The sequence below is a fragment of the Uranotaenia lowii genome, chromosome 1, assembly GCF_029784155.1.
Source record: "Uranotaenia lowii strain MFRU-FL chromosome 1, ASM2978415v1, whole genome shotgun sequence".
NCBI lineage: Eukaryota > Metazoa > Arthropoda > Insecta > Diptera > Culicidae > Uranotaenia > Uranotaenia lowii.
In genome coordinates, this window is record NC_073691.1 from 48,886,264 (window position 1) to 49,022,922 (window position 136,659).

A 136,659-nucleotide genomic window follows, 5' to 3' on the forward strand; every position below is an offset into this window, starting at 1 on the left:
ATTGCATGCTGTTACTTCAGTCAGCGAGCAGTGGAAAGTTCCATTGCGCACACAGATGTTTGTGTGCGTGTGAATGAAGCAATCATTCAAGCAACTGACGTGTTCGCCAATCCATCCAGATCCATTCAAGTTTCCGGCCAGTTAAGACGTGGCTCTTTAAGAAGAAGTTCCAACGAGTTGAAATTAGTTCCTGCTGAGTTAAGTTCCTCCTTTAATTCCTTCCAAGTTAAGTTTTCCTTCCTCCGTTAAGTTATGTTTCCTTCAATTAATTATAAGTGTAAATAGTGTAAATAAAACTGTAAATAGAGAACATTTAAGTGCCAAGTTATTCAAGTCAAATCCCTCCAATTAGCATCCGGAAAATTGTGTCTTCGGACTTTCGAACGGTCCCCAAATTCGAGCAAAATACAGTCCACGGCAGTTTCATTGGTCCGATTCGAACCGGATAAGAACTTTGACTGTTTCGAAAGTCTGCTGCGCTCCGGATGCAAGTGTTAAGTGAGAAAAGGCACGCAAAAAACTTAAGTGAAAAATTTAAAAGCTTTACCGTAAACAAGTGACTTGACAAAATTTTCCTGCCAGTGAATCGGATTCAGCGTTAATTGGTGCTGCTCCAATTTTTAAGTGGTGTTGCTGATTTTCCCAAATTTTTATAACCGAACACAATATGAATTCCCCGACCCAGAAAATGAAGAAAATAGATGCTCTGATTTTCCGCAGGGAACATGAGTTCCAAAAAGTGAAGAAGATTTTCCATGTGCTCCATCCGAGTGATGATTTGAGTATCCAGATGACTGTAGGAAGAATCAGAGCCTACTTTATGTTTATCGGCCAAGCACAAGAAGAATTTTATGCCGCTCATAAACAAATCCTTGATCTAGCTCCCTTCAAGGATCTTGAAGCCCACTTCCAGTATCTTAGTGTCTTTGAGTTGCTCTGTTCTGAAGTTTTGATCGCTCTTCAAAAATTCTCTTCTAACATTTCAACAAGTTGCATTAGCACAACATCCGCCTTAAGTTATGCACCATCTTTAAGAAATGAAATTCCAAGCATAAAATTAAGAGAAAGTTTCTCGATCCAAGAAGAGAACATCTGCCCTAAGTTTGAACAATCTTCCGTTCAGCACCTTAAATCCGAAGAAGAATCAAATGAAGATTTTAAGACCAATTCTGTAGACATTAAGAAAAATCCTGAAGAAGATAAGTCTTACCCTGATGAGGATAATATTCCTCAAAAAAGTGGAGTGAAATTTCCCCCAAAAGAAGACGCGAGTAAGAAGCAACTTTCGGTTCCGCCCCAGAATGAGTTCCATGTCCAATCCGCCAGCCAACTTTCCAATGATTTGTGTTGCAAAAATCTTATCTTCCCTACCGATGATCCCTTCCAGTGTAAGATACCATTTCCACCTGTTGAGAAAAATCCTGAACTTAAGTCAGTGAAATGTAAAATTCTTCGAGAAAGAAACATTCAGCTACAATCTAAGATGCCAAATTTTCCTACCGTTGCTGAAAAACGTCCGGATGAAAATCCAAATTTTAAGTGTAAAAAACTGCCTGAGAAAAATAAGAAGTTATGCCGTTTCCTTCAAAACCGTGAGTGCCTCAAGAAAATCCAGTTTAAAAAGAGTAGCAGATTTCCTTACTCCAAAAAGCACCAACTTTTCCAACTGAACGACTGTCGTTTGGTGCATTTTCCTGAAAGAATTTTGCTTCGTCGCCATTCCCAAGCAGATCCCTCGACACTCAGGGAAAATTGTGTGTTCCAGTCCTGGCTCGTGAGTGCGGGGTCGACAGTGCGCAAAAAACAAGACATTGCGCGCGCTACTTCAAGGTCCCCAACGTTCCTAACAGCCCGACGACGAGGAAGATTGAAATTCCGAAGATTCCCCGGGGGAGTATGTTCGAGCCAAACTCGAAGAATTGGCAACGTCGCAATTGCGCCACCAACGAAAAAAGTCATCACCGATCACCGCCTGCTACTTTTGTGTGTTGTTTGTCCATTCAAGGACATGCATTCATATGTGTACATAGGAAACGCCGGTAAACGCCGGCCGGCGTACAACAACAATTGCATGCTGTTACTTCAGTCAGCGAGCAGTGGAAAGTTCCATTGCGCACACAGATGTTTGTGTGCGTGTGAATGAAGCAATCATTCAAGCAACTGACGTGTTCGCCAATCCATCCAGATCCATTCAAGTTTCCGGCCAGTTAAGACGTGGCTCTTTAAGAAGAAGTTCCAACGAGTTGAAATTAGTTCCTGCTGAGTTAAGTTCCTCCTTTAATTCCTTCCAAGTTAAGTTTTCCTTCCTCCGTTAAGTTATGTTTCCTTCAATTAATTATAAGTGTAAATAGTGTAAATAAAACTGTAAATAGAGAACATTTAAGTGCCAAGTTATTCAAGTCAAATCCCTCCAATTAGCATCCGGAAAATTGTGTCTTCGGACTTTCGAACGGTCCCCAAATTCGAGCAAAATACAGTCCACGGCTCTTTCAGTCATCTTGAAACTAAAACGTTCAAAAACGAAGAAAAAAACTTCTTTAAAAAGGTCTAGCTGGTAGTTATTGAGTGTTCAACAGATTGTCATGATTTTTATCCAATCGGTTTACCATATTCAATTCTTATGTAGAACTTTTAATATCAATTGATGATTGTTAACTCGATTTACTAAAATGCCAATAAATAATTGTGGTTTTGTATTAAAGTTTGTTTTTTGATAATTTTTTTGTAATAAGGACCTTAAACTGCACTGACTTGATCATTTTCATGGAAGACTTTGAACTAATTTTAAAGTTTTGCAAATTTGAGTAAGGAAAATCCACCATTTTTTCGAAATTCGATGGTCTATTTCATACTAAAATTACTCGAAAATCCAACTTTTTTCGTACCGATCTTGAAGAGCAAGAATCCTTCTAAAATAACAGGTATTAAAAGTGGAACATTTCCATCACATTCTTCAAATTATCTACGAAAAAGGCAAATTTCCTAGTAAATTAACAGATTTTTCGTGATTGTGACGTCGCAGTATGTACTAATACTAAAGCAGGGCCGCCTCGAGACTACCTTCTTTAAATATTCCTTGAGTTCTTTTAGAAATGCGACACTTTCTTTTGCTTATAGTTCGTTTACTAGTAATCGAACACTAAAAAATTTGACAGCATTTTGCTGCCTACAAAAAATACTACCCGACCTATTCTTGTCAAAATTTAAAATTGACACAATTTTGAGATATTTACGATGCAAGAAAAAATTAAAAAAAATAACTTTGCCCAGTTTCCTTTAAAATCCAGCATTATCAAAATGATAGCTGACAAAACGGTTGATTATTCCAAGAATTAAGAATTTTCATGAATTTGTCCGCTGGTTGACCCCATCGCAAACAGGTTTTTTTTATTATTCATTTTTCCGTGATTTTGACCGCTGATTGACCATCCTCAAGGCAAACACAATTTTTTGTTTTATAAACAATAGATAATCCGATAATAATATTTGGTATACATGTTTGTTTGACAACTTTTTATTAAATCATCTTTCAATGTTTTCCGCTTGTTCATCCGATTTAATTTCTGTCGATAAATAATCCTTATGTAGAACAATGCTCATTTTTTTCTTGAATACTGTAATTTTTGTTTACAGTGGTACCCTACGGGAGCCCAAATCAGCTATCGCAGAAATAGAAAAAAAGAGTGGATCAGCAATACTGTATGTGAGTGATGGAAAAGTATGCAAACACTGTTAAAAATGTCCACAAAGTTCAAATCAAGCATTTTTAATTTTTAATGTGTGTTTTTGTGGAAAAAACAACAATTTTCAAAACGAAAACTTAAGATTTCACTGTTTTTCAATAGCCTTAAAAAAGAAATCTTGTATGAACTCTTCGTAACCTACGATCTTTACTATCCGATTATACTTTAAGTTCAAACTCATGATGGTTTTACTTCGATATTCTCACATTTTGCCGGCAGATATTCCATTAAAACGCTTCGAAGTGGCTCAAAAATAATCAAGTTTCGTTAATTACAAAACAGCTGTATCCACTAAATTGACCTCAGTTTGTTTTAAAAGATAATTATTAGACCGAAAAGTAACAGAAATTGAAGGAAGATGATATAGCCACCTAAAATACAGATTAGACGAAGTATTAATTTGAAAAACTGATCAATATCCTGACTGGAAAAAGTGTGCGCCTGCCGATGGGAGGTACCAAGACTAAAGTACAAATGTTTCTTACTAAAAACGATAAATATTTTTTTTTCAAATTTTTTCAAGAATAATCATAAAATTACCTCCATTTTCTTTAAAGAAAGTATTTAGATTAAACGAATGGTTTTTGAGGTACACACATTCGTAACTGTTCCATTTCTAAATGCACTAAGCTTTAAATCACTCTAGGCCTAAGATATTTCATTTTTCGACTCTATATGATGTTCACGAATTGAAACTAATTGTTAGTTATAGATTTCGATAAGCAACTCAGTTAACCTTTTGTATTGAAACTCAAATTATTTTGATTTTGAAAAATTGGTAGAAATTTTGACATTTTGAAAATTTTACCATGCAAAAATGTTTTCAAGATTTTTTTTTACAGCACTGTTTCTATTTCAGCCGTATGTGATAGAAATATTGCTATTTTTGCATCACAGCATGCGAAAATACAACACGTGTTGTAGAAAAGCTTGAAGGACACAGATCTTGAAAATGTTTTTGTATGGCAAAATTTTCAAAATGCGCAAAAAGTGAAAAAATTTCTACCACTTTTTCCCAACACCAGTGAACTTGCTCCAAAAAGTGTAACTAAACAAGTTCAAAATTTGAACGTTTTGAATTCGTTCATCGATTACTTATTTTACACATCACAAGTTGGTACTGATACTAGGTTTCACTTAACCACTTTGATTTTAAAAAAATGTAATTTAATTCCAAATTATAAGGTGATAAGAAACATTCCTCAAGAAAGCAATTTCAGACGCAATTGAATTTTGTGTTTCTCATTCTTTTGAATAATAAACTCCATACTCCAAAGGGTTTCGATAACGTCACAAAATTCACATTTTCCCGAGAAGCAAATAATGTAAAAGCTGGTTTTGATTATTTTGGGTGCGCTGAATTTAAATATGCAATTAGATTTTTGTATAACAGCTTTTGTTTTTGAAATAATTTTTAAAAATAGGTTAAAAATCATTTAAAAAAATTACAATTTTAACTTGTTCGACAAAACTTTAAAAAAATATAGTTTTCAAATGAATTAACAACTTTTCCAAAGATCACCCGTTATTTTGATTTCAGCGAAAAAAAGGTTTAGAAGTCATCTGCTTGTTCATTTTACTCTATTTAAACCATTTAAACCAAATTGAATTTTAGATATTAAAAGCAAAAATCAAATTCAGGCTTCAACAAATTTGCTAAATGAAATAAAACGTTTTTTTATAAAGTTCTGCAGTTGTGTTTAAAATGCTTGTAATGATATCTATCCAATTTTAAAAACTGTAGTAATTAACTTGTAGATTTGCTAGAGCATCAATGATTGATCACAGTAAAACTAGGAATGCATCTTATAATCTTCTTATTATGTTTTAATAGTCAAATAAATTTACCGAATTTAATCATTTTTTAAAAAATAAATTTACCGAATTTTTGGAAGCCTTTAAAGCTAAATTTTAAAATAAAAAAAACATAGTTTCTACCTTTTGTCCTCAGGACCTCAGGAATCGTTCATTTTGAATCTACGAAAAGTTCAGAAAATTATTCGAGGTAGCGAGTTTAAAGCTAAATATCAGTGCGCAACGTTAATTTAAATGAATATTTGCTTTGTGCTTATAATATTTACAACAATTGATCATTCTAGAAATCATCCATTTTCCAACCTGTACTTTGTCAGTATAAACTTTCAATGAAGAATTTAACATGTTGTTTTATAAATATTTGAAATTGTTATTGTGAAATGATTTTTTTTACCATTTGCTTTGATGACTTGAAGAATTAGAATAAAAATAATTATTGCATCTCTGATTTTTATCACTGGCACTTTTAAAATAATTGCTTAGTTGCTTTTTTTTCCTAATCAAGAATTCACAATTCAAATCGGGATTAATTTTTTTTTTTCGATCTAAAATATTAGACTGACATTCTTCAATCAAGCTTTCAATGGCAAATGATTAAAAAAAATGTAAATTAAGACGATTAATAAACAACAATTTTTGTCATTTTGCTGAATTTTTATCATGAATAGTTTTAAGAGATTTTTCGAGCAAATCTCAAGTTGAGATAGAAGAACATAATTTAAAATAATCTATTGATGACTTGCCGGAAATATCATTGATTCGAAACTTTGATACTGATTTATTTTGAATCGTATCTGTAGAATTTATTATTTTTCAAGTTTGTGTGATGGTCATCAGTCAGACAATGGTATTAGAAATCAATTTCCTTATTTTCAATGCATTTTTGAAATTGTCATTATTTCTAGCTAAGTTTGAATTTCAAAAAGTACCTAACATTTGCTTATAATTCAACATTGAATGTAACGGAAAATGCAGGAGATTCCCTATTTTCCTTTTCCACAAGATGGCACCCCTGTTTGCGGACGACGTCGACGTCGACAGACGCAGCCATGTCCGTGTCAAACGACACATCGACGGCGATGGCACACCACTACACGCACGTTCACGAGTTTTGTTATTGTAAAAATGGGTGAACACCACCCCCTTTTTCCACCACCGTCGTCGTCGTCGTCGTCGAGACGCTTTCCCTCCCCCTGCAAAAAACGGGTGAAGTTCATCCAAATGAAAACAAACCCCCATAATAAAAAAGAAGCGAAATAAAGCGACTGGCGGCGTCTAATTTGGCGTCCCGCAGGTTGTCGGGTGGTTTTCTTGTTTTGTGAGATACGTCCTATTTGACAGAACCGCATGCAAATGCATTTAATGCAGCGATGAATATCGTATTTGAGCTCTGTTTTTTTTCTATTAGGAAGGAGGTGTACATCAAAACAATACTAACTCGGTTTAGTTTTGTTTTTTTATAAGCTTAGAAGATGTTCGTACTCGTACATCACATTCCGAACGAAGTGTGTAACGCCTCGTTGACTTTTTCGGTCACAGATCAGTGCACTCGGACGTCGCGCCTCGTCAAGTGGTTGATTTCACTGCTGCACACATGTGTCCAATTCCAGCGAAAAACTTTTGACCAGCATAAAGTTAATCGTGGGACATCACATTCCAGACTGTTTTTATTGGGGTTTTAGCTGAGACAAGCATTTCTACTGCTCGCTTCTAGAACGCAGTTGCGTTTTTTATCAACGCAACTTTGTCGCTCGATTCGACGTCGTGGCCAGCGTCGTCATCATCCAGAGAGCGCAGGAACGCCACCAGGCAAGCCGCCATTCATGCTAGTGGCAGTCACTAAGTGTAGACGTGTTTCGTCTTGGCATTTTTTACTACTCTCTCACTCACTAGTTTTCTGCTGTGGAATGCCAGAAATCCGGTTTCGGAGCTAGTGCGATTAGCGAAAATACTTTTCCGACGATATCTGGACAGTTTTCGCGGGTGTCGTGATAGATTGAATTCCTTTTTGCCCACTGAAGAAGTGTCTTGTCTACTGTCGTTGAGGAATAAAACTCAAAAACTCCACTAGGTGCTTAATCGAGGTGTGCAGAAGTCACTCCATAGAATAACACCCTCTTCGTAGACATCCTCATAAAACTGCCATTCCACTCGGTCTGGCTCTAGCGATTGCTAAACAAAGAAGTGCCATTGATGTCGTAAAAGAATTGCGTGTTTGGTTGCAATCACCGAATGACAGGTCCTCTTCTGATATTTTCTTTCACAAGAAGGGCTCGGTTCCACCGAAATACAAAGTTGTAGGAATAGGATTAGACCTGCAGCAACAAGGGGAGGCTCGTTGTGAAACTTTAGCGCTGACACGCAAATCCCCTGAGAAGGAGGATGAGGAAGAAGTGAGTCACCCTGTGCTTTATATCGAAAATATTGTGTGTGCCCTTCTACTATATACCCTTAGGCTTCTATGCATGTCTAGCAAGCTCTTTTATAAATAAGCGGACACAATCGAATTCAGTGTTTTTCCTCTCGAAGCTTGACCCGACTCCAGCGTCCGAAAAAAAGGGGGGAAGTGTAAAGTGACGAACGAGGAAAGGGTGTGTGTGTGTCTCAAAATCAATAATTTTCTCGCGAAAGTTCCATTCCTGTTGGACGTAGCTTTCTAGTTGGGGGGACCATCACCAGAAGAAAGGTGTTTTGATTGACTCGAGATGAACCAGTACAACTCCAGGAAGCGGTTCGCCTTTGACATCGACATGGAGGTGGAATCGTCCGATGCAAGCCGGCTGAAAACAGGTAAGTGAGCGTTTGCTGAATTTATTTTTATACTGACGACGACGCCGCGTGTCATTGATCATTGCGTTAAGGATGCGACGCGGTAGAACTGTGCTGCTGACGTCCATTCAGCACCGCGGTCAAGGTGGGATCACTGTGTTCGTTGTCGTCTACCAGTGATTAATCCGAATGTTTAAAATCTGACAACAAAACCTAAACTCTGCTTTTTTGGCCTAATTCCTTGAAATTTTTTGTAAGTTATTCCATAAGTCTGGATTCAGGTTCGATTTTTTTAGATTCAGGCGAAGTTTTCAGATTGTGAATACAGATTCAGTATTCAGATTTAAATATCAGGTTATCTAAAGCAGCGAAAAACTCTCGTTTTCTTGTTTGGTTTGATTCACCTTATCTTGAACTGCTGTCACTGGTCTAGGAACCAAAACAGTTCATACTACATATAGAGTTGAGATGCGAAAATTTGTAAAATAAATCACAAAAAATTCACCTGACAGATGACCCTTTCTGGGAAAATTTGTTCTCATTATCCAACGACAGCTGTTCAAGATAAACTCTATCAAACGCAACAAGAAAACGACGTTTTATTACCCCTGAGGAAGATTTAATAAGAATCGAAACGTTGGAGTAACAAATTTTTTTTTCTTCAATTAACTCCCGGATTCAAAATTTTCATTTTTGATTTACACTTTCATAAAACTTTAATGTCATGTTGTTTGAATCATTATTTTCATGCGTTTTATTTATTTATTGTTTTAAGTCTTCATTTTTTCGAACTTTTTTATTTCAATAGATAGAGCTTTACTTTTTACTACAAAGTTGTAGAATAGTGAAAACATGAAACTTTTTTAATACATCACATCTCTATCTCTTTTTAGAGCAGAGTTATAAAGGTTTTATTTTAAAAGTTATTTCAAAGTTGGTTTTTTTTCACATAACTATAGTTAGATGAGAATTTACATTAATAAGCTACTCTGAACATTTGTTGGGGTATTCAAATCACACGTTTTGTCCAAGATTTCAACATTCTACAACGTTTTCTAGCCAACTTATTGCAACTTTAAGCTTTATTTTTACTCAACTTCGAGAGCGTTATTGCAAAAACGTGCAAGTGGATTTTTAAAACTAATAAACCACATTGAAGCTTGAATTAAGTGCAACAAATTGGTGTTGGCGTCATTTGTCTCCACGCGCTCATATTTGAACACAACAAGCATGTTTTATGTGTTTTGCGAGTTTCCATACAAAAAAATGGAAAAATTAACTAACTTTCAAAATAAAACCTTTATAACTCTGCTCTGAAAAGAGATAGAGAGTTAATGTATTGAACAAAGTTTCATATTTTCGCGTATTCTACAACTCTGCAGTAGAAAGTAAAGCTCTATCTATTGGAATAAAAAAGTTAGTATTTTCAACTTTTTTATAGTGGACTTTAACTAACTTTTAATACTTTCAAGTAATGAAACATGTTTGAAGAAGCAAATAATCTGGAGATTCATAAAAGATAGGGTGAAAGACAGAGGCGCTACGAAAAACATTCCACTTTTTACTCTTTCGGACCACTGTGTGATGATCTTTTAAAAAAATGTTTATGGAATAAAGACAGTTGACTCTTAAATAAGCATTTCGATGATTAATTGAGCAAATATTCAAGGTAGTAATATAAATGTTAGCCACTTCTCGAGGAATTCAACGGTTATTTCTAGTTGTAGACTTCTGTTTGTTTTCTTTATCGTGCTGAACCACTAAGGTTTTTAGCCTTTTGCTTCTAATTCGTGCGCCTGGCTCATTTTTAGATTCTTGAAATTTTCATAATCGGTCAATAAAACCAACTTTAAAATGATCCGATTTGATCTCATTGAACTGAATCAGAGGTATTTTGAAAAAAAAATCATCAATCAAAATTAGTGAAGAAATCAAATCTTTTTTAACCCATTTCTTTATGATCTTATTTCGATATCCTTTGATAAAACATAAATCTACGAATTCATCATCTGTGAGAAAATTTTGTATTCAAGTTGATTTTCTTATTTTGTATACCAAGGAGTCAAAAAATTATTGACTTATGAGCTCATTGAGGAATCTCTAATTATAAATGTATTGAATGAAATATCATAATACACTTGTTATTGAGAAGAAGAACACTTTGAGATATCTCAAAATCATCTATTTTTGCAACTTAAGTTCGAAAAAGCAAATATTTGAGATATTTTTCTTAATCATTGCGATGATTTTAAAATTAATCTGGAAATTTTGATATTTTAGAACCGGAAATTTCTGAAGTTCTTTTTTCATTTTGAATTATGGTTATAGATTTTTATTTCTTAATTTAAATTTAATTCCGAATTCAAATTTTGATTTGAGATTCTGATGTTTGATGTTTTAATTATATTTAATTTAAAATGAATTAAATCAAAGTTTAGCCCAGCGTTTCGAATAGCAAGAAATTTACAACAGAGACTGTATGAATATAGTGAAAAATTGCATTGCAATTCCAATTTTTTAAATTCCATCAAAAATATAATTTAAAAATCATGGAATGAAGGATCAACTTCTGATACCACAAGGTAACAAAATTCACATTTTTCGAGAAGCAAAAATAATTAAAAATTGACTTTGGCTGGATTGGCGTGCTAAATTCAAATATGCATTAAATTTCATTCTACCAGCTCTCATTTCTTAGACTCAAGCTAACATTTGAAAAAAGGTACAAAATTAACTAAATGAAGTTGAGCACTATTTTTGAAAAAAAAACTGTACAATTTTACACATTATTGAAAATAAAGGTTTAAAAGCGGTCTACTTTCCCGATGATTTCGTATAATTTTGACTTCTGAGAAAAAGTAACTGAAGTGTTCTTTTTACACTGATTCAAGTTCTACGAAAATTCAGTAATTTGACGAAATTTAAAAGAACTTTTAAACCAAAATATCTCTTAGATATTTTCATAGCAAAAGGTATTGCAGTCTTCAAAATAAAAATTTTACTATTCAAATCTTCAAAACTTTCTTTTGTTGTCAGAAATAATTGTAATTTTTTTCAATTATTTTTTCTAAAAATTGGTAGAGTTCATTACAATATTTCTTAAACTTGAAAACCTTGGCAAAATCTCTATCCTTTATTGAATAAAGTTTAGTAGAAAGGCTCAAATTCAGTTTCTAGTTTTATGCAGGTTTATTAGTTTATCAGCCCCAGCTTTTTATTTTTTTTTATACAATTTTTCGCATGTCGACGAATCAAATATTCAAAGTAGATAGGTTGATAGGTGGAAAAATCAAAGAAATTAAATAATTGGTTAAAAATCAAAGCTTTTGAACATCTTTAAGCGATGGTGAAATTTTGAAAATTAACTGCATCTTCTTAATTATTTGGTGCTCTAAGTGGTACCAAGGTTATTAGATCACAAGGTTCTCTGACTGTGTCAGTAAGTAGGCGTGGAGAGCGCGGTAAGGTTCAGTGAGTTTGTTTGTAAACATCGGAAAATTTGTTCGAGCTGAGGGCTTGTTAGTAAAAAAACTCCACGAACTCCATAGTAGCCAAATCAAAATGGCTGAATCGGGAGTTTCTCATATCGTTACACCTGCTATATAAACACACCTTGAGTGGTACCTAAATTTTTCCAGAACGCCGTTGACATCTTTCAAGAAGGCTGTGAGCCAAATTTTTGAATTTTGGGTGGCGTTGGAAAGGCTTAGGGGTGGTGTGGTGCAGTAAGTTAAAAATGATTAAAAATCACTGGTCTGGTTAGATTAATTGTCTTTTATTAAGAATAAAAAATGGTGTTTTGAGATGTTTTCTGCCAAAATCGGGACTTGTGATTAGAAGTGTATCAAGAAATTTAGAATTGAACTTTTTAAAGGTTATCACAAAAAAAAACACAAATTCAATCCCATCATTTTAATTTTTTTTTATTTTGCTAATAATTTTTTTTTTCAGACAATGATATACTTTTACAGAAAAGTAATTGGAAAAAAAATGTTTTTGCTTGTCTTTCTCCAACATAGATTGGATTTTTTTTGAAAAATAAAAAAATACTATTATCAACTCTTTTAAAAGCAACCTTTAGACGAGGTTTATTTAAATCAGCATAAAACCAAAGCGAACCATTATTTATTTATTTTTGCACAGAATATTTTAAAATATCATAATCAAACAATCTTTACTTATGGCAACTGTTTGCCAAGCAATTGTCAAAAATTACAGCTAAGAGAAGCTCTTTAACACGAAAAAACCGGTAATGGACTGATTTTTCGAAAAATATCCTTTTGTAAGCGCCTGAAACCTTTTGTCCATTTGTTCTCGATCTCAAAAATGTAAAATCTATAGGTCTAAAATTTACTACCATTCTGTATTAGAAAATAAAAGATCTTTCAGATTTATTCTCATTATTTGCAAAATATACCGTCTTTGGAAGCGTCGAACAAAATTTGATGTGCTTCGAAGAGCAACTCAAGTTTCGAGTTATTTTTCTTCTAATTTTGTTAAAACAATGGATAATTTTTTCCCTGATTTGTCCGTTTATTGCCGAGTTTTTGGATTGAAAAATTAGAAACCGAATGCCCGGTTTTTCCTAGGCCTTTCAAAAAAAAATTCCCGGCATTGTCCGGCCCAAACACGTGCTGGAACAGTTCTGGAATTCTTAGTCTAAAGGGTTGGGAAGAGCGACAACAACTCGACAAATATGTTCAATACTTGCAACCGAAAAAGTACTGAAATGAAGCTATTGAGCCCATGTAACTTTTGAAAAAATAAATATCATAATGTTTTTTAACAATAAAATATTTCATACAACTAAAGTTGTGTGTAATAATAAAACAAAACTTCTATGAATGTTTCAGCGAAATAAAGTTGTGGTTTAGTGGGTTAACATAAAATATTTGTTACTATGTCTAACGAATGATAGACGTGGTTAGACTTTTTCAGTGGTTAGACTTCCAGTAGAAAGCCTACACTTCTGGAGCGATTGTAAAATTAGTCACCCCAATGAAATATTTTACTGCGATTTAAATTTCTCATCAAAACGGCAATTTATTTGATGAACATTCCCACGGAGGGGAATATTTTTAAAATTAAAGGGTTTACCAACTAAAAAAAGATCAAAATTTTTACAGAAGCTCGAAAATTTTCGTTTATTTTTTAAAGATTTTTTTTCCCGCGGGTGATCACCCCGACCCCGATCGCGTACTTTATATGTGAAAAGTGAAAAAAAAAATCTTTCTATAATCTCTCAATGTATAGGAAAATTACCCACGAGTAGTTTTTCTCAAATAAAATACTTACTATAATTAAACACACAAATCACATTGTCTATTAGATAGGGCTCGTATTATAAGAGATCTCCCTCTCGATCTAGTCCGGAACGCCGCGCCCGAATCAACTTAGTCCACCACGTTAGATATTTGGAAGGCTGACGAAACGACAATCTCGGGAACCAATTTCAACTCATCAAATTTGTCAATTGAGATAAAAAACATACCTAGAAATATTACCCAATCTTCTGTCGGCATCTCCTTTGGCCGTGAGATTTCGCTACCGGACGGATGGGTGTCGTTCAAATTTGTCGGCACCCGGTTGACAAACGGGTAAATAAAAGTCTAGCTCCTTAATTTGACAAATGTGAACAGATTATTTATGGGGAAAGCAAATTGGATCCGGTCGAATAGTCCGTGGATGATTCTATTAGGAAGCTATGACTGTTTATAAAATAAATTTCATGTGTTTTTTTTTTTTTGGAGCAAAGAAATTCAAGCTTTAGATAAATAGAAACGTATTTTTTTTAATTAACACAACTGTATTTTGACGTATTTGAAATTGACAGAATCTATTAATACCTTAACGGCATTTCAGAGTTGTAGATTTATTTTTTCAAACAAAAGATAAGAATCCCATTCGACCTTATCTTATCACAAGCATTTGATTTCATTGGCACTTGGATACTTCTTACTAAATTATTGAAAAAAAAATAACACAAGCTTTCATAATCAACTTCTTGTTAGGAAGCGTGCTTAGCGTGTTGACACGTTTTTCAAGTGACATTTGCCATGTCAACATAGTTTGTACTAAAATTAAACCAGCTTAGTCAGCTCACATGTATTTGCTTGGTTAATTTTTTTCTATGTTTATTTATAAAGTCAGGAAGTATTATAATTGAGTACCTTTTTGGTTTTGTCTTTTTTTTTGCATACCTAACCATTTTATAACAAAGGTAACCACTACACCCCTTTGCCATTAATCACGCTTCATTAGTGTCACTTCACTCTCACCGGTAGTTGAGAGTCGGTACCGACAAAATTGAGCTATTTTGGTGGTCCCTCACCATGTTTTGGTAGCAATTTTGCTGAATATTCTAAAATAAAAACAGCCAATCCGGCAGAACCAAAATAACGAGGAAAAAAACAAAACAAAACTGCTACCGGATGGCTTCTTCAAATATCAACCGGCAAAACACGTAAACAGAAATTCCTACCACTCAGAAAGGTTGCATTTATCTTCATTCTGAGTCGAGTAGCTCGCATTGTTGGTTGAAAAATGATTGAGTTCTATCATATAAGGGTAGTTCAGCGATTATTGCTCTATTAATTTTGCTTTTTGTAACCAAAAACACTTTCGTTGAAGCTTAATTTTTTTTTATTTTAAATTGAGGATGGAGGATTTGAAAATCTTGAACTAAGGGTTGATGACAATAATATTCAGACAGACGAAAAAACCAGAAGTTAAAGTTTCTTGAGTCAGAAAAAAAATTTACCACCAGAGTTCAAACTAACTGCCTCTACTCTATTGTTAACCCTAATCCGCTCTTAAAGTTTAGCGGCTTATAACTTTATTCGGGTGCATCCAAATAAAAAAAAAAATGAGGAATTTTACTTAATTCTTGAAATCTTTAATTTTGCAACATCACTTTTTATGGACGCCTCTGAAAACCCAGGAAAAAAACTCTCTAATCAGACCATAAGTTTCAATCTCTTGTGTCTCAATCGATTTTTACAAAATTTATAGATTTTTTCCGAAAAAAACATGCTTCGGAAAAAGACTGTAGATCAGCTACGGAATGCTCAAAAAAAGTTTCACTTAGTGTCCAAGAAAGCTGAAAATGCTATACGTTGTTCATAAAGATATATTTTTTTGGCATTCTTTTAAGATCATGACTACAACAAATGTAAAAAAGTGATGTAAAATCCGTATTTTTCAATCAGTGAAACGTCAAAATTGTTTAAGTCACACCAGATAAATTTTGAACGGCAGATTGAAAAGATGACATGATTTGGCATATTTTTGCTTTTTGCATTTGTAAAAATTCAAAACACAGATTATTTGACAAATTTTCAAGGGTAAAGCTTAGTTCTTTTAGAAATGGGACACTTTCATTTGCTAATAGCTCGTTAACTAGTTATTGGATATTAAAAATTTTGACAGCATTTTGTTGCCTGTAAAAAGTAATATTCGACCTATTTTTTTCAAAATTTAAAATTTATGCGTCTTTGAGATATGTACGATGCAAGAGAAAAAGAAAAAAATAATTTTGCACAGTTTCCTTTAAAATACGTCATTATCAAATTGATAGCTGACAAAACCGTTGATTATTCAAAGAATTACTGAGTTTTTGTGGTGGATAAGTATGTAAACACTGTCAATAATGTCCACAAAGTTCTAATCAAGCATTGGAGTGAAGCACATGATCGGCAACAACGGTTAAGGATCATCAAGGAAGTCAAGTCTCATACCAGCATTTTTAATTTTCAATAAACGCAAAACTAAGGGTAGATCGCTGAAATGTCCAAAACAATTTTCTCCGATAAGCTGATAGTGTTGCCTAGTGATGACTTATTGAAATCCAACCTCAAACATCCATTTTTTGATAGTTCCAAAGCTCTTAAGCTGTAAAACCGGTACCAAAAAAAAAACGTTCAAAAATGTGGTCAAAAACGATCAAAATTGTTCATTTCGAAACAACTGTATCCACTAAAATGCTTCCAGTTTCCAGTTTCCAGGGAATTATTGGACCAAAAAGTATCAGAAATTGAAGAAGGAGGGTGAAGCCACCTAAAATATAGATTTTACGAAGTATAAGTTGGAGAAACTGATCAATACCATGACTGAAAAAAGTGTGCGCCGGCCAATGGGAGATACCACGAATAAAGTAGAAATTTCTTTAACAAAAAACGGTAAATATTTTTTTTTCAAATTTTTTCATAAAAGACCATAACATTACCTTCTTTTTCTTCATAGAAAGTATTTCGTTCAAACGAATGGTTTTTTAGATACAGGCATTCGTAACTGTCCCATTTCTAAAAGAACTAAGCTTTAGCTGTTTTTTTTTTTAATTTTTTGTCAAATTGCAATTTCTTAGATATTCTAAGACTTAAATTCAACTTTGCTGTGGACGCATTACATCGAGATTTCCGCAATAAATTCATAATCACCAGAAAGCCAATTTTACACCGATTCTAGTGGTGTAATTACATTAACGCTGCAATACTTTATAAAAATATGATGAATAAAAATGTGACATACTTTCTGAACATTCACAAGTCACTGTGAATGGTGAATAGCAATTATGTCTGAGTTGCATTATGAGGTTTCTAACACAATAAATTTCGAAATATTTTAGTTAACACCAACGACCTCAATCACTATTAAATTACCAATTATTTTGACTAAAATCTCGTTGAATCCCAAATCAATTTTTAACTGTTGGTATGAATAGTTGAACTATTTGAAAAATGTAGCAAAATATCAGCTTTTCCTAGCATCCTTACTTCCTAAAGCGTCAAAAATACGTCGCACTGCATATCGTGCATTGTACAAATGAACATTTTCGTACCGTACAAAGATTCTTCGCCGTGTCTAACTGATATTTCAGGATGATTCTGAACTACCCCAAGGTCTTTAATAATTTTTTTTACAACAATCTACAAATCTTGAAACTTTAATTATAGAGCCGTCCTCAAATCTTTCTTAGGACATGGACATTAGACTGCCCCAAATTTGTATGGGAAATTCAAAACCTGTAAAATGTTATGCGCTGCAAGCTAAAATTGATCCTAGGCCTAGTGCAAGATTTCATGCCAGATTTGGGCCAGATCGGATCACGAGAAGGCGTCGCTCAACGAGCCTGAAGTTTGTATGGTATTTTGAGACATTTTGTTCGGGATAAACATGAAAAACCAGTGTTTGATGAATAACTTTGGTTTCCCTCAGCCGATTTCTTTTGAGTTTTCTTAAAGCCTAAATTATGACAAATGTTTCATCCAAAGATTGCAATTTGATTCGAATTAAGATAAAAAAGTTATTAGGCGTCGAAAATGGGCTAACTTTTTTAAGGTTGGTATTCATCATTGATAATGAGTCGGGGCGTTCGAACATTTCGTCGTAACATAAACCGTGATTAATACCACCCTTAAAAAAGTTTGCTCAATTTCTCAACTTTTTACCTCAACTCTAACCGGAATGTGGTCTTCGAATGAATATGTGTCATAATTTAAGTTTTAAGAAAACCCGTTTTCAAAAGAATTCGGCCGTAGAGGACTAAAGTTTATTTGTTTATTTGTATAAAAAATCAACGGATCACATGTTGATCCAAATGATAACTTAATTCTAAATAACTTTCTAAAATTAAAATCCACTCGACACAGTTCTGGACACGTCTAATATTTTCCTTCGGAACACATTTCTCGAAACGTCAAAGTCAAAATGATCAGAAAAACGATTAAAAGTTTTTAAGATTCCGACAAAAGCGCTGTTGGCCCCATAGTTGTTCAGACGAATGGGAACTTAAAGCTGCAAATGCTGGTTTCTTAATCCTCGAGATCATACACTAAGAGGGACAGCCTCCAGCAGCGCGGGAGAGTCTATTCTCGATGTCAGTAGGTCAGCCACAACATCACTCGAGTAGCGTTTCTACGAACTTGAAGCGTATCCAAGTCTATGAGGCGGCAACGATTTTCGTAACTTGGCAGACGGAACGGATCGTACCAATTCAAGTGACGTAGGGCATACTGCAAGAAGCGCCACTGGAGAGCCTCGATTCGTTCAGCTCCGTTCTGATAGAAGGGGCACCAGACAGCTGATGCGTACTCGAGGATGGAACGAACTATGCAGCAATAAGAACTTTTAAGGCAGTACACGTCTTTGAAGTCTTTGGCTATGCGAAACAGGAATCCAAGCTTTGTCAACAAAATAGTTCGTGTGAGTCTTGTACTCCAGCCGTTGATCGAGGATAACTCCTAGATCGTTGATGTGTGCGACTCGGGCGATGGTGTCGCTTCCAAGGATGTACTCAGCATGAAGAGTGTGCCGCTTACGGGAAAATGATATAACCGAGCATTTGCTGCGGTTCAACGGCAGGCAGTTAATGTCGCACCAGTGAGCAAATGCGGAAAATTGCTGCTGTAAAAAGTCGATGTCGTCTTGGTTGTTTATGGCGTGAAAAAGTTTCTGGTCATCAGCATAAGCGAGTTTTGCGCCGTCAAGAAGCGAGAGTGCATCATTGAAGTAGATTACGAAAATTATCGGTCCTAAATGGCTTCCTTGGGTCACACCTGAGGGGGCAGGGAATTGCCTGGAAAAGGATTCACCAGTTCAAACGGATAATTTCCGTCCCGTTAAATAACTCCGAAACCAATCCAGTAGAGATCCACAGAATCCAAAGCGTCCGAGCTTTGCAATAGCAATATCATAGTTCACCTTGTCGAACGCTGCAGAGAGATCAGTGTAAATGGCGTCAGTTTGGGTCTTCCTGGCAAAGCAGTCTTAAACGAAAGATGTGAAGCTCAGTAAGTTGGTAGTTGTGGATCGTTTAGGCATGAATCCATGCTGGTCGTTGGAAATGTGAGGCTAGCAGAACGAGAAAACAGGATCCATGACAACCAGTTCAAAGAGTTTGGATATCGCGCATAGAGCTGATATCCCATGGTAGTTGCTAACATCTCGCTTGTCCTCTTTTTTGTGGACAGGAAACATATGAGCTTCCTTCCACAGTGAGGAAAAAATTGCGTTGTCCAGCGATGATTAAAAAATATATTTGATGGGAGTAAGCAAAAGTGGCATAAAACGCTTTAAAAAAGTTGCTGGTATACCGTCCGGGCCCGTAGAGGTTGAATTTTTTAACTTTGCTGTCGCTTTCAAGATGGCTGCATCTTCAATTAGGAATCCATTCAAAGATAAACCTAGAGGTAAAATATTCCGTTATTTATGAAAAAGTGGTTTTTCATGTTTCTCCCGAACAAAATGTCTCAAAATCCCATACAAACTTTAGGCTCGTTGAGCGACCCCTTCCCGTTATCCGATCTGGCCCAAATTTGGCATGAGATCTTGCACTAGGCCTAGGATCAATTTTAGCCTGCAGCAAAGTGCAGTGAAGCTACCTAGTAATGTAATGTTATCGCGTTCGAAATGGTTACAACCTGTCAAGTGGTTTTTGAGATAGCGCACAATACAGAAGCTCATTGACAAAGTTTTTTGTGCAAGATCGAGAAAAATCCAGGAAAGTCCCATTGGAAGACCCAAAAACAGCTGGAAATGAAATACTCGACCGATTTTCATATAATGAATCGTTAAGGGCGTCCTAGTGGAACTAACTGTGAGCTTATATTGTGACTGAAGTGAAGCTGATTGCTTTCATGAAGTTAAGGAATGTTAGAGATATTATCTTGAGCCATCCAAATATGTCAATAGAAGCAGTATTAATTGAAAAAAAATTATAACTGGTTTGTTTAGCTGACTAAAAAACAGGGCTGACTTCATTCCTACAAGGTAGAAATGGTGCCCACCGGTAAACTCAACAACATACGGTGGTCAAACCGTGCGCAAAATATTTGAACCGTTAATGGGGAGATATTTTGGAAAAAAAATCCTAATGGACAGCCAAATGAACTCTTTAGCAGGCACCTGGCAGGTTTCCAGCCAAAAAGATTTTTTCAAAAAGATAAAAAGATTTCATCAAAAAGTCTTGCCTGTATTTTCTGGAGAGAAAAAAAGTAGAAAAATTGAAAAATTTGATGTCTAGTACGCAGTGTTCGTCACAAAAGCGCTTATCCGCTATTCGCTAGTTAGTCCGCTAACTTTTCATTGGCGGTTCAATTTTGTTTTGATTGATCTAGCGAATTAAAAAGTTAAAACCAATTACAATACTGTTCGTACACTAATTACTATCCCCGTATCCATCCGCATGGTGGTACAGAAATAGATTGATCTGAAGATGATTGAAAAATAACAGTAAATCGAAACGTAAAAAAAACAAAGTACATAGTCATTTATTTCACCGAGCAATATCAACGAAATCCTAAAGTTTAATTAAACGGTGATCGAAACACGTCGAAAAAATGGAATAAATTGCTCAAAAGATTGTTTGAAACGGAATTGCATACTATCCACTTTGCACAAAACCGATAAATCGAGTAAATTTTTAACCAAAATTTAAATTTAAAAAAAAAAGATATAGCTCCCGTCTTCCACATTCTGTTCTATGCTTTTGTATGTGTTCGAAAATTCGGCTTTTTTTTAAATATGTAGAACACAAACTCTTGTTAAAATTCCCATCTTTGACAGTTTTTTTGCTCATACAATTATATCTTATTTTATCTTATCTTATTTTAAATTAATTACTTGAAATTTTATTTATTCCCCTTAGGGCAGTTGAAAAAATCGAGTGGCGGAAGGACGTGACAATAGAAGAATTTTATATTTGTTCCGGCCTTTATGTTGGTCAACAGTAAGCGATCAGCGCTTTAAGCTTAAAGCGTTAACTTAATCGGCACATTTAGCGTATTTAATTAGCGATCGCTAACTTTGAATCAGTTAGCGATCTAATTAGCGGCGCCGTTAACGATGCCGAACACTGCTAGTACGTAAGGAAGCTGGAGATCTGTGGAAGCTGCAAATCAATCAGTGTTTCATACCGATTGACACGATGAAGGGCTAAATATATAAAGAAGTCTGCCTCCAAATGTGACCTTTTTCCCTGCATAGATAGCACTTTAATAGGTTCCTCAAGTTATACATTTCTTTTTGGTCGGATCTGGAATCGGGTTATTACGCGAAAACGTCCCATGTAATTTTGTTTGGGATGATGTTTAGATGCTAAAATTTTCTATATAAGGCCGGAACAAATTTTAAATCCTTCTTTTGTCACTCGAAGTTGGAACATCGCAAGGGGGGGGACAATAAAAAATAATGCGAAAAATAAATAAATTGGAATAAATCACACGAAAGCTTATATGCAACAAAAGAGCATACTCCATCATTGCACAAAACCTATAAATCAAGTACTTTTTTATCGAATAATTCAATAAAATCAAGATTAGAAAAGGTGGAAAAACTCCCATCTTCCAAAATTTGTATTTTGGTCTTGTAATCTTGCGGATATTTGAATTTTTTGTCGAAATTAACATAAAATACTTCAAACTTTATTTTTTCCCCCCTTCGGGTTTTTGGAAATTTCGAAGGGGGGGGTGACAAAAGAAGAAATTGATATTTGTTCCAGCCTAATTTGAAGTTTTTTCAACTTTCATTTAGTGAGAAAGGAGGAAATAATAATTTGTTTCGAAAAATATAACGGACTTATTTTGGATCAGAGGACCTATATTGGACAACTTTTGTTAACAAATTTCATGATTAGTCGCTTTATAAGAGAGCGAATAAAGCGACTAATCATGAAACTTTTTAACAAATGAAGTAGAAGCCCGGGCACTTAATGTAATGCACTGATTTTTTCCATAATTAGTTCATAACAGAGCTAGACAAGGTGGCCAAAAATAGGTCCGCTGGTCCAAAATAAGTCCGTTACCCTAGATATCACAAGACCAGAGAGAATGATAAGAAGTGTATTTGCGCTCAATTCTGTGACGATTTGAGACCCCTTCCCATGGAGAAAGTAGAATTTCACATAAATAAAACATGAATTTTGGCATTACCGTAAAACGGAGTAACTTTGATCACCAGGTTAACTTTGACCAAAAAAAAATTTGTCCACATTATCATCAATAATTTAGTCTATAGTTTGAATATTTGAAAACTGTTTTCTACGCTTGAAAGCCTATTAATTGAGTATCAAATAGGCAAAATTAGGTTTGTATTCGAAATTATTTCCTGGTAGTAAAAATGTAATTTCAAAATCTTAAAATATCTATTTTTCCAAGGCTTGCAAACAAACTGCTCTTTTGATGATTCCAAAAAGCATTTAGAAGCGGACGGGTCGTTGAATGTGAAAGAACAACGTTTTTTTTCTATAGGTATAGTTATAGTGTTATTTGTATAGTCATTTAATGATAAATTTTTGATATTCAAAAAATAAGGACATTTTCTAAGAGTAAGCCCGTATTAGACAATTGGATAGGAACCCTATCGAATGGTTAATTTTGAAGAAAAAACTAAAATGGAAATAATGGGAGGACCTGGTCGAATGTGTGAAGGTAATATTGCATTTGTATTTTTAAGCTAAAACTATTTAGCAATTGTTATAATTTTTGCCCCTAAATGTATGGAGCAACCTTGTTCTTTTTTCGATTATAAATGTTTTTAAAAGAAAACGTTGAAAAGCAAAGTAAAGCTTAGCTTAGCTTAGCTTGATTGACTACTCACATCCACCTTTAAACATTGAGCCCGAAATGCTTTATTATAAATTTTTAGTTATAAGTTAATATTGAACAATTCCGTTGAATTTCCTTAGTATGCTTTTCAACTCTTTATTGGTACAACAATGATATTGAATCAAATGCATTTCGAATCCCATGGTCGCAGGCGTGGCTCAGTAGAACGAATTCTACATCGCCAATGGTTGCTACTCCGTGATTGACCGAGGCCACCAATTTTGTTCAAAGGTCAAATGAATGGTGTCTAGGACTGACAACACATTCACAATGCCCAAAACTGATGCTCTCTCTTTAATCATCAATAACGGCGCCGGCCACGTCCTAGTAGTCAATAGATAGTTTGAAAAGAGGAGAAAGGGATGAAAGAAATAATTCGTGCCTTAGGACCGAGGTCACCTCTGCATCCTAGCAAATAATTTTGTTCTGGGGAGTGGGTGAAAGGATGAAATCTGGAGACACTTTTGACTAGTGTGATCTGATTCTTAGCATTATATTCTGCTATTCTCCTATTTTCCTAAAGACAAAATAACTAACTGTTACAATTCAAGTAACTTAAAAGTGAATTTGAAAAAAAACCTAACTTAAATCCCTCAATAATAAGCTCGTATCCTATACTAGAATTTCTATCTTGTCAATGAGTGGGCTCTTCATTTTAAGTAACCTCTAACAACAGAAAACCAACCTGTTACTTTTCTTTCAAAATTTAAAACAGAGCGGTTGAAAATAAACATGCATCAACATGTCAAGCATGCATCTTTTTATTCAAATATGCCTATTCATACATCACGTTCGCATAACCATGTCGTATCAAAAACTGTCATGCTGATTTTCAAAGATTTATGAAGAAAAATGTTGAGCTTTGAAAGATAAATTACTAATGTTCTTTGGAACAGTAATACAAAATTTCTTCAATCCATATTACTGAGCTGAAAGCTAATCTATTTTCGATACCCTACCATAGTTTCGCTCATTTGTGTAGCATTCTAATATCTGCTCACTCTAAAAAACTTGACAATACATTTATTTTTGTGCTCTTTGATGATCTTTAACACGGGCTCCAAACATGGCTCCAAAACAAAGAAAAAAAATTGCTTGAGTCTTTTTAAAGAAAAAAAAGCAGTAATACCATTTTGAACGATTTGTTAATGATAAACACAATCAGGCGATATTTAGAAAATTAATTTGTTTGACTGTATAAATTATGAGAACTCTACGAAAGCAAAATTGAATTTATGCATGCTTCACTAGTTTTTCATTGTAAACAATTGCACCATTGAAAACCATTAATGATTCATTAAAACTTTAAGGTTGAACAAAGCAATTTAATCCAGATCAACCAAATAAAATCATATCAAAATCATAAGTATCTGTATATATCTGAAGCTTGGAAATTTCAATATCAATTAATTTTTTGAATTAGAAGGTTTTTTATACAAATACTTAGCTTAGATCGGTGTTGTTTTGATGTTCCCGTACTCCTTAAATGGCTAGAAGAGAATCTCTCTTCGGTCGCCGGTAGGTCATTTAAATTGCGCAGAAAAAAAAAACGGTCCAAACCACTTGCTGCTCTTACAATCAACCACCAAATTCGTTCAAAACACTTCCGGTGATAAGTCTTCCAGTAGACATCCCGTCTCTCAAACTAAGGAACGTGTTTTCGATTATTTAAACAATAAAAATTCTATCAAAAACGATGAAATCAGAAAACTTTTCGCGGACCCGAAAAAAAGACACTTGCGTTGCCATCAAGACAACGCCTCAAAACGTTGAAAAGTAAAGTAAAATTGATAAACTAGCATTTGAAAATGATGAAAGTGTTTTGTATCTTTTATGATCAAGAAAACTCGTTAAATCCGCCAAACCAGAGACTGATCAATGTCACCCCAAAGCATCAAATTCTGAACAAAGACAAACTCGATTTTTAAATCAAATTTAAAATAGTTTAATAAATTTCTGCAACCGTGTTTTACGTTCATAGGAGTCCAGTACTGGTTTTAAAAATATGAAACATGCCGCATTCCAGGAGAAATAATCGAAAAATATTGAAAAAAGTGATCAATCTTACTCCGGATTACGGTACAAAAAAGTTTATAAAAATTCGAAATTTCAGATTTAAAAAATTAAAATTTAGGTCGAGTATCGAAAAAAGAAAAAAAAAATCGTATCAAAAATTGAATTATACTTGGATATACATGGAGTGTATCGATAGAAGATGAAGCAGTCGACATATAAAGCTCAAAATGTACCATGCTGGAGCCTATTTGTCGCATTCACCGTGTTGTAATTGACTAATGCGTCGTTGCACTGAAGCGAAAATTGCGGGTTCAAGTCCTGTCGGTGAGCCGATATTCTTTTTCGAGAAATTCATGATATTTACTGGCTATGTTCTTTATTTCTCTGATAACTCATGTTTCTCTATAACTTTCCATCAATGTGTATAGTCATACATCTTTGAACTATAATCCGAAACTGGAGTTGCAGCTCTAAAGAGGTTGGTTCTGAATCATGTTAAAAATTAATATTAAACTTTGAAAAAATCGAACAAAATTTATATCATTTCAAATTTTTTTTTAATTTTTGGAAGGTCAGATAGTCAATAGCACACCGGGTCAGATAGTCAATAAATAAAATCAGTTTTTTCGTTACTTTTGTTAAGGGGGGGGGTAGGGTCTAACACTTTCAAAAAATCGATTTTTTTATTTTTTTATTTTCTTATTGTAAAACATTTCAAGAATGTTGTGTCAAATTTTCAAGTCAATTGAAGCAAAACTGTAGAAGTTATAGGCCTTTATCTCCTCCTATCTAATACTGCAAGAAAGCAAGAGCAGAAACTTCAAACGCGTTTTTCTCGAAAGCACATTTTTAAAGTCCGTGGACATCGTCATTTGAAAACTACTTATCCGATTCTTTTCAAATTTGGAACATAGTTTCTACATATAAAATACCAGACCCCAACGTTTTTCTTTTTTGATTTTTTTACTTTGGGGAGATTTTATAGGTGAAAAATGGCGGATTTTTAAGTGAAAAATCGTAGTTTTTACTTCAAACAGTCACAAAAATTTCATAAAAATATTTTTAAGTTAAATAAAAACGTTGGGGTCCAGAAAAACATCTATTAAAAATATTTTGCTCTGATTTTTTGAATTCAGATGATTCTGTGCTGAGATACAGTGTCCACCGCAAATCCTGTTTTCTAAAAGGCATCCTCGAAAATGCTCCGTCACCGGCTCATTTTTCAATATTTTTCTACGAAAAAATTACTAAATGTTCTTTTTGCAATGCTTTGTATAATGCAAAAAATTTGAATACATTTGTTTAAACGATAGCTCTAGAAAAAAATCGTGAAAATGGTGTTTTTTTATACCCGTTAGACCCTACCCCCCCCTTAATAAAGTATAAAAGAATTCATAGTCAGGAATTTTAATTTGAACAAACAAATCACAATGAACCACTCTATTGTCTCCTATATCGAGAGTCGTCATAAAACGTGCTGGCTAGACACCACATGAACAGAAAAAAAGTGCAGAAAATAGGTCATTAGCGCAAACAAGGAAGACTGGCAAACAAGCTGGTTCTGTTTTCCTCCTGCCTGGTCGATGATTTGCATCCGCGAAAACAAAGAATAGCGTCGAAATTCGCACAGGTACCGAACCAAAAATGAAATATTCAAACGGACAGATTGTTGTAAAGTTGTTGGGACTTTGGTGTTACATGTTTACTCAAAACAATCTATCTTGATATAATCCCATTTAATCTTATGAAGTCAAATAATGAAAGAACAATTTAAGAACCCTTTTTCATATCGTGCATGATTACTAATGTTGTAAAGTTTTGGTGCTGCTCAAGTAATTTTGTGGTTTTAACTTTCTTAAAACTTCCACTTTTTATGTTTTAGTTTTGTGATATCTCATATTTGCTGACATTCTTTCAAGATTTGTCGATTACAATTTTCTTGTAACTCATTTATTTCTTTACATTATTCTTATGTTTTCTTCACAATAATTTCTTCCAGTTTTTTTTTTAATTTTTTGACAACAATTGACTCATCCACCATATACACTCGAATCCTCCATTAAAAAAATCGAACCACAAGTTGACATAAAAAAAAAATCATTTGAAGATATGAAGCTTCCCTCAGAAGTATCAAGTCACGAAGCGATAATTTTGTGATGACAAACAATTTTGCCCTCCATGCAGTTTGTTGAAAACCAAAAGGGGTTCACGAATCTTCGAAAACTGGATCAACAAAATCAGTTGAGCCCGGTTGTTTGATAGTATCGGTCAAGTTTTTCATTGAGTAAAACCTTCGAGAAAAAAACATAGTGATAAAAGTTTAAGAGGGCTCCTAACACCGGAATATTTTCCGTCTGTATCAAGGTTAAGGTCGGATGGTTCATTCATAAAAATAATCCCCCTTGTCTGGCTATGATTTTCGCGCTCTTCTTCGTCTTTTTTCCGTAACAAAGAAAAACAGTGGGTGGCTGGCGAGACTTGGAATTAGTGCGATAGTAGTTAGTAGTAGAAAAATATAAACAAAACCCGGATTGTCGCGAAAACTAGGTCAGAATGCACAAAAGAGACGATTAGGGTAACGAAAAAAATTTGGTTCAAAGCAATCAAACGACTGTCATCTGGAGCTTAAAGTGCCTTACTTAGTAGGGAAATTCCCTTGCATCAGTGTCAGTGTCTGGGTCGAGCGAGAAAAGGGGAAAAGGGGACGAAGAAAGTTTTATCAATATTGTGTGATATTTTTTCTTCAGTTTCATTTTTTCACTATTTCCAATATCTACGATTGGGGTCACTAATACAACGAACTTTTTTTATGATGAATGATGATGGGTTATTTGGTTGACTTTGAAATAACATTCCGACACATACCTACATTTGCCACAGTGATATCACCTGGTTGATAATTGAAAAGTCCCAGTCATTGTGAAATCTTCAGCTTTGCCGAGCTAGGGATGGTCAGCTTTAAAAACTTTGAATACAGAACCGTCACTAAATAAAACGTACAAATGGTCTCATTTTTTCAATTTTATTTTATTGAAACTGATTGATTGATTGATTGATGAAAATCCCATCTCTCGATCAAACTCTTTTACTGTCGTTTAATCTCGTTAAAACTATAGTTCAACCAGTTTTTAACGATCGCCATTAAAAGGAAAGCCACCTTGCATTGCATTGAAGTAGTCTAATTACACTTGTTTACAGCATTTTTGAACTAAGTAAACTGAAGATCACTTTTAATGTCAAATCGGGTGCTGAATACGGAAATGAAGTTAAAAAAAAATCTCAGTAGAGCATTTTTTGAGATTTCTTTCAAATATTCAATTTGGAAAAAGTAATAAAAAAAGTTCTTGTTTATGTTCAAATAACTCGGACTGCATCTGCGGACAGCACTAATTTGATAACTCTTTATTATTGTTTTGAAGGTGAGTAAATTTGCTATCTATCATCTGTACTTCAATTTTGCGTAAGATCAGCAGTATTATTAATAAAAATAATTAAAAAAATGCATTTTCAAAGAAAATTTTGTTCTATCGACAATTTTAGTCTCAACGATAAATTTGAAAACCCTGATTTTCAATGTACCGTGGATGTCAATTTAAAACAAAGATTTCAAGTGGTTGTTTATCAAAACTGAAGAAGTAATGGTTATTTTACTAAAACAGTAATATTTGCATTTTTGAATAATTTAACGAACCCAGTGTATTAATCATAGTATAGGATGGCATTAAAAATGATAAATTTCACTCGCTCCAAGATTAAACTCATCATAAACTTACCAGAAGGTCACACGCCAAATTTAAGTAAGATCTGACTAAGGGGAGGGGTTGCTTTAGTCTCTTTAAACAAACAATTGAGTCTCCAACTTAAAAGGGGATTTAAGGTAGTTTGTTCAAGAGAAGCAAAAAAATACTGGTTTTCAATTTAAATAAGTAACTTTTTTCTTCGTCGATTGATTACTTTTTATGGATATTTTTTAAGCCCTAATTTAGATGAATATTTCACCCTGCAACGCGATTAAACTCAAAACAAAAATATTGTTGATCTTCAAAGATTGTATTTTGGCCGCAAAATGTCGTCTTAAACGCAAAGCGTAAAATATACTCAATACGTGTTAGACGACAATTTTTCCGCAAATTGTGTCATAAATAAAACTTAACAAAAAAAACAATACAGATTTAAAATAAATAATTTAAATAACGAATTAAGATTAAACCAGAACTACAGAATTTAAATTAAAGATGCATAAATGAGGGCTCTAAAACTTGGCTCATAAGATTCTGATCTGGAATAAAGAATTGGAAACCGTATTTATTTGTACATTTCAGAAATCGTATAGGAATTCGAAAACAGATTCAAAATTCAATATTTGAATTCAGGTTCAGAATTCAGACTCAAAATGCAGATTCAAAATACAGAAAAAGATTTAGCTTGTAAATGAGTTTTACAATCAACATAAAATTGTTGAAGAATTCAAGACATCATGAACTTAAAAATTGTCTCGTCAATTCAATTTCCAGATTTCAAATTTTTAATCGAAATTAGTTTGTTTACACAATCCAGCTCAATATCACAAGTATAAATAAGAATTTGAGTTAATTTTCTGAGATTTGTTTTATGCAAAAAACTCACCAACTTTAACGAAAAAAAAATCACCCACAGGATTATCATCATGGAATTTATTCTTTGTGAAAAATATTGGCTGTTAGAGAAACATGTACCAGATTTTCACCTATGAAATTTGCACAAAATTCTATATTTTCTCGGTGTATTGTTCAACATTAACAGTTCTTTGAAAGCCGAATTTAAAACTTAAATAAATAAATTGGATTCGAAAAATTTTCATCTCTTATTTTTTTTTTTGAAAATTTTATTTATTTTCATCGAAGGTTAAAATATTTGAATTTGCAAAAGATTTTGGAGATTGAGTTTGATTGATTTGAGCATAGAATAAGTTTTTTTTTTAGAAAATTGAAGGCTCTCTTTAAAAAAACTGATTTTTATCTCAAATCAAATAAGTTAGATCAAACTATAATTCAAAGATTTTAACCATGGATGAAAGCTAATTTCATATTTTGTTACTTAAGGTTTTATAAAAATTTAACTCACCTTTTAGGTTAAGGACCAATTTTTTAATGTTTCGATATTCAAAACGTAAACTGTTAACGTAAAAGTAGGTACATAAAAATGAATAATCATATTTTTTTTATTTTTTTATTCGTGTATAGTCGGGCAAAAAATCATAAGTAAAAATTAGTCACCAAACCCGTCTTCAACAAAATTTTACACTTTGTTCTACAATGTTGTAGAGAATAATATGTAATTCATGAAACCTTGGTCAAGACACCAAACGTTGTCTAAAACTAAAGGTTTTATAACAATTTGATTTGTGGAAATGATTCCTCTAAATATCAAAAATAAAATACGCATTGGCTGGTTTGGCGAAAATGTGCGCATTTTGATGAACATTTGTTTAGACATCGTCTCTTCAACACTTTAAAACATATCATAATGTACAACTTTATTGTCCACCCTGGCTTTTTCATCTTCGTAACGAACATCTCAAATTGTTTCGGGTTACCTACAATGTTCCAGATTGAATAAAAAGTTTTGTGAATGTTATTTTTTTTTAAGTTTTATCATAAGAAATAGTAGAACTTTGACTTCTTGAGCAAAGTTGTGCATTTCGTGAGATTAACAACTTTGTAGATAAAATCAAACCCCTCAAATGCTTAGCAAAAAAGTTAATATTTTTATCTCGCTATCAATGAACAATAAAAAGTAATTATTTATAAACCCAATAAATTGGAATAATTTGACCAACCCTTGTATGCAATAAAACTGCATACAATCTTGCTTGAAAAGAATCGAAAAAAACAAGTTATTTTATAATAAAAAAAACCACGAATAGTTGAAGTTAAGAAAAATTCACTTTTTCGCGATTTGTTTGCTTTCGGAATTGTTAAAATCTAAATCTATATAAAAATAATAATTTCTGTTTGTCTGTTCTCTTTAGACTCAGAAACAAATGAACCGATTTGCGCAATACTTGACATGTGAGAACTTTTTAGGCCGGGCAAGATTCCCATTATGGTTTGAGACCACTTCCGGCCCTTTGGATGGCGAGAGGGGGGCTTCAAATCAAAAGAAACATGTGCGCGTAACTCGATAACTGATCAAGCAAAGGGAACCAAATTTGCCATGAAAGTGTATTTGAGTACAAGGAATGTTTCTATGAAGGTTTGGTACTCCTCCCTCTTTTAAATGAGCTGATAGGCTGAGAGGGGGAGCACAATTTGCATGGGAGGGTATATGGATACGAAGGTTGTTTCTACTATAGTTTGAGACCTCTGAGATCTTTCCAGTACGGTAAAAAGTAGGTTAGAGAGATGGTTTTAATAGATGTTGTGCATAATAAGAGAACAAATCAAGCTAAGGGTACCTAATTTAACTTGGGAGGGTATTTGGATACGAGGATTGTTTTATAATGGTTTGGTATCCCCCCTCATTAAATGGGGATATAGAAAGGGAGCTATCATAATTTTTTGCATAACTTGAGAATTATTCGAGCAAATAGAACGAGGTTTGGCATGGAAAAGTATTTCGACACGAGAAATGATTCATGTTAGTTTGAGACCACTCTTTCTTTCCAGTGCGGGGATAGGAAAAAGCAAGGGGGATTTAAATACATTTTTTCGCATAACTACACAACTGAACATGCTAAGGGAACTTTGTTTGACTTGGTAGGGTATTTGGATACTAGAAATGTTTCCATGGAGGAGGGGGCTTTCATACAATTTTGCATATCTCGAGAAATAATTGGGCAAATGGCATCAAATTTGGCATTGAAGGCAGCATTATCACAAAGATTTTTCTATAAACATACATATTTTTTTCAAAGTTTTGGAACAAATGTTAGAAAACATCTTACTAAACAAACTCCCCACAGACATATCTAAGATGCAAAATTTTCAAGAATAATATCGTACTCTGGCTGTCCACAAGCTTCAAAGTGAGGCTCATTTGATGTAAATCGAGACTAACGATGCTTCAGAAGGAAAATCAAGAAAATGCATCTGGCCTATAAAAACCAAGCCAGCATAATTTTAATGAAAAGAGACAGCTTTTTGCTATAAAATTCTTTTAAAAAAATTTTTGTAGAGAAATGAATCCAACTTAGATGAAATTTCAGGCACTAGATAAGAGAAAATCTCTGGGTCGCAATTTAAAAATAGAAATAAGGTAGTGCCAAACACCGAAATTGGCTGGATATCCAAATACGGCAAACGCATCATTTCTCATCATAACTGACAACCCGTGCAGGATATGAGAAGGCAATGCAAATCTTGCCGTGCTTAAAAATGTCCAAACTTGATTCCAACTACCGTAAGATGAAATGATGGGAATAGAAATGGACCAAGAAAAATGATTAAGATCACATGGGAGAACTATTCCCTTCATTCCGATAGACATCGACACTCAACCAGTATAATATTCATACGCCAGGTTGGTCTCCTGTAGTAGAATGTTAATACAGGAGAGGCGCAAGATGTGGGTTCAAGTCCTACCGGGCGACAAGGCGAATTTTTTTCGCATGTTTTTCAACATCGATTTTCTCTTATCTAGTCCCTGAAATTTCATCTAAGTTGGATTCATTTCTCTACAAAAAAAAGTTTCGCTGACTGAATGTTTGAGTCAAGCAAGACCCATGTCTGGGTCGCCATTTTAAAATTCATTTAAAATTTAAGTACGAAAGTCAAACCCCATGAACTGTGGATGCAGATCTTGAATGTAAATCTTTGGTAAAATTCGGAGGAAAAGAAGTTTGTAAATCTCGAAAAATTACAAATGCCACAATAAAATGATAAATGTTTTTGGAAAAAGCTGCAAATACCAGATGAAAATTATTTTGATCAAAAATTCATGTTTCAATGAGTTTACAGGATATTTTTTATTATCTGACAATTTGCGCCGGGAGTCTTCGGATTTTCTCCAAAATTTAAAATTTTGTTCGTTTCAGCACCATAAAAACATGTGTTTTTGCAGATTTCTAAAACTTGTATTTTTTGAGTAAGATAACGTTCAAGTTTTTTAGAAAAAATTACCCTCTTTTCAAATGCCCATAACTTTGTCAATTTCTAACGTAGAATATAAAATAGCACATCAAAACGCATTAAAATTTTACCAGCTATTCAAATAAAATAACAAAAAAAAATATTGATTCTGGGTATAAAGTATAGTAAATTTGTTAAAAACAACGTCCAAAAGTACCTTCTGCACCACCAAAAAAATTTGAACATATTCCAATTCCAAAGGTATTTTTTTTTTTCAAAAAAAAAACTGAACATTATCTAACTCAAAAAATAAAAGTTTTAGAAATCTGCAAAAATGCATTTTGTTTAATAGTGCTGAAACGAACAAAATTTTCTATTTTGGAAAAAATCCGAAGACTCCCGGTGCAAACCCGTCAAATAATAAATAAAAATCCCCTTAATTATTATGTATTTCTACCTTTTGAATACGAGAAAAGTTTGATGTTCTACTCCATCCAATGCAAAAATTTGGTCATACGATTTTTGTTGAATGTCCCGAGAAATTATCAAGCAAATGGATTCACATTTAGTAGGGGAGGATGTTTTGGTACGAGAAATGTTTCCATGAATAATCCAGTGGAGAAATTAGACGGAAGACAGGAACTTCCTTACAATAATTTTTTTCATACCTCAAAAGCATACTCTTTGATTTTTTTATTTTTCAAAATGTCAAAAAAAATATTGCAGCAAATAAAATGTTTTTAAATTTTTTTCATAGAGCAAAATAGGTTATTTTAATGCGAAAAGAGTATTTTTAATCAATCAAAACTCTGCTAGCTCCGCCGATTTTCACGCTTATTTGAGATGGAAAAGGTTTAATTTATCACCGTCAATAATCTCACAAAGGGTGGTGTTGCGATAATGTGCGCTTTCCGATGCACGAGCCTTTGAAAACGACCTAATAAATACACTAAATGCTTCCTACAGAGCTTCAGAAACTTCTGAAATCATCATAATCTATGAAAAAATTGTAGGTCTTGGCCTTTTTCAACTTTGTTTCGAAGACAACGAACTATTTTATCCAATCTACAACGTTAAAGATTTAAAACTCTTTTCTATGGTATTTTTACGACTTTAACTTTAACTTCTGAAGGTGATGTAATAGAACTTTGACGAATTCTACAAATTTACGTATTTTGATTCGATAAATAACTTTTTTGAAGACATCAAAGCCCTAACTTCAATAATAAAAAAAATTGGCATTTTCATCTCGTTATCGGTGGACCTTTCGGCGATAAATTTCATACAAAAATTAACTCCTTGTAAAACTGAACAATGTTGCCGTAGTCTCCAAATGTCTATCTCTTCATCCCTGGACACTATTAATTTAGTACAGGTAGATTAGTGATTTGCACCAGTGTGAAATATTTCACATATGCAAAAGGAGAAGTGGGGAAGCTTCCATATAATATTTTTGGCTTAATTTGAAAGCTAAATACGCAAAGGAAATCAAATTTGGTGAGGGAGGTTATTTGGAGCCGAGATTTTTTTGAGGGAAAAAATCATCTAAAAATTCGAAAGTTTGAAAAATTTCAAAAATGTCATTAATTTTGGGTGTTCAGATGTAGCAAAATACACTGCACAAAGGGGAAAAAAGTGTACAAACCGCGAAGAAATTCAATATCTTTCGTGCTACATGACCCAAATCTATGAAAATATACTTTCCTTTTGTGAAATTTCCGGAGAATCGATTGGACGTAGTTTCAAACGCCGCACAAGCTTACAAACGGAGATATAGTGTCTTTTTAACCCCTAATTCCCCTATATTTTGTAAACATTCCATAAAAACACTGATTAGAACCAGAGAATTTTGAACGAAAACAGACCTATGGTGTGTAATTTTTTCTGAGAAATCGAATGAAGGCTGTTTTGGCCACCGCACGCTTCAGAAAATGGAGTTATGGCTATTTTTACCCTCCATTCCCCTATATTTTCAATGATTTCAGAAAAAAAGCTTAGTCTAACTTGAAAATGTTGAATCAAATGGGTTGTATGGAGTGTGATTTTTTCCGAGAAATCGAATGAATGCTGTTTGAGCCCCCGCTCGCTTTGGAAAATGGAGTTATGGCTGTTTTACCCTCAATTCTCCTACATTTTTCAAATTGTTAAGAAAATGCATGTTCGGCCTAGAAAATTTTCAATCTTTTGGGTCGTATCTTATGTAATTTTTTCCGAGGAATCCAATAAAGGCTGTTTGAGCCACCGCACGCTTCGGAAAATGGAGTCATGGCTGTTTTTACCCTCAATTCCCCTACATTTTTCAATGATTTAAGAAAAAAGCATGTTCGGACTTGAAAATTTTGAACCAAATGGAATGGATCCTATGTGATTTTTTCCGAGGAATCCAACGGAGCCTATTTGAGCCACCGCACGGATTAGGAACAGGAGTTATGGCTGTTTTACCCTCAATTGCCCAACATTTTTTCAATTAGCTCAGAAAAAAGCATGTTGGGACCAGATAATTTTGAACCAAAAGTAAAGTATTTTGTGGAGTTTTTTCCGAGGAAGCAAATGAAGGCTGTTTGAGCCGACGCACGCTTCGGAAAATGGAGTTATGGCTGTTTTACCTTCAATTCCCCTACATTTTTCAAATTGTTAAGAAAACGCATGTTCGGACTTGAAAATTTTGAATCTTTTGGGTCGTATCTTCAGTGATTTTTTCCGAGGAATCCAATGAAATATGTTTGAGCCACTGCAAGCTGTGAAAAATGGAGTTATGGCTGTTTTTACCCTAAATTCCCCTACAGTTTTCAGTAATTTAAGAAAAAAGCATGTTCGGACTTGAAAATTTTGAGCCAAACGGGTTGTATCTTATGTAATTTTTTCCAAGGAATCCAACGAAGCCTATTTGAGCCACCGCACGGATTGGAAACAGAAGTTATGGCTGTTTCACCCTCAATTTCCCTATATTTTTGAAATAGCTCAGAAAAAGCATGTTCGGACTTGAAAATTTTGAAACAAATGGAACTTATCATGTGTGATTTTTTTCGAGGAATGCAACGAAGCCTATTTGACACACCGCACACATCGGAAACAGGAGTTATGGCTGTTTTACCCTCAAATCTCTTTCATTTTTCAAAAAGTTCAGAAAAACCATGATCGGACTTGAAAATATTGAACCAAACGAGACTTATCTAATGCATTTTTTCCAAGGAATCAAATGGAGCCTATTTGTGCCACCGCACGCTTTGTAATAGTGAGTTATGGCTGTTTTTACCCTCAATTCCCCTACATTTTTCTGAAATCATTGAAAAATGTAGGAGCCTCAAACAGCCATTCGATTCCTCGGAAAAAACTCCACAAAATACTTTACTTTTGGTTCAAAATTATCTGGTCCCAACATGCTTTTTCTGAGCTATTTGAAAAATGTTGGGCAATTGAGGGTAAAACAGCCATTACTCCTGTTCCTAACCCGTGCGGTGGCTCAAATAGGCTTCGTTGAATTCCTCGGAAAAAATCACATAGGATCCATTCCATTTGGTTCAAAATTTTCAAGTCCGAACATGCTTTTTTCTTAAATCATTGAAAAATATAGGGGAATTGAGGGTAAAAACAGCCATAACTCCATTTTCCGAAGCGTGCGGTGGCTCAAACAGCCTTTATTGGATTCCTCGGAAAAATTACATAAGATACGACCCAAAAGATTGAAAATTTTCAAGGCCGAACATGCATTTTCTTAACAATTTGAAAAATGTAGGGGAATTGAGGGTAAAACAGCCATAACTCCATTTTCCAAAGCGTGCGGGGGCTCGAACAGCATTCATTCGATTTCTCGGAAAAAATCACACTCCATACAACCCATTTAGTTCAAATTTTTCAAGTTCGACTAAGCTTTTTTCTGGAATAATTGAAATATATTGGGGAATTGAGGGTAAATACAGCCATTACTCCATTTTCTGAAGCGTGCGGTAGCCAAAACAGCCTTCATTCGATTCCTCAGAAAAAATTACACACCATAGGTCTGTTTTCGTTCAAAATTCTCTGGTTCTAATCAGTGTTTTTATGCAATGTTTACAAAATATAGGGGAATTAGGGGTTAAAAAGGCACTATATCTCCGTTTGTAAGCTTGTGCGGCGTTTGAAACTATGTCTAATCGATTCTCCGAAAATTTTCACAAAAGGAAAGTATATTTTCATAGATTTGAGTCATATAGCATGAAAGATATTGAATTTCTTCGCGGTTTGTACACTTTTTTTCCCCATTTTGCACTGGGTATACACTTTTTAAACTTAATTTACTTCCCATTTGGGGTTTCTCGGGAATATCAAAGAAGGAGGGAGACAAAAGAAGAATTTGAAATGTGTTCCGGCCTAATTTAATTTATTCTAAATTCGAAATTATTTTTCCTTACTCAACGCATAGAAATGTTTTGTTGAAGTTCCGATTCCAAAATTATTAATAATTCAGTTAAATCTTTTCAAACTATTTCATCTTGAACACCCCCACGATTCTGTCATCCGATTGTTACCATTCATCGTTGAGCTGTGGTTAGGTTGGAGGTTTGCGTGATTTACAATCAAAAATAATCATACATCATACCCTCTGTTTATCTTCAGATAACAGGGTCTAACTGATAATTGTCATTTTACATGAGGGGGGAACTTTTCATCTATCCGTTTGGAAAGCTTTCTCCAATCAATTTCTCAATCCGATGAAATAGATTCGTTTGCTTTCGACCTTTTCGAAACTTTGGCTCAGTTTATCCGGCTGCATTCGGTCCCAAACAAAGAAATTATCCCCTTTCTCGTCTCCCCACCTTGAAGTAGGCACATTTACAACCGTTTGAATGCAGTTGTCAGTGCTCGGAAAAATTGATGGGGCCAGGGGAAGGAAAATTTGTTTCCTACACACTACCACCTACAATACCATTAGACGACAAAACAACAACAGCAGCAACCAGCTGCTAACGACAATAACAACAACGACGACGACAACGACGCGAAAGACTAGTGAAAATAAAGACAACAAACAAGCGAGCAGCCAAACCTCGAACAACCAAACGGAATCGCAGCAGTGCCTTTGCCATCTCTCGGCTGAGATAGCAGCGGAAAACGGAATCTTTCGAGTGCGCGCGGAATTTTCGGGATTTATTTTTGCGATCCTCCTCCTCGACAGAGCCGGCTCTCAATTTTTGATCACATATTTTATCATCGCCAGTTTTTCCGAAACCCAAACAGGGGTTCGAAGGTGCCTTATTAGTAAATATTTTCTATTAGTGTTTTTAAGAACAGTCGTTCTCCGGGGTGCTCGTTTTCGCTATCTGGAGCCGTGAAAATATGGAAAATTTCTGTTGACAGTGATTACGTAAAGCCGTGAAAAGCGAGAAGAAAAGTGTGAATGCATTTGCGTTCCGGTGGGAAAAAAGTGTGTGACCACATGCAGTGCCTTCTTCAGAGATTGGCAGTAGAAAAAAAAGTGTTAGCCAAAAAAAATTTTGGTTAGGAAAGCAGCGCGCAATTTATTTTATTTGGGAAAAAACGTTACACACCGGCCGGAATTTTCACTTCATACGTGCTCGTGGAAAATTGGCACCATAGATCATTCGCCACCAGTGAACGGTGTCGGGAAATTAGTCAAATCTTTCTCTTAGCAGTGACAAGAAACCCAAAATGAAAAACAACATCCCCTCAGGTGTTCCGAGAGTTAAACGTTGAAGGGCAATAGCCTTTGACCTAGAATTTTTCCGATCTCGAGGGGGCAACAATGTTAGTTTTCACATACCCTAGAGAGAGAGCGAAAAAAAAACACAGAAGAAGAAAATAACCCTCGAAGATCTAAAGTTAGTGTTCTAAATTTAGCCGCGTGATCTCTTTTTAGTGGGTAGGCTGTCTGATCATTTGGCCGCGGTGTTTCTGTGATGAACACAATTTATGAAGGTCTAATTGGATCCAGAATTGACCGACAGTAAAAGAGGAAGGTGGATGGATGGATTGGTGGCTTGGCTTGTGTTGACAAATTAGATACCAACAATCATTCAGTCATTCAGTTATCTCTGCTCGGAATTGCTCACGCAAAGCTTAATCGTCGGGCCTTGAGTAGTATTCTGGGTTGATATATTTTATGAGCAATGTCATGTGATGTGATATATTAGACGCTAATAGCTGATAACGAATGTGTTACAAGTTCACGTTAAATAGAGATGCTATTTGATTTGTAGTGTTTTATGACAGTTTGTGCTCCAAATTTGAGGATTTATTGCAGATATTTTACAATTATTATGAAATATCAACTTAAGCACAATTTTATCAGTTGTTTTGATTATTCCTGAGAGTGTTAAATAGAAAACGTTGACACCAAAACTTTATGGCCAAGTTATATTTGGTGTAACAAAATTTAAAACTCATAAGCATTATTATTGGAATTCAGCTCCTAAGCATAACACACAGAAGCTTCTTGAAACGTAGCTAAGCTTGAGAAAAATGCAATTTCGAAATGGTATTTAATCGATTCCCATTCCGGTCATGTGGTCAAGACAAAAATCAACCTCAAAACTACTCACAAAATCTATGAGGTCGGATTTTAGTAAAATTTAGCTTAAATTTGACCAGCAACCAATTTAGCAATTTTTTCTAAGGAGAATGAGCGACTGAAATATTTTACTGAAATTTTAGCAAAAACCGGTGAAAATTTCCGTGCGAATTTGAAGCTACAAAATATTCAACATTTTCTCTGGAAATACTATACTAAATAAACATGGAATTCTGTCTGTCTGTCTGTTCTCTATAATAGACTCGGAAGCTACTGAATCGATTTACGTGAAAATTGGGAAATGGTGGTATTGCCGAGATTGCAGACCGAGAAAGGTTTTTATTATGCTTTGAGACCCCTACCCCTCACAGGAGGCCTCCCAAAAATAAGACTCGAGTATGCAAAACTTGAGAGCCGATTGAGCAAATGGTACCAAACATGGCATGGTAAAGTCTGCTTCATTTAATATTGGAACAAATTCTTTTGCTCATTGTGGCGCTCCTAGTGGACGGATTGAAACTTTTTTCACCCACGTGTCGGGAAATTCATTACCTTTCACCATGTATTTATGTCATAACACCAAACGATAGCATTTTGTAAACAACCGCCATGGAAGCCGAACGGAGAGATCAAATTGTGCACAGTTTTCTTGAAAATCCATTGTTGTCGGCATCGAAGCTAGCTAAACAGCTTAAAATGCCCAGAAATACCGTATGGCGTGTTATCAAGCAGTACACCCATTCTAAGGACGAGGTAGTGTTTCTAATGTCAAGTTTAGAGTTTCAATAAGAAATGTTGATTGAATTGCAAATCGAAATCTATAATAAAAAAATATTTTAAATTCGTGAACGGCATATATATTTGTAATTTCGTAAAATGAAATATTTCAAGTCCAGGATGAGTTAAGACAAATTTCCGCCGGAGGCGAAAAAAATTTCTGACTATCTTGTTAACACTCATTTAACACCTTTTAAGACCAAGTAATTTTTTAATAATGGGGCTTGGATGCCATATTCACTCTGTTGTGGTATGAGCCTACTTGGTTGAATGATTCAACTGAATCAAAGCAGAAGTGGCAGATGTCTTGAGAAAGGGCATCAATGGGAAATCCAACGTCGAGGAAATCCAGATAGCGAAAGAACTTAGGAGAAAGGAGGTGTTCTACGTCAAGGCGGACAAGGGAAATTCGGTGGTCATCATGGACAAAACGGATTACAACGGATTGATGCAGGCCAAAATCGATGAAGGACCGTATCGAGTTCGAAGAGAGGACCCACTACCGGAGATGGTTAAGGAGGTGGAAAAAACGCTGAAGGACTGTGGACCGATCTTAGGGTTTGCGCCGGGCGCCCTGAAAGTGTCTGCCCCAATCGTCCCAAGAATCAAAGGTTTACCGAAGATTCACAAACCAGGGAATGAGATGAGGGAGATAATTTCAGGAGTGAACGCGCCCACTGAAAAAGTGGCGAAGTGGTTACTGAACGAGTTTAAAAGGATGCCAAAACCTTTTAAAACGAGGTCGGTGACCAACACCTTAGAGTTCGTGAACAGACTGCAGGCGTCGGGAGGCATAGAAGAGGACGAGGTCATGGTTTCTTTTGATATTTCAGCTTTGTTTCCAAGTGTTCCCGTTAAAGAAGCTTCTAATCTGTTAGAAGATTGGTTGCTTCAACAACACAATGGGAGCACTTGGAAACTCAAAGTTAGAAACTACAAGAAATTGGTGGATTTGTGTATGGGACAAACCTTCTTTAAATTTAGAGATTTGTTCTATAGACAAACAAAGGGGGCGCCAATGGGAAATCCTCTGTCTCCATTCTTGTGTGAACTGTTTATGACTCATTTGGAGGAGACTCTTGAAAATCAAGACTTATTACCCGAAAAATGGTGGAGATACGTCGATGACATTTTTTGTGTAGTAAACAAAGATTTTCTAGAAGAACTTCTAACATCCATAAACGGTTTGCATAAGAATATTAAATTCACTTGCGAGATAGAAGAAGACAGGAAATAACTTTTCCTAGATGTTCTGGTAAGGAGAGATGATGGCCTATTCCAATTCGAAGTCTACAGAAAGCCCACAAACACCATTAGGGTAATACCGAGCACCTCGAACCACTCGTTCCAGCATAAGATGGCGGCGTTCCACCACATGATCCATCGGATGAACTCCATCCCCCTATCAACTGAAGGAAGAGAAAAAGAACTTCAATATATTTTCCAAACGGCTAATAAAAATGGATACCAAAGTAGATCCATTCAAGCCATTATAAGGAAAAAAGATAGATTGCTTCAACGGAAATCTTTCACTACACAGCAAAAAAAGTGTTGCGATATTACATCAAAAACGTGCACACAACTTGAGTCGAAAATGGCACCTAAAATTACATTCTTTTGATGTATCAGCTACACCATAAATGTAACGTTGTAGACAAATCAGAGCATGAAATAATGTTCTAGACGCTATCATTTAAGATTTTCGTTAGACTTTGTGATACATTTATTGATTCAAAATTCAGATTAAGGGTTTTTATCGAGTCGGAAAGGGTTGTCGAAATTCAATCAAAAACAAACTGAGCCAAAAATTTTAAAGCAATTCAAAATTTAATACAAATTGATGTGTTAAGTTTATATTTATTTAAATTACTTATCCTATACAAAGCTTCATGCCTGACTGTATTCAACTTTCATCAACATTTTCTGTACAGTTTGAAGTGGGACTTCCGCTGGAGCTGCCCGAATATGGGGCAATTCGCTGAATCATCATGAATTTTCGGATTCAGACTTCATGTTGGAACGATCACTGTACACTTATCTTCCCGAATTTTCTTCCCAAATCGATTTGTTCAAGCCACTTCGTTTTTTGCAAGCCGGATCACATCATTATTCAAAGCTATAAATAAAAAAAATCACAGGAAAGATGAATAAAATAAATTACTCCCCTTATCATCCGGGTGTTTCAAATCATAAAATCTTCTACCGCTGATTCAAGTGGGCCAAATTCCCTTAAAATAAAAAAATATGGAATGAAACTTATAGCAATAGTTTTGCTTAGAAATTTAATTGATTTTGGTAGTACTTACAAGCCAAACAAATACTGCTGAGCTCCGTAATCCGTTTTAAACTTTTGGAAATGAATATAATTTTAGACGTCAATTGAGGAAAACATTGACTACTTGATGAGATATCACATGGAAAGTTGTGATTTTACACCACACGACGTGTTTGCATTGTGTACATCGTTATGATGTATTGTTGCAACAGAAATCCATAATACTACATCATCTCCAGAAATTACATCTTCCATCGTTACATTTTTTTTTGCTGTGTACTTTAACTCCTATTCAGAAGGAGTTCCAACGAAGGTCCATGGAGTTCAACAGTGTCAACGCAGTCGAATTGCGACACAAGTTGACAAAGTTTGATATTGAACTAGTGCTCACTAGCTCTAATAATCAACTGAAATCCATCTTAGGATCGACAAAAGATCCAGTGGAGCTCCTTCATAGATCTGGTGTGTACAAAATCAGTTGTTCCGACTGTGATAAGGTGTACATTGGACAAACCAAAAGGAAGTTGATTGATAGATTCGAAGAACACATTGCTATAGCTAGATCTGACTCAAAGAAGAAAATTCTTCCTTCACAGAATCCTAGATCTGCAGTAGCTTTACACATGTGTGAATCTGGTCACTCTATTGATCGAGGAAATGTCTCGCTGATCCGGTCTTTGAATAGTAATTCGCTTAAATTGGATGTTGCTGAAAGCATTGAAATCTTCAATGAAAAATCAGTTCATCTCTTAAACGGAGACACCGGGCCAGGGCACACTTGGTTGTTCAAATTCTTAGGTAAAATAAATACAATAATTTACCTGACAATGCCCAAAACCGGGTAGAAAATAATTTAGCACTACCAGAAAACACCCAGAATAGGGTAGGTAGACCCAAAAAACAGACAACGGCACAACTGCCGAGCATTCGGAGGTTTTTGCTACCTAGTAGTAGCTTACCTAACCCGGACAATATAAGGGAGGGAAACGAACCACATTCATCAATCGAAAACGTTCACTGAAGAAGGTAGTAAGTTGCTATCGAAATACTGGTATATGAACTTTTCATTTACCGTGGTTGAATTAAAAGGAATCTTTCGATTGCTTTGATTCAGTTGAATCATTCAACCAAGTAGGCTCATACCACAACAGAGTGAATATGGCATCCAAGCCGTTCGAGCCAAACGATATTTTTAATGCAAAAAACTAATCGTTTTGCAGGTTTGAACAAATTTAGTTAAATGAATTCATTTTTTTTCTAAACTTTATTTAGTAATGTCAAAAATGCTTGTAATGATATGTTTACAAATATTAAAACATTGGAGAGTTCAACTTTTTTGGATCATGCATCATCATCTTTAAAATATTATTCCTTAATTGAATTAAATAAATAACAAACCAAATCAGAATCAGGTTTTCCTTTAACGTTGATTTGTTATATCATCAGTTATCAATGATTGATTTCACATAAACTGATACATTTTTAAGTTTATAAACTCCATATTACCAAACGCAAAGTGATAGACAAAATTTTACAAATAGTGCACTTTAATCTACCAAATCAATCATTCAATCATAGGCACCTAAATGCTGTTTCTTTGAGTCAGTTTAATTCTATTAATAAGTTTTTAAAATGGTTAGACAAGTTAATTGAAAAAACATACTTCTAAAATGTTAAAAAAATTATCATTTTCTTTTCATAATCAATTTTCAAATATATTTACCGAATTTTATAGTAAAACTATTTATACTTAACAATATTTTTTATCAGTTTATTTTTTTTTTAATTCTTGATTTTTGTGTCCTGAAAACATTATTTTCTTGGAAGCCTTTGGAACTATATTTTAAATAAGAAACATATAGTTTCCATTCCATTTTCTGTCCTTTCCAGGACCCAATATTCCAATTGAAACCGACAAAATGTACAGAGCTTGAAATTTTAAACTTTTAAACCTTCGATTAAAAATTTATAAACTTATAAATTTATAAATTTTATTGCTTTCATTTTCATTATATTAATTTTTTTTGTAATCGATCATAACTTTTAATTTATTTTTAGAAAGTTAGAAAATTATTTGAAGTACCTAGCAACTAAAAAGTAAAATTTTAATGCCCAATGTTAACTAAATTGGTATAAACTCTTTCAATATCAACAAAAAACTTGGAATTCATCATTTTTATTATTTTATCAATTTTTTATCGATAATTTCCAATCTGGAAGAATTTTAATATACAAAAAAGTTTTATTTTTGACTTGAACACTGGCAGTCTTGAAATATTTTTTTTCCTTTTCCAAATAAAATTCAATTATCAACTATTGAATAAATTCTCCCAAGTTCAAAATTGTTTTGTATCCTAATCGAGAATCCACATTTCAAATCGTGATTTTTTTTTTAATTGAAGAAAGTACAGTGAAATTTTTTAATCAATCCTTTCACTGAAAATGAAGAAAAGAAATGTAAAATAAAATCAACAGTAAATAACAATCATTTTCATTTTTATAACAATTTTAAATCATGGCTGATTTTTAACATGACTTATCATTTATTTGAGAATTCAGATTTTCTTTTTAAATCTGGTGTTATATTTTATTTATTCTCTTTCTATGCATTAATTCTTGTGTCTGAAGCATCTGTCGAAATTTTGATTATCGAATTCATTTTCAAACAAATTTCTAGTTCCGAATAAGGAACATAATTTTGACTTACTGGAAATAGCATTGATTTGATTCATTCTGATTGTATTGAAAATTATGGTTTATTTTATCGGTAGAATTTATTATTTTTTAAGTTTGTGGGCAAATCGTAAGTGAGAAATTGTTTAAAAAACCAATTACCTTATTTTTGGTATATTTTGGTATTGTGTGATTTTTAGCTAAATTTTGAATTTTGAACCCCCCCCCCCCCCCCCCCATGGACGGGTCCTTCGCACGGGCCTGACTCACTGGAAGAAGGGTGGTGGTATTTTTTCCATGTGAAATTTTGTTCCCTTTCTTAGATAAGTTCTCGAGTTGTGCAAAAAATTGTATGGGAGCCTCCCTCCTCCCTTTCTATATCCCCAATGGAAGAATGGAAGGGTTTCAAATTATCAAATTATGGTGCATATTCAAATTGTGGTTCAATTTGTGTGATAAGTTCTCAAATTATGCAAAACACTATAAAGGAGCCCCTATGCCTTTCCTATCTGGAAGGAAGGGAGTGGTACCAAATATCAATAGGATCCTTTTTTGTTCTAGAGGTATGCATCCCAACATTCCAATGGAAGAAGATAAGAGGTCTAAAATGATCATAATTTGTAAAAGAATACCCCTCCCTCCTTTTATCACCCCACTGCAAGGAAGGAGGGTTATCAAATATTCAGGGGAACATTTATCGTACTCATATCCTCTCAGGCCAAATTTGGTTTCATTTCTTGATTTTTTCTTCAATTATACATAAAATTGTATGTAAACCCGCCCTCCTTTCAATTTTTCATTTTCTTAAGAACATTTCTCGTAGCCAAATACCCTCCCATGCCAAATTCAATTTGCTTAAATAATTTTTCAGTTATGTAAAAAAATTTTGGCTAGCCCCCCTCCGCCCTTTCTATTTCCCCGTTAGAAGAAAGGCGGGGTACCAAACTATTTTAGGAACATTTATCGTAACCAAATACACTCCCATACCAAATTTGGTTCCATTTGCTTGATCGGTTCTCGAGTTATTCAAACATGTTTCTTTTGTTTAAGAGGCCCCCTCCCACTCTCTGAAAGGGGGGTGAACCTTCTCAGGCCTCCAATACCTCCACTTGCCAAGTTTCACACAAATCGGTTTAATAGTTTCCGAGTCTTTAGGGAATAGGCAGACAGACAGACAGAAATTCGTTTTTATTTATTTAGATTCTCTAGTATGGCATATGAAAAAAAAATCATATTCATAAAGGCCTCCCAAAAAAATGAACCCGGTTCTCCGATGTTCGGCCCTAAAGATAACGAATGCGTTTTAAATCTTCTCAAATATAAATTAAACTTAATTGTAGTGTGTTATGGTAGTTTGGGATAATTTCATTGTTGATTGCAGAACTCATTCAATTCTTATAAATTCTTCAAACAAAATGCAGTGGTTTCGATTCTTAACAGTAATAATAATTCCGAGATATTCGAATCTAAGGATAAGTACTATTTTATATTCCAAAATTTCATATTTGGATCATAACTTAAAAACTGTTCAACTGAGATTATTTTGAATTTCATTTTCGGATTCAGCTTCTGATTTCACATTAAAAGTGGTATTTAGCTTACTTAGTTTCAAAATGTTGTACATTATTGTTATCATTCCTAAATGGAGAACCTTGGAGGAACAAAAATACATAAGTCAGGAAAGAATAACATTGTAGTGCTTTTCGTAAGCATGTTGGCTTGGCAGTGCTTAAATATTTAGACCTTATTATGAATTATCTTTTCTAGAAAGAGAAGTAATTTGTCTCAATCTAAATTTAACAAGTTTCTTAAAAAAAACCATAAAAATAACGGTTGAGGAAGTGAGCTCTCATTTCCACCCCGTTTGATCTCAAACGATCCGACGGTTATTAATTAATTTCACTATCCCTGTTTGAGACGTAAAAGAAATAAATTTCCACCAAGCAGATTCCTAATGAATTGCTATTTTAATTTGTCATAACGCTAATCCCTTTTAACTTTGCATTAAGTCACTCGCTGCTACCAATCCAAGCCAATTCCTCAGTGAATCAGAATCATTTAAACTTCAAATGTGATCGCGATTGGTCCTTCAGGGGAATGTTTCGAGTTCGGTTCGACGTTCGCCATCGATTTAAAGTTGTTGAAAATTTTCAGATTCCTAATTTGAGATTATCGATAACGAGTCATTTGCTTCAAATTGGATAGTTTCTCTGGTGCCAACTTCCCTGAATATCTCTCGAGCGCAAAAATTTTCACCTGTCAAAGCTTATTTGCCATTTACCGCCCTTAAAGTTCGGAAGTGTTGAATAACGAGCCGTCCATCTTAATCGGATTTGTTTTGATAACTAGATCTTTTTTCGCCTTAAGCCAAAAGTGCATTCGAAGCGAGCAGTGTGTGAAAGAACAGATACCAACCACAAATAAATACGTCAGGGAAAAATCTCCGGCCATAATTTTCCTCGTTCTGATATTTGATCGAGTATCAACTGTTTATAAATAGCCGTCTGGGTAGAAAAACAAAAAAAAAAAACAGAAAATTCGAATTATTTTCTCCCCTTTCGGTAAGTGTGAGAAGCGGAATTTTTCTTGAATCGGAAAGAGTCAAACACAGCAGGAAGGAAAAATGAGTGCCCGTGGAATGTTGCTCAAGTTCGACGCTCGGCGAGATTCTTCGCTGGATCAGATCGATCAGTTGGATAGGATGCTTAGTCCAAGATCGCCGCAAATCGTCATCAACGAGTACTTCGCACTGACAGGTAAGGAGGGATCGACTGCTGGAATGATTTGTGTGAAAATTATTGGTGGATTTGTGATTATATGGAAGCAAGTGACTAAGTGACAGTTTAATAATGCGCATCGCGATACAATTTTTCACGGATGAAAAATAACAGTTAAATCTGATGTAGAGTAACCATATCCTGCTACGCTAAAGAAAGTACATTGAGACCATTTTTAAAAACACTTAAGGACCGCGAAGGAATCTAAGCCGAGAAGCACCGAAATTTAGCATTCTTCATCTTATAACTCGCTAGACCAAATTGACAAATTCAGGACCTTTAGGTCCGAAGTGCGTTAAGTAAAACGCTTTTTACATAGAAGTATGACATTTTCAGCCTTTTAAATATTGTAAGTTATATGGCATATAAAATAATTAAAGATTTTTCGTTTGGAATACTCTTTCTAATAAAAGTGCACAATTTGAGTGTTAGTCTATAATCTTGTCAATTTGGATTTATTTAAAAAATTGGTATATCTAGCAATTGCTCTCTCAGACTTCAAAGGATCAACATCAAACATAAATAAATCATCCATTTCTAACAAACATAAACACGATAGTTGGAACAAGGCTTAAATAAATTTTATTTAAAAGGAAAATCAATCAAACCAATAACACCAACTTATGGACCATCTTGCCCCTCACATCGAAAAACCATCGGAATTGTTAGTGCTTGCAAAATTCAAATTTTCAATAGGTTGATCTGGCTTAGGCCTTTTGTCTATAGCACGATGGCCTCGCGTAAAGAAATAAATATGAACGCTATTATGTTAGCGAAAAAGCACAGAACAGCTTATCATACGACTTCTCAGATGAGAAAGAAAGCATGGACTATTTATTTTTTATTTAGCATTTATTTCTGAATTTAAGTCTTTAAATAAAACAACAATGTAACGCTGGGGTACAATATTAGCAAACAAAATTAGAGCTATACCGAATGTTTGGCCAACTGAAATCTCCTTATTTTTCCGTTGGTAAAATCGGTATCGATTTTTTAAAATGGCCAATGCGCCAAGAGTAAACAAATTCAGTTGCTTGCATAAACCTGTAAAATTTTCTATTTTGCATCTGAAAATATGATCATCTTGTAATTCTTTCGAATTTAGATAGTTTAGGGTAAGTGAGCCCTATTTTGGCATGGTCCTTTTCTTGGCATGCCAATATGTCTTTTCATGTTTTTCAGGTCCAAATTGAGTTAAAAAAAATGGAATATATTTTCATTGCGAAGAGAATAATTTGTTTCAAATCTGTGCATACCGAATTTTTTGATTGTTTGTACTTTATAAAAGTAGTTAATATTTTTCGATCAGCATCCGAGGCAATTATGTTGGAAATCACCGTATGAAAATCAGATGAACTCACCTTTCTAGTGCAACTGTTAAATTCACATGCGATTTCAAACGCGGACATTCATTAGAAAAATTTGCAATAAATACTCATGCCTACAGTTAAACTCGGCAAAAAATCAAAAAATACTAGAAAGACAAAAGAATTAATATTGATTTCGGTTTTGAATAAAAATTTAAAACTAATTTTGTTCCTTTTCTTGGCATGCAACTTCAATCGGAATACACCACCAGTGTTGGAAGCTGGAAAAAATACATGTTCATTAAAGAGGTATTTTTGGGCTGATGTTTGCCCTAAAAATTTATTTAAAACCACGCACAAATGTTTTCATACTAATTGGGTTGTATGATAAGACCGTTGCTATAAACTTAAGCTTCGAAATAAGTTGGAAAACATAAGTGATTCGACTAACTAAAAGTCATATCCAAGCATTTTAAATGCAAAAATCGCTATTTGGGAACCATGAATCGAAGGTACATTGGTATGCGTGCGAACAGCATTTGCATTGCAGTCTGCCGAGCAAATGCCACGTGGTCTCCTACAGTGGTTCGAAATAAAAAAAAAACTTAGTGAAATTAAGCAACTCACAAGACTCAAGATGTTTTTCTTATCTGAAAACTGTTATATCGATGGCAATTAATGACTTTAGTATATAAAATACATAATTAATTCAGTTTTGGAATCGTTTTCTTTTGTCTGGAAACCATATACTCAGATTTAATTTTTTGGATTTTTGTCCTAATTTTTTTTCTTGGAAGCAGAAGTTGGAAGTTCAGGAAAATATCGTTTTTTTTCCAATTATTCCTTAAAATATAAGATGTGAGTCGAATTAAAAAAATGTTTTAGCAAGGTTTACATTCTAACATCTATTTGGCGTGTCAAACCACTGCGCAACGCCCGGGCATTCGAGATGGATCTTGCTAGAAGCTCATAATATCAGCTAACAAATTCAAAAGGGCAAAGTTTCAAAATACCATTCAAGGAATTTTTCAATTTCTTACTTTATTCAGCCAAACTCCACAATATGAAGATAGTTGTTTGGTAGGAGACTTGCGATTGCGACCCATTGGTTTATTATACTTTTCCCAGATTGATTGGTTTTATTCAGATTTTATCAGTCCTTCATAAGTCACTTACTGTATACATATTGGAGAAATTTTTATAAAGTGTTCAGTTTAAAAAGTATGCTTACATAATAGGTTTGTTTAAATTTCATCAAAGGGATTTAATGTTCATAAAAAAGAGAAAGTTCAAACCTCTCGCTGAAATAATTCGTTTCTAAATTGGTCCCCCTGATGAAGGTTTGGTTGTCATTCATAAACCAATGATTCTTGTTCATACACAAATATTCTGAAACAACCTGAGGTGTTTATAATCATCACTTTGTTTAAATGAGTAAAAAGTTCAAAGTATCAAAAAATAAAAAAAAAATGCGGAAATTTTGAACTTCCGACTTTTTGAAATGGAAGCTTATTTTGTGCTTCCCTTTCAACCAAATTTCATCAATGTTTTCAAAAGCCTTTTTGTTGTATGAGTGAAGCCCGGTGTTCCATCGTCGAATAGAACTTTACGCTCTGCTGACGTCATTCTGTCAGTGGCCATATATTCAGAATAGCCAACGATTCTGTTAACTGTCAATTGAGCGTTGTTCGTAAAGATCTATTGCACATTGCTGGCGGCCAAGAATCGGATCATGCAAACGGCAAACAATTGGTACGGCGGCCAAGTAATTGGAGCGCCGCAGTGAATACTTTGCATGCATTTTGCTCACATTGATGTAAGTTCCATAGAGAAAACATATTTTTGTTGAACTCTAAGCAAGTAAGCAAGTAAATTCTTCAAAGGATGTTCTATGGTGCACTCAACAGGAAGGTTGGAATGTTAAAATAAATGGTAAACCATGCCTTACGTGCCAAGATCGGGTACATTTACCCTAATTTGATTTTTTTAACAACGCGAATAGCTCTTTTTAATGATTGTGTAGCCACGATGCCCTTTCACCCGATTCATCCAGGGGGCGAAAAGTACCTAATATTTGTTTTATTTTCATCTGCCAAGATTTTTTCCTCTCAAAATTTCATCGCGAACAAAAAGGAGAGAGCAAAAGGGCACAACATTATATTTTTGAACAATTGGAAGTAATAATCACTTGATTGCTAAATTTATCAATCGGATAGTGAAATTAAATTGATTTCAAAGGAGACCTTTAGAGACTTAGCTCAAAAAATTATTCAACGCAGTTAAATGGGAAATTGTGAATATTTTCTTAAATTTTGAAAGCGTTTCTTCAAACAAAGGTCTTGGCGTATTCGCCCCTTTCAAAAATTGATACCGAAATATTCTGCCCAATAGGCCAAATACCAATAAACCAATAAAACAAAATTCCATAAACCAGACTCTTAAGAGCTTACTCAGCTTTTAAAAAATCTTATAATCAAGCGGAAAAAGTTTTTCAGCTGGATAAAACTAATATGGATAGTTTATAGAAGTAGACGCCAAGCCAAAGAAATGTTGAATACGATGGGAAGAGAATTTTCATCTCATATGGAAACGAATATCATCCTGCAGTAGAACTCAGCATTAGTGTAAGAGCGTTTTTCAGTAAAGAATCGCTTTAGTATTCGAAAAATTATAAGCAAGGCGTTGTACCATAGAACACGTTTGTGCGTTCTAGCAAGTTGTGAAGCTCGAGAATCAATTTTAACTATCGTACTGTCAGATGAACTCCTAACGAACTTTGTGGGTTCACTCTGAACTTTTTTGGAGCTTCCATGCGAATTGAGTTTTTTCGAAAATCTCTCATGGATTTTAACATTCTTTAAAACTTTTTCAGTTGTGTTCTGAATTTCTGGCAGTACTACTTTTTACTACTAGCTTTTTCGCTTCTTGTAATTTTCTGTTCAACTGTCTGACATAACTCTCTAGCCATCCAGCAATAAAAATCTCAAAATTTTATTCAACTGCTATGCCTACACTCAAGGCTGCCGAAAAAGTTCTGTGTTTTTATGCGAAAAATAATCTGACATTCTATGATTTAACACAAAGATTCAGTAATGGTAATTTCTTTGAAAGTCATGAACAATTTTAGTATTTTTCACACTTTTTTTTGTTAAAAATTAATAAACATTACCATAATGAATATATTTTCCCAAAACAAAGTTTAAAATCCAAAATCTATGTTGAATTAAATTATTTTTTCGAAAATACGTTCAAAATTCAAGAAATCTGTGAATATTTTCAAAATTCTGTGTTCTGTGACACAGAATCTGTGATAAAAATTCGCTCGAAATTCTGTTAAATTAAAGATTTTTCTGTGATTTCAATAACTGTGCCTACACCACGCGTAAGCTTGGGATATCTGTTATGCCATTTAATCCTAAATTTCATGAAATTAAATAAAAATTAAGGGGATCCGTAAAATGGGATGAAACTAAACAAATTTTGAACAGTTTCCATAATATTTCTGTCAAAGCTTAGCTCCCGATTTGTTTTGGATCACATTTGTCCCGCAGCTGTCTTTTAGTGGCTTGCAAAGTTCGTATTAAATCACCTTATATTTTAAGCGTTTGCATGATAAAAAAAAGTAAAAAACATTTTTTTAATGATAAAAAATGGTCTCATGAGAATACTCAATAACAATCTATTGTGTATGCCTATACGAAGTTTATTTTCATTTTTAAATGTGAAAAAAAAGTTATGGAAAAAAACCATTTGATTTTGGCACGGTTCGATTTTGGGCAATACAAAGTTTTTAAGCGTGTTGTCAAAAACGAATAAGTCAATGTTTTACGATGTCGCGTCCGACAAATCGCTCTCACTATGTCATCGACCTTAAACTGCGCCGCGCGTGAGGTGACGGCAGTCGAGTCACCTTATGGTCACCAGCAGGGTTCCCAACATTTTTTTTTAAATCAGGGAACTGATGAAATACAAATCAGGCTACATTAAAGTAACGGAAATTTCGCTTAAAGCGATGACTTTTTATTGGTCATCGCACTACATTTTCACTCTAATATGTATTGTGCGCTTACTTGGTTGACAAATTTTACTGAATTAAAGCAATCGAAAGATTCCCTTTAATTCCCTTTTTTAAATATGAACTGAAGGGAGTCTTTCGATTGGTTTGATTCAGCCATATTTTCACTTTTTAACTTCAGCAATGGTACCTAATCCAAAACCTTACTACCCATTTTTCATCACATTTGCAAAAATCAGACAAAATCAGGCATATTTTCAAAAATCAGGGAAATTCAACGGCTTATCAGGTTGTCAGGCTGAGCCTCGAAAAATCAGGGAAATCTTGAAAAATCATGCGCATTGGCATCTCTGGTCACCAGTGCGTAAACTCGCTTCGGAAAAAATCTTTCTGCTGATTTATACCAAGTTTCAATGCGTTATGCGTTATCTTCGTTCCAATAAATACCTCAATGCACACAAAACGAAGAGAACAGTTCTGCATTGATGTTTTCGAACATCGCAGTAATAAAATCACACAACAAAACTATAGAACGAAGCTTTCCCGCTCAATTCCCCTTCCCACATCCCTACCACTTCTAACCACGTCCCGCTGCGTTGTCCGATTGAAGTGTTCGGCTGCCGAACGAACACAAGTTTGAATTTATCGTTTTGCTGATGTTTCTCTTGCTTGATTGCAGAACTCACCCGAGTTTATCCGAAGCCTACTTAGGTAAAGGGTGATACGGTCAAAATTTGGTCAAGGGAAAACGCGTGTGAATCGGTGAAATCGTTTATTTAAAAATCAAATTAAATTTCTTTTTCAAGTTTCATTAGTATAAAATTCAGGAAAAATATTCAGTTAGGCTTCCGCTTTTCCAAATCCGAATATCCGAGCCTTACGCTTAACCCCTGCCATCAGATTTTGTACAGCCACCTTGTCCACCTTCTTCGCCGCAGAAAGCCAGTTTTCCTTGAACTGCTGCTCGTCCTTAGCAGATTTTTTGGTCTTCTTTAGGTTCCGCTTGACAATAGCCCAGTATTTCTCAATTGGGCGGAGCTGTGGCGTGTTGAGAGGATTCTTGTCCTTGGGAACCACCTGCACGTTGTTGGCGGCGTACCACTCCATGGCCTTTTTACCGAAATGGCAAGATGCCAAATCCGGCCAAAACAGTACGGAACAACCGTGTTTCTTCAGGAAAAGCAGCAGACGTTTATTCAAACACTCTTTCGAGTAAATTTCTTGGTTGACAGTCCCGGAAGCTATGAAAATGCTGCTTTTCAAGCCACAGGTACAGATGGCTTGCCAAACCAGATATTTCTTCGCGAACTTTGACAGTTTCATGTGCTTGGAAATATCTTTCCCCTTCCTTTTGCCGTATAAAACTCCTGTCCCGGAAGCTGCTTGTAGTCGGCTTTGACGTAGGTTTCGTCGTCCATTACCACGCAGTCAAACTTCGTCAGCATCGTCGTGTACAGCCTCCGGGATCGCGCTTTGGCCGTCGTATTTTGTTTATCGTCGCGATTTGGAGTCACTAACTTCGTGTAAGTCAATAGTCCGGCTCGTTTTTTGGCTCGATGCACGGTTGTAGACGATACACCCAGCTTATTTGCGTCTCAGCGGCTTCTGGTTTTCGATTTCCCCCCGATCCAGACTTCCTGGCTGTCGACAAACGTTCCCCAAACACTTTAATTAAATTTTTAACGGTTGATTTGGCAACTTTTAGCGATTTTTCCAGCTTTGCGTGCGAGTAGCTCGAATTTTCGCGATACGCGAGCAAAATTTTGATACGCTGCTCTTCTTCCTTGGACGGCATTTTGACAACTGAAGAGTGAATTCCAAAATCAAAATAGGAGCAACATTCTACACACACACACACACACCTTCAAAATGAGGGGTGTTCAGGTTTTTTAAATGCAAAATTGAAAGGAATACGTCAAGTGGATATTGACCAAATTTTGACCGTATCACCCTTTATCAGCTTTTCGAGAATCGATGGGCGAGTATGTAGACTTGCGATTGTAACATGTCTGATTGTCTCGAGACTCATGTCACCTTATACCTGTTGAAACTCACGAGGCGATTTGCGTATTGAGAATCACTAGTGGAACTAGTAATCGCACACCCATAAAAGAGGTTGCGAAATTCCTATGCCTATTTAGGGAAGAATGACATTAAAATGTTAAATTCCCATAAAAAAAATCTTATGCCTATTAAGCGAATCTCTGTGCTGGAAATGCGCTGAAAAGTGTACTGTGCCAAAGATGATATGTTTGAAAAAGCTCTACTGGCATAAGGACTCGAGCTCCCAAGCAAAATGATGCATCACCACGACATTCAAGCGGACCAAGAAAAACATTTTATTAGATTTTCATTCTATTTGATAATTCATCCCAGAAACAAGAAAATATTTATAAAAAAAAACAAAATGCCGAATAGAAGTGGGAATTGAACTCATAACATCATTTTTATATCTTCTTTGCCAATCCGACATCTCAACCAGTGTACAACCTGGGTCTGCTGTAGGATGAGGGATATTTGTCATAGGCTTTCTGCCACCGACCAATCACCAAGCCACATACAACATTGGCTTTCTGGCGTTTGACTGACCTCCTTTCAAAGTAGTCCCCTTAGTCTTCTGAAGGAAACGGGAAAGGGAATGGATTCGCATTGAAAGCCGGGCAGCTTGACCGGTGGATTGAAATAAAGGAATGTTATTATTTTTTTTTTGCATGCACAGTGCTCGGTTCGCTGGCTGCCTGGTATTGGCCGGTATTTATTTCCATCCTGTTTTGTTCTATGATGGGATAGGGAGGGACGTGAAAACGTTTTTATTCTGTATCCTTCAGTCATACGCAATGCGGCTGCGCTAGGAGGATAATGCCAGTCGCGTTCTTTTCTCAATCCAAATACGGTATGATATTGATTACTCATGATTGGCATATAGGCTGAATTTTGGGTGTGCAAGAGTCAAAGTTATTTCTTAATATCTACTATGTAAAACTGAATAAAAATGCTTCTACAAACTATTTGAATAGCTGCAATATATATAACTGCATTTTAGGCGTTTTCTAGTATTCCTAAGGTTTGAAAGAGGTTTTGGAGAAATTTTTTTTCAAGAAATTTGACATTTGAGCTGTAATACTTTATCAAACTGCTTCAGTTCTTCATTAACATGACGTAAAATGATAAAACTAAGATTCTAGATTGAATTTGAATTAAAAAAAACAGAGTTTTCGTTCAAAAATAATTTTTTTTTTAATCAATCACACACTTTTTCTCAGTTTTAAGTCGTAGATGGTAGCACTATGTTGCTGATAAACGAAATTGAGACCCATTTTGGACAATCCTGGATTAATTAAGGGGTCCTGGATAATTTTGGTCCAGAAATAAGCACATGGAACTGCGAAAACTTTAAGATCACTTAATCAAAAAATAACATTTGCATCAAGGTCACTAAAAAGCTAATTTCTTGGACCGATAATCTGAATAATGTTGTTCATTCCGATGGAACATGATTGACCAGATGGCTATCTGAATTATTAGTTCGATTTGTAATTGAATCGGAAGTTGAGATGAGCAGAAACTTCGGCGGTGGCAAATTCTGGTGCTGGTGGATTTTGAAACAAAAAACAGAATAGCTGTGCTGGGAAACTCATTCAAAATAATAAATATGGGTCTAAATAAACTCGAAATATCAATATTGAGACACAAATAGGTATTAACTACAAGATAGTGCTGCTACCTACGACTTGAAACTGGAAAAAGTGTGGTTTTCTAAAAAAAAATCTAATTAAAAATTAACTCAGAACATTTGTTACATCGTTTTACTTCAAGTTAATGATGAAATTAAGCTGTTTGATAAGGTATTATAGCTAGAATATCAATTAAGAATTTCAAGTTTATGTCTAAAATGCAGTTATCTTTTCAAATAGTTTGTAGAAGCATTATTATTCATATTAAATTTTAAGAAATAATTGTGATTATTGTAGAAAAACATAAGTAAATAGTATTATTCTTATTGCTATTTTTTATCATATTTTTGGTCCTCAATGCCAATTGCTTCTTCCAACAAAAAATCTTATTCATGATCCGTTGAACAATTTAAAAAAAATGTGAAAGAAAATTTTGATGATTTTCAATCACATCGACAAGCATAAAACATAGCGGTGCTATTCTTGTTTTGCTCACTGTAAAAAGAAATCATGTATCTATAATGATCTTCTTAAAGAACGCTTCACAGCCATAAGACGTTGCAATTTTTTCATAAAACCGTTATATTTTCAAATTGGATTGAAAATGTTTGTTTTGTTGCCCATTACAAGAAATGTTTTCATTGCATAAAAATTTTTACGATTGGAATGTTGTACGGTTAAACCCGTTTGAAGCCAGTTATTTTAAAAAGCAAATCTCCCTTCAGATGCACCGTTGGGCAAGATTTTCAGTTTGTTTTCTAGATTCCGTTTAGAGGAATATATTTATGCTGCCCGGCAGGGTGCCGATCGATAACGAATGGCGGACCGCGTCGATGACTGGGAAAGGTCAGCAGCGTCGTCTCCGTTTTCTTCTTAGAGTTGTTTGCTGGCTCTGTAATCGCAATCTCTTTCTTTCTTTCTCCACTGTTTGTGTACTGACAATCTTCATCTCTTCGCGGCGCGATCTCTGCGTTCCAGACCTTGACTGGACCAGTCAGTGTCGCGGGGTTGTTTGAGAGGTTGTCTCCTTACAGCTGGTAGCTTTTGGGCAGTTTAAGTTGGCCTTCAGTTAGGATCGGATAGTTCGGATTGTTGTGGGAGTGAATTCCAGATCGGTGGATCAATATGTCTAAGGGCTACAAAACTAAAGAAATGAATTTCAACAAACAAGATTCTCGGTCCTCCATGCAAGTTGTTGTGGATCAGCAGCTGGTGGAGAAATTAAAACGCATTGATAGCTCTGATTCCGATGGTGACGTGTCCATAATTGCATCTAATTTCCCTTTTGATATTAATAACATACAGCTTATTCTCACAGATTGTGCTAATCAAGTTTTTCTCATTTCTCCTCTTGCAGCCCAGGGCAATGAATCGCCCGCAATTCACAGTGCCAACAGCAACGTGGCCGGAACCGGAATCGGCCTGGGAGGAGGCGGTGGGGGAGGATCTCTCAGCCTGTCGCAGGAAAATTTAGCTGCCGCAGCCATTGCCGGAGGGTTATCGAATGAGATTTCGGCCCCATATGAAGTGCCACAGTTCCCGATCGAGCAGATCGAAAACAAGTTGCAGCTGCAGCGGCAGCTGAATGCCAAGTGAGTAGATTCTGGGTTTTTTTTCTAGTTTTTTTTCTCTAAGAATGGTCAAAAAATTATGTTTGAGTTGTCAATACAATTGGACCTTTATGGGGGGAAAGAAACGATTATTTCCAAATATCTGCAATCACAAACTTTCACAATTATTGGATGGAACACTGAAATTTCTGCTAGCGAGTTGACTTTTTTTTATAAATTAAGTTGTAAGTGAATTTCTATAGTTGAGTTTTTAGTTATTTTCCTCACTTTAAGTGGTCAAACTAAATTGCGTGTAAATCTTCAAGTCTTCTAAGCAAGCAGGCAGACGATCGAAACCCGATCTCAGTATACATATCACACTTTCTGTGGGTTGGTGGTATTAGCATTTTTAAGATGCTAGCCATCATATTCTCGAAAAATGTACGCTTAGAGTTAAGAAAAAGGAATCTCTTCGAGGTAACATTAAATTTCAATAACATCCTTAATGTTTTGGTGTCCGTCAAACCGATTATTTGTTTATTAAAAATAATCAAAGTATCTTTCTTTTTGTAGTTAAAACGTAAATGAAGAGAAAAAACAAGTTTAGATTCCGGTCGGCCGGTAGTACAAATTTGCGAGCCTTTTGTTTGACGCCTGCCATCAGGTTTTGTACAGTCACCTTATCAACTTTCTTTGCCGCAGAACGCCAGTTTGCTTTGAACTGCTACTCGTTGTAGCATTTTTTTTGGGTTTATTTAAGGTTCTGCTTATCTATCGCCCAATATTATCGATTGAGCGAATTTCTTGTGTGTTGAGAGGGTTCTCATCCTGTTTACGGATTGCATTTCAAGGCACGGCGAGCCACCGCGTCTTCCAACAATGCGCTTCTGCGTCAAAACTCCAGCATAAATACCCTGCCTCTTGTTACGATTCAAGACTAAAAGACCTCTCCCCTGACGGCTTCAGGTTCTGCCTTTACTCGTAACTCAAGACTCGATTGGTTACCACGACTATCGTGCGCTTCCCCTCTGTTCGAGACCATTCTAGAGACCAATGCAATGACCTCTTCTCTAATGACTTGAGGTCTTGGCTCCGCTTGGTTTGGTTTGAGGCCCTCTCCTCCGTCTGAATGACGATCGAGAGCATCCTAGACTCACGTTTCTCACAGCACACGTCCGGGGCTTCACGAATCTACTCGAATGATTTCCAATGAAGATGTCTTCGTACACCGATTCGAGTGACTCACCCGCCGACGACGTGAAGTCACTCTGTCCGAGAGTATTCCGTGGCGTGAATTCTCTTCTCCCTACGAGTTCGACTCAGTCAGTTCTTCCACGAACAGGTTGTCCACGTTTCTCTCCCAATGCAATACTTCGACGAAGCCGTTCTGGTTGAATTGTGTTGTCTTCCAGAGTCGTTCACCTAAGGTAGACTCACGTCTACCTGTCCGCGTACTAGAGCCTAACCTATAGCGGATCACGAAGTGATCGCTATGTTTGTAGCCATCGCTCACCATCCAATCGCACACCAACCCCGGGCTACCGAAGGTGACATCTATGGTTTAATCGATCCCGTTCCTGTGGTAGGTTCTGGTGTTGCCTACCTTCGCCAGGTCCACATTCAGCCTTGCTAGCACCAGCATATCCCACTTCTGTCTTGTCCAGTGCAGTCTAAAGGGTGAAACGGTCAAAATTTGGTCAATATCAACTTGACGTATTTCTTTCGATTTTGTGTGTGTGTGTAGAATGTTGCTCCTATTTTGATTTTGGAATTCACTCTTCAGATGTCAAAATGCCATCCAAGGAAGAAGAGCAGCGTATCAAAATTTTGCTTGCGCATCGCGAAAATCCGAGCAACTCGCACACAAAGCTGGCAAAATCGCTAAAAGTTGCAAAATCAACCGTTACAAATGTAATTAAAGTGTTTGGGGAACGTTTGTCGACAGCCAGGAAGTCTGGATCGGGGTCAAATCGAAAACCGGAAGCCGCTGAGACGACAAACAGAGTTGCTGGTAGTTTCAAGCGAAACCCCAACCTCTCTCTCCGAGATGCCGCAAATAAGCTGGGTGTATCGTCTACAACCGTGCATCGAGCCAAAAAACGAGCCGGACTATCGACTCACAAGAAGGTAGTGACTCCAAATCGCGATGATAAACAAAATACGACGGCCAAAGCGCGATCCCGGAGGCTGTACACGACGATGCTGACGAAGTTGACTGCGTGGTAATGGACGACGAAACCTACGTCAAAGCCGACTACAAGCATCTTCCGGGACAGGAGTTTTATACGGCAAAAGGAAGGGGAAAGGTAGCAGATATTTTCAAGCATATGAAACCAGGCTTCATTTTGCTCATCTTGACCAAAAAGAGACAGTGAACTTTTTTGCTCCGAATAATTGTGAGTCCAATTTTAATGAGCATTTCATCATCTGCCGCTGAGTGAGCAGTGAAAAAATTTTTCTCTAACGAATGATCACTCTTCTACTATCAGAGCCCTGTTGGTGTGTGACTCTGAAAACATCTCATCAGCGCTACGTATGATCAGTGAAATGAATTGCTCAGTGAAGGCAAGGGCATAGTTCCGCTATTCTCATCGCTCTAAAGAGAAAAAGAAATGCAAATGGCATATGAAATTTGGCCGTTTCACCAAATCACGTGAACAGCTTTAAAATGTGATTGAACCGTCCTCTTTCTACCTGGAATTATGAACATTGGCCCCAGCATTTGTCAACCTGCTTTAATGCTGGAGCCGTTCAATAATTCTGGCATGCGGAGGTAAAAAAGTTAGAAACTTTTGGAAATTTCAGACATTTTGGGGGCATTGGAGTTTGAAAAAAATATATTTTTGATTCCGACATTGAGAACTCTGACAATCATAAATTAAAGAATTTGACAGGCCGAAAGTAAAATTCAGTTAGTGCTGAAATAAACCACAACCGAAGCATAACAACTCTGTTCGGTCGTTGATTTCTCAGCCAGCAATTGTGAAGCCAACATTACCGGTTTGTGTTTTTTTGCAGTTGAACGATAGAAGATACCAAACTCGACCTAATGACATCAAAATATGTTCAGAAATGTTAAAAAATACCAACATAACATTATGAAAACAAAATGACGTATGCGCCATTTCTACTCAACGTGACGTAAGTTTAATAAAAATATGTTTGCAACGCTTTGATTACGTCTCAAAGTAACAATGAGTGAGAGGACCATAATAAAATACTGTTTTTGTCTAATTATTTAATTCAACGAATTAAAATTACTAGTAATTTACAAGTGACAGCTTCAGGACTAATAGAAATGAGGGACAAAACTTTTATACCTTTATACTTGTAAAATTATAATTAATTTTAAAAGATGTCAACGGCTTTGCCTATTCACGAGGAGGTTGGGAAGAACGGAAGGAGGTGGGTTTGAGTCTTAATTAAGTCCTTGTGTTTCATATTTTTTGCATAATGAATGACGCGTTTTAGTGCGTACATACTTGGTGAACAGCTTTGCTTTCATCTGTTAGATTGTAAGCATATGAAAATGCTTTTTTGAAACCTGAACCAGGAATATCAGGCTCGACCCGTCGGCGGTTAACGTCCTGGCGAAGGCTGTGCTGGAGTATGAAGACCCTTTTCTTATCCAGGGAAAGTTTCCAATACTCTTCATTTGTTTTAGTTCTCCTCACTGTGGAAATGTGATTCGAGCAATTGAATTCACATTTACATGTTGTGAGGGTCACATTATGCTTCCGTTTCCTGTTTGCCACAGATTCCAAATGCTTTGTTTCACGCTTCGTTAGTCCAGGAACTTGTTCTATTACCGGAGTATCCTCAAGCTCACTCTCGCTCATGCTACCGTACTCAGCTATAAACTAGGTACTTTTTTTTTGTTCAGATACAGCTACCATCCACGAACCGCGAATATTTGACTGATTGTGAAAGAAAATATCTGGAAATGGTTCGTCGCATGCTACGATGGATGTACGTCATTTGGTCTTGGAAACTGTGAAAAGCTCAGTACTGAAAATTTTACTCGCTGGCGCATACGTCAGATTGCCAGATTACGGCAGTGATGAACATTTCTCCGTGCGAGAATGAAATTAGGTGACTGCGTTTTTGAAATGCTCTGCAACAAAACGTGGGCTGCTTGATCGCTTTAAGTGTGAGAAAGCATATTTCTCCCAGGCGTTTGACAAGCAGATGAGAAAAAGTGAGCAAAAATCAAGAGAATCCTCAAAGGCGCTTATATATCAAACGTGTCACCCGCAGTTCCTCCTCTGTTGTGACCTCGTCCTGGTTTTTAATCCGGATGGTCACTTCTTTACGGCGGGCCCATAGCTCGGCCTTATCACCAAGAACTTCGGCCGCCTTAATCGTGAAGGTTCCGCTGGAGTTTCCCGCCAGACGTTATCGACGAGGTTCACGTCTGTACGCATCTGTCTTAGGACATCTGCGTACGTGCCCTCGGGTGCCTTGGCAACCATCGCCTCTGCCCTCTCCCTGGCGCGACGTTAGCGTCGTTGGGGTCGGGGTTTGGCTTTTTTCGTCTCCGCATCCCTAGGTCACCCCTTGCTACCGTCTGCCCCACGGTATTTCGCTCGTAGGCTCACCTGTATTCTCTGCAGAGCCTTTTCCCCTTCTTTTTGCTCTAGCCACAGGATCCTGCCGGACACACGGATCTTGGGCTCTTTTCTCAAGGTCCCCGGAGTTCACTTGGGGACCCTCTCTTGCGTTTGCCATGACCGGCAGACACCATTCATTGACCTTCTTCGGGCGGATGGTGTCTGCCCTCAAAGGGGTCTCTGCTTGCCCGCGTTCTTTAGTTTTGGCATCGGGTTCCGCAATACTTTTCACCACAGCTTTATTGGTTGCGATTGAAAGCTGCATCTCCCTGGCTAGCTTTTTGCGTTTTTTTAAAGTGGATATTGGACTTCCCCTTTACACATTCTCTCGGCCGTATATCTGCGATAATGCAGCCAGAATACAGCCAAAACAGCACAGACAAGACAGGTTTCTTCAGGAAACTTGTTTGCTTTTGAAGACACTCTTTTACGTAAATTTCCTGGTAGACGGTCTCGGTTGAGAAAATGTCGCTTTTCAGCTTGCCAAACGAGATATTTCTTGGCAAACTAGGATAGTTTTATATGCTTTCCGGTTGCTGCATAATACTCTTGTCCACGAAGCTGTCTGGAATCTGCCTTGGTATAGGTTCTGTCGTCCATTACCACGCAATTTAACTGGGTCAACAATATCGTTTACAGCTTCCGAGATCTCGTTTATGCCGTAAGGGTTTGCTTTTCGTTGCGATTTAGAGTCAATGAAGTTTTCATTTTGCTGTGTATAGGTGTCAGACAATAAGAATTTTAAAAGCTTTTCTACTATCCTATATTCATTGCATAGTTAAAGGCGCGATTTTCCAATTTTCTGATATAAGCTCTTTCTCGAGTCCTTTTTATCAGAAAATTTTTTGGATAGTCATTGGATAAATATTATTAAATTCGTGCTTGGCAATAATCAACAAAAATTCAGAGGAAAAATGTATCTATTTGGACTCGAGGGATCAACTGAACCCATAACATACATTTTAGAAAAACATTTTCCTAAAAAAAATTGAGATTTTACTATTGTCTTGAAAATATGGCATCAAGAAGTTCTTAATATTATCGAAGGATTGATGTATTGGAATCAATATTTTATTTTAATTTTTCGTTTGGGAAACATTTTGAAATGATAAAAAAAACATCTTAAAGTCAGATTTTGTTAGATTTTTTAAACAAAGTGCAATACTCAAAAAATAAAAATTTTCAATTTTTTTGAGAAAGCAGGTTTGTTGATTTGTTCTGTTTGGCAAATTTTTCCACAATATTTGATCTATGTAAGACATGCCAGTTTCGAGATAAAGCTAAGGAATGAAGTATCCCCAGGGATCAAGTATCCTCATTCTCCCCTATTCACTTCGTGAAATGAAAAAGGATATCATTTTCAAGAAGAGTGTAACTAAGCTCATAAAAAATCATGCTTCCTTTCTCCTGCTGTTTTATAAGCTAATGATTACGCTGATAGCGATATGACCTGTCGTATAACAATTTAGGAATTTTAATTACACTGAAACAGAACGTTCCGACGTTCAAAAGTCACCATCGAAAAATAGCTCATTAAACCCGTAAACTACCGGGTTGCATGATAGAACCACGTGACCTTACTAATGTTAGGACTCGGACGGAAAGAAAGTCCATTGCTGGCGCTTTTTTCAGCAGCGTCTTCCTTTCCGCACCAGGATTAATTCCAAGAGCTCCCCGTCATGCAATACTATTTTCCCGCTTTCCTTTAGATGAGAGTGTCAAAGAATTGCGTGAGCTCACCCGCCAATCAACCCCCACAAGTCGAGCTGGACTAGAAGAAAAAAATAAAACCAACATCGGCGTTGTCCTAGGCTTCGTCTTCGGATGCACCCGGGTTTTTTTTTTACTTAACCCTTGAGCGTCCCTAATTTTTTTTAATGAATTAAATGACAATTTACCCTCGTTTACCATCTGGTTCAGGTAGTACACTGGTAAAGCTGTAGGTTTGCAAGATGAAGGTAAAAGTTGTTGTGGGTTCGTTTCTCACTAATCATAGGCATTTTTTTCATTAACTTGTTTCTGGAAAGAATTATCCAATAGGATGAAAATCTCATGAACTGTTTTTTTTGTTTCTCTTGAATCATTGAAAAGAGATGGAAAATATTTGATTTATAAAACAAAACATTTCAAGGCAATTTTTTTAATTTCAACACTTTTAACCATCACCGTTAATTTTTTTACTCACAAAAAAGCAATCCAGCATTATTATTTTATATAAGGCAAACTATTTTCCAGAACTGAAACAGTATGATTTTTGGAATAATGGCCCATTTTCTCGATTTTATTAGTTTTTAAGCTTCTCTTAGCGAATATCACGTATGTTAAAATATCTGTCACCATTATTTTAGTTAGGTACATCAAAACGTTCTAGAACTGTAAGTTTTGATTGATGAACAAAATATATAAATCTATCAAAATGACACTTAAGAACTCATTAGAAGGTTTTTTTGTCTGAACAATTGTATGAGATTGTATGAATAGAGCATTGATAAATTACATGAATTCATTGGGGGCCTAAAAGAATTTTTTGTGGATGCGTCTGATTTTTTTTAAAACACCTTAAAACTTCCTACAGTATCATACTGACACTCCACACATAGATCCACTGAGGGATAATGAGTAAGTTCGACTTTGTGTGTGGTGTAATTTAATTTGACACCTTACTGTCTTTTTCTCCACATTCCGTTCCATTTGTCCTTTCTAGGTCCCATTCCATCGTCCGTCAGGTATCGATCGGATTGTTTGCACTATTTTTTTTCTTGTTCATTTTCGTTCCGTCCGGTGCCCTTCTTTAACAGTCTTCTAGTCCCTTGGATAGGTCCCGATAGCAGCAGCAGTACCATCTGCCATTGACATTCCGGCAGAGAGTGGCCACTCGGGGACAGTTTTCGCGCGGTGGATTGATTAATTGTTCTTGAGCCCTGGATGTTCCGTGCAATGAATTTTGGACCGCAGTTTGCCGCGTGTGAGATCGTTTGTAATTATCAAAACTACTAGACAGCCACGGAAGGGTATCGGAGATTGCTGATAGAGTGCCTTCATTAACCAGCAGGGACGATTTCCGAGAACTGGCCTGAGGTGACTCGGTCAGAACGTTTTAAAGTTTTGAGGTGGTTGCACGTGGTTCTTCAATTGCATTTCCGGAAGGTGTTGAAAGTCTTAAGCTTGTTGAGTGAGATACTTCTGTGACAAATGGTCATGCTGGGCAGTGCTAGTGATACCAAGAAGTGGCTTTCGGAACGGGATTTACTGAGGTCAGTATGGTTGGAGTTAGATTAAATACTAAACTACAGTGTTTTCGCTATACTTTTTATGAACTTTGATAGTTTTTCCTTTCGGAATATTAAATTTCAAATAAGATTAGATTCAATTTAATATTTTAAAAATCAAAATTGTATTTCTGTTTTCATTTTTTCGAATTCTTTATCCAGTTTGGGATTCTTGATTTTCAGTTCGAATCAACTTAAGGAAAAAAATTGAATACTGTTCTGCAATCTTGGGTCAAATATGGTTTGGCACTTCGTTCAAAATTTCATTAATAATTTTCGAATCTAAAATGCCTATTCAATTTCTGATAATAGTTTTCCGAATATGAAAAAAAAAAGAAAATTAGGAATCATCCTGACTCTTAGTGCACCATTCAGATACGTAATTCTTAAACTTAATTCATACAAAAAATATCAACTTAAAGGTTGTTCAGATCAGAAAGTGATTAGACTATATTGCGTGTAATCAAAATGTGTAAATAATGGTTCACTTTAGGCTTTCTGGCTCAAGATTGTACGTAGACTGAGGGAGATTACCGACTCGAAAAGGCCTATCGCCTGGGAACGTGACACTCTCGCAACTATAGGCTACACATCTCCCCTCTACACCAAATAAACAAGAGGCAATGTTTCAAAAATTGCTCAACTTTTATGAGCCATGCTGTTAAACAGTTGAAGATACAGAATCATAGCAGTCAATTTTCAATTTTCCTTTCATACCATTTAAACAAAGCATGCGTGACAACATAATTAAACCTTCCGTTTGTGAGTTCAAGAACTACAATCTATGAATTGATTCCTTGGAGCTTTGACATCAGAAAATGTTTGAGCCAAGATGACCAAAGATGTACAACTTAATATCTTTTCCATTCTCTTACGTACGGTTTCCTGAAACATCGTTAGAGAGAGACCGGATACTTACCAATGGATACCGACAGAGATTAAAAATGGTCCAGGGTTGGCCTCTGGTCTACCTCCGATCTTCCTCTAAAGCTCAGGATTTCAGATCAGCTAACCTTTTCCACGAGACAGAGAAGCATCGATTTCCTGAACGAATTTGTCAATGGAACCTTGAGCAAGTTGTCATGTTTTTTGAGCATATACATTAGACTAGTTCACTTTTCGGCTTTTTTCGCTGATCACAACGCCACTTACAGGGTTTGATCCTCATTCATTTTCAAGAACTCTTTCCGAATTTGAGCTCATTTGAGTAAGTTTCCAGCGTCCGCTAGAAGTTTTATTGAAAAAAGTCCATTTTTCTGGAAAATTTTCGTAGATGTGTTCTAGCAAGCTGTTGTTAATATAAAATGATAATTTTATAGTGCTCGGTGATTGGTATGACAAGCATTTGTATGGACCTGTTTTAGATAATTGACTAAATCAAACCGAAAAAAATTAAAAATTCATAAACTACCAACTTTTACAGAAAATTTACATACAAGTTAAGAGCTTAAAATCAGTAGTAAATAGAAAAAAATATTTTCGATATAAACTTTTTATGAAAAGATAGCCTTATTTATAACCTTTAATTTGATGTATAACACTTAATTATCGCAACAGTACAAGCAAAGATATTCAAACATTCACATCACATTCTTTGAATCGTAATGTTGTCTCCATTCAAGTTTTAGCATCATGCAACCTGCAAAACGTGGCATCAAGAGGACTTGCTTACAACTTGATCAAAGCGCGCGCTTTTTTTAACTCCTGGCCCCGTCATGGGGTACTTGATCGAATAAAATATCCTTTCTTGTGCACAAGTTGGTGTGGAGCAAACTTGAATGAAAAATATTTTATCAAATCAAATTTGTTGCTTAGATATTTGAATAACTTTGCTAGCACTCTTGCGATCATTAAGTGTTATACATCAAATTAAAGGTTATAAATAAGGCTACCTTATTATGAAAAGTTTATATCGAAAATATTTTTTTTCTATTTACTACTGATTTTAAGCTCTCAACTTGTAAGTAAATTTTCTGTAAAAGTTGGTAGTTTATGAATTTTTAAATTTTTTCGGTTTGATTCAGTCAATTATCTAAAACAGGTCCATACGAATGCTTGTCAAACCAATCACCGAGCACTATAAAATTATCATTTTATATTAACAACAGCTTGCTAGAACACATCTACGGAAATTTACTTTTTTCAATAAAACTTCTAGCGCACGCTGGAAACTTACTCAAATGAGCTTAAATTTGGCCAGAGTACTTGAAAATGAATGAGGATCAAACCCTGTAAGTGGCGTTGTGATCAGCGAAAAAAGCCGAAAAGTGAACTAGTCTAACATACATACATAAAATGACAAGAGTTTCACGAATTGCTTTTTTGAACATCACAGCTGTTGCGTACTATTTTAGGTTGGACTTCTCGTCTTAACTTTCTTCTATTTGGCACACTTTTTTGTGGGGCATTCCAGTCTAGCTTGCCTATGCTTGATATCCCGTCACTGGACTTCCCACGCTAACTTTCTTTCCGCTGGAAATCCCATCACTACTTTTCTAAATTGAAGATCATCCGTCTAACTCTTTATGTTGAACTTCCTGTTCCAACGTTTGGTCAATAACAAAATAAATGATAATACTCAAATGTAGTAGAATTTTTCACCTACTTCGTAGTCGTGAACTTCCTATAATTCTTGGTTCAGACATATCTCTAGAACCAATTTCTACGGGTAACTTGTTCGAACCAATCATTGTTAGTATCAGCCTTCCTTAACGCGTGATTTATGACGAGGCATCAAGTATCGTCAGGGTGCAACTTATTTCCTTCATTATTGGGAAATCAAAAAAAATCCATCCACAATTCTCGAAGGTGATGGAAAGTATTAGAGAAACATGAGGAATCAAAGAACAAAAGAACATAAGTCGTAAATATTATGATTTTTTTTATGAAAAATTCATAATATCTGCGACTTATGTTCTTTCGTTCTTTGATTCCTCATGTTTCTCTAATACTTTCCATCACCTTCGAAAAAAATCATTTTTTAATTTAATCCCGATCCAATTCGCTAGTTATTTTAATCAACCTTTTGTACTGGAATGTTGGTGATTGAGGACCAAGGTTTGTTATACGCGAACACTGTTCATGTTGGTCCTCCCGATCCAACGTAAATTCATAAAGTGAACCTTCAGAACACTCCTCATGTTGGTCCTCCTGATCCAACGTAAAATTGTGAAGTGAACCTTCAGAACACTCCTTATGTTTATCCTCCCACTCCAACGTGAATTCGTTAAGCAAACCTTCAGAATACTTCTCATGTAGTTCCTCTCGATCCAACGTGAATTCATGAAGTGAACCTTCAGATCACTCTTCATGTTGGTCCTCCCAATCAAACGTAAATTTGTAAAGAGAACCTTCAGATCACTCTCATGTTGGTCCTCCCGATCCAACGTAAATTCAAGCTATTGATTGGAACTTCTATCGCAATCAAACTTCAGTCGAAGCTCTCTAATCCCCCGTTTATGGGGGCAAGTGCAAACGCAATACTTTTCCAAACTATTTCACAGATGAGTCAGTATATCGATCCTAAAATGAATTTAATACATGTTCCTGTACGTTTTATCAACTTTTATTAATATATTTGCTGTTTTCTTGCAATATTGATAACTTTTTGGAACTCCATTTTTGGTGACTGCAAAAGACCTTCATTTACTAAGGCATTACGGAACTTTGAACATCCGCTTCAGATAAAACACTTTGGATACCCCTTCTGACCATTTTAATATCATGCTGAACCATTTTGGTGATTAATTTTCTGAAATGGCTGATGTTACATGGCTTAATACTGCGTTTGCACTTACCCCGCAGTGTGGGTTGACAAGAGCGAATATTATTTTCACAACTTTCAGGATGTATTGAAAATTTATCATAAATTTTCTGCTTTCATTTGAATATCGGTCTCAAACACTCACCTTTTAACGAAAATTAGGATTTATGTAAATGTCCTTTTTTGTAGCTCAAATATGCAAAACAAAAACACACTGTTCATGTCTAGTACGTACTTGAATTCGTGTGTGCCTTGTTTTCAATGAAAAATTTAAAATTTTTGTTTTGCTGAATAATCTTATATAAATTGCTTTATTGTAACCACTTTTGTTCAAAATCGGTTCCAATCCCACTTAAGACGAATTTTATCCTTCTCAGACAATAGATAATAATTGACATTTTCATCGGGGAAAAGCCATATCCGTTCTTTTCACCTTTCGCTTCTTTTTAGCAATCGCTAACAAGGGAAAAATCATGTCAAAAATTTTTAGTTGATCCTTGAGAAATCATATAACTAAATGCTGCGGCACAAACATACCTTTAAGAACATAAATATCTCGTTCAAGGTGGTTTTTTTTAAATGCTTCTAATACCAAACTAGTTTGTGTTTTTTCTTCTGCAGTTTGGAATGAATGTGTTCAATTTTTAACATGTAGAATCTTCGTCAGATTTTAATTAGAACCACTTTTGAAAAAATAAAGAATTTCTCAAAAAGTTCAAAAGGCGATTCATAAGACGTTTCTTATGAAATTTATAGTGAAATTTCTTCTGAGTGTGCGCTTACTGCATACGGCTTACTCTTGCCTCCATCATAGTCAGAGGTAAGTTTCTTTCCTTTTTGCGTTTGGTAGCGGAAAAAAACAAACATTTTTATTTAAGGGAACTAATCTGTAAGCTTCCTAATTATACCGTTTTATTGTCTATTTAGCATCAAATATTGCTACATTCATTTCAAAACAAAGAATTAACAATTATTCCACGTACCCACAAAACAAATCGTATCGACGACCAAATTTCACTTTTACACAATTAACTTTTTTTTTTGTTTCTCAAGAGAAATTCTATTCACCACGGTAAACACTTGTCAAAACTAAAAAATGGAGCCGCCCGTTCAGCCAAACTAAATATCTTCTGGCAGGATTCGCCATTGTGACACGACAGCTTAGCCGTCGTGTGTGTGGGTGTATAGAGTACGATGGAAGGAGATAACCGACTCGGAAAGGCCTATCGCCCGAGAGCTTGTCACTCTCGCAACTATCGGCTACACACAAAGTATCTTTCATTTTGAAGTTAAATATTTATAAAAGATGGAAGAAATGCTCAGTTAAGATTCCGGTTGACATAGTCCAAATTGCCGAGACTTTCGTTTTCTTGGATTTCTTGGCGTCGGAAAGAAAAAAATTGACTTCTTCTTGTTTAGCTTTTTCACTCAATACCCATAGAGTGGCGGTTTCAAGCGATTTTTTGTCATTTCCAACATTTTAAAGTTTAGCGGAAGCCACCATCTTGGATTTTAAGATGACGTCAGATAACGCGAATCGACTTCTACTGGTAATCTCTTTCAACTAATACCCATCTCGTAAGGGTTTTATGCGATTTTCAGTTATTTACAGTATTTTCAAGTTGTCAGTAATTTACAGCTTTGACAATAAAAACAGAAGCTGCCATCTTGGATGTGTAAAAATGGAAATTTCAATTCAAATATGTGCTATCTAACCTGAGCGTGTTCTGATTTGACATCTTGATCGAGAACTGTCACTAAGTCTTTTTTATATATAATTCCTTTATTTGAAACGGCTCATACCTTTAGGCTTTAAGGATCCAAACTCGTTTTCTATTTTTACAATTGGTATGCTTAGCTAAACACTCCTTTAGATGACAAAGAAGGAGATGGGAAATATGAAAGAAAAAAAAGTTATAGACGTAGATCAATAGCTTTTAGGAAATGATATATTTCGAACATGTAGTCCAAGTCCATCACAGCAAACACATCCCTTATTGGAACGTCGCGTAACTGTGACTTAGTTTTATGGCGGTTTAATAATATCAAGCACTGAGTGCTATTATAATACATGCAAAAGAAAGCTTGGAGCAAGCTTATTTTATTTTATTTTTTTTATTTACATAGTATTCCGTCTCACGACATAACTTGACGAACATAATTCCTAAAATTCACTCGGTCCATGGCAACCGTTCTCCAATTCCTCGGGCACCCCACGTTCGCCAGATCACGCTCCACTTAGTCTAACCACCTCGCTCGTTGCGCCCCCGCTCGTCTTGTTCCTACCGGATTCGTAGCGAACACCTGTTTTGCAGGACAGTCGTCCGGAATTCTCGCAACATGTCCCGCCCAGCGTATCCGGCCAGCTTTCACCACCTTCTGGATACTGGGATCGCCGTAGAGTCGCGCGAGCTCGTGGTTCATCCTTCGCCTCCACACTCCGTTCTCCTGTACGCCGCCAAAGATGGTTCTTAACACTCGTCGCTCGAATACCCCGAGTGTACGCAGGTCCTCCTCGAGCAATATCCATGTCTCGTGCCCGTAGAGAACAACCGGTCTAATAAGCGTCATATACAGGTTACACTTCGTGCGAGACTTTGTCTTCTCGACCGCAGTTGCTTGTGGAGTCCATAGTAGGCACGACTTCCGCTGATAATTCGCCTCCGGATCTCACGGCTGGTGTCATTGTCTGCGGTCACCAGTGAGCCGAGATAGACAAAGTCTTCGACTATCTCCAGCTCGTCGCCGTCGATCGTGACCTTGTTATTACTGGACAAGCGGGTTCGGTCGGTCTCGGATCCGCAGGCCAGCATGTACTTCGTCTTGGACGTATTAATCATCAACCTAATCCTTCCTGCTTCGCGTTTCAGTTTGCGGTAGATCTCCTCCACCGCCGCAGATGATCTGCCGACTATATCAATGTCATCGGCAAAGCAGATAAGTTGACTGGATCTGTTGAAAATCGTGCCCCGCATTTCGCCCACCGCTCGTCGAATAACACCTTCTAGCGCCACGTTGAACATCATGCAGGATAGACCATCACCTTGTCGAAGCCCCCTGCGCGATTCGAATGAACTCGACAATTCACCCGAAATCCGCACACAGCACTGCGTTCCATCCATCGTCGCCTTGATCAGTCTGATCAGCTTCCCGGAAAAGCCGTTCTCGTCCATGATTTTCCATAGCTCGTTACGGTCGATCGTGTCGTATGCGGCTTTGAAGTCGATGAATAGATGATGCGTAGGGACTTGGTGTTCACGGCATTTCTGGAGGATTTGCCGCAATGTGAATATCTGGTCCGTCGTAGACCGTCCCTCCATGAAGCCGGCCTGATGACTTCCCACGAATCTGTTTGCTTGTGGCGTTAGGCGGCGGAGTAGGATTCGGGACAACACTTTGTAGGCGGCATTGAGGACAGTGATCGCTCGGTAGTTCTCACAGTCCAATTTGTCGCCCTTCTTGTAGATGGGGCATATAACCCCTTCCTTCCACTCCTCCGGTAGCTGTTCTATGTCCCAGATCCGGATTATCAACCAGTGTAGGCAATCGGCCAACCTGTCCGGGCCCATTTTGATGAGTTCAGCTGCGATGCCATCCTTCCCAGCCGACTTGTTTCTATTCAGCTGGCGAATGGCTTCCTTAACTTCACTCATCGTTGGGAGTGGCTCCTCTTCGTCGTTGGCTACGCCGGCGATGTACCTTCCCCCACCGTCTTGATCTCCTGCATGTGCGCCGTTCAGGTGTTCATCGAAGTGCTGCTTCCACCTTTTGATCACCTCACGATTGTCCGTCAGGATACCCCCGTCCTTATCCCGGCACATTTCCGCTTGCGGCACGAAGCCTTTGCAGGATGCGTTGAGTTTCTGATAGAACTTTCGTGTTTCTTGGGAACGATGCAGCTGCTCCAGCTCCTCGAGCTCCTCCTCCTCCAGGCGGCGCTTTTTCTCCTGGAAAAGTCGAACTCGCTGCCTCTTCCTCTGTCGGTGATTTTCCACATTTCGACGGGTGCCTCTTTGCACTACTGCCGCCCGCGCGGCATTCTCTTCGTCCATCACCCTCCTACACTCCTCGTCGAACCAGTCGTTCCGTCGAGATCGCTCCACATAACCGATGACGTTCTCCGCAGCACTGTTGATGGCTGTTTTGATGGTATCCCAACAGTCCTCGAGAGGGGCTTCGACAAGCTCGCCCTCTGCCGGCAGCGCTGCTTCGACCGATTGCGCGTAGTCTGCCGCGACCTCAGGTTGCTTCAGTCGCGCGATATTTAACCGAGGCGGGCGCCGGTTTCGCGTGTTGTTCACTACGGAGACTTTTGGGCGCATCTTCACCATCACCAGATAATGGTCCGACTCGATGTTGGCGCCCCGACAGGATCTGACGTCGATGATGTCCGAGAAGTGCCGGCTGTCGATCAAAACGTGGTCGATCTGTGATTGAGTTTGGTACGGTGATCTCCAGGTGTACTTGTGTGGGAGGCGGTGCTGGAAAAAGGTACTACGTACGGCCATTCGTTTGGAGGCGGCGAAATCAATAAGTCTGAGGCCGTTTTCGTTGGTCAGCTGGTGTGCACTGAACCTTCCAATTGTCGGTTTGAATTCCTCCTCCTGGCCGACCTGAGCATTGAAATCCCCGATGACGATCTTGATATCATGTTTTGGGCAACGGTCGTATTCACGCTCCAGCTGCGCGTAGAATTCGTCTTTGTCGTCACCGGTACTTCCGAGGTGAGGGCTGTGCACGTTGATGATGCTGATGTTGAAGAACCGGCCCTTGATTCTCAACCGGCACATTCGTGAGTTGATCGGCCACCAACCGATAACGCGCTTTTGCATCTTTCCCATCACTATAAAAGCTGTTCCAAGCTCGTGTGTGTTGCCGCAGCTCTGGTAGATGGCACGACCATCTGGGTACGTTCGTACCGTGGAGCCCTTCCAGCATACCTCCTGCAGCGCTACGATGTCGAATTTGCGGCTCTTCAATTCGTTGGAGAGCACGTGGGTACTGCCCACAAAATTTAGAGATCGGCAGTTCCATGTTCCAAGTTTCCAATCGCTAGTCCCTTTTCGTCGCGTGGGTCTTTGCCGATTTCCATCCGAAATTTGTTGTTCGTTATTCGTTGCTTATGTTTTTTAGTAGTCACAGGCTCGCAGGGAGTGGAGCAAGCTTCTGAGTTTTAATGTTAATAGAGCATTCATAACTCTTTCAAAACAACTTAAGCAGTATGATTAACAAAAACTTTATTAGCGTTTTTAAAACCATCCGAAAGCATATGGTCGAAACACGAATACAAGCATTTTGCATGACAATTATTCAACTCTCATAAAATGAGCTGCACAGAAAAATGCCATAATGAGGCCATAATAAAACTTCCAAATGCTATATGTTACTTGGGAAGTCACTTCCCAAATCTTAATTTCCGCAGAAATATGAATCAACTTTCAGTTGCATTATTCTACTGTTTCTATCAATAACCTGGTCTGATAGCAGAAACCTTCTAAGATTTCTGGCAGCAACTGGATAGGCTGTTCTATATTCCAAAAATAAGTAATCAGCAGCGGCATTATCTGCGCCCCGTAGTTCAAAACCGAAAAAAACTGATATGTGAAAAGTCCCAAGCAAATATCAATGTCAATACAGCAGGATGCCTTGCTCCGATCTTTTCCAGCAGAGACAGACAAATTCCATGCTACCTGAGATGCACGAGTCAACAGAATGAGGCTCGCAATCAAGTCAGTCTCCATGGGATGATAAGAGCTTCTGTAATCAGATCCGAAACGAATGCCGGCAAGGGTCAGTGTTCCAAGCTTGGAACATTGAAATTTGGTTTTAAATTATGAAAAATTCCATCGTTAGGCTCAACAGAAAACTGTTGAGAGTAAATTAGGAAGATTTTCAAAATGGTCTTGTTTGAATTTGAGACCGGAAAAGGGTCATTTCCCCCGGATAATTATGGGCAATGGGACCGGGTAAGATTTTTCTCCCATTATTTTGTCATTCGGCCAGTCAGTCGTAATTGTTATTGTTGAAAAGCAGGAAGTGTTTCTCGGTTGTTGTTGATTGTGCAACATTGAACCAGCCCGTTATCAAAGAATTGAAGCAGCTCAACCGATAATATGGTGGGAATTACTAAGCGAATATCCAATCAGAGCATCTTTCAGCCGACAAACAGGTAAATAAAGAAATGTGGGTTTCTCTCTCAATGAATTTATTTGTTGATTCTGAAAAAAAATCGTTCTATGTTGGTTCTTTTGTTTAAAAAACGATCCAGCACATTTTTAGTTACTAAGCATTGACGAAAGAGACAAAAAAGACAAAAAAGACAAAAAAGACAAAAAAGACAAAAAAGACAAAAAAGACAAAAAAGACAAAAAAGACAAAAAAGACAAAAAAGACAAAAAAGACAAAAAAGACAAAAAAGACAAAAAAGACAAAAAAGACAAAAAAGACAAAAAAGACAAAAAAGACAAAAAAGACAAAAAAGACAAAAAAGACAAAAAAGACAAAAAAGACAAAAAAGACAAAAAAGACAAAAAAGACAAAAAAGACAAAAAAGACAAAAAAGACAAAAAAGACAAAAAAGACAAAAAAGACAAAAAAGACAAAAAAGACAAAAAAGACAAAAAAGACAAAAAAGACAAAAAAGACAAAAAAGACAAAAAAGACAAAAAAGACAAAAAAGACAAAAAAGACAAAAAAGACAAAAAAGACAAAAAAGACAAAAAAGACAAAAAAGACAAAAAAGACAAAAAAGACAAAAAAGACAAAAAAGACAAAAAAGACAAAAAAGACAAAAAAGACAAAAAAGACAAAAAAGACAAAAAAGACAAAAAAGACAAAAAAGACAAAAAAGACAAAAAAGACAAAAAAGACAAAAAAGACAAAAAAGACAAAAAAGACAAAAAAGACAAAAAAGACAAAAAAGACAGAAAAGACAAAAAAGACAAAAAAGACAAAAAAGACAAAAAAGACAAAAAAGACAAAAAAGACAAAAAAGACAAAAAAGACAAAAAAGACAAAAAAGACAAAAAAGACAAAAAAGACAAAAAAGACAAAAAAGACAAAAAAGACAAAAAAGACAAAAAAGACAAAAAAGACAAAAAAGACAAAAAAGACAAAAAAGACAAAAAAGACAAAAAAGACAAAAAAGACAAAAAAGACAAAAAAGACAAAAAAGACAAAAAAGACAAAAAAGACAAAAAAGACAAAAAAGACAAAAAAGACAAAAAAGACAAAAAAGACAAAAAAGACAAAAAAGACAAAAAAGACAAAAAAGACAAAAAAGACAAAAAAGACAAAAAAGACAAAAAAGACAAAAAAGACAAAAAAGACAAAAAAGACAAAAAAGACAAAAAAGACAAAAAAGACAAAAAAGACAAAAAAGACAAAAAAGACAAAAAAGACAAAAAAGACAAAAAAGACAAAAAAGACAAAAAAGACAAAAAAGACAAAAAAGACAAAAAAGACAAAAAAGACAAAAAAGACAAAAAAGACAAAAAAGACAAAAAAGACAAAAAAGACAAAAAAGACAAAAAAGACAAAAAAGACAAAAAAGACAAAAAAGACAAAAAAGACAAAAAAGACAAAAAAGACAAAAAAGACAAAAAAGACAAAAAAGACAAAAAAGACAAAAAAGACAAAAAAGACAAAAAAGACAAAAAAGACAAAAAAGACAAAAAAGACAAAAAAGACAAAAAAGACAAAAAAGACAAAAAAGACAAAAAAGACAAAAAAGACAAAAAAGACAAAAAAGACAAAAAAGACAAAAAAGACAAAAAAGACAAAAAAGACAAAAAAGACAAAAAAGACAAAAAAGACAAAAAAGACAAAAAAGACAAAAAAGACAAAAAAGACAAAAAAGACAAAAAAGACAAAAAAGACAAAAAAGACAAAAAAGACAAAAAAGACAAAAAAGACAAAAAAGACAAAAAAGACAAAAAAGACAAAAAAGACAAAAAAGACAAAAAAGACAAAAAAGACAAAAAAGACAAAAAAGACAAAAAAGACAAAAAAGACAAAAAAGACAAAAAAGACAAAAAAGACAAAAAAGACAAAAAAGACAAAAAAGACAAAAAAGACAAAAAAGACAAAAAAGACAAAAAAGACAAAAAAGACAAAAAAGACAAAAAAGACAAAAAAGACAAAAAAGACAAAAAAGACAAAAAAGACAAAAAAGACAAAAAAGACAAAAAAGACAAAAAAGACAAAAAAAAACATAAAAGACAAAAATGACAGAGAAAAAGGATGGTGGACACCAAAAAGTGGCATCATTATGCTCTCAATTCGTTTCAAAACATTGGCTAAACGAGGCATCCTTGAGGTTTCAGTGAAACCTTTATTTGGCATAATCGAGGTATCCTTATTTGAAAAGTGAGACCCAAATTGTGGCATTGTAAATACCACCTTTATACGGACAAAATTATACCAAATTTTACTTTCAAGGCATGATAGAAAAGTTTGAAACATTTTTGCCATGAAAGTCTCCTCGGGTAAATGTTTGCGACAAAACAAAAACTCTCGTTACTTACTTGAGCTTTCGTTGACTAAACAAGCTAACATTTGGCATATTATTTTTTATTGGACCTAGACCCTGACCTGAGGCCCAATTTTCCAGAGGTTTTGATTTTTTGAGACTTTCCTAGAGTATTTGTACATATGAACGTTAACAGATGAGCAGATAACAAGACCCCTCTGGAAATGAAACTTACAAGTTAAGTTTTGATAAGAGACTAATTTCTCAAGCGCCATCTGCCCCGGAAAGGCATCGTGTCGTCTCTATTATTGATCGATTATGGCCAATCACATGGTTATTCATTATCTCATTAATTTTATCTCACTTCTCTTGGGAAACTGAATGGCAAGGAGTGAGGAGGGTTGTAAATTGTCTTCCATTGAGTAAGTTATCGGGATGACCATATGCCTATATATCTAGTATGTCTCTTTTATGGGACCGTATACTCCCACACCCGGGTGTCGGGTCACTTTCTGAGCGAAATGGTCCAATAAACTTAACCCGTAATTTTGTTGTAAGATAGAATGCGTCGAAAGTGGGATAAAATGGTTGGGGAGATATTCTAGAGGAAAAAGGTCAGCCTGTTGGGACCTAATCGCATCATTACGAACTCACCGTCCAATCAAGCAACACTCTTTTATTTTCTTCCACAATAAATTTCTAATCCTAAAACTTCGTTTGTGCCTGTTCTCTTCCAGGGTCATGGAACACGATCGCCATTCGGTGGCCGCGGAAGTTCACCCGGACGAGCAGCTGCCCTTCGATGAGCACGATTTCGTCGCTCACTTCCAGCGAGTTTCCATTTCCGGTGAGGATACTAGCGGAGTTCCGTTGGACGATCTGGAACGTGCCTCGACGCTACTGGTCAAGGCGCTAGAGCTGCGAGGCAAGTACATGTGGAATTCGCACCAGAGCTTCCCGCAGACGACGGCCCGGTTCCTGAAGTCCAGCCGCCCGGAAAAGTATGCCCACCAGGAGAAGAAATCGATTGCCGGTAAGTTCACAAGTCGGGGAAATGCACAACCATAATCGGCTTAGCTTTGAATCCCTCTTTTTTTTATTTTTAAAACTTAATGCGTTGATTTTTCCTTCCGAACGAATGCGGTGGCGCTTTTCCTGTAACACAATTATCAAATGGGGGTTTTACAACGCTTTTGCTTTGCTTTACGGTTAGTTCCAGTGTGTGGCGTGTGCGTTTGGCTTTCTTTCGTGTGCAATGTTCTGTTTTTTAATAATCAAAGTAACTTATATTAATTGTTTCGATTAGATTGCTATGAAATATAATTTGTTATGTAGATTTTACTAGTTTGTTTAAAATAGCAAAGAGAATCATTAGTATATTTTTCGAAATAACCGTTTGAGCAAATCTTTTGTCAAAAATAGGTAGTTCTGTTCGTTTAAAATATTGTCGCCGAGCCCTCAAACCGGAGTTTTCGACTACGGCGACGGTGATATCACTGACAACATTGCATGTTGACCAGACATCTATCAAACATCTTCCACGTGTCGGAACCAAACAAAAGAAAGGATTGCGTATTGCCGAGGTGTTTGGTGACATTTTTATTTTCGCTGGTTGGCAAGGTTGCCAATCTCCAGCGCAAAAACTTCGGATTTCAACTGTATTGACAATTAAAGAAGATCTTCTAATTAATTGGCAAATCTACACGAAAAAAAAATAAAATGATCAAAATTACTTCGAGTAACAGGGGTAGTTTTTTTCACCCCTCTATCGAAGTAAATTTTACCTTTTTCCATTCAACTATCAAAAGGGTTAATTGTAAAAAAAGGTAAATTTTACCACCACTGGCAGAGGGGTTCATTTACCAGTTTCCCATTCACTTATTCAGGGTGGCCAGCGAACCGGGAAAACCGGGAAAACCGGGAAAAAACCGGGAATTGGAAATAGGACCGGGAAAACCGGGAAAAAACCGGGAATTTCAAATCAAAACCGGGAAAATTACCTATGGAATATGTTTCCCCATATGAAAACATATTAATTCCTTGACTAATTCATTTCATAGTTACGAAACTTTTGTCAGAAACTTTACAATCTATAGTCGTTTATTTCAGGATTGTTAGCCATCCGGGAAGAGCAGGGAAATGTCGGAATTTTATATTCATGGCGGGGAAGCCGGGAATACAGAACAAAAATTCGATCTTTGAGCACAGCGCATACATTTGTCGAATATCTTGAAACAATATATCAAAATCTGCATTGAGAAAAAAGTGAAAGAAATTTACAAAATGTTTAAATGCTGCGACTTAATAGTTCTGAAAAACGAATACGTTGAAAACAGACAGTTTTTGATTGAATCTACATCTTGAAAAATAAGATTTAAACTTAACATCTATCTTTTAAAATCCAGAATTGATAATGTTGAATCTGCATCAGGAGCTTATTTTTTTCTTCAGAAAAACACATTATGCTTAAACAAAACTTGAAAAAGTTATCAAAAATCTAAGAAACACGATTAAACTGTGGGAGTTAAAATTCCGACTTATACATCGAATAAATTTGATGCAAAAATTTGGAAAAGAAAAGAACGTTTAAAGGAAGATATAAATTCAGCTTTTCATCCATGAAGACCTAACTCGGTATGATGATAAAAGGTTGTTTTTAAATAAATTGAACAACGAGATTTTCTTGACGTGACTTAACCTATTTTCAATTGAATATTTAAATACATTTATAAAAAAAACGGAATTAATTATAACTATGCTTCAAATTTTCATTTTTGCGATGAAATATAAAAAAAATCTGAAAAAAAGCTATTTCAAAGCAATTTTTTTTCAGCAGCACTTATAATTGCGAAAAACAATCAAAACTTAAGTTAAAAAAATCAAACATCAAATTGCTGAAAAACGACATAACCTCAAAGAACTTATCTGATTTGGTTCAATCATATTTTCTTATAATTTAGCTCAATTATAACTTTAAAAAATCGGGAATTGTCCCAAGCGGGAAAATGCGGGAAACAAAAAAACAAGATCCACCATTTTTTTTCAGTTTATTGATACACGCACAGAAGGCAGAAGATGTAACAAGATACTGAGTATTATGTGAGTCTTGTTTACATTTTTCGCTTAAACTAGTAGAATTTCAAATTGAAAAATCAAATAGAAATATGCATTTTTGAGATAGGACTGAAAATCCAGACTTCAAGTTTAGATAAATTTACCGGAATTTAGATAATTGGATTCAAGCATCTAGAACCCAGCGTATTCCATTTTTTTTTTAAATGCATCCAATCAAAAACATGATTCAGTATCCAATATGAGAACCGAAATAAAATTTCAGGCTTAGCATGAATAAGGATCATCGGAATCTGTTTTGAGAATTTAAGAAGTAAAATACCAGGATATCAATCATTAGATATCAATAGTAAAATCCAACATTTCAACTTGAAATTTTAAAAGTATTATATACATGGCATATATCAAAACTATAATTTATCTCTCTAATAAAAATGAAGCATTTTTCCTTATAAGCGAAAATGGCGTGAATGACTGAAAAGAAGGTAAAATATTTCGGTTAAGTTTAGAACAACTAGAATTATTTTTTACCGTGTCTCCATGACTGTAATTTGAATAACCTTTGTGTTATTAAACTAAAAAAAAATAGCTCACACTTTTACGTTCAACTTTCATAAACATATTTAAATTTTTGGTCAAAAAACCTGATGGATATATTTATTTGCACATTTTGAAACAAGGAATACCTTAAAGTCTCAATCGGGAAAAACCGAGAAAAAACCGGGAATTTTGAAAATGGAAACTTGCTGGCCACCCTGCTTATTAAAAAGTTTAATATTATCTTTTTCTGTTAACCTATTTAAAGGGTAAATGCTACCCCCATAGAAGTGGTTGCAAAAATCCAATGCCTATCTATTTAGCAAATCTTTGTGCCGAAAATAAGCTGAAAAGTGTACTGTTCATAAGACGATATGATTGGAAAAGCACTACTAAAATAAAGCATGACATTCAAGCGAAATGAGAAAAAAATGGGATTTTCATCCTATTAGATAATTTAAAAAAAAAATAGTGAGAATCGAACTCACTCCAAAATCTTATCTCGGCTTGCCAGTTCGAAATCTTACCTAGTGCACCATCTGAGTCTGTAAGCTACACACGCACAGCTCATCTTGGCTGGTTTTTTTGCCGTCGATCCAAAACAAAAAAATCATTTTGTTTCAAATGGCGGTTTACATACACACCTGGCGCTCGGAACATTTTCAACAATATTCTTGCTGGCTGATTGATTTCATCCTGCTTGTTAATGCAGGTCCGGCATAGCATCTAATACCGATAATTCCACCTACAAAGGCGTTCATTATTGGAAGAGTCTGATTTGTGGGTGTAGCTGTTCTGGCTGGGCACCAGTTCAATTAAATTATTACAAAGATACACATTTATTTGAAATTTGATTTTTATTTAAGAAATGGGCGTCGTCATCTTATAATATATGATTATTGTTTTGACTCTTGTTTGGGAATAATGTTCTTTTTCTTGATTATCCGGCTTCTCGGTTAGCATCCTTTTATTTTTCTTGAATGTTCCTCCAACCAAACGCTGCCTTCCCCGTGTCCTTCCGAGGCACCCTGGCCACCTAATCCTCCTTCACATTCATGTACTTCTCCGTTCGACTCATCCGGCAAGCTGGTGGTAAATGTTGGCTGTGGCTGTCCCGGAATGATTCCGGAAGCACTTCGTAGCTTATCGGGGCAGTCTGCAATACATACAAAGTATTATTATAAGGAACTACAATATCTCAATGAAATTTAAGGCTACATTTACAGTTCTGTTCCATTTTTATATATTGCGCACGGATGCAAATCTTTTCTGATTAATAAACTGCTTAACCTCACTAAACAGCTTCGGCAAATAGCTACCTTTTTTGCCAGGTAAATTGTACAGTTTTATTTGGCTCAATCCTGGTACACTTTACCTCGCTGCGAGGTAAGCTTTACCTCTACTTTAGAAGTAGAAGGTATCTTTTTTTTGGATTTACATTTATTCTAGGTAAACTGTTTTTTTTTGTTCAGCTCAATTGAAGTAACTTTGCCTCGCCACATAGTAAGAATTCCGTTTTTGGGATTTACCTTTTCCCTCGGTGTATTTTACCATTTTTTTTTCTAGCTCAAATCAGGTAAATTTTATCTCGCTACGAGGAGAGTTTCACCTCGAAAAGGTAGAAGTTACCTTTTTGGTTTTCACGAGCGTTCACCTTGCCATTTAGGGAAATTTTAGAATTTTAATTTTGTTTTTTTTTATGCAAGCTTGCCGCAATTGAGATCATTTTTCTTACCAATCCTAATCCCTACAAGATTGACTTACATTTTTAAGTGTATGGTGTCAGTATAGAGGCCCGCCGCTGCCGATGACTTGCTCGTTTTTCCTTCAGGATCCAATTCGCCGATCGGAAAGATTTAGTCTGCTTAGGTTCGCTCGGATTCGTACCCAAATCCTTCGAATGGAATCGCCGCCACAAGGCCGTCGGAATGTTTGTTTCCTCGTCGGAGAGTTGCTTTTTTGTAGAATTGGCCACCAATGGAGGATTTCACGCCAGTCTTTGGTCAGTCCGACCACGAGTCTTCTTGAGCGTATGTTGTTGGACGCTCTTTCGAAATTTCCGAAATAAAGGTATGCAACGTCAGCCTTTTTCGGGACCAGACTGTTTTCCAAGGTTAATCCTGGTAGAAATTGGTGCTATACACGGATTAAGCCAAAGCCCGTTGGATTTATTATTAATTAAACTTATTCAAATAATCAAACGAAAAAGAACATCTACATATATACAGATCTAAGACAAAAGATGGAACAAAGATCAAAACGCTCAAATTTTTGTTTAACCGCGTTCACGATTTAAATTGATTTTTTGACTTTATTATGATTAGCAAAGGCATGAATATGTAATAAGAACAAAACTTTGTATTGGTATCTTTAGTAAACTGCTATCTATTTGCAAATGCACGTCTCCATTGCTTACACATCTCGATCAAGAGGAAATTGCTCGACGAGATATTTGGTATTCACAAACGGTTTTGAACAATGCCAAAACTCAGTCGTTGAAACCCCATTTACATCAATGATGGCGCTTTTCGGTGATTGAACTAAGCCAAGAGGTCTACTGCAGAAAACTCTCCCAGACTTTTCCCTTGTTCGTGGTTTAAACACTCGCTGACCGACAAAAAATTGGCAAAATTGTTCAACGAAACTACGAAAATTCAAAATGTTCATGGTATAATATGACAGGAAATGATAAGAAATTGTGAATTTTAAATTCAGAAGTGTTGGAAAGCTATTAATAATGACAAATGCTTCGAAGATGTTTGTTAAATTGGGAGTCAGACAGAACACGTAAACTGATAGGAACAAACGTTCGTGGCTTTATCTCCAATATTGAGATCTGGCGAGCAAAAAAAAAGGTCACCACTTTGAAAAGTAAGCTATCCAGACATCTCCAGGCATTCCCAGACATTTTTTTCAAAATCTTCCAGACTTTTTCCAAAAACGGTTGAAAACCCTGATTCTAGTAATATCTCTTTTTCAGAAGAGTATCTCGATCTTGAAAATTATGTTCACTACCTGCTGTTTTAATCTCATGACCGAAATCACATAATAGGGTGTATACTTAGTAGTTGTGTGAACAGCATTGTTCAAAACGAACTCTACTCCAGAGATTCAAGAATCCCACACTCGCTGGCTTTCCTTAACGTAACTTAACGTTTATTGTGCGATTCAGTTGCTCTGTTGGGTGGTAGAGCTCGTGAGTATTCGGAAAAAAGTTCCTCCAAATATCAGGAGAAATGGGGTGCTATGTCGGTTAGCTATATCCCCATGCCCCAGGAAAACCTCTTGTTTCTGGGGATTTTTAGTCATTACTGCAGGACTTTAGTCCACGGACTTTTCCGCCAACATAATCGCAACATTCCTTTGAAATTTGTTCTGCTCTCCGGACTGCCTTCAGGTATAGAATTCAACACAGTACCCTGTAATATGATTCAAATATAGTTATTATCTATTATTTACCTTTGAAATGAATATTTACCTTGTTATTTTTCCTATTCTTCGTTGCCCGAAAACAAACGAAGTCGACTGCCTCACACAAACTGTTGAGCTTTTACTCAAATGTCGCCTTCAAATCACTCGAGTTCTCTGAGTGCCGAATTTTCTGTTGTCTAAGTAACTGTTACGCTCACGCTCTTTTTTTTAACTCAAAATTAAGTATGACCGAGGTTCAAAACATAGTTCGATTCTATGAACTTAAAGTTAAGTACCTATTTTTCCTCCTTGCGATGGATCAAAACGGAGTTCGAACTGCGAACTCAAAATTGATCCCTTTTTTTCCTTCGGCGAAGGATCAAAGCTGAGTTCGACCTTATGAACTAAAAATTGAACTCTCTTTGTTGGACTGAAAACACTTAGCGAGTTCAGTCCGAACCGGAACAGCAACCAACGAACACGTCGCAAAATTATGTCGTTCCGGAACAATTACCGGAAAACTATGAAGGAACTTCATAATGAAATGCATGTTCACAGTGTCAGCGTAAAATTCTGTCCGTCATTGTCATCATATGGTGAGCGGCTTGGAATTTTCGGAAACTTCCGGATGTTGTTTACTTCCCGTGGGAAGTAACATCCGGAAGTTTTCTTTGACCGGGAATGTCAAAACTTTCCACCGCTCTGTAATTGCAATGCAATGTACCGGAACAGCAACATCCGGGTACAACAAATTTTAATCATCCTTTAATTCCCTGAAAATCAGCTACTCCGAAAAAAAAGGATAAATCCGAGTTCGGCTGCCAAACTTAGTATTGAGTATGCCTATTAGAACTTAGTTTTGCTATTACCCAGTCAAACTCAAAGTTGAGGGAAGCCACCGAAATGCTGTTTTGAACCAAAACTTCTTAATTTTGAGTTTAAAAAAAGAGCGTGCTGATTTTTGAGTTCGTTACACAGTAAACGAAAATTACCGAGTTCGGTAATTTTTTTACCGAAATCCTAACATGTGTAAATCGTTAAACTGTTCGATAATTTTTTCGGTAAAAAATAAACGAACATCGGTAAACGAAGCATCGACTTACCGATGTTCGTTTATTTTTTACCGAAAAAATTACCGAACAGTTTAACGATTTACACATGTTAGGATTTCGGTAAAAAAATTACCGAACTCGGTAATTTTCGTTTACTGTGTAGGATTAGCCGAGGACTGCTTCATACATGTGGCGACACGTCTGAACAAATGGTAGTCGGGCTCTGAGTATTTCAAAGTTAGTGAGTATTGCAATCTTAGTGTACACACTTAACCTTTTCTCCTGCGGTCGAAACGATTTCGTCCTGTATTTTCAACAGCTGAAGTAACAGGACGATTTCGAGACAGAAAAAAAACTCAAGAACAACAACTGTCAAACTGGTCAAAGTTTGAAACGGTTTCTTTGTGAGATTTGCGGGGAGTTCAGATTTTTTCCTGTAGTTCGGACGCATTTTTTTTGTTTCTTCTCCCTTTTCAAATATTTCAATAGAATAAATTAAATAAATGAGGAACATAAACAATGAATCCAATTTTTTTTTTAATTTTATTAGGCAACACAAATATACACTTGATTCCTTTTTTCAACGATTGTTGTGTACGTGCAAAAAAAGAAATCGTTAAAAAAAGTTCAAAACGACCGGGCAAAACCCGTCACTCAATTCGAGTAGAGTGGCCAACTTGAACTGTTAATCGATCATTTCCAACCAGGTAGACCATTCTGAGGTAATTTGAGTATAATCGGAAAGTTCAAAGATTTGTTTTGGATTGATTTGTTTGGGGTTTTAAGCCACAGTTGTTCCGGAACTTCCGTGCCATCAAACTGAGTCTAGTAGATTCCATTAGTTGAGACCCATAATCTGATTACCGGTTCCGTTCTCCGCAGGCCTAAAAAACAATTTTGATATCAGTACTAATAAACTACTACGAACTAAACACCTTGTCGACGGACAGAGAAAAAAAAATGACAAGAAATGTTTCTAACGTGATTCGGGAAAATGCTGTCCTGAATATGAGAGATTCGTTCATGCTCCTGAAAAATTCGTTCTCGTAAAAAATAATTCTAAATTTTAGAATTCAGCTATATTTATTGTGTTCCGAACTGAACGAGAAATTTAGGCTATTCGCTGGTGGTATAGCATACCCTTGAGATGGACACACCTCTATTGTACCCTCTTTGACTTTTTTTGGTCGTAATTCATATAAACTATATACTGAAGTTCTTAGCAGTAAATGTAGAAAAATAATATCTAGATTAAGAAAATAAAATTTTTAGAGCAATCGTTGCATGTGAACAATAGCGAGATCCAATTAAGTGGATTTTGCAATTTCGCTAAAACAAATGGTGTCAAATTTCGATACGAACATGAGCATCGTTGAGCGTTCCTTTTAGAGTTAACCAAATGAGCTGGAATTCGACATGAGGCCTTCTAACAGGCCAAGGAACGATTTCTGAGTTCAAGGTTTTGATTCCGTATCTAACACCTAGTTTTGTAGCACCCTAACAGACGTTATACGTAAAAAATAAAAAAAATAATTGGAAAGTTATCTCTAGGACGAAAGGAAAAGCAGTCGAACGATCGTATGGCTATTGGTTCTAGACGACAGCAGACCAGCGACGATAGAAATCAGAGAAACAATCGAAGAACAAAGCGTATAAAAAGCCGCAGAGTGTCCTCAATGCACTCGAAGTCATTCGCTTACATTTCGATCACCCCTCGTTATGTTAAAATACAGGAACATCCCTTCTAAGCTTTGCCCTTGCGTCCACACAATTATACGCGATGGGCACGCTCGCAATCCCGGTATACGATTTCATGAGTTAAACAGAGAAATCAATAACATTCACTCCGATTATCTGTCGTTTTTATGGAAATCTGCGTAAGAGTCGAATTTCGAGATTGCGAACGCGCTCATCGCCAATACGGTCGTCAGTTCGCATTTTGGTATCGCAAAGGGTTAAGTCGGAGCCGGAGATTTCTCGTTGAGTACACATCCAGTGTTTTACAATGACGATCCTGTCAGGAGGCACCAACATAGTAAATAAAGTGGAAATTTGAATTTAACCATAATTTTTCAGTAAACCTCCGGTTGCTACCAAAAAATTAAAATGTTCACCATCAGCAAAAAATATTTTCGAATCAAATTGGTGTTGTTTTGTAAAACTACTAGCCAAAACTTAATTTTTCATGTTTGGCTGATTGTGAATTGGAGTAACTAATTTTGTAATATTTTGTATAATAGAAGAAACGCTAGCATCAAGTTGGAATGTCAGTTCAGTACCGGAGCTAAATGTCGAAATTTTGTGCTTTCCTGTCGTATTTTTTTCCTTCGCCTTGCACACCAACAGAAGATTTGGTAAGGGCTGTTTAGGCGTCGATGACCAGACAAAAGCTTAAAGTCCAGTTCTGGCGTCAAGGACATGAAGTCCAGTTCAGGCGGTGACCGCCAGTCAAGGGCTTGCAGTCCTGTTTGGGCGATGATTGCCAATCGAGGTCTTTAAGTCCAGTTTAGACAAAGTTCGCCAGTAAAGCATTCAAAGTCCAATTCAGGCGATGATCGCCAGTCAAGGGCTTGAAGTCCAGTTTAGGCAAAGTTCACCAGCAAAGGACTAAAGTCCAGTTTAGGCGATGATCGCGAATCGAGAACTTAAAGTCCAGTTTAAGCGATGATTGCCAGTCGAGGACTTGAAGTCCAGTATAGGCGCAGTTCGCCAGTAAAGGATTCAAAGTCCAATTCAGGCGACGATTGCCAGTCAAGAACTTGGAGTTCAGTTTAGGCAAAGTCCACCAGCAAAGGACTAAAGTCCAGTTTAAGCGATGATCGCCAGTCGAGAATTCAAAGTCCAGTTTAAGCGATGATTGCCAGTCGAGGACTTGAAGTCCAGTTTAGGCGGAGTTCGCCAGTAGAGGATTCAAAGTCCAATTCAGGCGACGATCGCCAGTCAAGGACTAGAAGTCCAGTTTAGGCGAAGTTCACCAGCAATGGACTAAAGTCCAGTTTAAGCGATGATTACCAGTCATGGACTTGAAGTCCAGTTTAGGCGATGATCGCCAGTCATAGACTTGAAGTCCAGTTTAGGCAAAGTTCACCTGCAAAGGACTAAAGTCCAGTTTAAGCGATGATCGCCAGTCGAGAAATTTAAGTCCAGTTCAAGCGATGATTGTCAGTCGAAGACTTGAAGTCCAGTTTAGGCAAAGTTCACCTGCAAAGGACTAGAAGTCCAGTTTAAGCGATGATCGCCAGTCGAGAAATTTAAGTCCAGTTTAAGCGATGATTGTCAGTCGAAGACTTGAAGTCCAGTTTAGGCAAAGTTCACTAGCAAACAACTTGAAGTCCAGTTTAGGCGGAGTTCGTCAGTAAAGGATTCAAAGTTCAATTCATTCTACGATCGCCAGTCAAGGACTTGAAGTACAGTTTAGGCAAGGTTCACCAGCAAAGGACTAAAGTCCAGTTTAAGCGATGATCGCCAGTCGAAGACTTGAAGTTCAGTTTAGGCGAAGTTCACAAGCAAAAGACTAAAGTCCAGTTTTAGCGATAATGACCAGTCGTGAACTTAAAGTCCAGTTTATGCGATGATTGCCAGTCGAGGACTTGAAGTCCAGTTTAGGCGGAGTTCGTCAGTAAAGGATTCAAAGTTCAATTCATTCTACGATCGCCAGTCAAGGACTTGAAGTACAGTTTAGGCAAGGTTCACCAGCAAAGGACTAAAGTCCAGTTTAAGCGATGATCGCCAGTCGAAGACTTGAAGTTCAGTTTAGGCGAAGTTCACAAGCAAAAGACTAAAGTCCAGTTTTAGCGATAATGACCAGTCGTGAACTTAAAGTCCAGTTTATGCGATGATTGCCAGTCGAGGACTTGAAGTCCAGTTTAGGCGGAGTTCGTCAGTAAAGGATTCATAGTTCAATACAGACTACGATCCCCAGTCAAGGACTTGAAGTCCAGTTTAGGCAAGGTTCACCAGGAAAGGACTAAAGTCCAGTTCATGCGATGATCGCCAGTCGAGAACATGAAGTCATGTTTAGGCGAAGTTTCCCAGTAGAACTTAAAGTCTAGTTTAGGCGATGATCGCCAGTCAAGGAGTTGAAGTTAAGTTAGGCGAAGGTCGCCAATTGGAATAATAGAACTACAGTTTCAGCAATGATTGCGAGTTTAGACTGTAAGCCCGAGTTTAGACTGTGTTCTCAGTTCAGATGCAATTACCAACAATATTGATTAGACTAGTGGGGAAAAAATAGCCTATACAGTAGGACTGTGAAAATTGTGCGCCGACTGATGTAAGACACTAAAAGTTATTTGAAGTATTTATTACGTCCAACTAATAAGTAATTTTATGAACATTTATTCAAATTTAATTTCACGAATTAACCTTTGATCCTTCAAAGAAAGCTTTTCGATTAAGCGAATGGTTTTTAAGATAGCTACTCACATTTTTCACTACCCAACACTAAGGTTGATGACATAGTGAGAGCGAATTCGAGCGGCGAAACAAATTGGCATCTACTTCGCCGCATTCAGTATGTTAGCTCAAAGCGATTTCCTTGGTAAGTAAATGAGAACCGGGTCCCCCGCAGTTCGCTTCACGTTCCCGTTCGCGTACACTATGTCATCGGCCTAAGACTCCACTGAAACGTTCCGACAGTTTCTCTCCCTTGCATTTTGATGTATGCGTAGCTTGCGACGTGGTTAGATAGAATCTCTGTTTAATTTTTCCTTGCCGGCGGGTCCTTTTGATTTTTTGCACGTTTCAGACATCAAGAAAGGGGTAGGCTTAATAGCGGCACGTTATCCAAACATATGGGAAAATCGTAAGGTCTCGTCCCGGATTGACTGGACTAATCGAAACAGTGCATCCCGTAGGTATCCAAGCATTCCCTCATGCCTTTCAAAAACCTGTTGGTGCTTTTCTGTTCAGGCATGATGCGACCTTCAGAAACTGAGCTGAGTTTTCAGCCAGCAAAGCTCACTTTCAGATTCTCTCCATTGCGCGCCCCTTTCCTTTTAGGTAGCTTTCTTCAACAGGACTAACTTGGTTCACTAACCATGCTGCTTAATGAAGGACGTATTGACCTCATATGCCAATTGCTGGTAGAACGTACTCAACCGATTCTCATACAGCGGAATAGGTCCTTAGGTGGTGTCACACAGACAGTTGAATATAATCCTGTATTCTCGTCAAATTTTTGGATATTTGCTGAAATTTAGCGTTCATGTAGAGCAGGCATACAAGCTCTGACAACCCGTCATCAAAACACAAATCTATTAGTGATCCATCTCTATGTTGTTTCAACCAAAAATTAGTTCATTCCCAACAACTTTAAATAGAGCTTTGTTTGTGTGTCTATCAATAACAGGTTACACATCCATGTATACTAAATCAATACGTCGTTACTCACAAGTCATTGATTTGAAGTTTCTCACACTTATACCAGCTCAAAGTTAAAAACAATTTTCAAACGACGCCTTTCCCTTCCAGACCATCCAGTAAACCCTCCGCAAACAACGGAATCACCCTGGTTGATCGAGTTCCCGGAGGATTGCAACTACACGATCCGCTCCAACAACGGCGTATTCGAGGTGTACAAGGACGCCGACTGCAAGGACCAGCTGCCTTTCGCGTACACCAAACTGGCGGACTTCGTGCAGGACATGCAAATGATGTGCTCGATGATCGCCGATGGACCACTTAAATCGTTCTGCTATCGCCGCTTGAGCTATCTGTACTCTAAATTTCAGCTGCATGTATTGCTGAACGAACTGAGGGAGCTGGCATCGCAGAAGGCAGTTCCGCACCGTGATTTCTACAACATCCGCAAGGTGGACACCCACATCCATGCCGCCAGCTGTATGAACCAAAAACATCTGTTGCGGTTCATCAAGAAAACCCTAAAGAATAGTGCCGATGAAGTGGTTACCGTTACTAAGGGGCAGCAAATGACCTTGTCCCAGGTGTTCCAGTCGATGAATCTGACGACGTATGACTTAACGGTGGACATGTTGGATGTCCACGCTGACCGAAATACGTTCCATCGGTTCGATAAGTTCAATGCCAAGTACAATCCGATTGGGGAGTCCCGGTTGAGGGAGGTGTTCTTGAAGACGGACAACTATCTGAATGGAAAATATTTTGCAAATATAATCAAAGAAGTCGCCAGTGATTTTGAGGAAAGCAAGTACCAGAATGCTGAACTCAGACTTTCGATCTACGGTAAATCGGCGGATGAGTGGTTCAAGCTGGCAAAATGGGCCATCGATGGGGACGTGTACTCGAATAACATCCGCTGGCTGATTCAAATTCCCCGACTCTAGTAAGTTCCCAGAATAAGTAGTTAAGATCAATAGTTTTAAAATCGTCTTTCATTTTCCAGTGACATCTTCAAGACCAACAAGCTGATGACCTCGTTCCAGCAGATCCTGGACAACGTTTTCAAGCCACTGTTCGAAGCGACCAACAACCCGAGCAAACATCCGGAGCTGCACAAATTCCTCCAGTACGTGATCGGGTTCGATTCGGTGGACGACGAGTCGAAGCCGGAGAATCCACTCTTCGACGGGGACGTGCTAACGCCGGATCAGTGGTGCGAAGATGAGAATCCTCCATATGCGTACTACATCTACTACATGTACGCCAACATGACGGTTCTGAATCACTTCCGGTCGGAGCGTGGCATGAATACGTTTGTGTTGAGGCCTCACTGCGGCGAAGCCGGTCCGGTGCAGCATTTAGTCTGTGGATACATGATGGCGGAGAACATTTCCCATGGGCTGTTGTTGCGGAAGGTTCCGGTGCTGCAGTATTTGTATTATCTCGCACAAATTGGTAAGCTTTCGGGTCGTTTCCTAAACCAAACGGCATTCGCTAGAATTCCAAAGGTTTTGTTTGCGTAGTAACCTTCAAAAATTTGATTTCTTCTTGTCAGGAATCGCAATGTCTCCGCTGTCCAACAACTCACTGTTCCTGAACTATGACCGTAATCCATTCCCAGAGTACTTGGCTCGGGGTCTCTGCGTATCGCTGTCCACGGATGATCCCCTTCAATTCCACTACACCAAGGTAAGTTTTCCGACAATCGAAATCTAAATACCCTTCAAACATAATGTTTACCCCAACAAAAGGAACCCCTGATGGAGGAGTACAGCATTGCGGCTCAGGTCTGGAAGCTGAGCTCCTGCGACATGTGCGAGCTGGCACGGAACAGTGTCCTGATGAGTGGCTTCCCGCACAAGATGAAACAGCACTGGCTGGGACCGAACTACACCCGGGAGGGTGTGGCCGGAAACGATATCACCCGCACGAATGTGCCCGACATCCGGGTGGCCTTCCGTTACGAATCGCTACTGGACGAGCTGTCCAACATCTTCAAGGTGAACAATGAGCAACAGCTGGTATTGGGAACGGTTTAAAAGAGGATTTTGCGCGAACTGGTTTCAACATTCAAACGTGGGCTTCATGTTTGTGACCTTTATCATTATAAAAACACTAACCCATTTGACTAACATCGACGGCCACTATTGTCTCTGTTTGATGTCCTCGCTTGGCTTCAATGATTGGCTTGTGACAAGACAGAGATTGGAAACGCAGCACTGATTACTCTGAGTACTGAAAGATTTAAATTGTAAGGTCAGAAGTACTAACTCTATTAGTCCCCCCAAAAGTTCTATTTATTGATTTCAGATGGATTTATTAATTGTTGACAAAAAAATATTGTGAATTTCAAGCATAGATATTGTGTATTCATGGAAGAAGTGTTTTTGGGAAGCAACAAAAAAAAGAAAGATGATGATTTCAAACTATTTATTGTCACCCAAGCGTGCTTGAAGTGACATGTATCTGTAGGTATCTTTGTTCTATTGTGACGAATTGTGTATCGCCGAAGTGCGGAAAGCTTTCGCCGCACTACTCGGCCCATCATTACGTGTAATCCATGTTTATACACCCAGAGAATATATTCAGAATCACTCGTTTGATGAACTTAAGGGAGTATTTTCAATGGTTCGAATCTGTATCCGAAATTCCCCTAGATTTGAGGATTTACAATATCGATCTTTATATCGTTTTATTGGAAAATGGTAGGGATTTAATTGGCTCAGTGAAATCCAATATGTTCAAAGTTTCGTTTACTCTGAGACTTTGTATTTCTTACCCCCAATACGTTTTTTTGTGAAATTCCGTTGCAGAAGATGCAAACTAGTAGATTTCATATAAAGATTCGTAAATCCATTGAAGTGTGCAAATCCGTTAATTCAGCCTCTCTGGTCCGGTCTTTGCATGCATAGGTGCAATTTTCGAGCTTCCTAAGCTTGTTCTAAGTTATATTGTTCAAAGAGAGGAGCAGGTGGTTTTAAAGCCAGTGGGAGCCATCTGAGAGAGGGTTGGGCATACTGGGGGGTTCTAGTTGACTACTGTTGAAAGCTCTTGAATCTTGGGAATCTTGGAGTGACCAGGAATGCAGCACAATGTTATATTCCTCGCAGCTGCAATGTTGGAAAGGGCAATGATCCATGAGTGTGTTGGCTGCCTGGACAGCTCTCAGCACTCTTGCAGAATCGGAGAAGATGACTGCGTCGAAAGATGGGCAGAGGCCTTGGGCTGCTTTTAGGATGGCGAAAGCTGGAAACCGAGCATTTGGATGGTAGAGCGAGGGCCACATTGCTGAATATGCCACATCCAACCTGGCAATCAGTGAACTTGGAACCATCGATGAAGAACTTGGGTATGGTTTTGTATTTTCGGTTGACAAGCTGATGATAGTTGGCCAGAGAAACAGTAGAGCCTCCTCCGGCTCGTACCGCAGAAAGCAAGCTGAGATCTACTTTTGGGACAAGAGCATTGAATTTGCAATGTCTAGGTTCAGGGCGAAATGATATTTCAGGGATAGATGCTTGATACTTTTGTGAGTAGTTTTCGGTACGCTCGACCATAGGTACATTGACGTCCTCTGGAACTGCGTCAAAGAGTGATTGCATCCCAATAAGAAACAACGTTGGGGCCAAGATAGAGCCTTGGGGCACACCATTTGCTATGATGTGGGAGGATGATAGCTTGCCATCGATGAAGACTCTAGTTTTACGTTCAGTCAGGAAGCTGCAAAAGAAATATCCCATTCTGCCCAGAACACCCCGTTGTTTTAACCTGGACAAAATTTTATGACAGGACACCCAGTAGAAGGCCTTAGAAGGGTCCAAACATAAGCACTCCACATGTTGGCTGTTATCAATGGTGCCGGCAACAAGATTTTCAAATGTGGTGAGGTGGTCGTCAGTGGAACATCCATGGCGAAAGCCAAACTGTCTTGTGTCGAGGAAGTTGTTGGGCTCGAGAAAGAAGACTAGACGACGTTTAACCAGGCGTTCAAGAATCTTCCCTGCACAGTCCAAGAGGGTGATAGGATGGTAGTTGTTAATAAGGTGAAGGTCCTGATGGGGTTTGGGACTTGGTATGATTATGCCTTCTTCCCACGGCGTAGGGATTTCGCTAAAAACTGCTGAACAAATGTTGTCTTTGACAGCCTGATACTGGATGAATCTGTTGAGGTAGTGGTTGCTACAGTTATTGTTGAAAGCTTGTCTCTAATAATTCCATAAACTCTTTAAAAATTTTTAATGGCACTTATTTCTCAGGCACTATGGCATTCGGTTTTATGAGGCTTTTTTATGAAATGGAAATTTGACTTCACAAGCCATAACATTAAGGTGTTTCAATAAAATGAGTGGCTTCCTCCCCCTAAAACCACTTTGGGCTGCGTATGCCTGATGTGCCTCTTGCTTTTACTTTTTTTTTACAAGATTGAAATTTGACTTCAAAACAGCCGGGTGTTTACTGCCGTGAGTGGGTTCGGCCCACTAAAACCACCTTGGGCTTTGTGTGCCAGATGTGCCCGTTGAATTCACCATATGATACTACATCAAGGGGTAGACTGTGTTCATGTATGTACTTTTACATCTCACCCTTTTCCTTTTCCTCTTTCTCATATTTGGTCTTTCTCCTTTATCCTATTTCTTCTTTTTCCTCCTTCTTCTTTTCCGTTTTCGGCAACTTCAGACTGGTACCGAAAACCCCGAATCGTGTGTCGGTTAGGTAACTTTTTCAAAGTATCTCGCGCCCGTCACAGCATCCACTCCCGTAGAATTTCTAACTACCATGGCATCGCCGATTGAGCAACAACCAAGCTAAAATCCAGTCACGATCACCCCGAATGGGATCTCCGCTTCCTTTTGCTGCAGTAAAGATCGTAGCTGAGTAGGTGAGAGAGTCCCACCACACGTATGAGTCCTGATTATGGTTATACCGCACCCTAAGATCGTGTTGCTTTTGAATTGTGGTGTCATACGAGGCCCAAGACCTTCTTCTATTAGTTTGTCAAGTTTGGTTGACTATCTCGCTCTCTCCGTTTATCATCTTTCCTGATTCTTATTAGATCGCGCATGATTTGCGAGATTTCATCGACTGTTGTACGCCACGGCTGTTCATCGCGACACATTTCACTCACAACATTTCCAGCGTTCAAATTTTGAAATTGTTGACGCCTTGAAATAAACCTGAGGCAGACAAAGGTAGCATGTTCTGCCGATTCCTCCGTATCTACGCATTCCGGGCAATAAGGCGAGTTGATAAGCTTAAACCGATGAAGGTATTGCTTTAAGCACCCATGACCTGAAACGAACTGCGTCAGGTAGAAGTTGACCTCTCCATCCTTCCGATTTACCCAATCTGAAAGTCGCTGGATTAGCCTATGCGTCCATCTTGCGTTGTTCGATGCGTCCCATTGCTCCTGCCACTTGAGCATTGACGCTGCTCATTGAACTTTACGCACTACTCTAACTGCTCTTGCTTCGTAACACTCCATATCCTCCAACAGAGTAATGTCGATGGGGATCATGCCTGCGATGACAAAAGCTACATCTGCTGATATGATTCTGTATGCACAGGAAACTCGTATGGCTATCAGTCGATGTATGCTCCGTGACTTGGATCTGATGAGCTCTACCTCTATGGCGGAGCTCCAGGCCGCTCCTCCGTTTCGTAGTTTCGACAGTGCTACGCTCGCAAGGAGACGACTCTTGCTAATCTTTGGACCATAACAGTTCGGCATAATCCAGGCCAATCAATCTATGACTTTCGATGCACTTTCACAACAGTATTTGACATGCGCACCAAACCTTAAGCGATTGACGACCATTACTCCAAGATATTTCAGCTGGTGTTTCGAAGGTGTCGTGTGTCCTCCAACAGTAATCTCCATGTGCGGAATGGAATGGAAACACGCATCCTGTGAAGCGCTTTGGCAATAGCTTCACAGCTGGCATTGTTGAAGGCATTCTTAACGTCGATCGTCACAATGGTGCAGTGACGAACGCTTGTCCGCTTCTTTTTATAAGCGCCCTCCGCGTACTCTGTCACCATTCGGATGGCGTCCACCGTAGATCTCCCTTTCCGAAAACTGAACTGTCTGTCAGACAGTCTACTTTCGCCTTCTGTGTAGATAATAAGTCTGTTGAATATCATCCCCTCCAGTAGCTTACCAAGGGTGTCCAGCAGACAAATGGGTCTGTACAATGATGGATGCCCTAGGGGTTTCCCAGGTTTCGGTAGTAGCACCAACTTCGCCGTTTTACACGAATTGAGAAAAGATGCCTCGTCGAGACACTGCATTTTGATTTCGTCCGGACCAGGAGCCTTATTCACCGCAAGTTTCTTAGCGATAGCGATAGTTACTGGCTCGATGTCGTGGGCACCCGCGTCGTACGGGGTAAGTGGCCACTGCGTCAGGCCATGCTGCGGGAAAAGATGTGAAACGATCTCTTTCAGTTTTCCCGGACACTTTTCGGTCTGCGACCTGCGACCTTGGGCCACCGAATCTCACCAGTGCAACTCTATAGTCTTGACTTATCATCTTTGCAGTTATCTTTGCTTGTTTTAATAGCTCGCTTAGGTGCCACCCTGGTTGCTCGGTAAACGGCACCTCTCGTTTCTCTATCGTCTTCGTTACTCACGCGTTGAGCTCGTTGTCTGGCTTTTAGGCAGCTAGTACGAATGTCAGCAATTTCTGAGGTCTTCCAGTAAGCCGGTCGTTGCCACCACTTCGGTGTATTCCTTCTGGGTATGGTCATTAGACTGAGTCGATTTGGGGTCATTTTTGAATTTCTCAAACCCTGGGGTCTAAAAAGCTTCGACTTCGTCCAAAACTCATCCATGATTTATTGTAGAATTTTTAAGTAAGGTTTTCATGAGTAAATTTGAACTTTTAAGTTTGTATGGCAAAATTGAATATTTTGTACTGAAAAATCAACACCACTTTTGTTTCTAAAATTCCTAAAGGAAATTTTCCGCTGAACAACTTTGTCCAAGACCGTAACTTCGTATCTTATCAGGCAAAAACGTTATTAGCTGTTTAACAGGTTTATGTCTTTTGGCATAGAAAAACAATAAATTCAATTGACTGGAGCCTCGCGAAGTATTGCTTGAAAAGTAGTCATGCAATACCTCGCTAGCCACCCTGCAGGGATGTCAATTGAGTTTATCAATGCGAAAAGACATTCGACACCGAATAACTTTTTTGTCTAATAAGATACGAGGTTACGGTCTTTGACTAAGTTGTTCAGCGGAAAATTTTATAAATTGGGACAAAAACCACTAGCTGGCTCGGTTCCACATAATAAACAAAAGTGATGTTGATTTTTCAGTACAAAACATTCAATTTTCCCATACAAACCTAAAAGTTCAAATTTACTCATGTAAACGTTACTTAAAAATTCTACAAAAAATCATGGATGAGTTTTGGACCACGTCGAAGCTTTTTAGACCCCAGGGTTTGAGAAATTCAAAAATGACCCCAAATCGACTCGGTCTAATGGTCATCTGTCATCATTTTCGACAGCAGCTCAGCATTATGGACCTGCGATGCTTCCTGCATGTTTATAGCTTCGGTGCACACTTCCTTTCTTATCCAAAGAAGGTATTGCCTAAATACCCTAATACTTACTAAATACCCATCAATAATGTTCCTGGAAACTTCAACGTCAACATCCCGTAACTAGCGTCCTACACAAGGTATTGGACATTTACATTCTGGCCATTTGATGAATTGGGTTAAACGTTAGATTGTAAACGTAATTGGGATGTTTAAAGGTTTTTGATCAATCCACCTAAAAGTAAAAGAGATAAATTGGATAAAATCTAGAGCGTTTTTTATTTTCTTTTTAAGGAGTTCCTGGTATAAATCGAAACAAAAATCCCAACAAAAAAATCAAAACAAAAAAACGGAAGTAAGAACACTTTCCCATAGGTTACATTAAATATATAGTTTTTATTGGAACCAAAAGGCGTTCTAACGACAATTTTAGTGCTCGATTCACTGGCTTCGAATAGATCGCGGACAGAAAATGATTGAGATAAGCAAAGTTTCATTCCGGATTTGTAAACTGAACACACAAAATCACGCTTTCTCGTAAGGGAAGAAAACTCTGTAAATATATAGTTACGAATATAAACACTTTAAAAATCGATCCTCTCTCTTCGGTAAACTCGGTGCTTCTCTATACAAAGATGATTGTATAAATAAAAACAATAGATCTTACAACACTATTTGCTGCTATAGTTTATCTAAATAAACAACCACGTATTGATATATAGCGACTATCGCTGTAAATTGGTATTTCCATTCTCGATTTCCGCGTACGCTTGTGTGTAAGTACTTGATATTAGTTTGAATTGAACAGCTACTACACCTAATTGTTTGCAGTTTCCTTTTTGACAAGTCTTTTATCGGTTTTCGGTGTTGTCTTACGTTCTTTAGCAGTTGCTACTTTAGTTGACAGTTTCCTTTAAGTTACGGTTACGTGTGCCTTAGTTGAATACAGTTGGTTACCGCTAAGTACCAGCTGGTTGGATAGTGGTTGGTTTAGAATGGAGAGTTCATACCGAGCTTGGTTCCGAAATCCAACCGAGCCCGCCGATAGTATCGATTGTTGACCCTGGAAGAGAGTAAATATTGAAATAAGTAAACTGATTATAAAGATACTAATAGGTATCAAGCTAGTTTAAGGTTTTACTTACTTAATTTCCTCCCATTTGAAGAACTCGGTCAACGTGAACGTTACCACCGCTGTGAACAGCAGGAACAGCACGATGGGCCAAACTCGGTCCATTTCCTGCCAGTAGTAGTCGTCGGTCACGATATGAACGACAATCGTGAGCGTGTGGAACAGCAGCAGCCCGGCCGTAACCGATACCCAGGCCAGGTTACTGAAGGGACTCTTCTTGAAGCTGCTGTAGTCTCGATGCACAAAGGAAGACGAAATGATGACAAAGTGAATGACGATTCCCAGCAGGATGAAGCTGCGGGCGACGGACAGGTCTTTGACGAAATTTTCCGGTACATCCTCCTCGTCGTCGGAGAAGATTTCGATCGGATGGGACAGGAAGGAACAGTACGAGACTACCATGAACAGGACCACGAGGGCAAATTTTATGCCATAGCACCAGAACACGAAAATGACCAGCCGGGAATCGAGAGACGTTGTCTTCTTGCCAGTAGCTCTTTTCATGATTGCTGGATCTGCCTCAATACGGAGCAGAGACAGGGAGATGAGTGGAACAGCGAAGCACATAAGGTAGAGGATATGATGCGGGATGACCATGGGTGGAAGAGACAGGATGGCGGTGATGGTGTTCATGACGGCTAACGATACGGCACAGCAGGCCCAGAATTGAAGGCAGCTCCAGAGACCCTGTATGAAGCGGCGTGACAGCTCAATGACTGCAACAATCGAGATGGGATCGTCCCGACAGGTAGAGATTGAGCAGGAGATCGAGTTCAACATTCGGCTGAGGTAGACTGGCGAGATAGTTACAACTTTTTCCGGGATTGATAAGAAGTTTTTGTTGCGAGAGGCCTGTTTGTTTTTGCCTTTGTTATTGTAGATATTCGACTCATTGTATGCCGGGTAATCTTGGCAGACTTGTGGGTATAGAGGTTCGATCGCAATCGAACAGTCACCCTGCAGAAATATTTCCGAATTAGAGTTGGATGCCGAGGAACCTAAACATACGACAATTTCTCCGTATTGTTGCATAATTTTGAGCATCTCCCGAGTGGCTTCGGCAGAGCAATCGGTAAATAGCGAAACTAGCAATGGCACGTTATCAACGTTTTCTAGGTGTGGTCGAATGTTCTCTATTCCGCGAGGAAGTTTGGCACGATTGGACATGTCGAAGTTGATCGGTGCACTTTGTTCGGTACTGTCTGTCAGACAGCTCAACGATCGACAGTTTTCATCATTGGCAGCACAGTCCAAGGCCGAATCTTGTGAAGCTCTTCGGTGGTGATGGTTATGATGGTGTTTTAAATCCCGCAGCTCAAAGTTACCATTGTAGTGGTCCATTGATGGAGTTTTGATATGTTCAACAGCACCTTGCGGATCCAGAAGACTGGAGTCCGGATTGGAGATCGCTCCTGGAGCCGAAGAGCTTAGCGCCTTAGATCCATCCATATTTGGCAACAGCTTGTTTAGTTCGTTTTCTTCCTCCACATTCGGATTATGGCCGTTGGACCCAGACGGATGGATCTTAAACTCTAGGTTTTTCGTGGGAGTCGGAACTCCACTATCACTGTCACTCAGGAGCGAAATGTGGCAATTCCAACCGGATTCCAGTCCCATCTTTTCCGAAAACACCCTGGATCGTAGCTCATTCTCCTTACTAAAGTGCACAAACCGAATACAGGCCCGATCTAACCGCTCGATCAACTGTACGATATCCGTCTGAGCCTGGTACTGCATCGTTATCATTCCAATGAACACCTGGTGCCGCATCATTTCAAAACACCCATCCACATCCGAGATATCCTCGTCCTTGTTCTCACTGAACAGGAGCGAATCGGTGCTGATCGAGTGATGCGTCAACGGAGCCCCACCATTCTCGAATTCACTCATATGATCCCTATTGTAGAACTCTTTTCGATTCTTACTCTCGGCCGGCAGCTCCAAATACGCCACATCTTCCTCTGTTCCCCCGGACAAAGACCCTGTAATACCGTGCCGCAAAGGCCTATACGCAAAAGCCGTACAGTAAGCCGTCAGCGCACTCCGCTGGTAGAAATCCTGGGCCCTCTTGCGTTCCTTCTCGGTCAGCGGATGAAGATCCCGCCCGTCCCAGTAGTCGTCGCAGCTATCGAGTACAATATCAGCCGTCCCCTGGGTCAACAGCTGCAACGATCCGCCCGGAGTTTCGCGCATCACCACCGACAGCGAGTGCGGAAACGGTACCTTAACCTTGGCCGCCAGCTGCAGCGACCGGGCGAACTTGATGTCCCGCCGAACGACGTCCGGTTGCTGTAAAAATGTAACAAGTTAGCATAGGTGATCCGGAAATAAGTTGTCCAAAGACCTACCAAATGTCGATAGCTGGAGATCTGGCCCTCCAGGGAGAAGATGTCCCGGGCCCGCGGTGTAAAGCCGATCTGCCGAGCCAGTTCGCACAAGCAGCGTCTGGGTTGTTTAGTTACAGATGTACCATTTGCAGTCGGAGCAATCAGAAGAAGCTAGTTAGAACATACCTTAATGGGGTCGGTATTGGAGGGATGGTGGATGTGATGATTTTTTGAAGTTCGATTTATTACTCAAGAGTGAATTCAGTTCACAACTCACTCTATAGATTCAATCGTTTGATTGAACTTTTGTTTTGAAAATTGCTTTGCATGTTCTAATGTTAATCATCGATGAATAACGTTCCTGAGTTAACAAAACACAGTTTTAATATAGACGAAGGTCAGAAACCTTGATCTTTTAACAAACACTTCTCACATTAAGATTAAAATACTGAACAGAAAAATATTGTGCATAGTTTTTATAAAATATGGTAGTGTTTCAGACTGTTTGCGTCATATTTTGAATATGTGTTAGGAAATGCAAATACACTAAATACAAAATAAGTTAAGACAAACATTCAAAGAGACATCAAACTTTTGATTTTAGCTGAAGACATAAATAGTAAATGTCCAATAAGAAAATAAAAAAAACTAATGAAATAATAAATTAGCTTACACTCTGCTGCAATAATTTATCAATAATTCAAACAAAGATTTTCAACTCAGATTGTAGGGCTACAATTAATATTATAACAACTCAGGTTTACAGAATACTAGAGACACAATGGTGGCAACCCGATAGCTCCATAAAATAGATTTATAAAGCTTTATATGCTCAATCATAAATGTCATATCATATTATCCTAAAACACAGCTATTCTCCTTGGGAACCTTTATTCAGCAAATATCAAATTTCAAGGATCTACACTACTCAACACCGTAACACAGTCCTTTATCTGCTTCAAATCATACGATTGTTTGAGTGAATGTCTTCTCCAGAGTACAGTTTTTGCGGCTTCCGAATATACTCGACTACCGTTCGGACTCAAGACGTAACCCAATACCTTACAACGAGTGATAGACGCACTCCTTCACCTTAGACTGGAAGATATCGAAACGGTGGAAAATATTTTGCAGATTTGAATGATTCTGAAAAACAAAACACAGTACATTGCTGATACGGACTATACATTGACTTGTTGGTCCAGAAGGATGATAACTCTTCCTACTAAAATATTGCCAGTATTAACCATAACGAATAACAGGACTCATTTTTCCACTGGATTGGATTGGAGATGGGTTTAGGTCGTCTGGCCAGGAAAAACTGCAACCTCGTTGGGACTGATTTGATCTTCAATCAGGATCAGGTGCCATTGGAATGTAATCGGACCAAAACCAGATGGATGTTCTCGAAATGGGAAGCCACTTAAAACGGACCAGTGGGCACTCTAAAGTCTCAAGCTGAAGCCACTGGACAGTCATTAAGCCGGAATTTTTTTTCAAGTCTGACCAGGTGCTATTAGAAGATCGTCAGATCGGGGGACACTGGCAAATCCAAGAGCTATTAAAAGGTCGTCGAGGCGGGAAACCAATAGTAGGTCGTCGGACCGGGAGCCACCAGAAGGCTGTCGAGTCAGAACCACCGGGAAGTCGTTGGGCCAGAGAAAACCTTCAAACCAAATCCGGTGTCATTGACAAGTCTCTGGACCCGGTGCCATTAGATACCGACAGTCGTTAGGCCGGAGAAGATGTTTAAGTCAGAAAGGGTGCCATCGGAAGGTCGTCGGACCGGGAAACCACTGTTAGGTCTGCGACTTTTTGGAAGATCGTTGATCCGGGAATCTGTTGAAACACTCGTAGGTCATCCGATTGAAGCCTCTGGTATACCATTTGTTGAAATTTGTCTCATCGTAGTAATCGATGTGACAAATAACAACATACACATTATGGATAAACCAACGGAATGGTTTTATTATAAATAAGATGTTAAGATAGAAAATAAAGTTTTATAAGTTACACCTCCAAGCAGAACAAGTCTCTTCTTTTCACTGCCCAAAGTGCTTCCTACAACAGGTTATGGGCCCAGCACTAGCGGAAAGGAGAAGAAGCGGAATATACAGTGGCAAGGAGTGCCAACGCCGATGCAATGACAACGAGCCGAAGCCCGGAAGGACAACGAACCAGGAACCATTGGGAGGTCATCGAGGCAGGAACCAGAGCCACTGGAAGGTCGTCGGTGCGTAGCCATATGAAGCTCGGCGAGCCGGAGATCGTGGAAGGTTGTCGGACCAGGAGCCAACTGGAAGATCATCGAAACGGGAAGCCAAGAGGAGGTCGTCGGACAGGTGTCATGCGACCTTCCATGGCACCTGTCCACCACATGGCTTCCCGATTGGTTGGATCCTTGGAAGGTCGGCGAGTAGGGAGCCAGTGCCGTTGGTGAAAAGTCGAGCCAAAATAAGAGCGTCGAGCCGGAACCAACAAAGTCGTTGGACCGGAGACACTGAGAGGTCTTCGGACCGGTGCCATGTAAGGTCACCGGGCTGAGACAAGGGAGCAGTCGTTGGGCTAGATTCATTAGTACGTCGTCGTACCGAAAGCCATAGAAGGTTGGCAAGCCGGTATCATGAAACGTCGTCAGGTCTGGAAACAGGTGGTGATCGTCGGGCCAGGAGCCACTGGAGGACTTACGAGCGGGGTACCACGGAAGGTTGTCAAGCCGGTGTCATGGAAGGTCGCCGGACTGGAAAGCCAAGTGAGATCATCGAGCTGGGTAGGGGATAGAGAAGTTTCGAGCCGCAGGAAGAGGGCCGAGACCAGAGACATGAAAATTCGTTGGACCGGAAGCCACTGAAGATCGTCGGGCCAGATTACGGTGGAGGTCGTTGTACCAGATCCCGGTGGAGGTCGTCGAACTGGTACCATGGAAGGTCATCGAGTTGCAACAGGGGCGAGATCGTGTTCCGGTGCGTGCGTTGAAGAGGAGTAGAGCCATCTTCAGGAGGAGCCGTCGAAGGATGTCCCTTGAGAACGCATGTGAGCCTTTTCCAACGACCTTCACTACCTTATTCGCAGTGGAGGTCGTCGGGAAAAGATCATTCCATAGTTTGGGAAATACCCGCGGAGAAAACTGGCTCTCGACGCCGGGCGATTTATTTGGGTAGGTGTAGGATGTCGGCTTCGTCGGGAATCATCCGAATCGTTTTGTCAAGGATTAGCAGCTTTCGATCGACACACGGCAGGCAACAAGTAGTATGGTCAGATATCGAAACTTCAAGAGGAGGGGTTTGTGTGTTAAACCCTGAGTCTTTATGAAGAGGGTTCGGATCTCAACTCACAAGAGGAGTGATCTTGTTGATTCAATAATATGCTCATGAGTGTTTTGAGAGACGGGCAATCGATTCTAGGTATTAAATTCAGGATCAGAGGTCGTCTATATGAACTATTTAATGTTTTTACTATATTGGCGTTTTTGTACAGGAGGAGTGGAATCCGTCAGAATGATGACCTGGAATCTTTCGGAAGCTCTTTTGGTGATCAAGCCAAGTGGTTGTGCTTGGAATCCGTTTGGTGGAGTCGAACTGGGAATACATTTAAAGGCATCGAGTCGGGATTCCATTTGGAGACATTGAACCGGGAATCCGTTTGAAGGTGTCGAGCATAAAGGGTGAGCATGATGAAATGGCCACACTATGAAATTGCTCTTTTTAACCGTTGGGTAGAATTTAATTGAAAATTTGGGTGGATTTAGTTCATAGTGCATTTTAAAGTCCTGTGATCAAAGCTCGCGGAAATGGAGTCGAAAGAACAGCTCGTTCGTGATAAAATCTTGCACATTCATCACGAGAACAAAGATCTCTCGGATTGTTCTATCGCTAAAACGTTGGGAATCGCAAATTCCACGCTGTCGAGAGTGATTAAGCGGTTCAAAGAACGATTGACCACCGATCGGAAGTCCAAAAGTGAGGGAAAAAGTATTCCGTACAATCAAAACCGCGTAGTTGAGGCCTTCAACCGAAACCCGAGCGCCTCCGTCGGGATGTGGCTAAGAAGCTACACCTAAGCCGAAGTTTTGTTCAGAAGGCCAAAACTAAGGCTGGGTTTCGAACGTTCTAGGTACAAATGGACCCTAATCGCGACGAGAAGCAGAACAAGTCCGTCAAAACCCGTGCCAGGAAGTTGTACCTTAACATGCTGACGAAAGTTGAATGCTGCATCATGGACGACGAAACATATGTGAAGTCCGACTTCAATTAGATCCCCGGCAACCTGTTTTTCACGGCCAAGGATAAGTTCAGCGTTCCGGAGCATGTCCGCAATCAGAAGATGTCCAAATTTGCGAATAAATTCCTGGTTTCGCAAGCTATCTGCACGTGCGGGAAGCGGAGTGCACCTTTCATGACCCAGGACACGATGAACGGACATGAAAGAGTGCCTCCAGAAGTGGTTGCTTCCTCTCCTGAAGGCCCACAACGTCCCAACAATCTTCTGGCCGGATTTGGCCTAATGCCACTACTCCAAGGACGTGCTAAAGTGGTATGTGGACAATAAGGTCAATTTCGTGCCTAAAATGTTCAACTCTCCAAACACTCCGGAACTCCGCCCCATCGAGAAGTACTGGACGATTATGGAGCAGCACCTTCTTAAACGACCTAAGAAGGTGAAGACAGTCGAGGAGCTGGAGAAAGTAAGAATTCACATGCAAAAAAAGGTTGATCCACAGGTTGTGCAGAATCTTATGGCCGGCGTTAAGGCCATTTGCGTATGGACTGTAAATAAAGTACCGTGAAAGCACCAATGGCCGCGCAGTACCAATGGCCGCGCACTTTCAACTTAAATCTTTATTTTCTCCGAAATTCAACAACGAAAATTTCTATGTTTCGCATTTTCGGATACCTCCGCTAGGTATCTTTCACTTGTCATACTAGAAATAAATTTATTCTGCTTTTTGAGGTCAGGAAACAATAAAAACAAACATCGTTTTTGTCGGATGCCATTTTTTCTGTTGTCCTTAGCAAGTGAGCTAAACGGGTCCCTTTTTAAAATTAAGTTTTTTGTGTTTAGTTCGAGCACCTTGGCAAAAATTTTCGAACGTAAGTTATTTGTGGCTATATAACGAATCAATTGTGAAGAAAAGTGAACAGTTTGAAGGTTCTGTTGCGGAAAAAATGACAATATTGTTGTGCACGGCCATTGGTACACTTGATTTTTGAATGTTTCTATTGCCGCGCACGGAAAGTATTCTAGTATTTATAAGCAGTTAATCTTAGTGAACTTCTTCGGAATTTCACAAAGGTTATTTAAGATTCACAGGCAAGTTTTCCAATCAATATTTTCCTTCATAAAACCGGCTGAAAAAAACACATTTTTTTGAAACAGTGTCAGAAGAAACGATTATCTAATAAAAATTGCTACAAAGTGTTGGAAATTTGAGGTTAGATAGCAACTCGGATCTGTTTACGTTTAAATTCGTCAGTTTCTTCGTGAATTTTCAGACAGCTCGCCGAATTTGTGATGATTCATCGAAATCGGGACCGAAAACATTGTTCCAATATATCTTCCGGCAAAATAATGGTTTGTAAAAATGGCGCCTCATACTAATTTTGCACTAGACTAGTATCACAAAACAATGACGACAAATCAGTATTTGATGTGTGAATCTTGAAAATCCTTACCTGAGAATAATCGCGATGAGCCTGAGAGCCATGTAAACAGCATTTTTAACTGTTTGGATACCTTATTCACTGTTAAAACCAAATTAAGAAGTGCGCGGCCATTGGTACACTTGTGAGCGGCGATTGGAACAAGCATCATAAGCGTGCGCGGCCATTGGTACACAAACACTTTTTACAAATTCGCGTTTTTTGTGACGTTACAATGAAAAATCTCTCACTTTTAAATTTTTCCCTAAAAGAACGTAAGTTTTACTACGTGTCAGTGCTTTTCTTTTCGGAATCGCACAAAAAACGATTTTTGTATGGCACAGAGAACATTCATCATTGCTTAAATGCGCGGCCATTGGGTCCTTCACGGTACGAGTAAAATGGTAAAATAAAGTTTAATAGTTATTTTTCAATTTGATGGCAATCTGATGAAAACTCGAATTTTGCGAATCAATTTTGTGTGTGGCGATTTCATCGTGGACACCCTTTAGTACCCGATGGAAGTTGGTCGAGCCATAAATCGAATGGAGAGTCGTCGAGTTGCTGTGAAGAGCGTCGAGCAGTGAGAAAGGGCTACAAACTGTCGACGGAAGGTTTTCGTCAAGCGAACTGAAGGCAGATTGTCGTCGAGCAAGCCAGAAGATGGTCGTCGAGCGAAACCTAAAGAGGATCTTCGTGTTGAAGATTCTTATGAATCTCAACTCAGAGATTCACTCAGACACGTCTATCACACACAAGAATAGGTCAATGACTGACTTTGTTTTATTTGTTTTTCCTTGTGTTGCCAAAATAACAAACGTTGCGATAGAAATTTATTTTGTTTTATTTATTCCGAATACAACTATTATTTTATTTTTTATTAAATCTTATTTATTTTCTGCATATCCTTCATCTCATCTCTACAATTTGGTCTGATGTATATCAAAGAGGAGAAGCCACTACAGGAAGAGCTGCTGAATACATTGCAGTGAGCAACACACGCTTAGCAGGTGAAAGTAAAACGCGGAGGGTTTTCTCTGTACAGAAAAAGTTTGGATTGTTGTCTTTTCTTTCCACGCCGTAAGTGCTGCCTGCTGAGGCTCTCAATAAAACGAATAACAAATCATAACGGTCATCAACCTATGTTTGAGGCTAAAACCTACAAAACCTACATACCGTGAAAGCACCAATGGCCGCGCAGTACCAATGGCCGCGCACTTCCAACTTTAATCTTTATTTTCTCCAAAACTCAACTACGAAAATTTCTATGTTTCGCATTTTCGGATACCTCCGCTAGGTATCTTTCACTTGCCATACTAGAAATAAATTCATTCTGCTTTTTGAGGTCAGGAAATAATAAAAACAAACATCGTTTTTGTCGGATGCCATTTTTTCTGTTGTCCTTAGCAAGTGAGCATAAACGGGGCCCTTTTTGAAATTCAGTTTTTTGTGTTTAGTTCGAGCACCTTGGCAAAAATTTTCGAACGTAAGTTATTTGTGGCTGTATAACGAATCAATTGTGAAGAAAAGTGAACAGTTTGAAGGTTCTGTTGCGGAAAAAATGACAATATTGTTGTGCACGGCCATTGGTACACTTGATTTTTGAATGTTTCTATTGCCGCGCACGGAAAGTATTCTAGTATTTATAAGCAGTTAATCTTAGAGAACTTCTTCGGAATTTCACAGAGGTTATATAAGATTCACAGGCATGTTTTCCAATCAATATTTTCCTTCATAAAACCGGCTGAAAAAACACATTTTTTTGAAACAGTGTCTGAAGAAAGGAGTATCTAATAAAAATTGCTACAAAGTGTTGGAAATTTGAGGTTAGATAGCAATTCGGATCTGTTTACGTTTTAGTTGGTCAGTTTCCTCGTGGATTTTCAGACAGCTCGCCGAATTTGTGATGATTCACCGAAATCGGGACCGAAAACATTGTTCCAATATATCTACCGGCAAAATAATGCTTTGTAAAAATGGCGCCTCATACTAATTTTGCACTAGACTAGTATCACAAAACAATGACGACAAATCAGTATTTGATGTGTGAATCTTGAAAATCCTTACCTGAGAATAATCGCAATGAGCCTGAGAGCCATGTAAACAGCATTTTTAACTGTTTGGATATCTTATTCACTGTTTAAACCAAATTAAGAAGTGCGCGGCCATTGGTACACTTGTGAGCGGCGATTGGAACAAGCATCATAAGCGTGCGCGGCCATTGGTGCACAAACACTTTTTACAAATTCGCGTTTTTTGTGACGTTACAATGAAAAATCTCTCACTTTTAAATTTTTCCCTTAAAGAACGTAAGTTTTACTACGTGTCAGTGCTTTTCTTTTCGGAATCGCACAAAAAACGATTTTTGTACGGCACAGAGAACATTCATCATTGCTTAAATGCGCGGCCATTGGGTCCTTCACGGTAATGTACATGTTGTTTCGAATATTTTGAATACCTTTTAGGTTGGATTCTTTGCCTGGAACTTTCCCAAAAATGTCGGTAGAAATCCTACAATTTAATTTTTTTTGCTTTATGTTAGTTCGAATGAGCTGCGATCAGTCTAGGGAGCTCATCTGAACCTGCCTTTCTTCCATCTAGGGAAGAATGACCCTGGTTGTTCAACTCCCTTGAAAAAAAAACCTGCTTTTCTTTCCTCAATCTTTTCCTACGGAGTCAGGAAAACAAAAGTGAGATTCGACTAGTCACGTCACTCGACGCGCAGAATAATCACTTACGTCTAAAGAGAATTCAGTCAGATTCAATTGATTTAGATAACGAAATTCTGTAAAATGCAGTGGTGACATTTTTAAACTTTCTGCAATCTAATTACCGAAAGTGGCCATCGAACACACGCAGTCATTATTCCAACCATTTAACAACACTTAGGAACACAAAGTTCGGAGTCGTCCGTTGTTTAGCTACAAATGTTAAAATCAAAAACAAATGATGATTACACAGATTATCGCTAGCTACTACTCACAACAAAGAAACGGTGGTGGATAAAAGATACATAACTACCGGAAATGGGAAACAAAATTTTGGCCCTTAACCAATCGAAACGTTCAAAGATGGTTTGCCTAAATAGATTGTTCCAAGAAACAAAAATTATAACTAAGAAAAAATTGTTTTACCTGATTGTAAATATTCCAAGCTTAATAGATTAAGTGGTGGTTTGTTCAATAGCTGCTTCAAAGCGGTTAAGAAAACAAATTAGACCACAGATTGGTGCAAAACGGTGCTAGACCATTGCAACAATCTCGTTTAGTGTAGATTTTAATTTAGTGGAGGGAGCGAATCGCGAAGAAAATTCAGTCGCAAATGATAATATAATGTGAGGACGGGGAGGAGCGGGAAATAATACGAACTAATAATGAATGTAATGGTGGTCAGATAAAAAGATACAAATAGCAAACACCAAATTAGAAACCAACTTGGTATGCCTAGTACATACCCATGCATAAAGCTATTCAAACTCGACTCTACTATCGCATACCGGTTGGTCACCGGGACCAGGTCCTTGTCCAGCATGGCCACTGCTGTCACGTGGCCGCAGAACCGGGCGTAGTGGGCCTGGGTCAGCGGGCAGCAAGTGTTGACCAGAATCGCCAAACCTGTCGAGGGAGGTGGTGTTCAATCAATGTCATTTTTCGGTGAAGGATTTCATTAGAAGTTATTACCCAAAGGTTTCAGCGAGTTCAGGTAATTCTTGTAGTCGTGGTCGTCGAATTCCAGCTTGAACGGACTGTGTTGATCGTGGGTAAGGTCCAGCACTTCCGCGATTGCTCCGGCTCCTTCTTTCGTTGAGTTCTGAAAGATTGGAACGTGGATAGAATTATTGAGGGTCAATTTTTTATAATTTTGGTATCAGCGTGCATGCAGATAAGGAAAAACGAAGTTCGCTCGACTGTAGGCAGAAAATCGGAAATCAAACTTCTCAGCTAAATTGTGCGCTAAACGTAAGGTCTAATTGTTGAACTAGCCAAATCATTCAGCTACTGCTAAAGCGTCAAGTGCAGGTATGATTATTAGAAGTAAGTAACATATAAAACTGCTAAAGAATAAAGTGTGGGAAGGTAAGATTAACGGCAGTACCAGCTCGATTATATGCGAGAGTGGGTGGTAGTGTTCCTGGCAGCACTGGAAAAGTGACAGATGATTATCGTTGGTGGCGTACTTTTTTCTTACCAGGAGCGGGTCGAAAGTCATTAGAGGCAAAGCATTTAACTATCAAACAAGCAAATATTTTGATTTAAAATTGAATTTCAGGGGGAATTTAGAAAAAAAGTTATTATTAATTTTATACGGATGAGCCAATAAGGGGTCTACCATTCTCTTAAAAAGTTATCGATTGTTAAATTTTAAGCAAAGGGCGGTGGAAAAGGAGTGTCGTTAATTGTTCTTTCGATATTAAAATTTTCCTTGAAAAAAACTTTTAAAAACAAATTGAAACGTCAATTCAATTGACGACACCCCTTTCCGAATTCAGCTGTTTTTGTAAGGCCAATGTTATTCCAGATACAAACCTGTGAGTTGAGACTACTTTGTTCCGAGTGTTCCGAGTTGTGGTTTTCGTCGTTGGAGCCGTTTCGAAGGAAAAAGACTTTCTCCGCCGTTGGATTCGGCCACGATAAGATGCCCTTTTTATCGACGCAGCAGAGAGCCTAAAAATAATAAAAATTCGAATCCATATTTAATATTCCGATTCAAGACGAAAATTCAGATTTCAGATTATGATAATAAATTAAGATGTCTGATTGAGAATTGCGATTCAGATATCAGATTCAGATTTCAGGTTCAGATGTCAAATTCGGATTCAGACATCAGATTCAGATTCCAGATTCAGATTTCAGATTTAGATTTCAGATTTCAGATTCAGATTTTAGATTCAGATTTCAGATTGCTCAATCAGATTACAGATTCAAATTTAAATTTCATATTCAGATTACAGTTTTAGATATAGTTTTGATATACAGAATTACAGATTTAGTCAAATTCAATCTTGGGATTGAGATTTTGTTTAATGTTGGATCAAATTGATTTTAGCTCAGACGAAATTTCGATGAATGTTCAGGTTAATTTAAAGATGACTCTTGTCAAGCTTACCGTAATAGTTCCGAGCACCTGAACGACGTTGGCGCTACGGCTGAGCAGCTCGCTTCGGCCCAGGAACAGTTGCCACCAGTAGTACGCGACCATGCGGCGCGGTAGCTTTACGTGGTCCAGGTCCCCGGTCGGTGTGTCCAGATCCTCCTGGAAGGACTTTTGTGCCTCGGCTCGCATAATGGCTTGCGGGATGGCGAGCAGCGTCTCCAGCCGGGCCGTGCCCCACATGTTGATGGTGATCCAGAGGAGGGGGAAAATGAGAGGAAGGATGGGAAGAAGGGCAGAGGAGGGATTTAGGATGAACACGTTTTTCCAGTTTGTGGGTACTTTACCGTTGAAGTAGAAGCCTAGATATCGTAGAATTCCAACGGTTAGGGTAAAGAAAAGAACCACCAGGAAGCCCCACTGATGGATACATTTGGTTATGAGTAGATGTCTTTGCTGGTTGATGATAGTTGGTGGCCGCTTCAGGAAGTTATCGAGGGTAGTTTTCAGATTATCCAGGTACGGTGTAACTTCGATGATGCAGGTGAGGTCCGGCATCGGAGGTCGTGCGGTAGGTTTTTTCGGGGGATCGAGTGCTTCGGTAAGACCATAGGTTTCTCCACATTTGAAAGATCGCTTTCCACCGTGCTCCGAACAAGTTCCCGGTGACACCTGACCTGGTCTCATAACTATGAAGTCCCCTCGAACGAGCAACGCCCAGGGAAGATTGACAATTTTGCCATCACGATACGTCCACTGCAGGGTTACACAAGGGGACAGCGGACTGCACAGGTGCGGATAATTGTTGGAAGTCCACTCGCTGCACAGAGCTGTGCCAGATTTTATCTCTGACAGAACGCTGCGCACCTTCCGGAAGATTTCTGTCTGCCTCAAATTGCTTTCCCGAACAATTATCACCGTGGTAACAGTTACCAGAGCCAGAACGAAAGCAGCCGAAAAGATATGGCCAATGACGAAAAAAGCCGATACGATGATAACCGTGGCCAGCAAGGAGAACCAGCTGAAGGCACTTGTAAGGTTTCCAACGAAGGGCGTCTTAAGCTTCAGGAACCATCTACAACAGAAGATAAAAGGAACTGAGTCTAGTTCAAACAAGCTGCCCGTTAATCCAACTTACCCTCGCCGTGCATATCGTTCCTCGTATGCCACCAGTACCGTTTCGATGTCATCGTGCAACCGCTGCAAGGCAATCGTCGTCGAAAGCCCTAGGAACTCTCGATCCCCACTGTCGCCATCATCATCGTTTTCATCCTGCTGCAAGCGACTACTCCGGAAGGAAGAATTCCGCTCCACTCCACTTTTGAATCCCATCGCGGCCGCAGAGTTCACATTTCAACATACACGCAGCAGGAAGTAGTCCGGAAGCCCCGCGAATGCGCTCAAGTTTTCCCAAGCCCTGGCACCGTCTTATCGAAGAAGCTGAAAACAACTAAACCCCAACATACAAAATCGAATGCGTAGCCATTAAAACAAGAAAACTTACATTTTACGCAGTTTTTTTCCGAATGGATAAACAAAAAACGGGGCCACAATAACCCGACTAGTCTGCGTCTGCAACACACTTTCCTTTTTCTGATTTTTCCAACAACCACTGCCTCTCCACAACACGTAACAGAACCGAGCTACTTCTTCGATACTGTAGTTAATCCACTATTTGTTATATTTCTTCAATTTTTCTGCTCACGCATTTGTTTTGAATGGCTGATAAGAACTGTCAGAGTTGAATAAGTGCATCAGGGCAGGAGGAAAATGTTGTTTACATTTTGGGAACGTCGTCGCGTCGCTGGTCGACCATCGCCATCGCCAGGCTGCTTTTGGTTGGATCCATCCATGTGTTGGTGCCAGGCGTCGTGCAAGCAAGATGAGGTGGTTTGTTTACGTTCATTTTGGGGTGGAGTTCATCCGAAAAGCGTCCGTCAGACGACGACGCCGTTTCCCAGGATACACTCACACAAGCATGTTAAGGACAAAGGCGGCGTTGAAAATGTTTATCCCAAATTGTATTCATTTAAAACATTTTTATTTTGTAGGTTCCCACTAAATTGCTCGGGACCATGATCTAGCTCGAATGTCACGAGAACCGTTTAAAACTCATAGATATTTCTGAGGTACGATAAATATCCATCCGAATCTCTTGATCCTTAAATTTAAAGAAAATCTCTTCGAATGCTCTGGAAATCGGCTTTTTTTGCAGATTGCATTAAAAAAATGGTGAAATAAAGGTACTCTAAACGCCTTAATTTATGCAACTGAAGCGAGCAGAATCTTGGTTGGTGTCTGCGGCTGCAGTTTATATTGCAAAACATCATACAAATGTCATCTGAACCGAAGATAATCACCAGTCAAATTGGTTAAGCTATTTTAATTTTACAGATTTGATTACAACCGACAAAACGAAAACACAAATGATAAAAAATGTACATTAAACGAAAATGCCAAGAATAAAAAAAAGATAAAAACCACGAAACTATAAAAAGATGACAAAAAAGAAGAAAAAAAATTGACGCATCTGACATAAACCACAAAATATCGAAAATGACAAAACATTAAAAAAAAACGATGATTACAAAATATCAAAATGACCATACTACAAAAATTGACAAAAATAGAAAAAAGGCAAAAATAAAATAAAAAAAAAATTACTTATTTTTAAATAATTTTTTATATTGTAATTTTTTTTCATTTTTGATATGTTTATCATTTTTTCATTTATGTCATTTTTGACATTTTCCGTAATTTTTTTTATATTTGTATGCGCATATACATATTACACGATTTATGCCAAAGATTTTATAATTTTTGTTAAGGTACACCGGGGTAAGTGTGGACGCGGGGTAAGTGTGGACGATGGCTATAAAAACAATACTGTGCACTATTTTTTCAAACTTTTGATGCAGAATGTTCCATTTACTTGTAATCTATCCAATAACTGTGAAAAAGATACGATTCAGACAATAACGGTTGTTTACAGCGACTTTTTCGGATTTTTCTATTTTCAACTACGATGTCGAGTTGATGTGCATCTTTTTCAATTGCAATTTTCTCCTAAACTAGCTGGCTCTCGATGAAAAACTCTACATTGGAACAATCCTTACATTCCAAACAACCAGTTAGGAAAAGAAACGGCGGTTAAAAATTAAGAAAAAAGAGTTTATTTACAAAAAACTAAAATTTTGTCTCCAACCCCTACCTGGGGTAAGTGTGGACGGCTTTAAAAAGATTTGATGTTTACACATTTTTTCAATTTTCTGTCCTTCATCCTTTATGAGTTGTATTATTTAGCTATATTAAGCATTCGGATCATGAAAATTTGAGTAAAGTACTTATTTGTTCTGTGTTTTTGATGAAATCGGATCTCGTGTGTTGTAACATAAATTACACACTATAATTATAGTATCATGAACTTTTTTCAAAATTTTGGACGGTTCAAGCAATAAAGTAACGTATTCAACCAAGAAAACACAAATTTTTTGAAAATTTCCTGAGAAATCAAAGGGAAAATCTACCGTCCACACTTACCCCATAAAGCGGGGTAAGTGAGGACACCAGCCGTCCATAACGATTTGCGTGATAACTTTTTTCGCTTTGCTTCTATCGAGCTCATCTCTTCAGCTTTAGTAAAAAACATGTTCTGCATCACATTGATCGTCAATTTATCAAAATTGCTCCACTGCTGATTTTTTATTGATTTTTTAAAGTTGAACTATACGAAAACCCGTCCACACTTACCCCGGTGTACCTTATATTGTATGTCACTTCGGTTTCCAACTCGCAACTCCTAATCGGTTTTACCATTTTTACAAAAAATAGTTTAGGCACGTTGTTAATATATTGATCAAGTAAGATTTTGTCACGTTCATTTTTATGAAAAGTTGGCCTTAACGAAGTAATTTATGCCAAAAAATCGAAATTGTTTTTTCAATAGTTTTTACTGTTTCCGTAGTGTAAGAAATGAGATGAATTTTTCTTTTATATTTTTAAGGTGCTCTTATTGCTAAATGAAGTTTTGAAACATTAAAATTGTTTACATGATAATCAGTTTGCAAAAAAACAAAACAAAATTGTATTTTCAATAGTTTTTACTGTTTCAATAGTGTAAGGAATGAGATTAGTTTTTTTAAAATTGGTTTTAGGTTCTCTTATTGCTAATTGAAGTTTTGAAACATCAAAATTGTTTAAATGATAAACAGTTTACTAAAAATACTGTTCGATAAGCAATTTTTTCGGTTTCTTCCCATAACCCCATACTTTAGTAGAGTAGTTCCCCTCAAGCCACGTGACCCTTTTTTAACATGTACTCTGATAGTATTAGATATCACGTGGAATTCTCGGCCTAAGAAGCTTTATTTTGGAATTTGTAAAAGAGAAACATCTTGACGAGTAGAGAATGTAATTGAGCAGAATATCGTCAACAGCAGGCGAAAATACCGGAAATGATGAAATGCCTACAGTTTGTACGCTGGGCTAGCTCAATTCATAGTACATGGAAAATAACAGGTAGGCCATTCCCAAGCAACCAAAAGTCCCATAAAACAGGTACAAAAACCTTTACTCAGCCCCTTCATTGTTGATATGAAGTACGGTCTATGCAGCTCGAAATTTAAGTTCTTATTGATACTTTCAAGTTCCAAAACAAGTCTTAATGATCTTCTATTCAGCTTCCAGCGGCTTTTTTATTCAGCTTCCAAAAAATTGTAAAATGAGCAAAAAATCTCTCTCTATCTCAACTGCACCCTTCTCATCGGTTCATATAACCTTCTCTTGATTATTTACTATATTCTGTACATGTTGCCGCCATGATGCCACACATCGGATTCCAAACTCGACAAGTTACTTCTTTTGTACATTTCCTACATATATCGCATCAGAATTTTCACTCAATTACCAAATTACTTATTGAAAAAAATCTTGCCCGGCTTAAGGATCGAACCCCGACCTTCGTGGTGAGAATCGAACACGCTACCACAAGACCACGCCTAGATGTTGTTTTAAATGAAACTAAAACTCGATGTGGTGATTTGATTTCGAAAGCACTTCAATGCACTTTTTGTGACTTAGTAAATCCCATTTTGGGCACTTTTGTGCCCTTTATTCGACTTAGTAAATCCCTTTTTGAGCATTTTTGTGCCCTTTATGTGACTTAGGTCCCATACATCGTACATATCAATCACTTTTGCAGCTTTAAAGTTCTTTAATGAGTACATATAGTTCACTCATGGGAATTGGGCAAAAAAAGTCACATACAACGTAAAAATTAATCACTTTTGCAGCCTTCAAGTTCATTAATGAGTACATAAAGTTCACTTAAGGGAATTGGGCAGTTGATTCTCTTTGTCAGCCATTATGTAACTTTCCAAACCTTGATTCAATTAAATATGTGACTTTTGGTTGCTTGGGCTGCGCTTAACCTCACTTCAAAGCTCCGTGTATGTACACAGCAAAAATAGTTATAAGAATTTTGCAATTTTATATAGAATGGCAACCAAAATTATTAATTTCTCCGTCGATAGCCATTCGATTCTTTCGAAAAGGGCTTCAAATTAAACTATTTTTTGCTTCGGATTTTTGAATCTGAACCATAAAAAATGAGCATTCAAAAAGAAATTTTCATCGCCGTTTGTTTTTTGAGAGCAAGCAATGTAATAATTTCTTCTGTCCAAGTTAAAAATTTGATAAATGATTTAAAAAAACTTCATGTTTCTGTGACAAAAAGTCAATTTGTTTGAATTTTTATTTAAATCGCACAAGAAAAAGGCCACACAAGGCAAAAATATCACCAGATTTTAGTTTGAAATCGACAAAAAACCCATTGCACATTACTTTGAGAGATGTTGAACAGCCAAGTATTGTTTGTTGCATTAAAATGCACAAGTGCATATTTTTTACATAATTTTAATGCTTGTCAATTTTAAGAAAAATATGATTTTCTGATCAATTCCACACATTTGCTAGTTATTCCCATAACTATTTTTCAGGGCCTCCTACCAATACGTTGAAAGAGAGCGGAATAGCCTACCTTGTAAATATATTTCAAAGTGCTATGAGCTCAATTTAGGAACAGGGGGATCAAAGTGACCCGTGTTTGAAGCATGCCATAAACATGCGAAAATTTTGGATTGGACTCACGTCTTTTGTCAATAATAACGCTGACATACATAAGTATAATAAGTTGTGTGAATTAAGTGAAAATTGTTGTAATTTACGGTCGCGTTTGGCGTGTTAACCATATCGAATAATAAGAGTATACTTCCTCATCTGATTTCCTTTCCGGTAAAGCTTTTAAAACGAGCATAAAAACCAAGCTCAATGTTTTTCAAGATAATCGAAATTGAGCAGTGCAAACGAGTGGAATAGAAAAAAACGATTAATGCGTGTTTAAATCGCCCGAGAACGATTAGAGATTAGATTTTGCTCTTTGGTGGCTGTCGGAACGTGTTTTGTTCTGGTGTTTTAGTGGTGCTCAAAAGAATTGATCTCCAGAAATCGGAAAACGATATTCGTTTTGTATGCATTGTGGTGTAATTTGAATATTATAATGGTATTGGAACCATTTTCTGGGTTGCCGTCGACGTAAAGGCAGCGTTCCTGAATGGGCATCCGGAGAAAATCATCTACATGCGCCAGCCGGAAAGTTACCACAGCGGAAACGAGTGGATTAAGGAGGAGCTTATACTGCCTGAAGCAATCAGCACGTGTCTGGAACCATCGGATAATATACGTGGATAACATAATTATCGTCACCCCAACCGAAAACGGAATTCCAAACCATATTCAAATTACCTCCAAATAATTTCGTCGTGATGGATTTCGGAGAAGCTCAACAACTCCTTGGGATTGAGGTAACGAAGACTGAAACCGGATACAGACTAAACAGAAACTAACAAGCCGTTTCGGTTTGGAAAGCGCCAAGCAGTCCAAAGCTCCCCTGGATGTAGGCTATCTACAGCAGAAGGAGGAGCAGCCGACTACCAACGGCCACCTGTAACACTTGTCAAGCTTGCCGACAGCCTGCGTATCGATTGTGATTTGCGGAACGTCATGGAGTTACCGTCCTCCGCTGAGTTCCCGAAGTCGAAACCAACAAACTGGAAACCAATTTGAAGTTGGTTTGGTGAACAGGTGAGATTATACGAGAGCCGCTAAATTGATCGGATAAAAACTGTTTCCTCCCACTAGGCAACGGGAGATTGCGGGCGATGTTTTTTCTGACCTAGCAGCAAACAGACCATCTCCAGCGGAAAAGAAGCCGTAGGACTAAGACATTTTCATGCCACTAGTAAAAAGGAAATTGGAAGACGAAAGAAAAATTGCATGTAAGGGTGAGTGAATCAAACCGCAGTTTCCCCCCACAATTGCATCAACATCGTCTCGATTTTCAGTGCCGGAACATAATCACTATAGATCGGCAATCATCCGGTGGAAGTAGACAACGTCCCCTCGTGAATGAGTAGCGATTTTGTTTGTTTGATAAAAAGCGAAAGTAAAGCCATGGTTATTGGAGAGCAGAGTGTCGTTCGGGAGCTAAAGGCACTATTGGCTCCAGCTCAGTCGTCTGGCCAAGCCGGAAGCAGACAGAGGAGGTGATCTGGGCCATTGCTATGCGCCCAGATTCTGTGATACTACCGTGATACCTAAGGAAACCGAGCTGTAATATTACTGTTGTGTGTTTTGGCTGTCCTGTAAGTCCTGTAAGTACACTTATGTAAGAAATACGAGCTCGTAAGTAGGATAAAGTAATGTACATAAGCTAGCCTAGATTTTAAATGTCCTGTTAGTAAAATATCGTGTTAGTAAATTGTGATACATGCTACAAAGTTTTGGGCGTGTTTGTGTGTCGGGTAAAAGTTAACTGTGCAGCACACACTAAAAGGCAGTGGTGCTCAAGTTGTTTCAATTGTAAGCGACGGAAACTCCCCTTTACTGTCGGAATCGAAGACTGGACAGGCACCTGGTCAAGAAATCACAGACTGCAGTTTCATTTATCCGTTCGAATCTTTAAAAAGACCTAAACTAGTTGATCCTGACTCTTTAAATCACCAGATATAAGTAAGCCTGGAGTCTATATCGTTCTCTGATAGACCTGATCTAGCTTGATTTCGTCACTGGAACTTCCTGGTACGATCAAGTCTCATCGCGAAGTCAAACAATTTGTTCTTAATTCGGGAATTCTTCGAGCAAGCCTTGTCTTCCCATTCTAAACCCGAATTCTAGAAGCTCTAGAATTGGTGAGCTCTCTAGAGGATGAGAAAGGAGTCGTCCTGACGAAAAAAGAAAAAAATTGGTCGGTGGCCTAAAGAAGATACCATCTACTCAAAGCCACGTGCTTGCAGCAAGAACTGTGTCGGTCACTCAAACTCAAATGTATGATTGATTTTACATATCTGTGCGCTCCTCGAAGATCATTTTTATGTATATTTATAAAAATTCGGCAAAAAATTTAAAGTATTAAGATTACGACACCGAAATATTTTTTAAAATAGAAAACAGAACAGATTTTTATGACTATTTTCAGCCCTTCAGTTGCCGTAAGATGATTTTTTTCGCAAAAAAAAACTTGTTCAATTGTTCACGCCTTAACCGAACGCGTTTATCGATACTCGGTTGTGCAAAATTCCTAACCCAAATGCCTGTTCAGTTGCATTGCAGCTACCTGGACCATTCATACGGATTTATAGTTCCAAGAACTGCCGGTGCGGCTCCCATTCTTCATCTAATCTTGAATGAGACTGATGAAAGAGAGAAAACATGATTATCCACACTGACCGAAATCTGGCTATAAGCTCTATCAGATTTTTTAGTGATTTTGCACTAAAGGAAAATCCAATACTTTTTACGAATGTATTCACAACTTGAAATGTATAGATTTTTGTTCTGATAATATTTATTGGAAATTCCAATGGATGTAATAGTTTGTCAATTTGATTTCATTCACAGTTCAGTGCAGTGAAATAAATGTTTTCGTTTTTTTTATTCGGATTTCGTATAAATGATATATCGTGCGTGATTAAAGTTTAGATTGTTTTTATTGATGAATTATGTAGGTCTGGCTGACGTTTGTAAATATATATGGTTCAAACTTCTCATCCAGCTGAAAGTGGTCGACATTACTTTTTTCAAATGGTGGAACCTGCTGCTAATCCACCGTTACCGATTGAAATTGCCACTTGATGCACCCTGGCCGGGTAATTGGGTTGGAGATTCAGGGGCCTTCCGAGGGCAGAAATTAATTACCTTAAATAAAAATAAAAGAAATATTCATACTAAATAAAATTGTTGAATATGATTTATAAAGACAAATATTCAGTATTCTTACCTGAGGCTCTACGAAAATCTTGAACATTTAGTTCAGGTGAAGCTCCCTCCGGAAGAACATTTCCTCGTTTCTTCAGGTTGGGTCGTTCACACCATCGAAATACATTTGTTCCTGTTGGAAATAAGCGATACGAAGCATTTTAATAATTGGAAAAATAATGAGAACTTTTGCTTACATACCTGTTCCAAAAATCGTAAATTTTTCGTGCTTTTCCCATTTTCCATGATGATGATATAATCCGATCTCAAAACAAATATAGAACAATTTTAACGAACAGCGGTTTTTCTTTAAAATTTCACAGCCTGGCCCGAAAATAATTTGTTCTGAATGCAAACCACACCTTCTAAAAACTATACCGATTCATATTTATGAAATTTATTAGCTTTTCAGATACAATCAATTTGGCGTAGTATTGCAGAACGAACGTATAAAAGTTATTAGATTTTTTATTACTTTATACTAGGTACATAATAGCCAAAAAATAATGGTACAATCTATTGGATTTTATCATAGCATTCATTAGATTTTCTAGTACTTTTAAATCCACCTTCCTAAAATAAAAGCTATTAAAATAATTTAATGAATTTTATAGCCCGATTTGGTTCAGTGCAATTGCTCTTTGGGATCACAGAGTAGAAAAAAGAACAATAAAAAAAACCATCGTTATACCACCCAAGTTTCCGCTACCCGGCGTCATAGGTCCTGGACATGCTGTGGCAAGACGCTCTCTCTGGCACGTGTCCCGCCTGAATTTTCTCCGGCTTGCTTCTCTCGACTGTCCAGCAGCCTTGCCAGATCTACGGATTTCTCCGTAGTTCTACGGATTTCTCCGTAGTTCTACGGATTTTCAGCATTTCTACGGAGCTACGGATCGATGCTCGAAATCTACGGATTTTCAGCATTTCCTACGGATTTTCTACGGATAATCGCATAAATTCAAGGGATTCTGCGGATAAATGAAAATTCTACCTGACGACCAAAAAAAAAAAAAAAGGTCATCAAGTTTTATTTTGCCGAAATCAGTACGTTTTTCAATTTTCGTCAAATCTACGGACTTGAGCGGCTTTCAATCTGGCAACGCTGCTGTCCAGCCAGGTTTGGTTAAAATTGGAATGAGCGGAAAGAGAATGAAAGAGCAAGCACCCAACAAACTTACCTACATTTCGTTTCGTTTTCCTGAAAGCCTTGGAATCAGGCAAGTTATCCAAGCCGCGATCAGGTCTCTGCTGCAGCAGGTTCAAAACCAGTAGAAGATCGCAAATCGTCGCGAGAGGAAGTGTTCGCTCTTTCGGTGTTCGAGTTCCAGCCAGATTGTCCCTGCTTGAGATCAAGTTTTCTACTTCAGGTTAGAGTTGTTGGTTGAAGTGATTCTGCTACAGCACACAAAAGGTGAATACAGATAATTGGGTGTTTACGTTCTGTAATCCTTTGCGATCTAGACAGAAAGTTGATTCAAATGCTAGTGAAAATTTTCTTGAACGTCTCTCGTAATCGAAAGTAAACGGAAAAGTGCATGCAAAAGGAATTTTGTGATCAATTTTTTTTTGCGTACTCCTATGAGAGTTCTTCCAGAAAGGTGATCGATTGATGGGAAATGTTGTGCAGGTATTGGTGCGACAACGTTTCGGTCCCATGACATCAACACCAGTATAATCTTCCATTGAGTTGCTGCAGCCTGGCCTTGGTCACGGAATTGAACAAAAACAACTATCGAATATCATAACAATCCGGATTTATTGGGGTGAACCGTGATCGTGGTACTTTGTAACTAACTGGCTGACCTGAGAAAAGGGTTTGCTTCCGAAGGGAAATGAATTGTAAATTTATTTTTAATTGACATTCAGCTTAAAGAGTGGTATTATTGTAGTCAAAATGTGAAGTTGAAAACACTGATTTCATTATGAAATCCATACAGAGAAAAACATCGAGACGAGGATGTTTTTTGTAGAATTAATTGAGTACAGTGTTTGACAAGCATTTGTCAAAAGCTACAGCTAAGAGAAGCTTAAAACATGAAAAAACTGGAAATGAACCTATTTTTCGAAAAATCATCAATTTGATAGCCTCAGAAATCCTTGGTCAATGAGATGAGATGAGATTCAGAATTCAGATTCAAAATTAAAATTCAGAATTCAGATTCAGAGTTCAGAATTCAGGTTCAGATTCAGAAATCAGATTCAAATTCAAATTCCACACGCAGAAAAATAGGAATTAGTTTCAAAGGAAAGTGCCGCAAAAACAAAGGATTTTTTCCTTTGATTTTGGGACAAATAAAAATTCCTTTGATTCAAATGCATTTTCTTTTGTTTCGAAGAAATGCTTTCTTTTGAATCAAAACTTTTTCTTTGTTTCCAATAATTTAATGCTTTTGATTCAAAAACCTTTTCGTTTAATTTCATGAAATTTTCCTTTATTCCAACGGTATTTGGGTTTCAATTTAAAAGCATATGTTTTTTAAATTTATTTTTTGTTCCTAAAAATTCTAGTACTACAAATTAATTTTCATCCTATTGGAAATAAAAAGAAATCAATTATGGTTAAAACATTTTATTTCTCTTTAAGTACATGTTCATCATTCAGATCATCAATTTTCCACAGGATAAGAGTTCTTGAACCGGTACATCTGTAAATAAAAAGGAGAACACATGTATTACAAGCTTTCAAAAAGCGACATTAAGCTAAATAATGCAATTAAAAAAAATTTAAATTATTTGCATATATTGCATGAAAAGTACTTAGTGGACGATGTTTGTTGGCGGACAGTTCCATCCGAACAACTGATGGGTTTCTGCGCCAGATGTTGAGTCTCCTTGGACCGGACCGGACCGGACCGGAAGTGATTGCAACCGCTTAGTCGGAGGACCGGAACAATCGGTACAGTTACATATCTCTTCAAATTAGTTGGATGAATGGTTACCCTAAAAATAATTGTTACGTTGACGGTTTATTTGAAATTAAATTGATCTTAAAGACCACCTAGGAGTCCACTATCGTTTGTCCTCTCAAAGCTGTCGCCGGGTACGTCTCGTGATTCAGGTGCTGTCTGGCGGTTGCGTGGCAGGAAGATTCTGCAGAATATAAATAGGTCTGACTGATTGTCGGAAAAGCTTCTCGCCGACCCGTTCACCAAACAGAAGCTAATGAAGATATGTCGACTGTTTGACGAAAAAATACTTTGGTTCAGAAGAAAATTCATCAAAACCAATGAATTTTTACTTTGATTCTGAGTTAAATAAAAAATTCTTTGAATTCAAATTAAATATTTTGATTTAAAAACTTGTAACATTGGTTTTATGGGAAAAAACTTCGGTTCAATATAAAATTTTCTTGAATCAAGGAAATTGGATTTTGTTTCAATGTACACAAGGTTTTTGAATCAAAGATGTATTTTTTTTAGTTCAATGGTACTACTTTTCGCTGCGTGCAGATTCAGATTTCAGTTTTAGATTCAGATTCAGATTCCAGATTCAGAACTCAGAACTTATTTCAGGAATATAGACGAATGTTAACCGTCTTCAATTTTTCAAAAAAAAAAAAACATTACCATGAATTTCAACAAGCTTGAATCTTTCTTGAATTCTGAATATAAATTCTATATCTGAATTCTGAAACTGAATCTGAAAACTGAATCTAAAATCTAAATTTGAAATTTGAATCTGAAATCTCTACCTGAAATCTGAAATCTGAATCAGAATCTGAAATCTGCACCTGAAATCTGAATCTTAAATCTGAATTTTGAAATCTGGATCTGAAATCTGAATCTGAAATCTGAATCTGAAATCTGAATCTGAAATCTGAATCTGAAATCTGAATCTGAAATCTGAATCTGAAATCTGAATCTGAAATCTGAATCTGAAATCTGAATCTGAAATCTGAATCTGAAATCTGAATCTGAAATCATAATCTGAAATCTGAAATCTGAATTTGGAAGCTGAATCTGAAATCTGAATCTGTAATCTGAAATCTGAATCTGAATCTGAAATCTGAATCTGAAATCTGAATCTGAAATCTGAATCTGAAATCTGAATTTGAATCTGAAATCTGAATCTGAAACCCGAATCTGAAATTTGAATCTGAAATCTGAATTTCAATATGAACTCTAAAATCTGAATCTGAAATCTGAATCTGAAATCTGAATCGGAAAACTGAATCTGAATCTGAAATCTGAATCTGAAATCTGAATCTGAAATCTGAATCTGAAATCTGAATCTGAAATCTGAATCTGAAATCTGAATCTGAAATCTGAATCTGAATCTGAAATCTGAATCTGAAATCTGAAATCTGAAATCTGAAATCTGAATTTCAATATGAAATCTGAAATCTGATTTTTAATTCTGAATCTGAATTCAAATTGTGAATTCTAGATCTGACTTTTGAATCTCCATTCTCATCTGAATCTGAACTCTCACTTAAATTTCTCGAAAAGTAAAACACGACTCGTTATTTGTTTTTGCAATTGTTATGATACTGAGCTAACAACGCTTGATCTCACCTCAGTTTCTCAGCTTGCTTCCGAGTTACATTATCTCGTCATATGAGCTCTTTCGAGAAAAAATAAACTAGAAATGCTTGACGATTTGTTTACATGCTATTTAAATTGCCACCCTGAATGTGAGAAATTCTTCCTGACAAACATAACGATTCCTCTCACTCTCTCTTTGTGAATGGCCTCTTATTTAACGGTATGCATGCAGGGATTGGCTTTCATCTTCAAGGTATTTACTGTTGGAGAATACCTTTGACAAGACATTCATATAGCTGAACTTAACTTTGATGATTGTGTGTTGAGAGTTCACAAGCTAGAGGGATCACCTACGAGTTTCGAGCGATCTCGTCTTACCGTCTTTCGAAGACTCTTTGGAGCCGCATATTTTAAGTTGTTATGTCAATAAACGATGTATGTGATCACCTCAGTAGAAATATTTTAGTTATTCTTGACTGATTTAATGTGACAAATGTTTTTCAATTTTCAGGTTGAATCGATCGTTTCATGAACCGATAGGAAAAATCGGGAAAACCTTAAAATGTGGGAAAACCGTAAGATCCTGCTGGTGACCCTGGGCATGGGTCTGTGTTTGCTGTGCCTGGTGCAGCTGAGCTATTCCTGCAACGAGATGGTCTGCGCCAGCATCGTGTCCAAGTGTATGCTGACGCAGAGCTGCAAGTGCGACATGAAGAACTGTTCCTGCTGCAAGGAGTGCTCCGAATGTCTGAGCTATCTGTACACCGAGTGCTGCAGCTGCCTGGAGATGTGCCCGAAGCCGAACGAGACGAGCAACGAGCTGAGCAAGCAGTCCCACGTGGAGAACCTGGAGGGTTTCCCGACGCTGTTCAACGTGCTGACGGCCGAGGACGATCCGGACGAGCGCTGGAAGGTGTTTACCTTTCCGCTGGACTTCGATGCCGCCCTCTATGGGACCGGAGTGGACGGGGGAATGAAGTACTTGATGCGTAAGTATTCTGAAAGTTTTGCTTAAATTATAGGAATACGTTACTTTGAGGATTGATCATAAAGGGGTTTATATCCTGAAGTTACCGGTGACGTGTTTTTTACCTTCTGGAGAGCAAATAGAGCTAAGACCAGGTCTCCAGGATAATGAGGAAGCACGTACTCTGGTTAACTTTTTACTGTGGAGGGGCCTAAGCTTGCAACCGAGCGCTGCGTAATCCTGGGCCGATAATTTGACTGCACGTAAAGAGTACGGTCGTTAAGCCATGTTTCAGAGGAGGTGATGCCTTAAAAAGATGGCTGTGGAAGCCAAATCTAACCTCAAACATAAGTCAAACCACGTGAGAGCAAACGAGGAGGCGATCGTGGTCAATGCTCGTTGGACGACAATGTCCTGCAACAGATGCAAACGAAAGACAAGCTTCCCGATCTGAGTATCAGTGTGGAGAGTATCCGTCGTACTCACGCCAGAGCAGCTGTACAAATACCTACTAGTGACACGTTCAGAGGGCTATTGCTGAAGAAGCATCTAGGGAGAAGGCACAGGTGAAGTATTCGGTCGTGGTAGCAGGAGGCTGGAGTTGGACGTTGTATCGTTGAGATAACCAAACCAAACCCCTAGAAGTGTAAATTTACTTCCGTTCCACCTAACTGGCAGGACTCGGTAATTCTACCTCTTCGTGGCCCACAGTGCAAACGTTTTTGCAAGCCCCGGCTATTTCGGATGTACGGTCTAGAGAACTACACTTACCTTTCACCCGTTTATGGCGAGCTGGTGAACGAAAATGATACAATCGCCCAGAGAGGCCGAAGGATCAGAAGCACGATCGAATTTGCCTCGGACCTCGGGAGTTAAAAGTATTTCAAGTTGTAGAACCGGGCCATAGCTGACCGCCCAACGTAGCTGGCGCGAGCAGCTTTTTCCAACTGTGATGGGTGGAACACCGAATTGCGAATCTAGTGATCCCAATCTAGGGTTCTTTGCTAGTAAGACGTATTAAGCGTGTCAGATGCAAACTTAAAGTGGGAAGCGAGGTACCGGTAGCACCTAAGAAGCCACCGGGTCAATTCCGCGAGAGAAACAATGCGATCATCGTTAAGGTGGAGGATAAGGAGAGGAGATCCTAAACTAGCTGATCTACTTGAAAATGTCCAGGATGTTAGCCGGAGCATGTGATATGATCCTTGTATTGCGTAAGGGAGCAACGCCCTGCTATAACAAGCTATAACCAAATTAATGCTCTTTTCAGAAAAAATTGCCAGGACGCCGCGGATTGCCCATTAGGTGACGCTGATGCCTAAACATGATTGTTGCCCAGACAAACAGAGGGGGATAACCAACACAGCGATATAAGCTAAAATCAGTGAAAGAGCTTCACGACGCCAAGTTAATTTTACTGAAACGTTGCAGAAAACCCCGCAATCATAGAATTTTCAGAGATGTTCAAGTCATCGTTCGCAGCAATGATATGTAAAGGAAAAAGTATTTCCGGATGCATGGAATCGGCGGAAAGTGAACAAAGTGAAGAAAACCACGCTAATCAAGAGGAGAGGAACCTGTTTTCGCACTTTGTGGCCTTAGACGTTAGGGTCGCATACGACAGTGTTGAGCCAATGACGTACTGAACACGAACTACTGCACAGGAGACCTTCTGTGATGTGCGTCAAATCTGTTCTAAACAATTTCCCACAAACGACACTCGACCAAAACACGGTCGAAAAAGACCGTGTGAAGACCATCAGATATAATTATAATTTATTAGAAAGATACACATTTTGAGATTAGAGGATTTTCAGTAATTACCAGAGGCAAAAGGAAACACGACTGTTCAGAAGAGAAGGACTCATTCTTCATCATCTTTGTACAAATATATGAGCACAGCTCTTCTACTTAGTCGATTGTCGACTTAGTTCCCAAATGGGGTTTTGCTATTCACGTCGAAACGTGGATACTACAGACCGGACCCAGGTCAGAGAAAACTGAGCTCCTTCGTGGGTGGCTGTTTAGAAGTGATTACAATTGTTTCCTAAGGTTTAGATTGTCACTTTTTGAAGAGAAATTTTAAGCTGTTCTGTACATCCATTCGTATTCTTGAAATCTTTGACAAACTTTTTTTCTAATCTTTCTTTCAGAAATTAGTTATCTAAACTTCAAAAACAAAGAAAGAAATGAGGATGCCCATTCCCACTCTAAGCCCAACCTAGATTGAGCTTGATTTTCTTCGATCGGGACCGTAGTATTTGTTTCCCCAAAATACTTGGTGCCGGTGGCACGGTCATTGCTTTCTCATGCTCTGTTTCGGCTCACGAGTTTTCAGATTCCGTTCCTTTCTTGTTGCTATTATTTACACACGAACCACGTTTCCTTGTTTCCTGTTGATCGGTTTCATCTTTTTCCTCAATGGTAATAGCACCAGCTTCACCATCGCCTGCATCTGTGTCATCATTAGCAGCAATACGATCGGAGCGACTAGTCGACTGGTTCCGGGTGCATTCCAGGGAGCTTTTTCGATAACGTCCATCGAAGCTTTTTCCTCTGTGGAGACACTCTTGGGCACTCCTTCGTTACTGCGCAAACCTTTTCCTAACAAGGGGTCTCGAAAGGTCGCTCTCACCTCACCTTCGGATGTTGAAGGAAGAGAATGCGATCCACCAAAGCCACCTCTCGACAAAGGTTTTTAACCGACGATTGCTTAGTACACGATGCCTTGAGATGATCTGTCGCTCGGTAACCAAAACATTTGGCCTGCAACCCATCGTAGTAAATCCTCACTTGAACGTGATTGATGTGGAGACTCGCTGAAATTTCTCGGAGAATCTCGATATGGATGCCTCGCACACCAGACTATATGGGACATCCTATTTCAACGGCGAGCTAGCTGATGTATTGTCACGTATTTTTCAAGTTCCGTTGAAATCTGCGAGTCATCTATTTCTGGATGTAGTCCGAACATTCTAACGTAACGGAACAAATGGCCTGCTTCCAACAGCGTGATCTGGAATCTGGTGCCATCATCATAGTCGAAAGACGAGTTGCGGGGTAGCTTCTGGAGAACTTCTTGTAGCACTTTTTGATCCTGGAACTTCACAAAAACTGAATATTCCTTGGCATCTTGATAAATGCCTAGCAACATATCTCTTGTGATACAATTATCACGAAAAAAAAATTTAAAACTTAACAATCCTTAGGCTTTTTTGCATCTCTTCCGAAATTCATTCGAATTGTATTTTCATGACCAACCGTCGCCTTTTTGATCTCCGTTTTTCTATACTGCACTGCAAAAAACCTAGTTTTTTACTTTTTAAAGTTAAAACTTTCAAATTTTTCGCGACATGAAGAAAAAAAAACCCGTGCGCTCCGATTCGGCCAACGCCTACTGATGTTTTTTCCAAGTTGGGGCATTCAACCGAAACCCGAACGCCTCCGTTCGGGGTGTGGCTTAGAGCAAGTTCACTGGTGTTGGGAAAAAGTGGAAGAAATTTTGACACTTACGGCACGTTTTGAAAACTTTGCCATGCAAAAACATTTTCAAGATCTGTGGCCTTCTAGTTTTTTTACAACACGTGTTGTATTTTCGCATGCTGTGATGCAAAAATAGCAATATTTCAATCACATACGGCTGAAATAGGAACAGAGTTGTAAAAAAATACAACGCCCTACGATCTTGAAAACATTTTGTCATGGTAAAATTTTCAAAATGTCAAAATTTCTACCACTTTTTCCCAACACCAGTGAACTTGCATAGAAGCTGCACCTAAGCCGAAGTTTTGCCCAGAAGGCCAAAACTAAGGCTGGGCTTCGAACGTTCAAGGTACAAAAGGCCCCTAATCGCGACGAGAAGCAGAACAAGTCCGCCAAACCCCGTGCCAGGAAGTTGTACCTCAACATGCTGACGAAAGTTCAATGCTGCATCATGGACGACGAAGCATATGTGAAGGCCGACTTCAAACAGATCCCCGGCAACCTGTTTTTCACACCCAAGGATAAGTTCAGCGTTCCGGAGCATGCCCACTTGTCCACAGTCAGAAGATATCCAAATTTGCGAATAAATTCCTAATTTGGCAAGCCATCTGCACGTGCGGGAAGCGGAATGCACCTTGCGTGACCTAGTTTACGATGAACGGACAAGTGTACATGAAAGCGTGACTCCAGATGCGGCTGCTTCCTCTTCTGAAGGCCTACAACGTCCCAACTCTCTTCTGATCGGATTTGGCCTCATGCCAGTACTCCAAGGACGTGCTGAAGGGGCATGCGGACAACAAGGTCAATTTTGTGCCGAAAATGTTCAACCCTCCCAATACTCCGGAGCTTCACCCCATCGAGAAGTACTGGGCGATTATGAAGCAGAACCTTCTTAAACGAGTGAAGACAGTCGAGGAACTGAAGAAAGTATGGGTTTACATGCAAAAAACGGTTGATTCACAGGTTGTGCAGAATCTTATGGTCGGGGTGAAGGCCAACGGGAGGGGGGGCATTTGCATATGGACTGTAAATAAAATACGGATAAAATGGTAAAATTAAGTTTAATAATTATTTTGATGAAAACTCGAATTTTGCGAATCAATTTTGTGTGTGGCAATACCGTGGATACCCTTTAAGATTGTAAATACCCTCTGCTCGGTGGACATCTTGGGAACCCCGCGTTCTTGAATCGGATATCCTTATCATTGGAAAGTACCTGTGTAGTGTTATTTCTCAATGATCCAATCTGGGGGGATGATAACGGTAGAGATTGTAGAGACAAGGGATATTACACGAGGAGATGTCAGGCCTCGAATCGCTAGGAGAACAAGTTGGTGTGTTAATTCCCAAATAATTGCGTGGAGAGGTCAGATCTCAAGTCGTCAGAGAAGGGCCTTTTGTCATCTAGAGGAGAGATAAACGTGTTACAGGAAAGATATGTGTGCGTTAACCTCGAGTCATTACGAGGAGGGGTCAGAACTAGAGTCGATAGAAGGATGATTGAAGTCTAGCTTAGTTTAAGCAACCACTTTGAATACACCTCATCAACCCTGCGATTTGATGAAGCAACCTAACATTGGCCATGAACAAGCAGTGTTATTTCAGTGTCCAGAGACTGATGAACCTGCCGGTTATTAGAGAATATCGGAAAATATCTTCCGAAGCGGCTTGTGTAGTAACGGGGTTCATACAGGAGTTCTATCAGTATTAGTAGCTTATTTTTACAATCAGGCCCAAAAGAGATTAGGTGAATGTGCTCGAAAATTTATTGTAAATTAATCTTATTTATCAATCTTAAAATCATCAAATCTCTAACTGCACCTCGCTTTTCTCCAACAGACTCGAGCGACAACGATCTGAAGCCCCGCTTCGAGGAACAGTCGAAGAACACGATCACCGTCAACTGTACCGTGGCGTACCAGGCCCAGTGCATGTCCTGGAACAAGTGCAAGGAAAGTTGCCGCACCATGGGCTCCTCGAGCTATCGGTAGGTGTAGATCAAAATAAAGTTTAATGGTTCAGCTTAAGATTAACAATATCAAATTCCAGCTGGTTCCACGATGGGTGCTGCGAGTGCGTCGGTCAAACCTGTATCAACTACGGAATCAACGATTCCCGCTGTCAGCTGTGTCCGGAGAATAAGGATCAGGATCTGGACGATATACCGAACGAGGATGATCTGGACTATGGTGATGGGGTGGGACCTCTGGATAATGGGGGCGTTGAGTCGACCAATATCTGATTGGGTTCAGCCCTAGCCGGAATGTTCAGTAGTGTTTGGGTGGTTTTGAGTCGTATGAGTTCATTGAGAGCGTAGGAAGGGAAAAGCGGCAAAGGTACTGTGGAAACGATGCTAAATTGATTTTTTTGTTCTTCTGGAAAGTTGGAGTCTCACATAAATTTCCAACTGAATGAGAAAAGCTGCTTTAATTATGTGCCTTATTAAATGAGTTTCAATGGAATAGCTGGCCGAAAGTTAGAAATGTAAGAAACGGGATGACGTGAGAACATGCGGGACGGTATTTATGACGTACAAACTGTATTATTCGAACTTAAAGTATTTTTGAATGTACTTTAAATGTTTTAGAGTTAGTTTAAACCTCGATCGGCTAAGATGCTACTTAACTAAAATATGATGAGTTAGGAGAAAACTAATACGTACACATATTTGTAAAATAAAACACATTTTAACCACTTAATTTTTTATTTATTTGCGATTCTTTTTTCCTAATCTTGATAACAGTTTTGAAAATAATCGAACCAATGTCAGTTTGTTTTTTTTTGTGCCTCTTAAACTTTTCAAATAATTTCACCTCCAAAGCTGGTCTACGATGCAGCTCTTCTTCAGTTTTCTTTATTGGACCTTCTGATCTTTCATCTTTAATCACGAAGCTTTAAGTCCGATCTAAATATTATAAAATTTTTGTCTACTCAATATCGTCGGTTGGTGACAGTTTCGTCCATTCTTTGTTCCATGATTATGTTCTAAATATTGAATATTCACATGAGTTTTTTTTAAATCATGAATAAAGTTTTAAATGAAATGCAAAATCAAATTTGAACTAGGATTTCAAAACACCTTTTAATTACTATTTTCTAATGACAATTCCCACTGAAAATCAAGAATCCTATACATGTTAAAAAATCCGAAATATAAATTTAGAAAAACAATTTTGATTTTAAATGAGTTGAATCTCTTTGAAATGTTATATTCAGATTTGAATTTCTGTCAACAAGTGAAAAAAAAGTGAAAAAAAGCAGAATTTTTAACCATCAATTTTTAAGGTTTTCGCATCTGTTTTGGAACAAGATTGTTGAATTTTGAGTAATGATTAGAGAACCTCGCCTGCATTATTTGGTCCTCCATGGGGGGCGGGGGATTCAACCCCTCCAAAACCCCCCTTTCATACGGTCATGACTGACTGTAACCGATAATTGCCGAGAAATGCCTAGAACCTGAACTATAGCATGAATGATTCGAGCTGATTTGGTAAGAATGAGTCATGCTTTGGATTTAGAAAAAAAATCAACTTCAGTCGCATAAAGTAATACACATGTTCAGAACAAATTGAATTGAAGAAAGACGTTTAGTGATTTAAAAATCTTGGTGAAATAAGGAAATATCTGATCGAAAAAATATTGCTTTTGATTTAGAAAAATTCTTCAACACTATTTTCATAACTCTCATCCGGACCTCATTGAGAATCTTCAATTTCGATTTAGATCATTTCTTGAAACAACCGAAGAAAGTGATTGTCGAAGTACGGTTGTGTGACTGTTGGAGTGTCTGGAGAGGTTGAAATGATACAAGAGTGGTACAACGAGACCACCGGTTACGACAATGGCGCGGTTTAAGGTAGGTAATGCAAATGTAAATGTAAATATGAAGGTAAAAAATGGATTTTATTTTAATTTACAGAAATCCTAGGCAAATTCATAGAAAAAAATGGCGCCCTTGTGCAGTTGAAAAAAAAAGTGAATCGCCGATATTTTACTGTACTAGGTCTGGAACTGATGGCAATCCACTCAGTTTTTTTCTAAAGAAATATTTTTTTATTTGTTTTTGTTTACACGACCTTGCTTAGGGCCAATTATGGCCCAACTTGGCGAGGGAATATTTACATGATTTTCGCCGAATGTTGATGACATGCTGTTTGCAGAAGAATGGAAAATTATTTGCAGGAAAAGAGTGTTTGCTGAAGTGATATTGGCCCTTGTTCTGCGCCGCGCGTGACGTGATGATTGTCACCTCACCTCGGAGTCACCGTGAGATTTGTCACCTTATTCCCGGAGTCGATCCGGGTAAAGTGACAGAGGTTCATTCTAGGTGAGCGACCGAATGAACTCATGTGTCAAATTTGCTCGGTTTGTTTTTATTTCGTTCGCGATTCCAAATGTTAGATTCAAATTTAAAATCAAAATGTACAAATTTCGGTACGCAAACGGTCACAAACGGATTGCAAGGTTTAAGCAAGCAGCTGGAATAACTTTTGGAGCTGCGAATAAAGCGAATCGGACAGAATTTGGTCATATATGTTTGGTTCCTGGAGCGGCTTGGAAAAAACATCCAACAAAATAGCGAAAAT

At 37.8% G+C, this 136,659-nt stretch overlaps 3 protein-coding genes and 1 long non-coding RNA gene across 17 annotated transcripts; 2 read left to right on the forward strand and 2 right to left on the reverse strand.

Annotated features, from left to right (window-relative positions):
- The first annotated feature begins 7,371 nt into the window (after positions 1 to 7,371).
- Positions 7,372 to 94,704, forward strand: LOC129739406 (AMP deaminase 2). Of its 11 annotated transcripts, none has more exons than XM_055730851.1 (8): positions 38,031 to 38,395; positions 47,592 to 47,980; positions 58,355 to 58,589; positions 79,397 to 79,692; positions 92,213 to 93,035; positions 93,096 to 93,547; positions 93,648 to 93,781; positions 93,844 to 94,704. In XM_055730851.1, exons 2-8 carry the CDS (start codon positions 47,848 to 47,850, stop codon positions 94,129 to 94,131), a joined length of 2,361 nt encoding a protein of 786 aa, XP_055586826.1. In that variant the 5' UTR covers positions 38,031 to 38,395; positions 47,592 to 47,847; the 3' UTR covers positions 94,132 to 94,704. The 11 variants fall into 11 exon arrangements, with proteins under 11 accessions (XP_055586827.1, XP_055586826.1, XP_055586818.1 ...); XM_055730843.1 differs by having other exon boundaries at positions 38,032 to 38,395; positions 92,204 to 93,035; XM_055730847.1 differs by having other exon boundaries at positions 38,032 to 38,229; positions 47,574 to 47,980; positions 92,204 to 93,035.
- LOC129739407 (uncharacterized) lies at positions 83,107 to 84,570 on the reverse strand. The gene is made up of 2 exons (XR_008735852.1): positions 84,033 to 84,570; positions 83,107 to 83,424 (listed from the first exon to the last, which is right to left on the reverse strand). It is a non-coding gene; the product is annotated as an uncharacterized LOC129739407 (long non-coding RNA).
- A 5,310-nt stretch (positions 94,705 to 100,014) lies between the features above and the next one.
- On the reverse strand, positions 100,015 to 115,667 carry LOC129753245 (transmembrane protein 94). Of its 3 annotated transcripts, none has more exons than XM_055749044.1 (10): positions 115,332 to 115,667; positions 114,966 to 115,277; positions 113,843 to 114,902; positions 113,263 to 113,400; positions 112,832 to 112,876; positions 112,417 to 112,546; positions 112,191 to 112,350; positions 103,119 to 103,215; positions 100,784 to 103,059; positions 100,015 to 100,701 (listed from the first exon to the last, which is right to left on the reverse strand). In XM_055749044.1, the coding sequence occupies exons 2-10, from the start codon at positions 115,157 to 115,159 to the stop codon at positions 100,629 to 100,631; spliced, it is 4,173 nt and encodes a 1,390-aa protein (XP_055605019.1). In that variant the 5' UTR covers positions 115,160 to 115,277; positions 115,332 to 115,667; the 3' UTR covers positions 100,015 to 100,628. The 3 variants fall into 3 exon arrangements, with proteins under 3 accessions (XP_055605019.1, XP_055605027.1, XP_055605034.1); XM_055749052.1 differs by having other exon boundaries at positions 112,233 to 112,350; positions 115,332 to 115,666; XM_055749059.1 differs by lacking the exon at positions 112,832 to 112,876 and having other exon boundaries at positions 115,332 to 115,666.
- An 8,725-nt stretch (positions 115,668 to 124,392) lies between these two features.
- LOC129739654 (protein twisted gastrulation) lies at positions 124,393 to 134,772 on the forward strand. Of its 2 annotated transcripts, none has more exons than XM_055731131.1 (4): positions 124,393 to 124,506; positions 128,135 to 128,612; positions 133,913 to 134,060; positions 134,123 to 134,772. In XM_055731131.1, the coding sequence occupies exons 2-4, from the start codon at positions 128,186 to 128,188 to the stop codon at positions 134,313 to 134,315; spliced, it is 768 nt and encodes a 255-aa protein (XP_055587106.1). In that variant the 5' UTR covers positions 124,393 to 124,506; positions 128,135 to 128,185; the 3' UTR covers positions 134,316 to 134,772. The 2 variants fall into 2 exon arrangements, with proteins under 2 accessions (XP_055587106.1, XP_055587105.1); XM_055731130.1 differs by having other exon boundaries at positions 124,397 to 124,550.
- Positions 134,773 to 136,659: the final 1,887 nt, after the last annotated feature.

Bases quoted from the DNA above. Each gene is read 5' to 3' on its own strand.
- LOC129739654 (XM_055731131.1), top strand. From the start codon at position 128,186: ATGTGGGAAAACCGTAAGATCCTGCTGGTGACCCTGGGCATGGGTCTG. The intron at 128,613-133,912 runs GTAAGTATTCTG...TTTCTCCAACAG, and splicing joins GGGAATGAAGTACTTGATGC to ACTCGAGCGACAACGATCTG. The intron at 134,061-134,122 runs GTAGGTGTAGAT...ATCAAATTCCAG, and splicing joins ATGGGCTCCTCGAGCTATCG to CTGGTTCCACGATGGGTGCT.
- LOC129753245 (XM_055749044.1), bottom strand. From the start codon at position 115,159: ATGGGATTCAAAAGTGGAGTGGAGCGGAATTCTTCCTTCCGGAGTAGT. The intron at 114,903-114,965 runs GTAAGTTGGATT...CTTCTGTTGTAG, and splicing joins GAACGATATGCACGGCGAGG to ATGGTTCCTGAAGCTTAAGA. The intron at 100,702-100,783 runs GTAAGTAAAACC...ACTCTCTTCCAG, and splicing joins TTCAAATGGGAGGAAATTAA to GGTCAACAATCGATACTATC.
- LOC129739406 (XM_055730843.1), top strand. From the start codon at position 47,848: ATGAGTGCCCGTGGAATGTTGCTCAAGTTCGACGCTCGGCGAGATTCT. The intron at 58,590-79,396 runs GTGAGTAGATTC...GTTCTCTTCCAG, and splicing joins CAGCGGCAGCTGAATGCCAA to GGTCATGGAACACGATCGCC. The intron at 93,782-93,843 runs GTAAGTTTTCCG...CCCCAACAAAAG, and splicing joins TTCAATTCCACTACACCAAG to GAACCCCTGATGGAGGAGTA.